The following is a 144,179-nucleotide window of genomic DNA, read 5'->3' as shown; positions in this document are numbered from 1 at the left end:
TGATCCATCAGTTACTGGGTCCCGAGGTCCATCAGTTACCGGGTCCTGAGGTCCATCAGTTACCAGATCACGAGGTCCATCAGTTACCATGTCCTGAGGTCCATCAGTTACCTGGTGTGATCCATCAGTTGCCGGGTCCCGAGGTCCATCAGTTACTGGGTCCCGAGGTCTATCAGTGACCAGGTCTCGAGGTCCATCAGTTACTGGGTCCCGAGGTCCATGAGTTACTGGGTCCCGAGGTCCATCAGTTATCTGGTGTGGTCCATCAGTTACCAGGTCCCGAGGTCGATCAGTTACTGTGTCCTGAGGTCCATCAGTTATCGGGTGTGGTCCATCAGTTACTGGGTCCCGAGGTCCATCAGTTACTGGGTCCCAAGGTCCATCAGTGACCGGGTCCCGAGATCCATCAGTGAGCGGGTCCCGAGGTCCATCAGTGAGCAGGTCCCGAGGTCCATCAGTTACTGGGTCCTGAGGTCCATCAGTTACTGGGTCCTGAGGTCCATCAGTTACTGGGTCCTGAGGTCCATCAGTGACCAGGTCCCGAGGTCCATCAGTTACTGGGTCCTGAGGTCCATCAGTGACTGGGTTCCAAGCTCCATCAGTTACCGGGTCCTGATGTCCATCAGTTATCTGGTGTGGTCCATCAGTTATCTGGTGTGGTCCAGCAGTTACCAGGTCCCAAGCTCCATCAGTTACCGGGTCCCGAGGCCCATCAGTTATCCAGTGTGGCCCATCAGTTACCAGGTCCCAAGGTCCATCAGTTATTGTGTCCTGAGGTCCATCAGTTACCAGGTCCCGAGGTCCATCAGTTACTGGGTCCCGAGGTCCATCAGTTACTGGGTCCCATCAGTGACCGGGTCCCGAGGACCATCAGTGACTGGGTCCTGAGGTACATCAGTTACGGGTCCCGAGGTCCATCAGTGACCGGGTCCTGAGGTCCATCAGTGACCGGGTCCTGAGGTCCATCAGTGACTGGGTTCCGAGCTCCATCAGTTACCGGGTCCTGAAGTCCATCAGTTATCTGGTGTGGTACATCAGTTATCTGGTGTGGTCCATCAGTTACCAGGTCCCGAGGTCCATCAGTTACCAGGTGTGGTCCATCAGTTACCGGGTCCCGAGCTCCATCAGTTACCGGGTCCTGAGGTCCATCAGTTACCAGATCACGAGGTCCATCAGTTACCATGTCCTGTGGTCCATCAGTTACCTGGTGTGATCCATCAGTTACTGGGTCCCGAGGTCCATCAGTTACCGGGTCCTGAGGTCCATCAGTTACCAGATCACGAGGTCCATCAGTTACCATGTCCTGAGGTCCATCAGTTACCTGGTGTGATCCATCAGTTGCCGGGTCCCGAGGTCCATCAGTTACTGGGTCCCGAGGTCCATCAGTGACTGGGTTCCGAGCTCCATCAGTTACCAGGTCCCGAGGCCCATCAGTTATCCGGTGTGGTCCATCAGTTACCAGGTCCCGAGGTCCATCGGTTACCGGGTCCCGAGGTCCATCAGTTACTGGGTACTGAGGTCCATCAGTGACCGGGTCCCGAGGACCATCAGTTACCGGGTCCCGAGATCCATCAGTTACTGGTGTGGTCCATCAGTTATCTGGTGTGGTCCAGCAGTTACCAGGTCCCGAGGTCCATCAGTTACCGGGTGTGGTCCATCAGTTACCAGGTCCCGAGGTCCATCAGTTACCATGTCCTGAGGTCCATCAGTTACCAGGTCCTGAGGTCCATCAGTTACTGGGTCCCGAGGTCCATCAGTGACTGGGTTCTGAGGTCCATCACTGACCGGGTCCTGAGGTCTGAAAGTTACCGGGTCCCTAGGTGCATCAGTTACCGGGTCCCGAGGTCCATCAGTGACCGGGTCCCGAGGTCCATTAGTGACCGGGTCCCGAGGTCCATCAGTTACTTGGTCCTGAGGTCCATCAGTGACTGGGTTCCGAGCTCCATCAGTTACCGGGTCCTGAGGTCCATAGGTTACCAGATCCTGAGGTCCATCAGTTACCATGTCCTGAGGTCCATCAGTTACCTGGTGTGATCCATCAGTTACTGGGTCCCGAGGTCCATCAGTTATGGGTCCCGAGGTCCATCAGTTACCGGATCCCGAGGTCCATCAGTTGCCGGGTCCCGAGGTCCGTCAGTTGCCGGGTCCCGAGGTCCGTCAGTTACTGGGTCCTGAGGTCCATCAGTGACTGGGTTCCGAGCTCCATCAGTTACCAGGTCCCGAGGCCCATCGGTTATCCGGTGTGGTCCATCAGTTACCAGGTCCCGAGGTCCATCGGTTACCGGGTCCCGAGGTCCATCAGTTAGTGGGTACTGAGGTCCATCAGTGACCGGGTCCCGAGGTCCATCAGTGACCGGGTCCCGAGGTCCATCAGTGACTGGGTCCCGAGGTCCATCAGTTGTCCGGTGTGGTCCATCAGTTACCAGGTCCCAAGGTCCATCAGTTACTGGGTCCTGAGGTCCGTCAGTTACTGCGTCCCAAGGTCCATCAGTTACCATGTCCTGAGGTCCATCAGTTATCAGGTCCCGTGGTCCATCAGTGACCGGGTCCCGTGGTCCATCAGTGACCGGGTCCCGTGGTCCATCAGTTACCAGGTCCCAAGGACCATCAGTGACCAGGTCCCGAGGTCCATCAGTTACCTGGTCCCGAGGTCCACCGGTTACCGGGTCCCGAGGTCAATCAGTTGCCGGGTCCTGAGATCCATCAGTGACCGGGTCCCGAGGAACATCAGGTACTAGGTCCTGAGGTCCATCAATGACCGGATCCCGAGGTCCATCAGTGAACGGGTCCCGAGGTCCATCAGTTACGCAGTCCTGAGGTACATCAGTTACCGGGTGTGGTCCATCAGTTACCGGGTCCCGAGGTCCATCAGTTACTGGGTCCATCAGTTACTGGGTCCCGAAGTCCATCAGTTACTGGGTCTTGAGATCCATCAGTGACCGGGTCCCAAGGACCATCAGTGACTGGGTCCCGAGGTCCATCAGTTACTGGGTCCCGAGGTCTATCAGTTACCAGGTCCCGAGGTCCATCAGTTACTGTGTCCTGAGGTCCATCAGTTATCGGGTGTGGTCCATCAGTTACTGGGTCCCGAGGTCCATCAGTTAACGGATCCCGAGGTCCATCAGTTGCCGGGTCCCGAGGTCCATCAGTTGCCGGGTCCCGAGGTCCATCAGTTGCCGAGTCCCGAGGTCCATCAGTGACTGGGTCCCGAGGTCCATCAGTGACTGGGTTCCGAGCTCCATCAGTTACCAGGTCCCGAGGCCCATCAGTTATCCGGTGTGGTCCATCAGTTACCAGGTCCCGAGGTCCATCGGTTACCGGGTCCCGAGATCCATCAGTTACTGGTGTGGTCCATCAGTTATCTGGTGTGGTCCAGCAGTTACCAGGTCCCGAGGTCCATCAGTTACCGGGTGTGGTCCATCAGTTACCAGGTCCCGAGCTCCATCAGTTACCGGGTCCCGAGGCCCAACAGTTATCCGGTGTGGTCCATCAGTTACCAGGTCCCGAGGTCCATCAGTTACCATGTCCTGAGGTCCATCAGTTACCATGTCCTGAGGTCCATCAGTTACCAGGTCCTGAGGTCCATCAGTTACTGGGTCCCGAGGTCCATCAGTTACTTGGTCCTGAGGTCCATCAGTGACTGGGTTCCGAGCTCCATCAGTTACCGGGTCCTGAGGTCCATCAGTTACCGGATCCTGAGGTCCATCAGTTACCATGTCCTGAGGTCCATCAGTTACCTGGTGTGATCCATCAGTTACCAGGTCCCGAGGTCCATCAGTTATGGGTCCCGAGGTCCATCAGTTACCGGATCCCGAGGTCCGTCAGTTGCCGGGTCCCGAGGTCCGTCAGTTGCCGGGTCCCGAGGTCCGTCAGTTACTGGGTCCTGAGGTCCATCAGTGACTGGGTTCCGAGCTCCATCAGTTACCGGGTCCCGAGGCCCATCGGTTATCCGGTGTGGTCCATCAGTTACCAGGTCCCGAGGTCCATCGGTTACCGGGTCCCGAGGTCCATCAGTTAGTGGGTACTGAGGTCCATCAGTGACCGGGTCCCGAGGTCCATCAGTGACCGGGTCCCAAGGTCCATCAGTGACTGGGTCCCGAGGTCCATCAGTGACCGGGTCCTGAGGTCCATCAGTTACCGGGTCCCGAGATCCATCAGTTACTGGGTCCCGAGGTCTATCAGTGTATAGGTCTCAAGGACCATCAGTTACCGGGTCCTAAGGTCCATCAGTTACTGGGTCCTGAGGTCCATCAGTGACTGCATTCCAAGCTCCATCAGCTACCGGGTCCCAATGTCCATCAGTTATCTGGTGTGGTCCATCAGTTACCGGGTCCCGAGGCCCATCAGTTATCCGGTGTGGTCCATCAGTTACCAGGTCCCGAGGTCCATCAGTTACCGTGTCCTGAGGTCCATCAGTTACCAGGTCCCGAGGTCCATCAGTTACTGGGTCCCGAGGTCCATCAGTGACTGGGTTCCGAGGTCCATCACTGACCGGGTCCTGAGGTCTGAAAGTTACCAGGTCCCTAGGTGCATCAGTTACTGGGTCCAAAGGTCCATCAGTGACTGGGTCCCGAGGTCCATCAGTTACCGGGTTCCAAGCTCCATCAGTTACCGGGTCCCGAGGTCCATCAGTGACTGGGTCCCGAGGTCCATCAGTGACTGGGTCCCGAGGTCCATCAGTTACTGGGTCCTGAGGTCCATCAGTGACTGGGTCCTGAGGTCCATCAGTGACTGGGTTCCGAGCTCCATCAGTTACCGGGTCCTGAGGTCCATCAGTTATCTGGTGTGGTACATCAGTTATCTGGTGTGGTCCATCAGTTACCAGGTCCCGAGGTCCATCATTTACCGGGTCCCGAGCTCCATCAGTTACCGGGTCCTCAGTTACCAGATCCCGAGGTCCATCAGTTACCATGTCCTGAGGTCCATCAGTTACCTGGTGTGGTCCATCAGTTACCGGGTCCCGAGGTCCATCAGTTATCGGATCCCGAGGTCCATCAGTTACCGGGTCCCGAGGTCCATCAGTTACTGGGTCCTGAGGTCCATCAGTTACCGGGTCCCGAGGCCCATCAGTTATCCGGTGTGGTCCATCAGTTACCAGGTCCCGAGGTCCATCAGTTACCGGGTCCCGAGGTCCATCAGTTACTGGGTCCCAAGGTCCATCAGTGATCGGGTCCCGAGGTCCATCACTGACTGGGTCCTGAGGTCCGAAAGTTACCGGGTCCCCAGGTGCATCAGTTACTGGGTCCCCAGGTCCATCAGTGACTGGGTTCCGAGCTCCATCAGTTACAGGGTCCTGAGGTCCATCAGTTATCTGGTGTGGTCCATCAGTTATCTGGTATGGTCCATCAGTTACCAGGACCCGAGGTCCATCAGCTACCGGGTGTGGTCCATCAGTTACCAGGACCCGAGGTCCATCAGCTACCGGGTGTGGTCCATCAGTTACTGGGTCCCGAGGTCCATCAGTTACTGGGTCCCGAGGTCCGTCAGTTACCGGGTGTGGTTCCTCAATTACCGGGTCCCGTGGTCCATCAGTTATTCGGTGTGGTCCATCAGTTACGAGGTCCCGAGGTCCATCAGTTACTATGTTCTGAGGTCCATCAGTTATCCGGTGTGGTCCATCAGTTACCTGGTCCCGAGGTCCATCAGTTACTGGGTCCCAAGGTCCATCAGTGACCGGGTCCCGAGGTCCATCACTGACCGGGTCCTGAGGTTTAAAAGTTACCGGGTCCCTGGGTGCATGTTACTGGGTCCCCAGGTCCATCAGTGACCGGGTCCCGAGGACCATCAGTGACTGGGTCCCAAGGTCCATCAGTTACGGGTCCCGAGGTCCATCAGTGACCGGGTCCCGAGGTCCAGTGTTACCAGGTCCCGAGATCCATCAGTTACCGGGTCCCAAGGTCCATCAGTTACTGGGTCCTGAGGTCCATCAGTGACTGGGTTCCGAGCTCCATCAGTTACCGGGTCCCAAGGTCCATCAGTTACTGGGTCCTGAGGTCCATCAGTTACTGGGTCCCGAGGTCCATCAGTTACTGGGTCCCATCAGTGACCGGGTCCCGAGGACCATCAGTGACTGGGTCCTGAGGTACATCAGTTACGGGTCCCGAGGTCCATCAGTGACCGGGTCCTGAGGTCCATCAGTGACCGGGTCCTGAGGTCCATCAGTGACTGGGTTCCGAGCTCCATCAGTTACCGGGTCCTGAAGTCCATCAGTTATCTGGTGTGGTACATCAGTTATCTGGTGTGGTCCATCAGTTACCAGGTCCCGAGGTCCATCAGTTACCAGGTGTGGTCCATCAGTTACCGGGTCCCGAGCTCCATCAGTTACCGGGTCCTGAGGTCCATCAGTTACCAGATCACGAGGTCCATCAGTTACCATGTCCTGAGGTCCATCAGTTACCTGGTGTGATCCATCAGTTACTGGGTCCCGAGGTCCATCAGTTACCGGGTCCTGAGGTCCATCAGTTACCAGATCACGAGGTCCATCAGTTACCATGTCCTGAGGTCCATCAGTTACCTGGTGTGATCCATCAGTTGCCGGGTCCCGAGGTCCATCAGTTACTGGGTCCCGAGGTCCATCAGTGACTGGGTTCCGAGCTCCATCAGTTACCAGGTCCCGAGGCCCATCAGTTATCCGGTGTGGTCCATCAGTTACCAGGTCCCGAGGTCCATCGGTTACCGGGTCCCGAGGTCCATCAGTTACTGGGTACTGAGGTCCATCAGTGACCGGGTCCCGAGGACCATCAGTTACCGGGTCCCGAGATCCATCAGTTACTGGTGTGGTCCATCAGTTATCTGGTGTGGTCCAGCAGTTACCAGGTCCCGAGGTCCATCAGTTACCGGGTGTGGTCCATCAGTTACCAGGTCCCGAGGTCCATCAGTTACCATGTCCTGAGGTCCATCAGTTACCAGGTCCTGAGGTCCATCAGTTACTGGGTCCCGAGGTCCATCAGTGACTGGGTTCTGAGGTCCATCACTGACCGGGTCCTGAGGTCTGAAAGTTACCGGGTCCCTAGGTGCATCAGTTACCGGGTCCCGAGGTCCATCAGTGACCGGGTCCCGAGGTCCATTAGTGACCGGGTCCCGAGGTCCATCAGTTACTTGGTCCTGAGGTCCATCAGTGACTGGGTTCCGAGCTCCATCAGTTACCGGGTCCTGAGGTCCATAGGTTACCAGATCCTGAGGTCCATCAGTTACCATGTCCTGAGGTCCATCAGTTACCTGGTGTGATCCATCAGTTACTGGGTCCCGAGGTCCATCAGTTATGGGTCCCGAGGTCCATCAGTTACCGGATCCCGAGGTCCATCAGTTGCCGGGTCCCGAGGTCCGTCAGTTGCCGGGTCCCGAGGTCCGTCAGTTACTGGGTCCTGAGGTCCATCAGTGACTGGGTTCCGAGCTCCATCAGTTACCAGGTCCCGAGGCCCATCGGTTATCCGGTGTGGTCCATCAGTTACCAGGTCCCGAGGTCCATCGGTTACCGGGTCCCGAGGTCCATCAGTTAGTGGGTACTGAGGTCCATCAGTGACCGGGTCCCGAGGTCCATCAGTGACCGGGTCCCGAGGTCCATCAGTGACTGGGTCCCGAGGTCCATCAGTTGTCCGGTGTGGTCCATCAGTTACCAGGTCCCAAGGTCCATCAGTTACTGGGTCCTGAGGTCCGTCAGTTACTGCGTCCCAAGGTCCATCAGTTACCATGTCCTGAGGTCCATCAGTTATCAGGTCCCGTGGTCCATCAGTGACCGGGTCCCGTGGTCCATCAGTGACCGGGTCCCGTGGTCCATCAGTTACCAGGTCCCAAGGACCATCAGTGACCAGGTCCCGAGGTCCATCAGTTACCTGGTCCCGAGGTCCACCGGTTACCGGGTCCCGAGGTCAATCAGTTGCCGGGTCCTGAGATCCATCAGTGACCGGGTCCCGAGGAACATCAGGTACTAGGTCCTGAGGTCCATCAATGACCGGATCCCGAGGTCCATCAGTGAACGGGTCCCGAGGTCCATCAGTTACGCAGTCCTGAGGTACATCAGTTACCGGGTGTGGTCCATCAGTTACCGGGTCCCGAGGTCCATCAGTTACTGGGTCCATCAGTTACTGGGTCCCGAAGTCCATCAGTTACTGGGTCTTGAGATCCATCAGTGACCGGGTCCCAAGGACCATCAGTGACTGGGTCCCGAGGTCCATCAGTTACTGGGTCCCGAGGTCTATCAGTTACCAGGTCCCGAGGTCCATCAGTTACTGTGTCCTGAGGTCCATCAGTTATCGGGTGTGGTCCATCAGTTACTGGGTCCCGAGGTCCATCAGTTAACGGATCCCGAGGTCCATCAGTTGCCGGGTCCCGAGGTCCATCAGTTGCCGGGTCCCGAGGTCCATCAGTTGCCGAGTCCCGAGGTCCATCAGTGACTGGGTCCCGAGGTCCATCAGTGACTGGGTTCCGAGCTCCATCAGTTACCAGGTCCCGAGGCCCATCAGTTATCCGGTGTGGTCCATCAGTTACCAGGTCCCGAGGTCCATCGGTTACCGGGTCCCGAGATCCATCAGTTACTGGTGTGGTCCATCAGTTATCTGGTGTGGTCCAGCAGTTACCAGGTCCCGAGGTCCATCAGTTACCGGGTGTGGTCCATCAGTTACCAGGTCCCGAGCTCCATCAGTTACCGGGTCCCGAGGCCCAACAGTTATCCGGTGTGGTCCATCAGTTACCAGGTCCCGAGGTCCATCAGTTACCATGTCCTGAGGTCCATCAGTTACCATGTCCTGAGGTCCATCAGTTACCATGTCCTGAGGTCCATCAGTTACCAGGTCCTGAGGTCCATCAGTTACTGGGTCCCGAGGTCCATCAGTTACTTGGTCCTGAGGTCCATCAGTGACTGGGTTCCGAGCTCCATCAGTTACCGGGTCCTGAGGTCCATCAGTTACCGGATCCTGAGGTCCATCAGTTACCATGTCCTGAGGTCCATCAGTTACCTGGTGTGATCCATCAGTTACCAGGTCCCGAGGTCCATCAGTTATGGGTCCCGAGGTCCATCAGTTACCGGATCCCGAGGTCCGTCAGTTGCCGGGTCCCGAGGTCCGTCAGTTGCCGGGTCCCGAGGTCCGTCAGTTACTGGGTCCTGAGGTCCATCAGTGACTGGGTTCCGAGCTCCATCAGTTACCGGGTCCCGAGGCCCATCGGTTATCCGGTGTGGTCCATCAGTTACCAGGTCCCGAGGTCCATCGGTTACCGGGTCCCGAGGTCCATCAGTTAGTGGGTACTGAGGTCCATCAGTGACCGGGTCCCGAGGTCCATCAGTGACCGGGTCCCAAGGTCCATCAGTGACTGGGTCCCGAGGTCCATCAGTGACCGGGTCCTGAGGTCCATCAGTTACCGGGTCCCGAGATCCATCAGTTACTGGGTCCCGAGGTCTATCAGTGTATAGGTCTCAAGGACCATCAGTTACCGGGTCCTAAGGTCCATCAGTTACTGGGTCCTGAGGTCCATCAGTGACTGCATTCCAAGCTCCATCAGCTACCGGGTCCCAATGTCCATCAGTTATCTGGTGTGGTCCATCAGTTACCGGGTCCCGAGGCCCATCAGTTATCCGGTGTGGTCCATCAGTTACCAGGTCCCGAGGTCCATCAGTTACCGTGTCCTGAGGTCCATCAGTTACCAGGTCCCGAGGTCCATCAGTTACTGGGTCCCGAGGTCCATCAGTGACTGGGTTCCGAGGTCCATCACTGACCGGGTCCTGAGGTCTGAAAGTTACCAGGTCCCTAGGTGCATCAGTTACTGGGTCCAAAGGTCCATCAGTGACTGGGTCCCGAGGTCCATCAGTTACCGGGTTCCAAGCTCCATCAGTTACCGGGTCCCGAGGTCCATCAGTGACTGGGTCCCGAGGTCCATCAGTGACTGGGTCCCGAGGTCCATCAGTTACTGGGTCCTGAGGTCCATCAGTGACTGGGTCCTGAGGTCCATCAGTGACTGGGTTCCGAGCTCCATCAGTTACCGGGTCCTGAGGTCCATCAGTTATCTGGTGTGGTACATCAGTTATCTGGTGTGGTCCATCAGTTACCAGGTCCCGAGGTCCATCATTTACCGGGTCCCGAGCTCCATCAGTTACCGGGTCCTCAGTTACCAGATCCCGAGGTCCATCAGTTACCATGTCCTGAGGTCCATCAGTTACCTGGTGTGGTCCATCAGTTACCGGGTCCCGAGGTCCATCAGTTATCGGATCCCGAGGTCCATCAGTTACCGGGTCCCGAGGTCCATCAGTTACTGGGTCCTGAGGTCCATCAGTTACCGGGTCCCGAGGCCCATCAGTTATCCGGTGTGGTCCATCAGTTACCAGGTCCCGAGGTCCATCAGTTACCGGGTCCCGAGGTCCATCAGTTACTGGGTCCCAAGGTCCATCAGTGATCGGGTCCCGAGGTCCATCACTGACTGGGTCCTGAGGTCCGAAAGTTACCGGGTCCCGAGGTCCATCAGTTACTGGGTCCCGAGGTCCATCAGTGACTGGGTTCCGAGCTCCATCAGTGACCGGGTCCTGAGGTCCATCAGTTATCTGGTGTGGTCCATCAGTTATCTGGTATGGTCCATCAGTTACCAGGACCCGAGGTCCATCAGCTACCGGGTGTGGTCCATCAGTTACCAGGACCCGAGGTCCATCAGCTACCGGGTGTGGTCCATCAGTTACTGGGTCCCGAGGTCCATCAGTTACTGGGTCCCGAGGTCCGTCAGTTACCGGGTGTGGTTCCTCAATTACCGGGTCCCGTGGTCCATCAGTTATTCGGTGTGGTCCATCAGTTACGAGGTCCCGAGGTCCATCAGTTACTATGTTCTGAGGTCCATCAGTTATCCGGTGTGGTCCATCAGTTACCTGGTCCCGAGGTCCATCAGTTACTGGGTCCCAAGGTCCATCAGTGACCGGGTCCCGAGGTCCATCACTGACCGGGTCCTGAGGTTTAAAAGTTACCGGGTCCCTGGGTGCATGTTACTGGGTCCCCAGGTCCATCAGTGACCGGGTCCCGAGGACCATCAGTGACCGGGTCCCGAGGACCATTAGTGACTGGGTCCCAAGGTCCATCAGTTACGGGTCCCGAGGTCCATCAGTGACCGGGTCCCGAGGTCCAGTGTTACCAGGTCCCGAGATCCATCAGTTACCGGGTCCCAAGGTCCATCAGTTACTGGGTCCTGAGGTCCATCAGTGACTGGGTTCCGAGCTCCATCAGTTACAGGGTCCTGAGGTCCATCAGTTATCTGGTGTGGTACATCAGCTACCGGGTGTGGTCCATCAGTTACTGGGTCCCGAGGTCCATCAGTGACCGGGTCCCGAGGTCCGTCAGTTACCGGATCCCGAGCTCCATCAGTTACCGGGTCCCGAGGTCCATCAGTTACCGGGTCCCGAGGTCCATCACTGAGCGGGTCCCGAGGTCCATCAGTTACCGGGTCCTGAGGTCCGTCAGTTACCGGGTGTGGTTCCTCAGTTACCGGGTCCCGTGGTCCATCAGTGATTCGGTGTGGTCCATCAGTTACCAGGTCCCGAGGTCCATCAGTTACCATGTCCTGAGGTCCATCAGTTATCGGGTGTGGTCCATCAGTTACCGGGTCCCAAGGTCCATCAGTTACCGGGTCCCGAGGTCCATCAGTGACCGGGGCCCGAGGACCATCAGTGACCGGGTCCCGAGGTCCATCAGTTACCGGGTCCCGAGGTCCATTAGTTACCGGGTCCCGAGGTCCATCAGTGACTGGGTCCCGAGGTCCATCAGTTGTCCGGTGTGGTCCATCAGTTACCAGGTCCCAAGGTCCATCAGTTACTGGGTCCTGAGGTCCGTCAGTTACTGCGTCCCAAGGTCCATCAGTTACCATGTCCTGAGGTCCATCAGTTATCAGGTCCCGTGGTCCATCAGTGACCGGGTCCCGTGGTCCATCAGTGACCGGGTCCCGTGGTCCATCAGTTACCAGGTCCCAAGGACCATCAGTGACCAGGTCCCGAGGTCCATCAGTTACCTGGTCCCGAGGTCCACCGGTTACCGGGTCCCGAGGTCAATCAGTTCCCGGGTCCTGAGATCCATCAGTGACCGGGTCCCGAGGAACATCAGGTACTAGGTCCTGAGGTCCATCAATGACCGGATCCCGAGGTCCATCAGTGAACGGGTCCCGAGGTCCATCAGTTAAGCAGTCCTGAGGTACATCAGTTACCGGGTGTGGTCCATCAGTTACCGGGTCCCGAGGTCCATCAGTTACTGGGTCCATCAGTTACTGCGTCCCGAAGTCCAACAGTTACTGGGTCTTGAGATCCATCAGTGACCGGGTCCTGAGGACCATCAGTGACTGAGTCCCGAGGTCCATCAGTTATCCGGTGTGGTCCATCAGTTACCAGGTCCCGAGGTCCATCAGTTACCATGTCCTGAGGTCCATCAGTTATCGGGTGTGGTCCATCAGTTACCGGGTCCCGAAGTCCATCAGTGACTGGGTCCCGAGGTCCATCAGTTACCGGGTCCTGAGGTCCATTAGTGACTGGGTCCTGAGGTCCATCAGTTACCGGGTTCCGAGCTCCATCAGTTACCAGGTCCCGAGGTCCATCAGTTACTGGGTCCTGAGGTCCATCAGTGACTGGGTCCTGAGGTCCATCAGTGACTGGGTTCCGAGCTCCATCAGTTACCATGTCCTGAGGTCCATCAGTTACCAGGTCCCGTGGTCCATCAGTTATCTGGTGTGGTCCATGAGGTCCGTCAGTTACTGCGTCCCAAGGTCCATCAGTTACCGTGTCCTGAGGTCCATCAGTTACCAGGTCCCGAGGTCCATCAGTTACTGGGTCCCGAGGTCCATCAGTGACTGGGTTCCGAGGTCCATCACTGACCGGGTCCTGAGGTCTGAAAGTTACCAGGTCCCTAGGTGCATCAGTTACTGGGTCCAAAGGTCCATCAGTGACTGGGTCCCGAGGTCCATCAGTTACCGGGTTCCAAGCTCCATCAGTTACCGGGTCCCGAGGCCCATCAGTTACTGGGTCCCGAGGCCCATCAGTTACTGGGTCCCGAGGTCCATCAGTGACTGGGTCCCGAGGTCCATCAGTTACTGGGTCCTGAGGTCCATCAGTGACTGGGTCCTGAGGTCCATCAGTGACTGGGTTCCGAGCTCCATCATTTACCGGGTCCCGAGCTCCATCAGTTACCGGGTCCTCAGTTACCAGATCCCGAGGTCCATCAGTTACCATGTCCTGAGGTCCATCAGTTACCTGGTGTGGTCCATCAGTTACCGGGTCCCGAGGTCCATCAGTTATCGGATCCCGAGGTCCATCAGTTACCGGGTCCCGAGGTCCATCAGTTACTGGGTCCTGAGGTCCATCAGTTACCGGGTCCCGAGGCCCATCAGTTACCGGGTCCCGAGGTCCATCAGTTACTGGGTCCCGAGGTCCATCAGTGATCGGGTCCCGAGGTCCATCACTGACTGGGTCCTGAGGTCCGAAAGTTACCGGGTCCCCAGGTGCATCAGTTACTGGGTCCCCAGGTCCATCAGTGACTGGGTTCCGAGCTCCATCAGTTACAGGGTCCTGAGGTCCATCAGTTATCTGGTGTGGTACATCAGTTATCTGGTATGGTCCATCAGTTACCAGGACCCGAGGTCCATCAGCTACCGGGTGTGGTCCATCAGTTACCAGGACCCGAGGTCCATCAGCTACCGGGTGTGGTCCATCAGTTACCAGGACCCGAGGTCCATCAGCTACCGGGTGTGGTCCATCAGTGACCGGGTCCCGAGGACCATTAGTGACTGGGTCCCAAGGTCCATCAGTTACGGGTCCCGAGGTCCATCAGTGACCGGGTCCCGAGGTCCAGTGTTACCAGGTCCCGTGATCCATCAGTTACCGGGTCCCAAGGTCCATCAGTTACTGGGTCCTGAGGTCCATCAGTGACTGGGTTCCGAGCTCCATCAGTTACAGGGTCCTGAGGTCCATCAGTTATCTGGTGTGGTACATCAGTTATCTGGTGTGGTCCATCAGTTACCAGGACCCGAGGTCCATCAGCTACCGGGTGTGGTCCATCAGCTACCGGGTGTGGTCCATCAGTTACTGGGTCCCGAGGTCCATCAGTGACCGGGTCCCGAGGTCCGTCAGTTACCGGATCCCGAGCTCCATCAGTTACCGGGTCCCGAGGTCCATCAGTTACCGGGTCCCAAGGTCCATCACTGAGCGGGTCCCGAGGTCCATCAGTTACCGGGTCCTGAGGTCCGTCAGTTACCGGGTGTGGTTCCTCAGTTACCGGGTCCCGTGGTCCATCAGTGATTCGGTGTGGTCCATCAGTTACCATGTCCTGAGGTCCATCAGTTATCGGGTGTGGTCCATCAGTTACCGGGTCCCGAGGTCCATCAGTGACCGGGGCCCGAGGACCATCAGTGACCGGGTCCCGAGGTCCATCAGTTACCGGGTCCTGAGGTCCATTAGTTACTGGGTCCTGAGGTCCATCAGTTACCGGGTTCCAAGCTCCATCAGTTACCGGGTCCCGAGGCCCATCAGTTATCCGGTGTGGTCCATCAGTTACCAGGTCCCGAGGTCCATCAGTTACCATGTCCTGAGGTCCATCAGTTATCCGGTGTGGTCCATCAGTTACCGGGTCCCGAGGTCCATCAGTGACCGGGTCCTGAGGACCATCAGTGACTGAGTCCCGAGGTCCATCAGTTATCCGGTGTGGTCCATCAGTTACCAGGTCCCGAGGTCCATCAGTTACCATGTCTTGAGGTCCATCAGTTATCGGGTGTGGTCCATCAGTTACCGGGTCCCGAAGTCCATCAGTGACTGGGTCCCGAGGTCCATCAGTTACCGGGTCCTGAGGTCCATTAGTGACTGGGTCCTGAGGTCCATCAGTTACCGGGTTCCGAGCTCCATCAGTTACCAGGTCCCGAGGCCCATCAGTTATCCGGTGTGGTCCATCAGTTACCAGGTCCCGAGGTCCATCAGTTACCATGTCCTGAGGTCCATCAGTTACCAAGTCCCGTGGTCCATCAGTTATCTGGTGTGGTCCATCAGTGTCCGGGTCCCGAGGTCCATCAGTGACCGGGTCCCAAGGACCATCAGTGACTAGGTCCCGAGGTCCATCAGTTGTCCGGTGTGGTCCATCAGTTACCAGGTCCCAAGGTCCATCAGTTACTGGGTCCTGAGGTCCGTCAGTTACTGCGTCCCAAGGTCCATCAGTTACCATGTCCTGAGGTCCATCAGTTACCAGGTCCCGTGGTCCATCAGTTATCTGGTGTGGTCCATGAGGTCCGTCAGTTACTGCGTCCCAAGGTCCATCAGTTACCGGGTCCCAAGGTGCATCAGTTACTGGGTCTTGAGATCCATCAGTGACCGGGTCCTGAGGTCCATCAGTTACCAGGTGTGGTCCATCAGTTACCGGGTCCCGAGTTGCGTCAGTTACCGGATCCCGAGGTCCATCCGTTACCGGGTCCCGAGGTCCATCCGTTACTGGGTCCTGAGGTCCATCAGTGACTGGGTGTGGTCCATCAGTTACCGGGTCCCGAGGTCCATCCGTTACCGGGTCCCGAGGTCCATCCGTTACTGGGTCCTGAGGTCCATCAGTTACCGGGTGTGGTCCATCAGTTACCGGGTCCCGAGTTCCATCGGTTACTGGGTCCCGAGGTCCATCGGTTACCAGGTCCTGAGGTCCATCAGTGACCGTGTTCTGAGTTCCATCAGTTATCGGGTGTGGTCCATCAGTTAACTGGTCCCGAGGACCATCAGTGACTGGGTCTCGAGGACCATCAGTGACCGGGTCCCGAGGTCCATCAGTGACCGAGTCCCAAGGTCATCAGTTACTGGGTCCCGAGGTCCATCAGTTACTGGGTCCCGAGGTCCATCAGTTACTGGGTCCCGAGGCCCATCAGTTACTGGGTCCTGAGGTCCATCAGTTACCGGGTCCTGAGGTCCATCAGTTACCGGGTCCTGAGGTACATCTCAGGCAGTGGGGAGGAACACCGGTTACCAGACTGTAACTGGAACAAGTAATAGTTCATCTTTGACGGGATTGTGTGAAACTGCTGTGTGGTAAGGAGATAGATGGGGAATTTTGGGGATGGTACACAGATTGGGCTGTTTCTGTGTTCTGAGCGGACTCTTGCTGTGCCCCAGTGCCTGTGTTCTGAGCGGGCTCTTGCTGTGCCCCAGTGCCTGTCTCCATCGACTGTGGGCTGCGGGCCCAGATTGACTGTCAACGTTGTGCGTGACGGGAATGGCTGAGTCACCGTCTGTTTCCGCCTGAGGTCAGACTGCAGAATGGAGCTGGAAATCATTGTTAGATTGGAGTTAATGTGGAGCAGATGTGGGAACCAGGAGCTGCCTCACACTGTCTGAGGGCTGGGGAATGATTGGAAGGACCAAGGTCCCACAGCACCGATCTATACCCAAACCCTGACCCTCACCCTGACCCTGGACCCTAGACCCCTGACCCTGTGGTGTCAGACTAGGGTTAATGTGGAGCAGATGTGGGAACCAGGAGCTGCCTCACACTGTCTGAAGGCTGGGGAATGACCGGAAGGACTAAGGTCCCACAGCACCAATCTGCACCCGGACCCCGGACCCTGGCCTCCAAGCCCCCACCCCATAGTCACCCCACTTCACCCCCCAAATTCACTGCCCAAATTCACACCCCAAAGTTCCACCTCCCCAATTCACCATTCCCAGTCACCCCCCCAGGTTCATGCCCCCAAAGTCACTCCCCTAAAGTCACTCCCACCATTTCACCTCCCCAAATTCACCACCGTCATCCCCTTCCAAATTCACCCCCCCAATGCACCTCACCAATTCACCCCCACAAATTCACCCCCCATATTCATCCCCCCAGGTTCACCTTCCCAATTCACCTCCCCCCCACCCCCCCAAATTCACCCCCGTAATGTGTGTTACCATAGAACCATAGAACGATACAGCACAATACAGGCCCTTCAGCCCACCATGTTGTGCTGCCCTTCAAACCACTCCTAAGACTATCTAACCCCTTCCTCCCACATATCCCTCTGTCTTAAATTCCTCCATATGCTTATCTAATAACTGTCGATGAATCTGGTGCTGGTGGTGGAGGCAGGGTGAGGATGATATCGATCTGATGATAGGGAAGGGCTGTGGCTGATGGAATTTATCACTGATAAGTGTGAGGTGATGCACACTGTGAGCAATAATACAGGTAGGACATGCACCATAAATGAAAAGGCATCAAGAGCATTGTGAAACAAAGGGACTATGTTTCTAAATGCAAGGATCTCTGAGGGTGGCAGCACAGGTAGATAGGATGGTGAAGAAGTGGGCAGGATACTTGTCTTCATTAACCAGGGCAGAGAGTACAAGAGCAGGAAGATCTTGGTGCAGCTCTGGATCAGACCTCAGCTGGAGTACTGCGTACAGTTCTGGTCACCACACAATAGGAATGATGTGATGGTGCTAGAGAGGGTGCAGAGGAGGTTCACCAGGATGTTGTCTGGGACGCAGCGTTTCAGTTATGAAGAAAGACTGGAAAGGCTGGGTCTGTTCTCCCTGGAGTGGAGGAGGCTGAGGGGTGACGTGGTAGAGATGTACAGAAGTATGTACAACCTTTCCCAGTTGCAGAGGTGTCTAAACCCAGAACATGAGCAGTAGGAGGTTCAGAAGGGATCTAAGGATATTTTCACCCAGAGGGTGGCTGCACTTCGGAACATACTGTGTGAGGGTGGTGGTAGGTGTAGTCCCACATTTGTAGACACACTCGAACCACCAGGTCAGAGGGCTACACATCAAGTGGGATTAAGCAATGGTCAGCATGGACCTGATGGGCCAAATGGCCTGTCACCATGCTTTTGACTGTAATCTCCCTCCAGCCATCACCCCACCAAAACTGCTGCTCCCAAAAATCACACCCCTGCAGTAACAAACCCCACCAAAACCTCAGCCTTGTACTTAAACTGATTAGAATCCCGTCCCTGAAACCCTGTCCCCCCAAACAATGGCTCAGAATCCACCCCCCCACCCCAGGGGCTCCCAATGTTGTCCCCTGAATCCACAGCACCCAAAACCTTGGCCCTGGATCAAGCATTCCTGAAACCACATCACCCACAACTGAAAAACTTGCCCTTAAACAGCACCCCCCCCCCCCAAAACCTCACTCCTGAAAACGCCCCCAGCACCAAAACCCCAATAGATCTCCTGAAATCTCAAACCCTTGTCCCCCAGAACAGTGGACCCTGAAGCTGCTTCCCCCCAGAAACAGTGATTGAACACATTTCCAAACTCGTCTCTCTCAGCCCTCGGTGTCACTGCTTTCCTAGTCTATTTTTGGATAGTGGAAAACCCTATTATCACCACTCTATGCCTTTTCCAGATCTCTGGAATTTCCCTGAAAACTTATTCCTCTATATCCTTCTCACTAGTTGCCAAGCTTGAGAGGTCCCAGTGGTGTGATCACATCTCCATTGTTTAACTGTGAACAAAGAGCTTGTGTCCTTGTTCATTCCAGGACATCCTTTTGCCTGTCTGCCTGCAATACTCTCGTTAAAGAATGAAGTGTGTGCATCAGCCGTGCAAACAACCTGGCCTGGGCCCCACAGAGAGTAACTAAATGTTATAATTACAGCTTTTAGAAGACACTTGGACAGGTACAGGGATAGGAAAGGTTCAGAGGGATACGGGCCAAACCTGGGCAAATAGGACCAGCTCAGGTAGACATTGGTTGGCATGGACGAGTTGGGCCGAAGGGCCTGTCTGACTCTATGACTAAGGGGTCAATACTGTGACATTGGACTAACAGGGGACAGTGGAGAACTATTTGTTCATTCTTCCAGAGGATTTGAGAGATTTGCAGACTTTTGTTGGTATTTTAGCAGTGCCTTGGGGTGCCCACTGTAGGTGTTCCAGGTCACTGGTGCTCAGTAGACCAGGTATTTTGTCCCAGACCTCAAATCTTGCCTCAACCAACCAAGGTGGTGCTGGAGGTGAATCTCATTGTTGGTGCCGAGAGATACGGGAAGCCATCCATGTTCACCAGGGCCTGTTGTTGGAGGGCAGTGTGGCAGCTGTGGCAGTTGAGTGTAAGGCCCATCCTCGTACGTTTCGGTGGAAGTGTCATTGTTGTCTTGGAGCTGGGCCTGTGAATGTTTGCAGCTCCATTAGTGACTGCCCACTGCCGAGTTTTGGGTGGTCTTGGTTCTGGAGTGTGGTTGCCACTTTATGAATGTTTCCCATTGGTTCAGAAGCTCCATTCCTGCAGGAAATGTGTTGGTGAAATGCAGCTCTGTGCAGTGACAGAGGTGTTGGGACAATAATGTAGCCTGGTCTGACCCTGCCTGCACTGACTTTTGTGGAACTGTTGGTTGGTATCACAGCTTGCACTTTGTGTAGTAAGCACAAGGTGGAGACAAATTTCTGTGGGCAGCTGAATTTAGGGAGGGTCAAAGGCTTTGATGATCTTGGAGCAGGGCACATAGAGTGGCTGCTATGGGTCCTGCATATTTCCCTGCAATGGAGGGAATGCATGAAGGTTCGCAGATGGATTCTTGGCAGCACAGGTAGACAGGTGGTGAGGAAGTGTATGGTACACTGGCCTTCATCGGCTGAGGCATTGAGAACAAGAGTTGGGACATCATGTTACAGATGTACGAGGCATTGGCGAGACCACACTTGGAGCGTTGTATACAGTTCTGGTTGCCACTGCAGGAAGGCTGTGATTGAGTTCGAGAGACTGCAGAAAAGATTCACAGGAACGTGTGCAGGGTCTGAACCTGAAACACTGACCAGCCCTCTGCCTCCACAGATGCTCCTTAACTCATTGAATTCCCCCAGCAGTTGTTTTTGCTTCACAAGGATGTTGCCTGGATTGGAGGGCTTGAGTTATAAGGAGAGATTGGAGAGGATGGGATGGTTTCCGTGGAGCAAAGAAGGCTGAGGGGCGACATGACTGAGATAAAAACACGAGAGGCCCAGAGAGGGCAGATCGTCAGTTTTCCATGGTAGGCGTGTTTAAAACTCGAGGTCATAGGTTTAAGCTGAGAGGGAGGAGGTTAAAAGGGGACCTGAGGGGTAAAATCTGTAACATGAGATTCAGAGCTCATGATCTAAACTGCTGGAGTTAATTCTGACCCCAAACATCGACCATCCCTCTGCCTTCACAGACGCTTCTTGACCCAGTTCCTCCAGCAGTTTGTTTTTTGTCCCAGACCCAAGTTGTGAAGGTAACAAGGTGATTGGCCTCACATTTCCAGTTCTAATGGAAGATCTTTGAGCTGAAACATAGACTCTGTTTCTCTCTCCATTGACGCTGACCGACCTGTAGGGATTTTACTTGTTTTAATGACCACTTCTTATTCTTCTCAACGGCTCGGTTTGTTTCATCTCTCATCATGCCACAAATCCATGCTGCTAGTGATTCTGTACAGCACACAAACAGTTCAGATCACCAGCTCCAGATCACAGATCGACAGCCCCTTGTCTCAGCTTTGGTCTGCACCCGATCTCAGAGATCCCCTCGTTCTATCCAGCCCTCCATTCCCAACTCCCCTCACACCGGCCCTCCCCCCCACCTCCCCTCACACCTCACCTCCCCCCCACCTCCACTCCCCTCCCACCTCCCCTCCCACCTTCACACCTCCCCTCACACCTCCCTCCGCTCCCCTCCCACCTCCTTCACAGCTGCCTGAATAGTTCCAGCAGCTTCTGATTTTGTTTCAGATTTCCATCCTCGAGTCACACAGGCCCTTTGGCCGAACCGGTCCATCCCGACCAAGGTGCCCATCCAACCAGGTCCCATTTGTCCACCCTGGGCCAATGTTCCTCTGAACCTTTCCTATCCATGTACCTGTCCAACGGTCTGTTAAAAGTTGTTGTTGTACCTGCCTCAACCGCTTCCTCTGGCAGCTCGTTCCACATACAGACCACCGTTTGTGTAAAAAAGTTGCCCCTCAGGTTCCTATTAAATCTTTCATCTTAAACCTGTGCCCTCTAGTTCTTGATTCCCCAACCCTGGGAAAAACCGTGGTGCATTCTCCCTATCTATGCCCCTCATGATTTTATACACCTCTCCAAGAAGTCCCAGCCCATTCCAACCTCTCCCTATAACTCAGTCCCTCAAGTCCTGGCAACATCCTGGTAAATCTTCTCTGCACTCTTTCCAGTTTAATAACATCTTTCCTATAGCAGGCTGGCCAAAACTGAACACAACATTCCAAGTGTGGCCTCACCAGCGAACTGTACAACCGCACCATGACCTCCCAACTCCTGTACACAACGCCCTGCAGTGTTTTGCTCAAAATTCCAATGGATTAACAGGCAATAGGTAGATGGTGTTTCCCCTGGCTCGGGTCTCGAGGGGTCACAGTGTCAGCATAAGTGGTTGGCCATTCAGGACAGAGACAGAAGTTTCTTCACCCAGACGGTAGTGAATGTCTGGAATTCTCTTCTTGAGGAATGTTAGATATTTAGGGAATTGAGGGATATGGTTTAGTGCAGGAATGTGCTGCTGAGGCAGAGGATCAACTGTGAATCACAGATTGGATCGAGGGGTTGAATGGCCCACTCCGGTTTTGTTTGCTCATGTGGGCTGGTATCTGGGACTGCACTGGTGGTTGGGTAACTGCACTGCCAGCGCTGATGCATGCAGACCTTTGACCTTTGTTGGACTGCTGACTGAGAAGTTTGTGGAATGCATGGATTGAGGGAGTTTCTGGCAGGGCTGTTTGTGATTCAGCTGGGTGTAACTCATCCATTTCTGCAGCTTCCTGTGAGTCAGTGCCATGATGTTTAGAGCTGTGCTTGTATCCTGCAGGGTGTGGTCAGGACACTCCCCTCCCCCCCCCCCAACTCTTCAACAGGGCGAGGCACACATTCCAGAGACTCCACACCAGCCCTCCCGTCCACCGTCTTCACAATTACCCTCTGCAGCTGCCCCACAGAGGGCAGCTCCAAACACCGCCGTGCAGGGGACCCCCTGCAGCATACCCCCACCGAGTGACCACCCACACGGTGACCACCCCCACTGAGTGACCACCCCCACTGAGTGACCGCCCCCACCGAGTGACCGCCCCCACCGAGTGACCATCCCCACCGAATGACCCCCACCAAGTGACCGCCCCCACCGAGTGATCACCCCATGACCACCCCCAATGAGTGACCCCCACCGAGTGACCGCCCCCACCGAGTGACCAACCCGTGACCACTCCCACCGAGAGCACCCACAACGAGTGACCACCCACAATGAGTGACCAATGTGACCACCCCCATCGAGTGACCACCCCCATCGAGTGACCACCCTGTGACCACCCCCACCAAGTGACCACCCCCAGTGACCACCCATACCGTGACCACCCCCACCATGACCACCCACACCGAGTGACCACCCCATGACCACGCCCACCAAGTGACCACCCCACCGAGTGACCACCCCGTGACCACCCCCACCGAGTTACCACCCACACCGTGACCGCCCCACTGACTGACCACCCTGTGACCACCCCTACCGAGTTACCACCACACTGTGACCAACCCCACCGTGGGACCACCCCCACCGTGGAACCACCCAGTGACCACCCCCACTGAGAGACCACACCCACCAAGAAATGGCCATCACAAGACTAAATACCTAGCGGCAAGATGCTCCCAAATGGGGGAGATTCCCCCCACCTGGGGGGGTGCGGGGGCCTGTCCGGGCTTCAGCCTCCTCCCCCCTCCAGCCGTTACAGAGTGTTGTTCTAGGTTCTACCACCAGGTGGCTTCCACAGGCTGCTCCCCACCTGTCAATCATTGTGGTGGTGGGAAATGGGGTTCAGGGTGTGGGGGGAGGGGAGAGGGAGGGGTAGGTTGGGTGGGGAAGGGTTGCTGGGGTTCAGGGTCTACACTGCAGGCAGTGGGATTGGTTTAGGGTGTACAGGGCAGTGGGGGGAGGGCGGGGCTTTGTGGGGAAGTGGGTAGGGCTGTGGGGGGTGGGGCGGGACCATCTGGGGTGGGGGCGGGGCTGGGGGAGGGGCCAGGGAGGGTGGGGCTGTGGGGGGGTGAGGCTAGGGAGGGCGGGGCTGTGGACTAGGGCTGAGGGGAGGGGAGGGGTGTTGCCCAGCTTCTATTGGGATCTACTATAAGCTTGTTTGCCTCTGGCTGGGAGGCAGTGCCTCCCCCCACTGCCCCTCTCACCCCTCCGCTGGCGGAGGGTGGTATCCTGGCTGTGAGAACAGCCTGCCCCTGTCCTACCTCATTGAGTGTCGGTGCAGCTCAGGTGTGAGCAGCAATTCCAGCTGGGCTCACCTGCGCTCACTTGGAATTGCTCGTTGGACCCAGGCCCCGGAATCTTACTCAGGATCCGGTCCCACATAACTTGAGCTGTCTCTCATTGACACCCACTGTACCATCTGGGATGCAGGCAGGGGATTCCTGTGGGGGTTACTGCTGCACACCCTCCACCTCCGAGCCCTCGTTCACCATCTAGACATACCTGGTGGCTGGTTGGTCTTTACATCTGGTAGAGAGTGGGGTCCACAGTGGAGGTCCCGCTCTATGGGAGTCCTTCCCTTGTACATCGGGGACTGGGGTGGAGGGTGCTGCACAGAGTGGTGCCCTGTAATAAGCTTTTGAGTCTGTGCACGGATCTCCTAGCTGCTTGTCACTTCTGCGGGCTGGAGGAGATGTGTACCACCTGTACGTGGAGTGTGCAAGGCTGCAGACTCTATTTACCTGTCTGAAGGGGCTGCTCCTCACATACTCCATGTACCCTTGCCACGGTCACCCAGTGCGGAGGGAGGCAGGTCGGTGGGGGAGGATGTCCTGGTAGCCTTGCTCCTGGGGTTGGCCAAACTAGCCCTCTGCGGGGTCCTGGAGGTGGGCAGTGAGGACTCTGCCCAAGTTGTGTGCCTGCCCCTCTTCCGGGGTTACATCGTGCCTGGGAGTCCCTGGAGAAGGAGCACACCTTGTCCACAGGCACCGTGGAGGCGTCCTGGGACCCTTGTCCACGGGCACCGTGGAGGCGTCCCGGGACCCTTGTCCACGGGCACCGTGGAGGTGTCCCGGGACCCTTGTCCACGGCACCATGGAGGCGTCCCGGGACCCTTGTCCACGGGCACCATGGAGGTGTTCCGGGACCCTTGGGCACCGCAGGGATAAACTGCATCCTGGACGAGGATTTAGCTGCTGTTTAGATATTGTTGTAGTTTGTAGTGACTTGTAGTGTTGTGATAGTGGAGTACTTGTAATAAACTGGTTTTGTAAAAAAAGATGGGGGGAAAGGAGAGAAGGTTAAAGAGTCAGAGCTGGATTCTGATGTCCCTGTGGCTCAGTGCTGTGTGGATGTTGTGTACCTCTCTCCCCTCAACACCACCATCACTCCCTCACAACCGGCTGGTCTCAGCTGCTGCATATCTCGCTGTGGAGCTCAGCCCTTTCCCAAGCAGTGTGCATGGGGCTGTCGAGACAAGTTGAGAAATGTGCCTCGTGCCTTACCTTCTCCCTCACCTGGCCCAGGGCAATTAGCTCGAGCTGCTCACCTCAGCCCCACCCTCCACCGAGATCACCAGCACTCTTGGCCAAGTCACAGCTTGTAGTGTGAAGGTAGTAAGCTGGAGGAGAGAGAGAGAGGGTGGGGAGGGGGAAGTGGGGGAGAGGGAGAGAGGGGGAGATAGGGGTGGAGGGGAGAAGGATGAGGGGGGAATATAACTAAAACTGTACACAGTGCTCCAGGTGCTCTCAACCCCTCCCTGTAAAGTTGCATCAAAAGTCCCCTGTTTGTGCGTGTCCTCTGACCCAAAGGGAGGAGTGGAGAGATGGGCCAAGGGAGGGTGTAACAGACCTTTGCCGAGACCGGCCGATGCCCTGTCTGCCCATTCAGATGAGATAAGGACCCTGCAGGTAGGAAGTACCTGGAGTCCTGGGCTGCTGAGATGAGGCAATGTAGATAAAGTCATGGCTGACTAATGCCAGAACATTTTTGAGAGGTTATGTGGATGGGAGTTGTCCTCTGGACACTTCAAGGCCGATGACTGGATGAGGTTCCACTAATGTGGAGGGTGAGTCCACAGGTTGTGACTAGTTCTCTGTCACAAACATCTGGTGGTAGAGGGGACACCTGTGTGTGTAAACCCCTCACCAAACCCCGCACCGATCCCAGCACCAGCCCACTGCACCGGACCCCACACCAGCTCCCCGTGCCAGACCCCCGCACCAGCCCCCCAAACCAGTCCCCCACACCAGACCCTGCACCAGCCCCCGCACTGATCCCCACACCAGCCCCCCCACCGGGCGGTTGGGATCCTTTTGAGTGGAGGACAGGTCCAGCTCCACTGGCAGTGTAGAAGGATATGGGGGAAGGGGAGGAGGGGACGGGGGTGAGGATAGCTGAGGGAAGGCTGATCCTTCCTGAACAGAAAGGAGGAGGACGGAGGAAATGAGGGGTCATGTCCAGAGGCCACAGGAGTCAAAGGGAAATGAGGGAAAGGGCTGACCGAGGGACCTGGGGTTCATGGCCTGGAAGGGGACAGATTCCAGAACTTCCATCTGGGGTACAGACTGGCCGCAGGGGGGTGCCAGGACTGGCTACAGCCCCGTCCAGCACACAGCACAGAAACTGGCCCTTTGGCCCAACACACATCCCCTGTCACATCTCCCCCAACACACATCCCCCCACACACCACCCTCACACACACACCCTCACTCCCCCCACACGTCCCCCTCACACACACACACCCTCACACACACACCACCCTCACACACACACACCCTCACACACACCACCCTCAGACATACACCCCTCACACTCCCCCTCGCCCACACTCCCCCCAGACACACTCCCCCTCTCCCACACTCCCCCACACACACACCCTCACACACACACCACCCTCAGACATACACCCCTCACACTCCCCCCCCACACTCCCCCCCCCACACTCCCCCCAGACACACCCCCTCCCCCACACTCCCCCCTCACACACACACCCCTCACACACACACCCTCACTCCCCCCCCTCACACACACCCCCACACACACACTCCCCTTCCCCACACACCCCCTCCCCCATACTCCCTTCTCACACACACACCCACCGCTCACACTTGCTGCATACTCACAGGCATCCACACCCTGTCCCACTCACAACTCCACACTCACTCCCTCTCCTGGGCTTGGCTGGAAGGGGTGTTTCTCCGACTGTAGCCACACCTCAGACCACACCTTACAGCGCTGGGAGGGGCCGTGATTGAGGGACTGGCTGTAACAAGTCGAGCTGTGTTAGCACAGAGGCTTCAGTCAGAGACAGACAGCCGGCATCCACCGCAGTATCCGTGCAGACGCTGCGCTCCCACCACCCGATGTATCACGGACAGGAACCCCGCTCTCGGTTTACCTCAGAGGACAGGTTGTATCTGGACGCGCTGAAGTCCACTGAGGCGAGGAAAGGTATTTACTGATCACCGGCGGTGTTTGGGAACAGCCGGGCAGAATGGTGTGTGAGATGTTAGGCTGCAGTTCTGGTTAACTGTTTCACGTCTGGATTAGCTATGTTCTTCCCTCCCAGTCAGAGGCTCCACAGACACCGAATGTTTTTTGTAGACACCCTGCCCTCGGAGAAAAGCAGCTCCAAATCTGCCTGCTCCCAACCCCTGCTGCAGCTCATTTCCCCGCCTCAGCTCATCGACTGCTGAAACCATCACCTCTGCTTCGTTACCTTGCTGGCCCAACATCCACTTCCTGCTTCCCAAATTCCAGGACATCCCAAACTCTCCTGACCCCTGTACGGACCACACCACTCCCCCTGACCACACCATTCCCCCTGTACGGACCACACCACTCCCCCTGACCACACCACTCCCCTGTACGGACCACACCACTCCCCCTGACCACACCACTCCCCTGTACGGGCCACACCACTCCCCCTGACCACACCACTCCCCTGTACGGACCACACCACTCCCCTGTACGGACCACACCGCTCCCCCTGACCACACCATTCCCCCTGTACTGACCTTCACTGGTCCTGGTTAAATGTTTTGATTTTAAATATTTCCTCTCCTTCCCCAGTCTCTCCTTGGCTCACCCCTCCCTGTTCCGGTAACTGCTCCCAATCTTTTGTCCTCTGGTCTCTCTTACATGGGCAGTGTGAGCAGGGCTGGTGTGAGCAGGGGAGTGTGAGGGGGGCAGTATGAGGCCACACTTGGAGTATTGTGCACAGTTTTGGTCTCCCTGTTATAGGAACAATGTTATTAAACTAGAAGGAGTGCAGAAAAGATTTACCAGGATGTTGTCTGGACTTGGGGGCCTGAGTTACAAGAAGAGGTTGCACAGACTGGGACTTCATTCCCTGGAACGTAGGGGATTGAGGGGTGACCTAACAGGTATATAAGATCATGAGGGGCACAGACAGGGTGAGAGCACACAGTCTGTGTCCCAGGGAGGGGGCTAAAAACAAGAGGGCATAGGTTTAAGATCAGAGGCGAGAGATTTAAAAGGGACATCAGGGGCAGCTTCACGCAAAGGGTGGAGCGTATTTGGAATGAGCTGCCAGAAATGGTGGTTGAGGCAGGCACATTAGCAACGTTTAAAAGCCATCGAGATAAGTCCATGTATAGGAGAGACCGTGGGCCAAATGCGGGCAGATGGGACGAGCTCACTGGGCAACACAGTTGGCATGGATGAGTTGGGCTGAAGGGCCCGTTTCCGTGCTGTATGAATCTATGACTCTGCACTACACTAGATGCAGCACCGGTGACTGTGCGGTACTTGCCTGGAACCTGGTCACTGGCACTCCCTCCTTCACCCTCCCCACCACCCAACACTTGTTAATGCTCCCTCACCTGAGCTCCATAGATGTCACTAACCTTCACTAACCTGCTCCTCCCACCCCCAGTAACCAAAACCAAACCTCTCCCCTACATCCCAAACACACGTTAACCACCCCCTCAACCTCCAACCTCCACCCCCTCCCCCCCACAATCTCCAATCTCCCCGGCAAGTGAATCCCCTCTATGAATTGCCCAAAACGAAACAGCAGCCCCTCCCTCCCCCTCCACTTCCCCCATCTCCATCTCTGCCCATACCCCATCCACATCCCCTTCTGTCCTCTGCTTTCCTTCCCCAATTGTGTGGGGTTCAATCCCCAGTTGGGAGGGGTTTATACCCAAAGGTATGGTAGGCCGGCACGGTAGTGTAGCGGTTAGCATAACGCTATTACAGTGCCAGTGACCCAGGTTCAATTCTGGCCGCTGTCTGTAAGGAGTTTGTACGTTCTCCCCGTGACTGCATGGGTTTCCTCCGGGTGCTCCGGTTTCCTCCCACATTCCAAAGACATACGGGTTAGGAAGTTGTGGGCGTGTTATGTTGGTGCCGGAAGCGTGGCGACACTTGTGGGCTGTCCCCAGCGCATTCTATGCAAAAAGCTGCATTTCACTGTGTGTTTCGATGTACATGTGACTAATAAAGAAATCCTATCTTATCCCCCAGTTAGGAGGGGTTCATACCCCAATGTTCTCCCCAGTTGCGAGGGGTTTATTCCCTACAGTTGGTGCAGTTATCTCCCACTCAGCAGATGCACCAGGAGTTTAGTTTCCCCGCGCTGAGGGTGATCATTGACTGAAAGTGTTGTGTTGCAGATGAACGGGACCGGGTCCAGAAGAAAACGTTTACCAAATGGGTCAACAAGCACCTAATGAAGGTGAGTCACGGGGAGGTGCAAGGAGTGAGGGACCACAGGGTGGGGAGTGAGGGGGTGGGTCGGGGAGTGAGGGACCACAGGGTGGGGAGTGAGGGGGCAGGGAGTGAGGGAGCGAGGCGGGGAGTGATGGGGTGGGGAGTGAGGGGGCGGGGTGGGGAGTGAGGGGGCGGGGGGGGGAGTGAGGGTCCACAGGGTGGGGAGTGAGGGGCAGGGTTAGGAGTGAGGGGGCGAGGAGTGAGGGGGCAGGGCAGGGAGTGAGGGGGCAGGGCAAGGAGTGAGGGGCAGAGTGAGAAGTGAGGGGGTGGGGAGTGAGGGGGCAGGGCAGGGAGTGAGGGGGTGGGGTGAGGAGTGAGGGTCCACAGGGCTGGGAGTGAGGGGGTGGGGCAGGGACTGAAGGGGCGGAGAGGGGGCGGGTCAGGGAGTGAGGGGGCAGGGCAAGGAGTGAGGGGCAGGGTGAGGAGTGAGGAAGTGGGGAGTGAGGGGGCAAGGCAGGGAGTGAGGGGTGGGGTGAGGAGTGAGGGCCAGGGTGAGGAGTGAGGGTTCACAGGGCGGGGAGTGAGGAGGCGGGGCAGGGTGAAGGGGCGGAGAGTGAGGGGGCGGGTCAGGGAGTGAAGGGGCGGAGAGGGGGCGGGTCAGACAGTGAGGGGGCGAGGCAGGGAGTGAAGGGGCGGAGAGTGAGGGTGTGGGGCGGGGAGTGAGGGGCGGGGCGGGGAGTGAGGGTCCACAGGGTGGGGAGTTAGGGGGCGGAGAGTGAAGGGGCGGAGAGTGAGGGAGCAGGGAGTGATGTGCACTGGTGGGGAGGGGTCCATGGGGGAGGGATAAACTGGGTGAGGATTGAACCAGTTTCACTCCGCAATCTCCCTGCTCAGCCTGCCTTTGTGGGGCAACTCAGACCTGACTCCCTCCTCCAGTCGATGGGTTAATTTTACAACCAGGGACTTCTGATCAAACTGATTGTGTTCATAGGTGGGGCACAGAAACACTGAGCAATGCCCACACATGAAGGTGTGAGAGAGAGAGAACTGATGAGGGCGGTGTGGTTAATGTGGTCTACATAACGTCAGTAAGGCTTTTGACAAGGACCCACGAGGGAAACTGATCCAAAAGGTTACAGACCAAGGGATCCAGAGCAAGTTGCCTTGGGTTTGGGATAGAGAGGGTGATGGTAGAGGGCTACTTTTTGTGATTGGAAGTCTGTGACCAGAGATGTACCACAGGATCAGTGCCTGAACCCTTGCAACCCAATTTGGCCTGATAGCCTTCCTCGCTGTCCACTATTCCCCAATCTTGGTGTCATCCACAAGGTGATACATTTTGGGAGGGGACAGGTTAAATAACTGTTTGACCCTGGGGAGTATTGATGCACTCATCAATACTCACAGAGTCCAACCACTCATCAAAGGTGGGACATGCGGAGTATTGATGAATGGTGGAACATGGGGAGATTTGCCTTCTTTGCCACCTCACACCGCAACAAGGAGAAGGGTGACACCAGGAGAGGAAGGCAGGTAGTGCAGGAGCGCCTGTGGCCATTCCCCTCGCTAACAGATAAAAGGTGGGGGGTGGCCTCTCAGAAGAAAGTAGCGACTCAGGAATGGTGTGTGATCTCCCTGGTCCAGGGTCAGGGACGTCTCGGAGCAGGTAACAAACATTATAAAGGGGAGGGAGAACGGCTGGGGGTCATGATATGTGTTGGTATGAACAACATGGGGAGAAAGAGAGATGAGGTCTGCAGAATGAATTTAATGAATTAGGCAGTCAAAAAGGCAGGACCTTTAGGGGTGTAATCTTGGGATTACTCCCAGTGACACGTGCTGGTGAGGGTAGGAATACGAGGGTAGGACATATGATCATGACTCCAAAGTGTTCCCCAACTGACACTTCCACCATTTGGCCGGTTTCATTTCCTAAGGTGAGCTCAAGTACAGCCCCTTCTCTGGTAGGAAGACTGTAAGTGGTGAAGAAGGCATTTGGCTCACTGGCCTTCATCATTCAGGGCACTGAGTACAGGACTTGGGATGTCATGCAACAGGTTATCAAGAAGGCAAATGGAATGTTGGCCTTCATTGCTGGAGGAATTGAATTTAAGATCAGGGAGGTTATGCTGTAACTGGACAGGGGACTAGTGAGGTCGCACCTGGAGTACTGCGTACAGTTCTGGTCTCCTTACTTGAGGAAAGGTATATTGGCTTTGGAGGTGGTGCAGAGGAGGTTCACCAGGTTGATTCCAGAGATGAGGGGGTTAGCCTGTGAGGAGAGATTGAGTCACCTGGAACTATAGTCACTGGAATTCAGAAGAATGAGAGGGGATCTTATAGAAACACATAAAATTATGAAAGGGGTAGATAAGATAGAGGCAGGAAGGTTGTTTCCACTGGTAGGTTAGACTAGAACTAGGGGACATAGCCTCAAGATTCTGGGGAATAGATTGAGGACAGAGATGAGGAGAAACTGCTTTTCCCAGACAGTAGTGAATCTGTGGAATTCTCTGCCCAGGTAAACAGTAGAGGCTACCCCATTAAATATATTTAAGACACAGTTAGATATGTTTTTGCATAGTTGGGGAATTAAGGATTATGGGGAAAAGGCAGGTAAATAAGACACAGTGAAATGCACCTTTTGTGTAGAGTGTTCAGGGAGCAGCCCGCAAGTGTCTCCACTCTTCCAGCGCCAACATAGCATGCCCACAGCTCCTAATCCATACATATTTGGAATGTGGGAGGAAACCGGAGCACCCGGAGGAAACCCACGCAGACATGGGGAGAACGTACAAACTCCTTACAGACAGCAGCCAGAGTTGAACCCGGGTTGCTGGCGCTGTAATAGCGTTACACTAACCGCTACACCATGGCCATATCAGCCATGATCTTATTGAATAGGGGAGCAGGCTCGATGAGCCAGATGGCTTACTCCTGCTCCTATTTCTTATGTTCTCATACATTAACCCTTTTATTCTTGGGATCCTTCTCGTAAACCACTTCTGGACCCTCTCCAATGCCAGCACATCCCTCCTTGGATATGGGGCCCAAAACTGCTCACAATGTTCCAAATGTGGTCTGACCAACGCCTTATAAAGCCTCAGCAGTACATCCTTGCTTTTATATTAAACCTTAGAGAAGTTTATAAAATCATGAGAGCCATAGATTAGGTGGATGGTCACAGTGTATTCCCCAGGGCAGGGGAGTCAAAAACTAGAGGGTTTAAGGTGAGAGGGGAAAGTTTTAAAAGGGACCTGAGGGGCAGGTCTTTCACACAGAGGGTGGTGGGTTTGTGGAATGAGCCACCAGAGGAGGTGATAGGGGCAGGTACAATAACAACATTTAAAAGGCACTAAGCCAGATACATGGATAGGAAAGGTTTTGAGGGATATGGGCCATATGCAGGCAAGTGGGACAGGGAAACACCTTGGTCAGCATGGACATATTGGGCCGAATGGCCTGTGTTCGTGCCATATATCTCTGTGACTCTATGACTGTAGTCGGCGGGAATTAGAGAAACAGATATGTAGCACGTCACAGAAAGGCATAAACGCAATAGGTTTAAGTACTGGGGATTGTAACCCTGCCAATATTGACTGCGATTGCCTGAGTGCAAGGGGCTTAGGTGGGGAGGAACTTGTTAGGTGCCTGCACGCAAGTTAATGGAGACAAATCCCACACAGAAGGGGCTGTACTCGACCTCACCTTAGGAAATGAAACTGGCCAAGTGTTGGTTGGGGGACACTTTGGGTGCATGATCAGTTAGATTGAGACAACATGAAGATTTGTGGAGTTGTTGACAGTGGAGGGTAGTCTTAGGCTTACAGGGTGATATCGATGAATGAAGTGGGCTGAGAAATGGCAGATGGAGTTTAATCCCTGCGGCACACCGCTAAGTCACACTTCCAAACATCCTTGCACCACTACCCTCTGCCTCCTATTACCAAGCCAACTTTGGATCCAATTTGCCTTAACCTTCTGGACCAGCCTACCACGTGGGACCTTGTCACGTACCTTACGTATGGACAACATTGATCACCTGGCCTTAGTCAATCTTCTTACTTATCTCCTCTAAAAACCAAATTGGTGAGTCAGAATTTCCCCTGCAGAGAGCCACACTTACTATCTCTGATCAGCCCCTCCCTTTACAAGTAACATAATTCTTATCCCTTAGGATTTTCTCCAATAATTTCCCTACTACTGACATGAGGCTTTCCAGCCTGTAGTTACCTGTCTTATCTCTGCTGCTCTTATGTAGGAGATTAGCTCTCCTCCAGTCTTCTGGTACCTCACCTGTGGGTAACAAAGATTCAAAAATCTCCATCAGGGTCCCAGTGATCTTCTCCATATATCGACCACCATCTGTATGAAAAACCTGTTCCTCAGGTCCGCTTTAAATCTTTCCCCTCTCCCCTGAACCTCTGCCCTCTCCTATCATAACTCTGAACATAAGGAGTAGGAGTTTGGCCCTGCAGTTGTTCCACCACTAAATAGGCGACAGGCTCCAGTGTCAGTTGGCTGCTGGTTCCCCATCTGCCTTCACTCCCCTTGACATCACCTCTATCTGTCTCCGAGTATATTTACTGACTCCACCTCCACAGCTCTTGGGAGAAAGTTCCAAAGCCTCACCACCTACTGAGAGAAGAAATAGCTCCTCACCAGCTTCTGAGGGTCTTCCCCCACCTCTGGGTCCTCCCAACATCACCCCGCATCGTGTGTTTCAATAAGATCACCCCTTACCATTGTAAACTCTGTATGTCATCAATCTCTTCACCCCAGGAATGTGAACCTCCTCTGCATAGCCTCCCATACAAGCACATGTCCATCAATGTGGAGGCACGACTGCACACAGTTTTCCAGGTGTGGTCTCAATGGCACCTGGAAATTTGCATCAAAACTTCCTCAGTTCTATTCTCCACAACCCTTGCAATAAAGAGAGAGGAAGGGAGATTGTGTGAGACAGGGTGGATGGAGAAAAGGAGCTGGAGAGTGTGAGGGGCAGAGCTGTCAGTGATGTGTCAGGGCTGTGAATAACAAGACACTGGAGTCTGGAGCAACAAACCATCTGCTGGAGGAACTCAGAGGGTTGAGCGGCGTCTATGGGGGTGAAAGGTACTGTCAATGTTTCAGTTTGAAACCCTGCATCAGGCCACAACACAGAGGTGGGATGTTGCATCCCTAATAGTTCCCATTACCACCTTCTGTATTTATCAGATTCCATGGTAGCCTTTGTGCCCCCACTCGTCACCCTCCAGCCTCACCCCTCCCCTGCCCCCACTCCCGCCCGGCTCCACCTGCCTGTCCCTCACCCCTCCCCTGCCCCCACTCCCGCCCGGCTCCACCTGCCTGTCGTCCTTCACCCCTCCTCGTTCTTCCATTACCTACCGGCCCCGTCACACCACTCCCCCTCTCTGTATACTGGCCATCTCCCCTCTCCACTCTCAATCCTGATGCAGGGTCTCAACCCAAAAGGTACGCAATGTGCTCGCCCCCACGGATGCTGCTCGACCCACTGAGTTCCTCCAGCACACTGTGTTGCTGTGATTCAGTAACTGGAGGTAATGTAGAAAGCTCCTGACAGGAGATACTGAGAGGGCAGACCCAGAGGGAGCTCGGAGGCGGAGGTACAAAGGTGTGTGGTGTTGTAAATGTCTAATTGTGTGTTTAACCCCTTCCATTATGATCATAAGTTTATAAGGAAACTGGATCATGGGAACCAGCAGGGCAGGGTGAGAGGTAGACATAATCTCTCCGAGTGATGGGTGTGGCCATAAACCAGGCAGGCTCATCGATCTCACTGGTTACCTGCGTGTCTCCACAGACACCATCCACCCTGTGGAACACTGCCAGTGGGAGCGAATAGAACCACACACCTTAACTTTTGTACAAACACACTAACTGTTCTCAACCCTCTTCTCCCTGTCTTCATCTCATCCCTTCACCCTTCTCTACCTCTGCTTCATTCCCACTCCCTCCCTCTCCCTCCCCTCCCTCTCTCTCTCCCTCCCCCCCCTCTCTCTCTCTCTCCCCCCTCCCTCCCCCCTGTAGCACTGGAGAGTGGAGGTAGGTACTGTTCTCTGCATGTTTCTGGCTGCCAGTGTTCATTGCCAATGGCCCCCCCCCCCCCCCACCCTGCACCCAACTGTGCCCAACCCTGTAACACCCCCTCACTATGACTCCCCCATACTGAACCTCACACTGACCCCCCCAAGACCCCCACACTGAACCTCTCACACTGAACCCCCCACTGACCCCCCACACTGAACCCCACACCGACCCCCCGAAACCCTCTTACTGACCCCCCCAGAAACCCCCACACTGACCCACAGACTGACCCCCCCACAATGAACCCCCAACCCCCCACACTGACCCCCCCACAGACCACCCCCCACACTGACCCCCCCTCACTTGATTCCCCCCCCCCCCAACTCCAGGGATGGGCTCCCCACTGACCTGTGGGTCACTTGCTGAGTGTGCTGCATGCTGTGCCCTTGGCTGGGGGTGTCCCGGGGACAGGTACCACGAACCCCACCTCTTGCTTCACCATCCCAACGAACCCTGGCTGGGTACTGTGATGTTCCACCACCCACCCCCTCCCCACATCCAGTGGTGTGACTGACGAGCCCTGTAGCTGGGCAGTGGTGGGTGGGCGGGTCCGATCCAAGGTGGGGAGAACACGCAGTGGAGGGAGTCATGGGCTGGAACAAAGGGGGATCTCATTGAAGCAATGAGATCTGTTGGCTCCTGACCTCCCAATTTGATTGACTCTTAAGTCATAGAAATATACAGCACAGAAACAGGCCCTTTGGCCCAACAGGTCCATGCCAACCCTGATGCCTATCTAAGCCAGTCCCATTTGCCCGCCTTCAGCACATATCCCTCTAATTCTTTCCTACGCATGTACCTGTCCTTTAAACGTTGTAATTATACCCGCGTCTGCTGCTTCCTCTGGGAGCTCATTCCACACACCCACCACCCTCTGTGTGAAGAAGTTGCCTCTCAGGTCCCCTTTGAATCTTTCCCCTCTCACCTTAATCTTGTGCCCTTTGGTTTTAGACTCTCTTACACTGGTGGGGGCAAAACATTGTGACCATCCACCCTCTCTATGCCCCTCATGGTTTCATAAACCTCTGTAAGGTCACCCCTCAGCCTCCTTCGCTCCGGGGAAAACAGTCCCAGCTTATCCAGTCTCTCCTTATAACTCAAACACTCCAGTCCCAACAACATCCTTATGAATCTTTTCTGCAACCTTTCCAACTTATTGACTATAGCTGGGCGACCAGAACTGTACACAATACTCCAAGTATGGTCTCACCAACATCTTGCACAGCTGTAACATGACATCCCAACTCTTGTGCTTAATGCCTTGTCTGATGAAGACCAGTGTGCCAAACACCTTCTTCACCACCCTGTCTTCCTGTGTCCTCTTTCAGGGAACCATGTACTTGTACACCTAGGTCCCTCTGTTCTGCATCACTCCCCAGGGTCCTGTAATTCACTTGCATGACTTGCCCTAATTTAACTTACAAAACTGCATCAGTTCTAGACTCCCCTGCCCTTGGAAAAAGGTTCTATCGATCCTATTGAGGCCCGTCTGTAAGGTCACCCCTCAGCCTCCTACATTCCATTGAAAATAAACCCAGCCCATCCAATGCAACACACAGTGCTGGGCAAAAGGCTTTTCCAGCAGTTGGTGTGTTGCTCCGGATTCCAGCACCTGTAGTCTCTTCCGTCTCCAGCCTGTCCAATCTCTCCTTATAACTACAGCCCTCCATTTCAGGCAAAGTCCTGGTGAGTCTCTTCTGCACTCTCTCTATTGCTACCACATTCTTCCTATACTCCAAGAGTGGTCTAACCAATGCTTTGCACCCTGAAGTTGTCCAGCAAGACCCTCAGTTGTACCAATACTGCCATATTCAAACAGAGAAGGAATAAAACTAGTCAATGGGCATCAGGAGAAAACAATCCAATGCCTGGAGTCAAACCTTGCATCAAACTAAAATGGTTGTGGATGTTGGAGGTCAGTCCTCCCAGGTATCACCTCAGAGGTTCCTGAGTGCAATGTCCCAGGGAAAACCATCTTCAGCTGCTTCATCAGTGACTTTCCATCATCAGGTCAGAGATGGCGGCGTTCACTGATGACTGCATGCTGCTCAGTACCATTTGCAATTCCTCAGTAAATGATACAGTTCGTGTCCACATGTACTATGACCAATATTCAGGCATGGACTGGTAAGTGGCAAGTGACAAACTCACCCAGGCGACTGCAACAGCAGCGAAGTGTTGGATTTTGCTGGCTGAGCTTGGTTGGATTGGGTCGGGTCGGGTTGGGTGGGATTTGTTTGGGTAGGATCGGGTTGGGTGGGGTCGGGTTGGATGGGATCGGGTTGGGTGGGATTTTGTTGGGTGGGATCGGGTTGGGTCTGGTCGGGTTGGGTGGGATTTGGTTGGATGGGATTGGGTTGGGTGGGCTAAATTTTTAAGTGTCATGGTGGGATCGGTGTTGGCCCTACCTGAGGAATTGCTTACATTGCATCGTTTATCTAGGCCCATTGCAGTATCGATGACCTGTATGAAGATTTACGGGATGGACATAACTTGATCTCACTGCTTGAAGTTCTCTCAGGAGATTCATTGGTAGGTCCTGGAGAGTAAAGTCTTTGTGAAACTAACCCTGGCTTTTGCTTTCTGCAACTCCACCACAAATTCTACTAACAGGTTCTAACCAACCAACCCCAAACCTACTGCACCCACCCACCCTGCCCGACCCCCGCATCAGAGTTCACACACTGTGCCCCTCACAGTGGATCCTCCAGTACCCATCATGCTGGTGTCCCTCAATGTCTTCCTTCACTGTGAGACTCCCCACTCCTCTTCACAGTGGGGTGTCTCCCCCCCACTGTGGGGTCCCTTCCCCTCCTTCACAGTGGGGTCTCTCCCCTGCCACAGTGGGGTCTCTCCCCCTCCTCCACTGTGGGGTCTCTCCCTCCCCTCTGTGGGGTCTCTCCTTCCCCTCACTGTGGGGTCTCTCCCCTCCACTGTAGGGTCTCTCCCTCCCTCACTGTGGGGTCTCTCCCTCCCCTCATTGTGGGGTCCCCCCCTCCCTCACCGTGGGGTCTCCCCCCAACAGTGGGTTCTCTCCCTCCCTCACTGTGGGGTCTCCCCCCCACCGTGGGGTGTCTCCCCCTCACAGTGGGGTCTCTCCCTCCCACTATGGGGTCTCTACCCCTCACTGGGGTCTCCCACACACTAGGGGTCTCCCCCCCCTCACTCTGGGGTCTCCCCCCTCAGTGTGGGGTCTCCCCCCTCACTAAGGGGTCTCTGCCCCCTCACTATGAGGTCTCGCCCCCCCCCCCCCCACCCCCTCACTGGTCCCTCTCTCACCAGGGGTCTCTGTTGAGTTGCTTTGCTCCGCAGGTGTCAGTGTGTGACTGGTGTTCTGGTGGCGAAGCTCGTCTCCTGTCCACTGTGCTCGAGCTGGTGCTTGGTGTGGGAGGGATAGCGCAGGTGGGGGAGAAGGGCTGTAAGGTGGTGGAGGCTGCAGCCATGGAAGGTCTACTGGTGGGCAGGGAGGGTGTGTGGGGTGGTGGAAGGGGGAATGAGGGGGGGGAGAATGAATGGGAGGGGTTGTGGATGGGGTGAAGGAGGGGGAGGGAGAGGATGCAGAGGTAGTGGGGGAGGGGGTGACAGAAGGCGAGGTGGGAGGAGAATGGGGAGCGGGAGGGACGGGGTTCCGGGGCAGAATGGGCATGTGTGGGAGGGTGATGGGAGGGTGGAGGGGATGAGAGGGGAGAATGAGGAGGAGGGGATGAGAGGGGAGAATGAGGAGGAAAGCCATGGGGGTGACAGGTTTACGGATGTGTGCTCTTCGGAGGGTCGGGGTGTGAGGAGTGGGCGTTGGTGGAGTTTTCTCTGAAACAGATCGTGGGTGTGGTCCACAGTCAGGACCCTGTGGGGTTGGGGCTGGTCACTGGGTCTGTGGGTCCAAACATGGGCCTGTGTTGGGGTCGGTGTCTGGGGCCTGTGTTGGGGTTGGTTTCTGGGTCTGTGTTGGGGTCGGTGTCTGTGGCCTGTGTTGGGGTTGGTGTCTGGGTCTGTGTTGGGGTTGGTGTCTGGGTCTGTGTTGGGGTCTGCGTCTGGTTTTGCCACGGGGTTGGGTTCTGGGATCTAGGTATCAGGTTGGGTTCCAGTGGGCAGTCAGTGTAGGTCTGGGTTGGGGTCAGTATGGGTCTGGGTTGGGGTCAGTATGGGTCTGGGTTGGGGTCAGTCTAGGTTTGGGTCAGTGTGGCTGCAGGTCAGTTTGGGTCAGAGCCTCGTTCCTTGCCCTGATGGGTCCGGTTTGGGGTCTTTTTCCTGCTTGGTTCTTTTCCTGCTCTACATTGTTTGCAGAGTTGTTCCCTTACCTCTGACCTTTGCACTTTATCCCCTGCCCCTTCCCGCACTGCTCCTGCTGTGTAGCGGAAGGAACGAGATGTGATGAAGCAGTTGCGTCTGGTGAGTGTGTCTGCCTGGAACCTTTGTAGCATGCCTGTCCCCAGCTGCCACTGGAGTATCTCAGCATTGACTGGTTTCCAGTAACAGGGGGTCCTGCATTCACCTCAGTGCAAGTCACTCCCCCTGTGCTGGGACCTTCTCGGGACCTTCTCACCTCATCACCTTGCTGGTTGGGAGTGGAATCCTGGCTGCCGATTGGAGCCAGTGTTTGTGGAGATGCTCCAGCATTGTTCAGTCTCAGTGGCTACACATCTTCCACCTCCATATGTGTGTGTGTAGGTTTGTGCGTGTGTGTGTGCGGTGTTGAGTGAGTACTGCATGCCATCATCAGTCAAAGCTTTGCAGGGGCCAGACCCCAACATTATGAATGATGTCTTCAGCCTAATGCTGGTCACAGCTCCCCCATACTGATCCATCACCAGCCATTCCTGAAGAGAGGACATCTCGTGGTGGAACTCACAACTCAGGTTATTGGTGCTGTGGACAGGAGTGAGGGGAAATTGGTTGCATGTGGATGCCAGGCTAACTGTTGGGTAATGGAGCGAGCTGTGAATGAGAGCAGTGTTTTGTCTCAAGACCTGGGCCAGCTTCTCATAACTGGGGAGGGTTTGCAGCTGCCTCTCCATTCACTCTGGTTCTTGCAGGGTTTGGGGTGGAGAGTGAGACCACACAAAGTGTTTGGTATTTTGGTGAACTGTCACTGTCTGGGTAATGGATAGGGCAAAGACATGTTGTTGGCATTGGACGTACTCCCCATGCAGCATGGATTCAATGGAAACACTGCACCGAGCCGTGTTTGTTGCCAAATACCCGAGGAGGTATAGTGCACATTGGAAGTAGTGTGGTTGTAAGCAAACCTGAACCCAAACCAAGCCAAGAGGCAAGGAGAGCAGGGAATTCATTTATAGCCTGTATCATCCATTTTCAGAAAGTGAATTTCTTAAGGAAGTTTTCTTTCTGATTGACTGAAGAATTCCCTCTTTCTCTCCCAGTTCCAGTGGACCCACCCTTCCCATTCACCCCACTGCCCACCATCCAGTGGACCCACCCTTCCCATTCACCCCACTGCCCACCATCCAGTGGACCCACCCTTCCCATTCACCCCCTCTGCCCACCATCCAGTGGACCCACCCTTCCCATTCACCTCCACTGCCCACGTTCTCTGTGGATCCAGCTCCTTGAAATCTTAGACCCTAACCGTGGTCAACCATCACTACTTGCCCTCGCCTATTCCCCTGTTTGCTCTCTGTCCATGTAGCGTCCGTGCCAGGCCAGCCTGGCTCTGCCACCATTGCCGCCTGGTAGTCATGATGAGTGTTGGGGATGTCCATGGTGCGGAGAGTGGGCTCGGAGGTAGTTACAGACGCAGGGAGCCGTGAGTGCATGGCTGCGGGAGGCTGTTCCAGCCATGCTGACTCACGTCATCACACAGTACCCTCGGCAGGAGGAAGATCGCCTGAGTCACAATAGGCAGGAAAAGCCATGAGTCACCAATGTGGTCAGCAGTGGTTCTGGAAGGATCATTGGGGATGGGCAAGAAACACAGGGCTTGCCAACAACCCCAGACAAGAATGAGTAACAAAGATCTCCCAACACTGATAAAGTACCATGGAGACACAGGAGACTGCAGATGCTGGAATCTGGAGCAACACACAATCTGCTGGAGGAACTCAGCGGGTCGAGCTGCATCTGTTGGGGGCAAGGAATTGTCAATTGTTGAAGACCTGATGAGGGGTTTGGCCCAAAATGTCAATAATTCCTTTAGCCCAAGGATGCTGCTCGACACACAGAGTTCCTTCAGCAGGTTGTTAGGGACACAGTGCCGCCTGAGGAGAGTCAGTGGTCAGTGGTGTCTGGTCGGTGTGTGGGTCAGTGCATTGGTGTGTGGGTCAGTGGTCAGTGGTTGTGGGTCAGTGGTTGTGGGTCAGTGGTGTGTGGATCAGTGGTCAGTGGTTGTGGGTCAGTGGTGTGTGGGTCAGTGGTCGGTGTGTGGGTGAGTGGTGTGTGGGTCAGTGTGTGGGTCAGTGGTGTGCTGGAGTTTTTTTCCATTTTATACTCCCTCATCTGACGCCACACACCCCACACCCTCATCCCCATGACCCCTCATCCCCCAACACTTTGCACTCTCTGCCTCCCGTCTCACTCTGCCCCTCCTTGCCCACTCCCCATCCTGCTCCACAACAATTCCCCCTCCCCTCTCTACCCGCACTGAGTGACCAGTGTTGGAGTGACCGAGTGTGGTGGGGAGTGACCGCTGTCCATGAGTGACCGAGTTTGGTGGGGAGTGACCACTGTCCATGAGTGACCAAGTGTGGTGGGGAGTGACCGCTGTGAGTGACCAAGTGTGGTGGGGAGTGACCACTGTCCGTGAGTGACCGAGTGTGGTGGGGAGTGACCGCTGTGAGTGACCGAGTGTGGTGGGGAGTGACCGCTGTCCGTGAGTGACCGAGTGTGGTGGGGAGTGACCGCTGTGAGTGACCGAGTGTGGTGGGGAGTGACCGCTGTCCGTGAGTGACCGAGTGTGGTGGGGAGTGACCGCTGTGAGTGACCGAGTGTGGTGGGGAGTGACCGCTGTCCGTAAGTGACTTGTTTTCTCTCCCTCAGCCCCGAGAGAAGGGACGAATGCGGTTCCACAAGTTGCAGAATGTGGGCATTGCCCTGGAGTATCTGAAACACCGGCAGGTAGGGGAGGTATCCCCCGACTCCCCCCAACCCCTCCCTCACCCCTCCCCCTCCCCCTAACCCCATCCTCCCCTCCCAAACCCTCCCCTCCCCTAACCCCATCCTCCCCTCCCAACCCTCCCAACCCCTCCCTCACCCCTCCCCTCCCCTAACCCCATCCTCCGCTCCCAACCCCCCCTCCCCTTCCCCTAACCCCATCCTCCCCTCCCAACCCCATCCTCCCTTCCCAACACCTCTCTCCCCTAAGTCCTCCTACTAACCCCACCCTCCCCTCCCTGACACTAACTCCACTCTCCCTCCCCCTCCCCCCCTCCCCTCCCCTGGTCCCATCTCTGAACTCTCACCTTGTCCCGCAGGTCCGGCTGGTGAACATCCGAAATGACGACATCGCCGATGGGAATCCCAAACTCACATTGGGGCTCATCTGGACCATCATCCTGCACTTCCAGGTGTGTGCATGACAGGGTCCCGTGTCCTGTGATCAGTGTGTGTGACACGGTCCCGTGTCCCGTGATCAGTGTGTGTAACACGGTCCTGTGTCCTGTGATCAGTGTGCGTGACATGGTCCCGTGTCCCGTGATCAGTGTGAGTGACATGGTCCCGTGTCCTGTGATCACTGTGTGCGACACGGTCTATGTGGTTCAGGTTGTGTGTGGTGTGTGGCTTTTCTTGTAGTTAAAGGCTGGGAGCTGTCTTGGGACCAAGAGTCTGCACATTGACCTAGATTTGAAGTTGGAAGGTAGCTGGATGAATGTTTTGGAGACCAGGTGTCTGCTGTGGGACACCCAACCTTCCCAGTGTGCACTGCTTCCATGGCCCAGGGTAGGCTTTCAGAACACAGTGTGCGTGTGAGTCTGTGTGTCAGCCTGTCACTCAGAACAAGGCACAGCCTGTTGGTATTTGTTACACAGAATCGCAAACTCAGCTCTGTGCAGACACGGGAAACACGGGCAGGATGTTCTGCCCCTCCAGCCTGGCCCACCTTTCATCATGATCATGACTGATCTACCTCAGCGCCACCTCCTCTTAAAGAATATCAAACACTACAGCACAGTACAGGCCCTTTGGCCCACAATGTTGTGCTGACATTTTATCCTGCTCTGAGATCTATCTAACCCTTCCCTCCCACATAGCCCTCCATTTCTCGATCATTCATGTGTCTATTTAAGAGTCTCTTAAATGTCCCTAATGTATCTGCCCCCACAACCTCTGCCGGTAGTGCGTTCCACGCATCCACCACTCTCTGTGTAAAAAAAACTTACCCCTGACATCCCCCTTATACCTTCCTCCAATCACCTTAAAATTATGCCCATCGTGTTAGCCATTGTTGCCCTGGGAAAAAGTCTCTGACTGTCCACTTGATCTGTCTCTTATCATCTTGTACACCTCTATCAAGTCACCTCTCATCCTTCTTCTCTCCAAAGAGAAAAGCCCTAGCTCGCTCAACCTATCCTCATAAGACATGCTCTCCAATCCATGCAGCATCCTGGTAAATTTCCTCTGCACCGTCTATAAAGCTTCCACATCCTTCCTATAATAAGGCGACCAGAACTGAACACGATACTCCAAGTGTTGCCTAACCAGTGTTCTACAGAGCTGCAACATCACCTCGCGGCTTTTGAACTCAGTACCCTGACTAATAAAGGACAACACACCATATGCCTTCTTAACCGCCCTATCAACCTGTGTGGCAACCTTGAGGGATCTATGGACGTTAACCCCAAGATCCCTCCGTTCCTCCACACAATCCCCATGTCCCTCGATTCCTTCCATGTCCAGAAATCTGTCCACGGAATGAACTCAGTGAACTCACCCTGAAGTTCCACAGTTTCAGGGTTGGAGAACTCCACAGCTTCACCCCCCTCTGGGTGAAGAAACTTCTCCTCAACCTAGGCCAGTGCTGTCTCTCATTCAGAGACCCCCTGGTCCCAGACTGCTCAGGCAGGGGAAACATCCTCTTCCATCCAACCTGTTGAGCCCTGGGTGGGGATTGAGGGATGGGCGCTGAGGGAGGGTCACAGTGTGGGAGGGGCAGTACTGAGGGAGTGTCACGCTTCACTCTCCACAACTCTCTCCCCTTCTTTCTCTCCCATTTTTCTTCTCCTCTGCCCCTCCCTCTCCACTCTCTCCCGCCAGTTTGTATTTTCCACCTTTGGAAAGACTTGTTCAGGATGTTGCCAGGACTTGGGGGCCTGAGTTACAAGGAGAGGTTATGTAGACTAGGACTTCATTCCCTGGAACATAGGAGATTGAGGGGTGACCTGACAGAGGTATATAAATCATATGAGGGGCATAGACAGTGAGAAAGGATGTCGTCTTTTTCCTGCGGAGCGAGTGCTAAAAACAAGAGGACATAGGGTTAAGAGATTTAAAAGGGACATCAGGGGCAGCTTCTTCATACAAAGGGTGGTGCGTATTTGGAATCAGCTGCCAGAAATAGTGGTTGAGGCGGGCACATTAGTAACGTTTAAAAGCCATCAAGATTAAGTCCATGGATAGGAGGGCTTTAGAGGGCTATGGGCCAAACGCAGGCAGATGGGACGAGCTTGCTGGGCAACACAGTCAGCATGGACGATTTGGGCCAAAGGGCCTGTTTCTGTGCTGTGTGACTCTCTGACTTTCTCACTGTCCCCTTCTCTCTTCCCTCTCCCTCAGGTTCTCCCTCTCCCTTGGCCTCCCCTGCTGCTCCCTGTCTCAGCCTCTGCACTGCCCCCGGCTAAGGCTCGGTTTGCTGGCCTGGTGCCCATCCCTGCTGGAACACACATGTTCTTGGAACTGCTTCAAAGCTTGTTTATTTCGAGCCCAATAAAACCCTGAGATTAGCTGCTGTCACAGAGGAGCTTTGAGCTGACAATGGTCACTCTGTGCTGCAGTGGAAAGTTTTCATCACGTTATCAAGCCACAGCCCCACCCAAGAGGGAAAGGAAAACCACCACCGTCCCACTGATATCCTCTGTTCCTTGTCACCAGCTGGATAACCAGCTGGTCCACCTCCACCCCAATCCATCTCCATCCTTGGACCACCTCCACCACCGGACCACCTCCACCCCAGTCCGTCTCCGCACTTGGACCACCTCCACCCCCACCCCGTCCATCTCCACCCTTGGACCACCTCCACCACCGGACCACCTCCACCCCTAGTCCACCTCCACCCCAGTCCGTCTCCGCACTTGGACCACCTCCACCCCCACCCCGTCCATCTCCACCCTTGGACCACCTCCACCACCAGACCACCTCCACCCCTGGTTTACCACCCCAATCCACCTCCACCCCTGGTCTATCTCCACCCTTGGACCACCTCCACCACCGGATCACCTCCACCCCTGGTCTATCTCCACCCTTGGACCACCTCCACCACCGGATCACCTCCACCCCTGGTCTACCTCCACCCCAGTCCACCCCCACCCCTGGTCCATCCCCACCAGCTAGTCCCAATTTCCTGCATTTGGCCCATATCCGTCCAAGCCCCGCCCCTCCATGTACCTATCCAAGTGTTTCTTAAATGACACTGTTGTACCTGCCTCACCCACTGCCTCTGGCAGCTCGTTCCATACACTCACCACCCTCTGTGTGGAAAAAGTTGTCCCTCAGGTTCCTTTTAGATCTTTCCCCTCTCACCCTAAACCTCTGCCCCATAGTTTTGAACTCCCCTACCCCAGGGAAAAGACTGTTCCTGTCCACCATGAAGGGGCATAATTTTCAGGTGATTGGAGGATGGTATAAAGGGGATGTCAGAGGTGGGTTTTTTACACAGAGAGTGGTGGGAGCATGGAACGCAGGGTGGTGGTAGAGGCTGATACATCAGGGACATTTTAGATACTCTTAGGCACATGGTCAGTGTGGGGGGGGGGTCAGTGTGGAGGGAGTCAGTGTGCTGGGGGGGTCAGTGTGGGAGGGGTCAGTTTGGGGGGGTCAGTGTGTTGAGAGGTCAGTGTGGGGGGGGTCAGTGGGGGGTCAGTGTCTTCAAGACAGAGAGAAGGCAGGTTCCACCTTCCCACTCATGACCACCCATCCCCTCCCATAGGGCCCTGAAACCTCTCCATCATTCCCCTCTCCCTCCTCCCCCTCCCCCTCCCTCCTCCCCCTCCCAGGGCACAGGACACAGTTACTGAGGGGATGTGTTGGGGTCAGTGTTTGGGACAGTACGGGACACGGTTACTGACAGAAGGACACATTGTGTTTTTAGATATCGGACATACAGGTGAGCGGTCAGTCGGATGACATGACTGCCAAGGAGAAGCTGCTGTTGTGGTCCCAGCGGATGGTGGAGGGGTATCGGGATCTGCGCTGTGACAACTTCACCAGCAGCTGGAGAGATGGCAAACTCTTCAATGCCGTCATTCACCGTCACAGGTACCAGCGGGGAGCTGAGACACCAAGCAATCGCACACACTCACAGACACACATACTCACCGACACACTCACTCGCAGACACACTCACACACTTACAGACACACACTCACCGACACTCACACTCACTGACACACACACTCACTGACACACACACTCACCGACACACACTCACCGACATACACACACTCACTGACACACGCACTCACAGACACACATTCACAGACACACCCACTCACCGACATACACACTCACTGACATACACACTCACTGACACACACTCACCGACACACACTCACAGACACTCACCGACACACACTCACTGACACACGCACTCACAGACACACACTCACTGACATACACACACTCACCGACATACACACTCACTGACATACACACTCACTGACACACACACACTCACCGACACACACTCACAGACACTCACAGACACACACACTCACTGACATACACACACTCACTGACACACGCACTCACAGACACACATTCACAGACACACTCTCACAAACTCACACACACTATATTTCTAGCCATGTTTCCCAAGATAAGTTCCGGTGATATTCCTTCTCTCATTGGTCTATCTACATACTACGTCAAATTCTCTCTTGAATGATCTCAAGAAATCCTTCTTTAAGTAATCCAGTCTTTGACTAACAAATGTTCTTTGTTCTAATGCAACACCTCCTCCCCTTTTACTCCCCCCTCTGTCTCGCCTGAAAGTTCTCCACCCTGGATATTGAGTTCCCAGTGTTGCCCATTCTCCGACTATGTCTCATATATCGTGTCCCATGTGTTAATTAAAGCTTCGAGTTCATCTCCCTATTCCTGATACTTCATGCATTAAAATAGACATAAGTTTAGAATTTCCCTTGATGTTCACTCACTTGTTTTGCTACTGGATTTATGAACTATTTCTCCTCTAGGTTACTGTCCCTCCCTACCTGAACACCTACCGTGAGTCCCCTTCCCCTGCCAACTCAGTTTGAGCCTTTTCCAACAGCGCAAGGGAGCCTCCCAGCAAGGGTATTGGTTGCACTCTTGTTACGGTGCAACCTGTCCACTTGTACAGGTCCCACCTTCCCCAGAAACACTCCCAATGATTCAGGAACCTAAAACCCATACCCCTGCGCCATCCCTTCAGCCACACATTCAGTGACCCATCCTCCTGTTCCTAGACTCAGTAGCTCAAGGTTTTTTCTGCCTTCTTCTTCCACACAAAGACCAAATATCTATTTAATTTCTCTGTCACTTCCTTGACACCCAGTGTAATCTCTCCCATCTCAGTCAGTAAGGAGCCCACATTAACTTTTGTTAATCTGTTCCATTTGACACATCTGCAGAAACTCCGACAGTTCACTTCTTATGAGACATTTCTCATCTTCTACTTCTCTTTCCTTGCCGAGAGTTGCTGGTCCTCTTTTGAGTTCTAACATCTTCTCAATCCTGAAGCATGGCTTCTTTTTGAAAAAAATCATATGTTTCCCAGATCTAAAGCTGTCTTTAACTTCTCTTAGAACATAGAACAGTACTGCTCTTGATGGCTGGATCACTTTAATGGTTGTGCTTTTTGCCTTGAAGGGACACATATTTGCTGTAAACCATGATTAATTCTTTTAAGGCCAGCCATTCCTTTCTCAAACAGTCATTCCTTTTAATGTCTCCGCCGTATCTGTTGCCATGATGAGGCTTTCCATTCCAGGACATCCAAGATGTCCTCTTTTTTCAGTAAACGGGGTTCCCCCTCCACTGCCAGCAATGCAGCCCTCACTCACATCTCTTCCATTTCCCACACAACTGCCCTCACCTCCCCCCCCCCCCCCCCAACCCGACGTAACAGGGACAGGCTTCCCCTTGTCCTCACCTACCACCCACCAGCCTTCGCATCCAACACATCATTCTCCACAACATCTGCTAACTCCAACGGGATCCCACCACCAGGCACATCTTCCCCTCACCACCCCGACCCGACACAGATTAGGGGACCGCTTCATCGAGAACCTTTGCTCTGTGCACGCACCAGCTGAGGTCTCCTGGTGGCTAGCCATTTTAATTTCACATCCCACTCCCACACTGACGTGTCTGTCCACTGCCTCCTCTACTGCCACATTGAGGCCAGACACAGGTTGGAGGAGCAACACCTCATATTCCACCTTGGGAGCCTCCAACCTGACGACATCAACATGAATGTATCTAACTTCTGGTAAACCCCCCCCCACTTTGTCATCCCTCATTCTTGTGGCCCCTTCACCCCTTCTCTTTCCCCTCCCCCGCCGTCATGACTTGCCCACCTCCTTCCCTTTATTCCAGGGTCCACTGTCCTCTCCAACTAGATTCCTTCTTCTTCAGCCCTTTGCCTCTTCTACCTGTCACCTCCCAGCTTCTCGCGTCATTCCCTTCCATCTCCCCTTCCCCTCTCCCCTGGACTCACCTTTAACTTGCCAGCTCGTGGCCCTCCCCCTCCCCTTTTATTCCGGCTTCTCCCCTCTTCCTTTCCAGTCCTGATGAAGGGTCTCTACCCAAAACGGCGACTATTCATTTGCCTCCATAGATGCTGCCTGACCTGCTGAGTTACTCCAGCACTTTGTGTGTGTTGTTCCTTTTAATGTGGCGTCGCATCTACCTCTGCCAATGCAGATCTGATCCCCCCTTCAGAATGAACTGAATCAGTTGTAATCTGCATAAAATTCTATCACATTGTAGTAAAACTCTGAAAATCTGGCATCCAATTGTTGGGAAATCCTGTCTGTCTGGCCTCTGCTTCACCCTAGTCCAGAATGTGTGGGGTCCAGAGTGCATCGACTCAGTCTCCGCAGGTGGTGGTATGGAGTCCGACTGGGCTGGGGTCAACAGAGGCCGGAGTGAGGGTTAGGGATCAGACTGGGCCGTGGTCAGCAGAGGTCAGAGCGAGGGTCAGGGATCAGACTGGGCCGGGGTCAGCAGAGGCCGGAGCGAGGGTCAGGGATCAGACTGGGCCGGGGTCAGCAGAGGCCGGAGCGAGGGTCAGGGATCAGACTGGGCATGGTCAGCAGTGAGGCCGGAGTGAGGGTCAGGGGTCAGCAGTGAGGCCGGAGTGAGGGTCAGGGATCAGACTGGGCCAGGGTCAGCAATGAGGCCGGAATGAGGGTCAGGGGTCAGCAGAGGCCGGAGCAAAGGTCAGGGATCAGACTGGGCGGGGGTTGGTGGTTTGGAACACCAGGAATCAGGGACATGGGTTGCTTGCAGCTGGAGCTTTCGTCATCGTATTCACTGAAACATTTGTTGTTTTTTCTCTCTCTCTCTCACTCTCACTCTCTCACACACACCTCTCTCTCACACACACTCTCTCACACACACTCACTCTCACATACACTCTCTCACACACTAACTCTCTCTCACACACTCTCTCTCTCTCTCTCTCTCTCTCTCTCATACACTCTGTACACTTTCGCTGCTCCCAGGAGTGAGTCACTGACAGAGAGTTTGTTTTCGTTGCCAATGCCTGCTTGGACCTGTGGCTGGGACACTGTCCTGAAGCAGGGTAACGTGAGATGTGAGCATGTTGCTGGTGCAGGGAGTTTGCAGGGAGTGTCCTGGCTGTCTGCCTTCAGAGGGAGTGGCAGATATAAAATGTTACCTGCAGGGAGGGTGAGCACCCCCCAACTGCCCTCCCCTCCCTGCATGGATCGGGTTACAGTCTGACACACCCAGCCTGTGCCTCACACTCGACAGGCTACATTGAGGAGTGTGCTGAGCTGGTCGAGGACACTAGTGGCTCAGAATGATGCTGAACTCTCTGAAGAGGAAGAAAAAGAGGAGGCATCACTTCAGCAGCTCCTCGGGTTCCCTCTCGGACTCCGAGGACCGGGTGGTGATGCTGTGTGAGGAGGTTCCCTCAGCTGCCAGTCAGAGCTCCAGCAGATGTGTGGCTGGGCCAGTCTACTCCCTGTACTCCACACTGCGGCTCACCGAGGTGTAAGCGAGATTTTGCTGCCCCACCTCCACCCCCACCCATTCTCCCTCACTCTCCTTGCTCTCCGCCTGCCCCCTCCCCCTCTACCGCTCTCCCCATCCCCCCTCCCTCATGCTCTACCCCCTCCCGCTCCCTCACTCTCACTCTCTCTCCCCTCCCTCCCCCGCTCTCTCCTCTCCCTCCCCATCTTTCTCTCCCCACTTTCTCTCCCTGTCCCTCTCAATTTCTCTCCTTTTCTCCTCTCCCTCCCCGTCCCTCGCTTTCCCCCTCCCTCCCTCCCTCCCTCCCCTTCTCCCCCTCTCTCCCCCTCCCCCTCCCTCTTTCGTTCTCTCTCCTCCCTCTCCCTCCTTCCCTCTTTCGCTCCCTCACTCTCTTACTCGTTCTCTCTTTGTCACTTCTCCTTCCCACTTGCCCTTTCTCTCACTATCCCTCCCCCTCCCTCCCTCCCCCTCCCCCTCCCCCCTCCCTCCCCTCCCGCTCCCCCCTCCCTCCCTCCCCCCCCTCCCCCCTCCCTCCCTCTTTTCCTCTCATTCTGTCCCTTTCCTGCCACTGTGTCTCCTTCTCTCTCTCACTCTCCCTGTATCTCCCACTCTATGTCACTCCTCCCCCTCCCCCCCCCACCCCACCCACCCACCCCCCCACACCCCATACCCACCCATCTTGCATGTTTAAGCGACCTCTACATGAGCCTTGGGGCGGTGTTTCCCTCCAGCTGCCTTTGGGTGGGAGCTTGTTGAGCTGCTTGTCTGACAGTAGTGCTCCCAGCTCCAGTTAGTGCTGAGCTCTGTAAACTGCGGGAGGTGTGTGAAAGTGCAGCCAACAGTGGTTCGGACCCTCAGTAACCAGCCAGGGAGTCACCACCCATACTGGCAGTGGATAAATCACATAAACTGACCAGTTCACATCCTCTCACCCCTCCCCACCAGTCAGTCTGTGCCCGTTCCCAATCACCTAATTGTGCTCGTCAGATGACACTAAAATAGGTGGTCTGATTGACAGCGAAGATGGTTATCAGGATTTACAGAGGGTCCTTGATCAGCTGGGTCAGTGGGCCGAGGAATGGCAAATGGAGTTTAATTCAGATAAGTGCGAGGTGTTGCATTTTGGGAAGACAAATGAGGGAAGGACTTTCACAGTGAGTGCTCCCTGAGCAGTGTTGTAGAACAGAGGGACCTAGGACAATGAGTACATGGTTCCCTGAAAGTGGCATCATAGGTAGACAGAGTGGTGAAGAAGGCGTTTGGCGGGTGGGCCTACAGTCAGCACATTGAGTATAGAAGTGGGGATGTTATGTTGCAGTTGTACAAGTCGTTGGTGAGGCCACATTTGGAGTGCTGCGTTTACCATCAAAAGTGGCCTTGCCTCAACTTGTGGACCTGTCCTATATTTTTACGTAACTAATTTAAAACTAACAGAACTATGGTCACTGGTCCCAAAGTGCGCCCCCACTGACACCTCAGCCACTTGCCCTGCCTCATTTCCCAAGAGGAGTCACTTCCTTCTCTATATATCACCTCCCTCCCTCTCTCTATCCCTTACTCTTCTCCCTTTCCTCCTTCCTTCTCTCATTTCTTTATTCCACTTTGTTCCCAACCTCTCCATCCCTTTCCTTGGACATCCATTGCCTAGTCGCTTTCTTCCCTATCTCCATCTCCCTCTTCCTCTCCTGTAATCTCCCCCCTCCATTTCTCAGGACCACACTGTCCCTCCCTCCTCCCACTAATGACTCTATATCTGTCACCCTTTCCAGGCCATTATTGATCGACATGAATAAGGTTTATCGACAGAAAAACCAGGAGAATCTGGAGCAAGCCTTTACCGTTGCTGAGAGGGAGCTCGGTGTCACCAGACTGCTGGATCCTGAAGGTAAAACCCATTGGATTGGTTGCCATAAGAACGTAAGAAACAGGAGCAGGAGGAGACCATCTGGCCCGTCGAGCCTGCTCTGCCTTTCAATAAGATCATGGCTGATCTGGCCGTGGACTCAGATCCACCTGCCTGCCTTTTCCCCATAACCCTTAATTCCCCAACTATGCAAAAATCTATCTAACTGTATCTTGAATATATTTAATGAGGTAGCCTCTACTGCTCCCCCAGGCAGAGAAATCCACAGATTCATTACTCTCTGGGATATCTATTTCATTCTCCCTCTCTCTTTCCCTTGCTCTCAAGTTCGTTCAATGCCATGGGGATACATACCCAGGGTATAAATGCCTTGAGAATTAGCTTTTTGCAGCAGCACAGTACATTACAAACACAACAAAATGTAAGTTAACATAAACTTAAATTAACATAAATTATGCACAACTTACACAACAAAATAAACATAATGACATTAGTGCAAGTGGAGATAGAGAAACAAAATACAGTCTGAGTAGTCCTAGTGTTTTTCAGGTGGGTTCAAGAACCTGATGGCAGTGGGGAAGAAGCTGTTGTTGAACCTTGAGGTGTGGGGTCTTCAGGCTCCTGTACCTCCTGCCTGATGGCAGCATTGAGACATGGCCTGGATGGTGGGGGTCCTTAGTAATGGATGTAGCCTTCCTGAGACATCATCTCTTGTAGATGTCCTCGATGGGTGGGGAGAGCTGTACCCGTGATGGAACTGGCTGAGTCCACCACTCTCTGTAGCCTCTTGTGATCCTGTGCATTGGAGTTCCCAAGTCAGGCCGTGATGCTGCCTTTTCCCCATAATTCAAATTTAACCAATCCCACCTGCCTGCACAGGATCCATATCCCTCCATTCTCTGCCCGTTCATGTGTCTGTCTAAATGCCTCCTAAGTGTGCTGTTGTATCCATTGCACCACCTCCCCGGCAGCATGTTCCAGGCACCCACCAACCTTGTCATGTAAATCTCCTTTAAACTTCCCCCTCTCACCTGAAAGCTATGTCCTCTAGTGTCTGACATTCTCAACCTGGGAAAAAGACTGACGACTCTACCTATGCCTCTCATAATGATGCTGAGGTCAAAGATCAGTCATAATTGTGAGCAGGCACAAAGGGTTCAGCTTCTATCTCTTATTGTAATTGGTTTATTGTCACAGGTACTGAGGTACAGTGGAACACTTTGTTTTGCATGCCATCCATACAGATGGTTTCATCACATCAGTGCATCAAGGTAGTACAAGGGAAAGCAATAGCAGAATGCAGAATAAAGTATTACAGTTACAGAGAAAGTGCAGTGCAGGTAGACAATAAGGTGCAAAGTCATAACGAGGTAGATTGTGAGGTCAGGAGTCCATTTTATCGTACTAGGGAACCATTCGATAGTCTTATAACAGCAGGATAGAAGCTGTCCTTGAGCCTGGTGGTATGTGCTTTCAGACTTGTATCTTCTGCCCAATGGGAGGGGGGAAAAGAGAGAATGTCCAGGGTGGGTGGGGTCTTTGATTATGTTGGCTGCTTTACCAAGGGAACGAGAAGTGTAGACATAGACCCCATGGAGGGGAGGCTGGTGTCCGTGATGTGCTGAGCTGTGTCCACAACTCTCTGCAGTTTCTTGTCGTCACAGGCAGAGCAGTTGCCATACCAAGCCGTGATGCATCCAGATAGGATGCTTTCTATGGTGCATCGATAAAAATTAGTGAGGGTCAAAGGGGACATGCCAAATTTGCTTTGCCTCCTGAAGAAGTGGAGGCACTGGTGGTGTTTCTTGGCCATGATGTCTCCATGGTTGTTCACTCCTAGGAACTTGAAGCTCTCAACCATCTCCACTTGAGCGCCATTGATACATACAGGGGCGTGTGCACCGCCTCCCTTCCTGAAGTCAATGACCAGCTCTTTTGTTTTGCTGATATTGAGGGAGAGGTTGTTGTCAGGACACTATGTCACTGGGCTCTCTCTTATCCATGGTTCTGCAGTGGTTACAAACCACCTGTGAGTCATGGGCACATGACCAATCATGTGATCTGGCACATTGTCCAGTTACACAGCAGGCACATTATGTGACTCCACTGTCTGTCCAGAATCCCAAGACCAACACACATGGTGATAAAAGGTCCATACCCTCCCTTTTGTTTAAAGCAACAGTTAACTATGAATAGCATATTAATATACACATTAATGAACAACACTTATAAATCTTGTCTAGTTAACAGCTTTTGGAGTCTTCCTAATTTTCTTACTGTTCATTCAACCCTTGGACAGTTTAATTTTGCTCTCCACCCATCTCTCTATCTGTCTGTCTGTCTCTCTCCCCTCCCTCCCTCCCTATCTCTCTCTCCTCTCTCTCTTTTTCTCTCTCTTTCTCTCTCTCCCCCCTCTCTCTCTCCCTCACTCTTTCCCTCTCTCATTTTTATCACTCACTCCATCTCATTTTCTCTCTCTCTATCTCAGTACATGGCAGGATCCTCAGGAGCATTGATGCACAGAGTGATCTTGGGGTCCAAGTCCATAGCTCCCTAAAAGTGGCTACACAAGTAGATAAGGTGGTAAAGAAGGCGTACGGCACACTTTCCTTCATCAGTTGGGGCAGTGAGTACAAGAGTCAGGAAGTCACGTTGCAGCTGTATAAAACTTTGGTCAGGCCATACTTGGAGTATTGTGTGCAGTTCTGGTTGCCCCATACGGGAAGGATGTGGAGGCTTTGGAGAGGGTGCAGGAGAGGTTCACCCTCTGCTGCCTAGATTAGAGGGCATGAGCTATGAGGAGAGGTTGGACAAACTTGGGTTGTTTTCTCTGGAGCGGTGGATGTTGAGGGGAGACTGCGGTTTATAAAATTATGAGAGGCGCAGATAGAGTAGACAGCTAGAGTCTTTATTCCAGGGTGAAAATGTCAAATCCTAGAGGGCATAGTCTTATAGTGAGAGGGTGAAAGTTTAAAGGAGATGTGCGGGGCATTTTTTTACACAGAGAGCGGTGGGTGTCTGGAACAGGCTGCCAGGGGTGGTGGTGGAAACAGACACGATAGTGGTGTTTAAGAGGCACCAATCCCCGCATGGACTTTGTGGCCGAAGGCCCTGTTCAAGTGCTGTACTGTTCTCACATTCTTTCTCTCTCTCTTTCTCTCTCTCCCTCCCATTGATTCTCTTTCCTTCACCTGTCGATAGTGTAGCAGTTAGTGTAACGCTATTACAGCGCCAGTGACCCAGGTTCAATTCCGGCCACTGTCTGTAAGGAGTTTGTACGTTCTCCCCGTGTCTGTGTGGGTTTCCTCCGGGTGCTCCAGTTTCCTCCCACATTTCAAAGACGTACAGGTTAGGAAGTTGTGGGCATGCTATGTTGGCACCAGAAGCATGGCGACACTTGCGGGCTGCCCCCAGAACACTACGCAAAAGATGCATTTCACTGTGTGTTTCGATATACATGTGACTAATAAAGATATCTTATCTTAGATGTGGATGTTCCCCATCCTGATGAGAAGTCGATCATCACCTACGTGTCCTCCCTGTATGATGCTCTGCCAAGGGTACCCAGTGTAGAATCAGGGGTCCGAGCCAACGTGAGTACTGCTGACTGAAGCCACAACTTGGACAACCGATGCTTGTGGCATTGGTGGATTGCTGGGACAGGGTGGGCTGAGGTCTAACACTGCCAGGACCTGCTGACATTATTCCAGGGGTGGGGGTGTTGGGGTGATCTCTCCAGGGCTGGGTACAACCAGTCTCTTTGTGCTCTGGCCAGACCAAGCAGCAGTCCACAAGCTTTCCAGCTGCTGGAGGAGTTGTTGGTGAAGCAACATCTGGTCCTCATCCCGACCACCATCTCCCATCGCACATCTGGCCCACACTCTGACCTCCATCTCCCATCACACATCTGGCCCACACCCCGAACACCATGTCCCATCGCACATCTGGCCCACACCCCGAACACCATGTCCCATCACACATCTGGCCCACATCCCGAACACCATGTCCCATCGCACATATGAGGCTGGGAACCAGAGTGGCAGGACAGCAAGTGCAGAGGCTGTGGAGAAAATAGATGTTAAGACTACAAGCAAAGATGGAAACCAAAAGGTTGAGCATGGTGGGACTAATGTTCTGAGTTGCGTCTATTTCAATGCAAGGAGTATTGTAGGTGAGGCAGATGAACTTAGAGTGTGGATCTGTACATGGAATTATGATGCTGTAGCCATTAGTGAGACTTGGTTGCAGGAGGGGCAGGACTGGCAGCTCAATGTTCTGGGGTTCTGTTGTTTTAGACATGTTAAAGGGAGGTATTAAAGAGGGAGGTGTGGCATTACTCATCATGGAAAATGTTACGGCAGTGCTCAGAGAGGACATACTGGAGGGCTCGACCACTGATGCAATTTGGGAGGAACTGAGGAATAAAAAAGGGACGACCACGTTAATGGGACTATATTATAGACCTCCCAATAGTCAGCGGGATTTAGAGGAGCAAATTTTTAGAGAGATAGCAGACAGTTGCCAGAAATATAAAGTTGTGATAGTAGGTGATTTTAACTTTCCACATATTGACTGGGACTCCCATACTGTAAAAAGGACTGGACATTTGTCAAATGTGTTCAGGAAAGTTTCCTTAATCAATATGTAGAAGTCCCAACTGGAGAGAGCGCGATACTGGATCTCCTCTTGGGGAATGAGACAGGGCAGGTGACAGAAGAGAGTGCAGGGAAACCCTTTGGATCTAGTGATCATAATTCCATTAGTTTCAAGATAATTATGGAGAAGGATAGGACTGGTCCTGGGGTTGAGATTCTAAACTGGAGGAAGGCCAATTTTGATGGCATCAGAAGGGGTCTGGCAGGTGTGGATTGGGGTAGGTTTTCTGGCAAAGAGATGCTTGGTAAGTGGGAGGCCTTCAAGAGTGAAATATTGAGAGTACAGAATCTGTATGTTCCTGTTAGGATAAAAGGCAAGGCTAACAGGTTTAGGGAACTTTGGTTATCGAAGGATATTGAGGCCCTGGTAAAGAAAAAGAAGGAGGTGCATATCAGGTATAGGCAGTTAGGCAATGAGACACTTGAGGGGTATAAGAATTGCAAGAGAAAACTTAAGAGAGAAAACAGGAGGGCAAAAAGAGGACATGAGGTTGCTCTGGCAGACAGGGTGAAAGAGAATCCCAGGGGTTTCTATAGCTATGTTAAGAGCAAAAGGATAGCAAGGGACAAAATTGATCCTGTTGAAGATCAGCCTGGTCATCTATGTGTGGAGCCGAGAGAGATGGGGGAAATCTTCAATGGATTTTTTGCATCTGTGTTTACTCGGGAGATGGACACAGAGGAAAAAGAGTAGTGAGGTCATGGACCATATCCGGATTATGGAAGAGGAGGTGTTTCCTGCCTTGAGGTGAATTACGGTGGATAAATCCCCAGGGCCTGACGAGGTGTCCCCTTGGACCTTGTGGGAGGCTAGTGCAGAAATTGCGGGGGTCCTGGCAGAGATATTTAAAATGTCCTGAGCCACAGAGGACTGGAGAATAGCTAATGTTGTTCCGTTGTTTAAGCAAAGCTCTAAGAATAAGCCACAAAATTATAGGCCAGTGAACCTGACGTCAGCTGTGGGTAAATTATTGGAAGGTATTCTGAGGGACAGGATATATAAGTATTTGGATAGGCAGGGCCTGATTAGGGATAGTCAACATGGCTTTGTGCATGGGCAGGTCACATTTAACAAATCTAGTAGAGTTTATTGATGAGGTACCAGGAAGGTTGATGAAGGGAAGGTGGTAGACGTTGTCTACATGGACCTTAGCAAGGCCTTTGACAAAGTCCCACATGGGAGGCTGCTCCAGAAGGTTAAGTCACTTGGCACTCAGGATGAAGTAGTCAATTGGATTCAACGTTGGCCTAGTGGGAGAAGCCAGAGAGTGGTAGTGGATGGTTGTCTCTCTGACTGGAGGCCTGTGACTACTGGTGTGCTGCAGGGATCGGTGCTGGGCCCATTGTTGTTTATCATCTATATTAATGATATAGGTGATAATGTGATAAACTGGATCAGCACATTTGTGGATGACACCAAGATTGGGGGCGTAGTGGACAGCGAGGAAGGCTGTTAAAGCTTGCAAAGTGATCTGGACCAGCTGGGAAAATGGGCTGAAAAATGGCAGATGGAATTTAATGCAGACAAGTGTGAGGTGATGCACTTTGGGAGGACAAACCAGGGTAGGACTTACACAGTGAATGGTAGGGCTCTGAGGTGTGCGGTAGAACAAAGGGACCTGGGAATACAGATCCATAATTCCTTGAAAGTGGCATCACAGGTAGATAGGGTCATAAGGAGATCTTTTGGCACATTGGCCTTCATAAATCAGGGCATTAAGTACAGGAGTTGGGATGTTATGTTGAAGTTGTACAAGACGTTGGTGAGGCTGAATTTGGAGTATTGTGTGAAGTTATGGTCACCTATCTACAGGGAAGATATCAATCAGCTTGAAAGAGTGCAGAGAAAATTTCATGGATGTTGCTGGGACTTGAGGACCTTAATTACAGGGAAAGGTTGAATAGGTTAGTGCTTTATTCCCAGGAGAGCTGGAGAATGAGGGAAGATCTTATAGAGGTATACAAAATTATGAGGGGGATAGATAGGGTGAATGCATGCAGGCTTTTTCCCCTCAGGTTGGGTGAGACCAGAACTAGAGGTCATAGGTTTAGGGTGAAAGGTGAAATATTTAAGGGGAATCTGAGGGGGAGCTTCTTCACTCAGAGGGTGGTGCGAGTGTGGAACGAGCTGCCAGCAGAAGTGGTGGATGTGGGTTCAATTGTAACATTTAAGAGAAGTTTGGTTAGGGACATGGATGAGAGAGGTATGGAAGGCTATGGTCCAGGTGCACGTGGATGGAACTAGGCAGAAAACCAGGCCGGCATGAACTAGATGGGCCGAAGGGCCTGATTCTGTGCTGTAGTGCTTTATGACTCTATGACTCTACCTAGCCCACATCTCCCATGAGCAGTATCTCCCATCACACATCCCCCATCACACATCTGTCCGACATCCCAAGCAGCATCTCCCATCGCATATCTGTCCCACATACTGACCACCATCTCCCGTCACACTTGTCCTGGCTCAAACAATGTTGTGTAACTGCAGGAGATTGAACTCCGGTGGCAAGAATATTATGAGCTGGTGACTCTACTGATCCAGTGGATCCGACACCACATCACGATGTTCGAGGAGAGAAGGTTTCCAGGGACCTATGAGGAGATGGAGGTGAGTGGAGATGAAGAGGTAGAGATGTGAAGCTGGGGGAGTGTGGCCTTGATTACTGCCGTTGCTGTAACTGGCGAACATCGTGTTTCACAGGTTCTCTGGAGACAGTTCCTCAAGTTTAAAGAATCTGATTTGCCCAGAAAAGAGATTGAGAAAAACCAGAGCAAAACCCTCTTCAAATCTCTCGAGGTGGGTGGTTACTTCAGCCTGTCTGTATCTCTGTTTGAAACCATGATCATGTGTGGGTGCAGTACAAACTCTTCCCTGGGTGTGGTCTCTCCTGCCTGGGCTTGTCCCCCTCCCCCTCAGTCTGTCCCCCTCCCCCCTCGGTGTCCCTCCCCCTCATTCGGTGTGCCTCCCGTCGGTCTGTCCCTCCCCCTCAGTCGGTGTCCCTGCCCCCAGTCTGTCCCCCTCCTCCTCGGTCTGTCTCTGTCCCCTCTGTTCGGTGTCCATCCCCCTTGGTCTGTTCCATCGCCAGGTGTCTCCCCACTGTGTCTATCCCCCCCTCCCCCTGGGTCTGTTACCCTCCCCCTGGGTCTCTCCCTCTCCCCGTGTCTGTCCTTCCATTGTGTCTGTCTTCCTTTCTCCTTCCAGGTCTCTCCCTACCCCCTGGGTCTATCCCCCCCTCCCCCGGGTCTGACCCCCTCCCTCGTGGACTCTCCCTCCCCCCTGTGTCTGTCCCCGCTGGGTCTGGACACAACATTCACTGTGTGACTGTGCTGTTGTCTAGGCTGCTGTACAGGAGGGTCAGCTGAAGGTTCCCACTGGTTACCATCCCATCGACGTGGAGAAGGAATGGGGGAAGCTTCACGTCTCCATCTTGGAGAGGGAGAGAATTCTACGCAGCGAGTTTGAGAGGTTGGTGTTGGTGCTGAGTCTCCAGGGCTGCCAAGGTTCTGTGGGTCAACTGCACCAAAATGGCCATTCAGCCCATTGTGTCTGTGCCAGCTCCAAGTATGGCAATTCCCACATTTCCACTGCCCTGATTCCCCCCCCCCAATAAACCTGCCAATTATTCCCTGTCCTGTGCCTGCTCAACTCCCTCTGAAGGCCATGAACCACTCACTCATGGGAACCCTGTCTAGTCCCGTCATATCCTTGTACACATCATAGAGTCGTACATGTTAATGTGGCTGCCTCAACCACTTCTCCTAGCAGCTCGATGGGCCAAATGGCCTAATTCTGCTCCTATATCTTGTCTCACGGTCAGAGTGTGATTAGTTACCTGGATGGCAGTGAGTCATGGAGAGATACAACAGGGAAACAGCCCTTCAGCCCAACTCATCCAACAAACTGCCAGAGAGAGTGGTGGAAGCAGAGTCACTGACAGTATCGAATTGTCCTGCCACAGAAGGATATGGGCCAAATGCTGGGACATGGGAATAATAACGGATGGGTCCCCACAGGTCGGCATGGATCTGGTGGGCTGAATGGCCTGTTTCCATGCTGTATGACTCAATGATAGGTTTAGGATGAGACCGGAAAGATTTAATAGGAACCTGAGAGGCAACTTTTTTACCCAGAGAGTGGTCAGTATATGGAATGAGCTGCCAGAGGAAGTGGGTGAGGCAGGAACATTAACATTTAAAAGACACTTGAACAGGTCCATGGATTGGAAAGGTTTAGAGGGATATGGGCCAAACACAGGCAAATGGGACTGGTTTAAATGAGAATCTTGGTCAGCGTGGACCAGTTGGGCTGAAGGGCCTGTTTCTGTGCTGTATGACTCTATTGCATTAGCTTTCTTTACTACCGACTCAACCTGCAAGTTAACCTTCAGGGAATCCTGAACAAGGACTCCCATATCTTTTGCACCTCCGATTTCTGAATCCTCTGGTTGGAAGGAGTCCCATGAAGATCTCCACTAATAGTAGATGGAATAGTTAGCGATGCCCTAATTCAACAGGACTAGATGGAGCAGAGTTTATTAAGAGTGCCCAGCAAAATTTTCTCCAGCAATATGTAGATGGCCCTACTAGAGAGGGGGCAACACTCAATCTCCTCGAGGGAAATAAGGCTGGGCAAGTGGCTGAGGTGTCAGTGGGGGAGCAGTTGGGGAAGGAATGGGGTTGGCAGAGGGAATGTTTCTAAAAGGGTAAGGTCAAGGTTACCCATGGTGAAAATGATGTAGATATGGGAATGATGATTCATCACCTTGAAGACAAGAAGGGAAACAGAAATCACTGAGGGTGAACAAGGCAAAGACAGAAATCTGTGGAGACTGCAGATGCTGGAATCTGGAACAAAAACTAAACTGGTGGAGGAACTCAGTGGGTCGAGCAACACCAGGACTGATCCAGGGTCTCGACCTGAAATGTTGACCATCTCTTTGCCTCCACAGCTGCTGCCTGACCAGATGGAAATGCATTCCCACACACCATTCAAACTTTATTCTGCTTACCCTTGCCGCCAAATTGTCTTCCTTCACACTCCTTTGTATTACTTTCCATCTGCCATGTGTCTGCTGCTTCAGTCTACCTCGTTTCATGTCCTGTTGACTGCTGCACCCTCTGCTACCCTGTCGTTGAGCCACTGACAGTTTCTTCTGGTTCCACACTGTTGACAGATTGGAGCGATTCCAAAGGATCATCCTGAAGATTGAGCAGGAATCGAATGTCTGCGAGGAACAGCTGAAACACTCGGACAATCTCCTCAAAGCTGTGAGTGAGAAAGGAATGAGTGGGTCAGGGGAGAGGAAGGGGCGAAGGGGGAAATATGAGGACAGAGTAAAGCAGTGGGGTAGAGAGGGAATTCCCTGTACAGCAAAAGAGTCAATCGGCACTCTGGCCTTGCAGGGCTACGTGAGGGCAATTGGCGGAGAGAAATATTGCAGGAGAAACACCGTCATTGTCACTGCATCAAGATTTGAAATGCACTGCTCTGTAACCAAGGCAGGAAACATTCCCTCAGCAACCTGATGAGGCAGGTTGAAAGTTATACCTGAAAGGTAGTGAGGCACTCCCTCAGTACTGCCCCTATTTAGAAACAATACAAAAGTTTTTTCAACTAAAAGCACTACAAAAAGACATACATATGCAGAACTACAATTAGCACAAGAATCACAACAACAAAAGAACTATGCAGATGCATAACAACAGCAGATGCAAACTAAACTACAGCAAAACACACCAAATCAAAATACCATTAATACCTTTTTTTAACATAATACAAAATTTTATTCAGCTAAAAGCACTGCAATCTCCGGTCATCTTACCTTTACTCTAGTCATCCTCCTGTTTTTCACATGCAAGTAGAATGCCTTGAGGTTTTCCTTAAGCCTACTCACCAAGGCCTTCTCATGCCCCCTTCTAGCTCCCCTAAATCGATTCTTAAGCTCCTTCCTGGCTACCTTGTAACTCTCCAGGGCCCTGTCTGATCCTTGCTTCCTAAACATTAAGTAAGCTTCTTTCTTCCTCTGCACTAGATATTGCATATGTCTTGTCAACCACGGTTCCTTCACCCTACCATCCTTTTCCTGCCTCAGTGGGACAATCCTATCCAGAACCCCATGCAAGTGATCTCTAAACAACCTCCACATTTCCATTGTGCATTTCCCTGAGTACGTCTGTTCCCGATTTACACTCCCAAAGTTCCTGCCTAGTAGCATCACAGTTCCCCCTTGCCCAAATACTTTCCCATATCATCTGCTCCTATCTCTCTCCAAGGCAAGGTCAGGGAGTTGTGGTCACTGTCTCCGAAATGCTCTCCCACCGAGAGATCTGAAACCTGATCAGGCACATTGCCTAGTTCATTGCTCATTACCAAGAAAGTTCACCAGTGCCTCTTCTTCCTCAGGAGGCTAAAGAAATTTGGTTTGTCCCCTTTGACTCTCACCAACTTTTACCGATGCACCATAGCTCTGGATGTATCACGGCTTGATACGACAACTGCTCTGCCCAGGACCGCAAGAAGCTGCAGAGAGTTGTGGACACAGCCCAGCGCATCACGGACACCAGCCTCCCCTCTTTGGACTCTGTCTTTACCTCTCATCTTGGTGTAGCAGCCAGCATAATCAAAGACCCCACCCACCTGAGATATTCTCTCTTCTCTCCTCTTCCATCAGGTAGAAGATACAGGTGCCTGAGGGCACGTACCACCAGACTTAAGGACAGCTTCTACCCCACTGTGATAAGATTGAACAGTTCCCTTATACAATGAGATGGACTATGACCTCACGGTCTACCTTGTTGTGACCTGGCACCTTACTGCACTGCACTTTCTCTGTAGCTGTGACACTTTACTCTGTACTGTTACTGTTTTTACCTGTACTACATCAATGCACTCTGTACTGACCCAATGTAACTGCACTGTGTAATGAATTGACCTGTACGATTAGTTTGTAAGACAAGCTTTTCACTGTACCTCAGTACAAGTGACAATAATAAACCAATACCACCAATAGTACCAGGTCCAGATTGGCCTCTCCTCTAGTTGGCCTGTCAACATATTGTGTCAGGAATCCTTCCTGGACACACCGAACAAATTCCACCCCAACCAAACCTTTTGCACTAAGCAGGTGTCAATCAATATTAGGGAAGTTGAAATCACCCATGACAACAAAGTTGTTATTTTTGCACCTTTCCAAAATCTGCCTCCTGATCTGCTCCTCAGCATCTCCGTTGCTACTGGGGCAGGGGTCTGTAGAATACTCCCAACAGAGTGATCGCTCCCTTCCTGTTTCTGACTTCCACCCACACTGACTCAGTGGACGATTCCTCCAGGACATCCTCCCTTTCTACAGCTGTGACACTGTCCCTGATCAGCAAAGCCACTCCCCACCTCTTTTACCTCAGTCCCGGTCCCTTTTGAAACATCTAAACCCTGGAACATCCAGCAGCCCTTCCTGCCCTTACGACAGCCAAGTCTCTGTAATGGCCACCACATCATAGTTCCATGTACTTACCCACACTCTAAGTTCATCATCCTTGTTCCTGATACATCTTGCATTAAAATAGACACATTGCAACCCATCCAACTTCAACCCATCCACCCATCAGTTGGAAATGTGGGCAGAGAATTGGCAGATTGAGTTTAATCCGGACAAGTGTGAGGTGTTGCACTTTGGGAGGTCAAATGCAAGAAGAAAAGTACACAGTAAATGACAGGACCCTGAGGAGCACTGATGTACAGAGAGATCTTGGGGAGCAAGTCCACAGCTCCCTGAAAGTGGCAACACAAGTAGATAGGGTGGTAGTAGGGTGATAGTGATCAGGTTGGGTAGGGCGGTGACAGGTTAGTGGAAAACTGGAAGATTGGGAAAACTTTAAAAAGCAACAAAGAACCACTAAGCAAGCAACAAAGAAACTAGCACAAAATATAAAAACAGATAGTAAAAGGTTTTTATAATTATATAGAGGGGAGGGGTGACGAGGGGAGGGGTGACGAGGGGGGTACGGGAGTGACGAGGGGGCAGTGACGAAGGGGAGGGGAGATGAGGGGAGGGGAGATGAGGGGAGGAATGACAACGGGGGAGTGACGGGGGGGTGATGAGGGGAGGGGTGACATGGGGAGGAATAAAGGGGAGGGGTGATGAGGGGGGTAACGGGGAGTGACGAGGGGGCAGTGACGAGGGGAGGGGTGACGAGGGTGACGAGGGGAGGGGTGACGAGGGGGAGTGACGAGGGGAGGGGTGGAGGGGAGAGGGGAGGGATGGGGTGCGAGGGGTGACGAGGGTGACGAGGGGAGGGGTGACGACGGGGGGCAGAGACGAGCGAGGGGGGGGTGATGAGGGGAGGGGTGACGAGGGTGACGGGGGAGGGGTGACGAGGGGGTGGGGGGGGGGGGGGGGGGGGGGGGTGACAGAGGAAGGACAACAGGATGAGGAGTGACGGGATCTCTTCCCCTGCGCAGGACATCCGCCTGGTGAATGCAGGCAAGGCTCCCACCAACACGGCCCTGCTGGAACACGACCTGGACAAGGTGGACGGGCTGATCCGCAGCCTGTTCAACGATGTGCAGGCACTGAAGGACGGGCGCCACCCACAGGCTGAGTCCATGTACCGCAGGTGGGTGCACCGTGGGGGCAATGGTGGTGGGGTGGGGGGTCAACGAGAGGAGTCACAGCATCACACAGCACAGAAACAGGCCCTTCGGCCCAACTGGTCCATGCCAGCCAAGATTCCCATCTAAGCCAGTCCCATTTGCCTGCGTTTGGCCCATATCCCTCTAAACCTTCCCCATCCATGGACCTGTCCGAGTGTCTTTTAAATGTTGTTGATGTTCCTGCCTCACTGCTTCCTCTGGCAGCTCGTTCCACACACTGACCACCCTTGCATGAAAAAAATAACTCTTCAGGTCACCTTTAAGCTTCTCCCCTCTCACTTTAACCTGTGCCCCTGGGGTATAGGACCTAATTTGGGCAGATGGGATCGGGGTACAGGACCTAACATGGGCAGATGGGATCAGCATAGAGAGCCGAAAAGGTCAGCAGGGCCTGTTTCTGTGCCGTACAAATCCATATCTCTCACCCCTCCCCCTACTCCCTCCCTCCCCCCTCCCTCTTCTCCACCCTTCCCTCCCCCCTCCCTCTTCTCCTACCCCTTCCCTCTTCTCCTACCCCTTCCCTCTTCCTACCCTTTCCCTCCCCTTCCTCCCCCTCCTCTCTCCCTTTCTCCCCTCTCTCCCTTTCTCCCCTCCCCCTCCCCATTCTCCCTCCCCCATCTCCCCCCATCTCCCCCCCCTCCCCTCCCCCCTCCTCTCACCCCTCAACTCTTTCAGCCTCACTCTATCACCTTTTCTATCCCTTCCCCATTCAATCCCCTCCTTCTGCCCACCCCTCTCCCTCCCCCTCCCTCCCTCCACCGCTCCCCCACAGTTTGACTATTCCATGGGTGCCTGTTGTTTTGGGGGGTAATGGGTGTGTTTCTGCCCCTGTAATGCCCCTCGCTGTTGTCAGGGTGTTCCGCCTGCACGAGTTCCTGGTGGCCACTCGCACTGACTACTCTCTGCGCTTCAAGTCGGGGGTACAGACGGCCGCTCAGGCACCCAGTGTTTCCACGGCGAAGGTGAGCCTGGCAGCGGACGGAGCGGCACTTCAGTACATCCAGGACCTGCTGTTGTGGGTGGAGGAGAACCAGCGGGGCATCGACGTGTCTGAGTGGGGAGTGGACCTGCCCACGGTGCAGTCCCACCTGGGCGGCCACCGAGGGCTGCACCAGTCCATCGAGGATTTCCGGCCCAAGATCGAGAGGGCACGGGCCGATGAGGTGAGAGGTTGCGCGCACACGCACTACATGCACATCACACCCATCACACACGTATACACACACACTGCACACATCACACACGTATACACACATGTAGACACACATCACACACACACACAACATATACACAGTCACACATGCACATACACACAACACACACACACACACACACACACACGTGCTCACGTGCTTCACTTCGGAGGGAGAACAGATCCCCCCCCCTCCCTGTGACTGTGAGGGTTGGGTGGGGACCCCGTGGTCAGTCGGTGTGAAAACTAACAGAACCATTTGATCCCCACAGCCCCACCTCTCACCGGGGAGCCACACTGCCTACTGTGACTACCTGAGTAAACTGGACCTTCAGTACGCCAAGTTGTTGGTGAGTGTCTCAGTCCCAACCGTCCTGTCACCGTGAACGCTGGGTCAGCACTGGGGGCAGAGGGGTCAAACCGGGGGCAGAGGGGTCAGCACCAGGGGCAGATGGGTCAATACTGGGGGCAGATGGGTCAGCACTGGGGGGAGAGGGGTTACCAACACATCTTTATTCACCTGACCCCTCTCCTCACCCCTCACCGACTCCCTTTACCTTCTCAATCTGTCTCCTATCCTGGTACCTTTCACACTGCTTCTCCATGCCCCTCCCCCTGACCCTTTCCCCCTCACCAATTGCCCCTCACACCACCTCCCCTTTCTGTCTCCCCTCACCCCTTGCCCTGACCCCATCTCTCTTTGCCTCCATCTCCCCTTGCCCCTTCCCCTGACCAGTTGGCCCTCTCCCCTGGCCACGCAACAGCTAGCCCTGCTTCACTGGGCTGGCACCTCAGCATCTCTGGGTACATCTGGTGCTGCTCCCAAGCTGCCATCTGCACCCGTCACTGACCCAGGGCCAATCAATGTCCTGACAGTGATGGTGAGAGAGGGGTGCACCAGGCCGTAAGGTGACACATTGTTGGGGTGACCATTTCTGCTGTTGATGGTCTACAGGGACTTGTGGACACCCGGCTTTGAGCTGCAGGATCTGCTGAGTCCGTCCCATTTAGTGCAAATTGTAGAGGCCCACAACACGATGGAGGGTGTCCTCGCTGTGAAGGTGGAACCATCTCCACAGGGACTGTGGGGTGGTCACCTCTCCCACTGCTCTCATGGACAGATGTGTCTGCCAGAGGTGGACTGGTGGGGACAAGGTTACGTCAGTCTGTCCCTGGTTCACTCACGAGCTGCCACAGACCGGTCCGACAGCAGTGTCCTTCGGGGGGACGGTAGGAGGAGGTTTCCTTCTCCACCTGATGTCATGAGACTTCATGGGGTCTGGAGTCAATGTTGAGACCAGGGCCCTCCCACCTCCCACCTCCTGCTTCCCCTGGTGCATATGTCCTGCTGGTAGGACAGGATGTGCCCTGGGACTGTGACAGAGGAGTCTGGCTCATTGTCTGCAGGCCTGTGTGAGCACACCTGTGTGAGCACACCTGTGTTAGACTGTTGCTGGAGCAGCCTGTGGGACAGATGTCCCCAGATGTTTGTGATAAAGGTTTTGCAATGTCACTGGGCTGGGAACAACTTTTCCATCCCATGGTCCAATGCAGCTTTCTGAATCCATGGCCAGCTCAATCTCAGGTGGTCAGTCTGACCTTCCTTCTCTGTTAGAAGCTGGTGGTAACGGTACAACTGAGGGGGCTGGGTCACTTCCAGAGGTATTTGAGTCAATCTGGTTGGGGGGTCTGAAGTGTCCATGAGCAGATGGGCAAGGAGAGCAGATTCCTTCCTGAAGGCCATGAGGTGAACCAGACATGTCAAGGACAGCCTGACAATGAACATTAATGGGTGGTCATCAGTTCTGGTTATTGATCACCGGACCTGTATTAGTGAAGGAGGGACCCTTAGGGTCGACAGTCTGAAACACTCACAGCATACAGCAGCTCAGGAGCACTCAGCATAGCCATCGTGTCGGCCCCCTCACCTCAACAAACTGCCCCTTGCCAAATGCCAGGCCCATTCGACCACACCTTGCCCCCTCCCCACACCACTGTCACGTCGGCTCTCTCCTTCACTCACTCACTCTCGGGTTTTCTGTCCAGAACTCCTCCAAGTCCCGCCTGCGTAACCTAGAGAGCCTGAACACGTTTGTTTCCATGGCAACAAAGGAGTTGATGTGGCTGAATGACAAAGAGGAGGAGGAGGTGAATTACGATTGGAGCGACCGTAACACCAACATGGCGGCCAAGAAGGACAACTACTCGGTACGGGTGAGAGGCTCGGTCACAGACGTGGTGGAATGGTGACCAAGTGTGAAGCAGGGTGGGGCCTCAGTGAGTGTGGCTTCATCAGGAATGTGTTGGAAGATGAGAGAGAGAGAGCTCCAGGTGAATGAGTATGATCCAGTGTGTGGGTGTGAGCATGGTAGTGTGAGCTCTGTGAGTGTGAGCACGGTAGGTGTGAGCTCTGTGAGTATGAGCACTGTGGATGTGATCTCCCAGGAAGTGTGTTTACTCTGTGTGTGTTTACAGGGGCTGATGAAAGAGTTGGAATCCAAGGAGAGGAAGGTGAATTCCATTCAGAACATGGGAGAAAAGTTGCTACGGGATGGACATCCAGCCAAGCAGACGGTTGATGTAAGCTGTCAGCCCTTGCCCCAGAAACCCCTGCTGTCCATGCCAATACCATCCCCAGAAATCCTGCTATCTGTGCCAATACCACCTCTGATCGAAGGAGGAGGCCATTCCACCCCTCTACTTGCTCTGCTGTTCATCAGGACCATGGCTGACCACCTATCTCAGCACATTTTCCTGCACTGTCCCACCTCATCAGTTCCATTTGTCAATCTCTGTAACGGATGAATGCAGTGATTGAGCTCCAGAGCATCCACCACACTGAATTCCAAAGTTCACCACCTACTGAGTGAAGACATTTCTCATATCAGTCCTGAACAGCTGACCTCAGCCTGAGTAACAAGCTCCCTGGCTTGTCTTTGCTGCTCTTAAATAATGTGCAACATTATCCACTTTCCAGTCTTCCAGAACTTCACCTATATCTAAAGATGAAGCAAATACCTCTGCAAGGGCCTCCACAATTCCTTCTCCAGCTTCCCACATAGTCAGAGGATGCACTGGGTCGGGCCCTGGGGATTTATCCACCTTAATGCGCTTTAAGGCCACCAAGACCTCCTCCCTGGTATTTTCTTTGTGGTCAGACATCATCATGCATTTCCCCCATTTCCTTAGCTTCCATCATTTTCTCTACAGTAAAAACTGAAGAGAAATATTCATTAAACATCTCTCCCATTTGCTTTGGCTCCACACACAGACGGCCCTGCTGATCTTTAAGGGGACCTATTCTCTCCCTAGCCACCCTTTTCCTCTTAATATAGTAATATCTCTTAGGATTTTCCTTAATCCTTAATCCTGCTTGCCAGATCCATCTCATGCCTTTTTTTGCCTTCCTGATTTCCACCTTGAGGATACTCCTACACTTCTCATAGTCATCAGGGATTCGCTTGTTCCTGATAGCCTGAACCCAATGTATGCCGCCTTCTTTTTCTTGACCAGGGCCTCAATATCCCTCGTCAGCCAGGGTTCCCTAAACTTGCCATGTTCACCCTTCACCCCAGCAGGAACTCGCTGCCCCTGGACACACTTTTAAAAGCCTCCCACTTGCCAGTCCCCTAGCAAAGTCTCAACCGATCGACTTCTGCAGGTTCCTAACTCCCCAAAGTTGGCTCTGCCTTGCTCAGGGCCCTGCCCTGTGCCTACTCACGTCTCCTGTGGAGAGAATGTGAGTGAAATGTGGCAGAGAGCAGACGAGGGAGAGCAACAGGTGAAGACAGCAGTCTAAAATGTAACACAAGGTTATGACTAAACACACATCTGGCCTGTCACAGCAAGACATAGAAACACAGAAAACCTACAGCACAGTTCAGGCCCTTCAGCCACAAAGCTGTGCCGAACATGTCCCTACCCTAGAAATTATTAGGCTTACCCACAGCCCTTTATTTTACTCAGCTCCACGTACCTATCTAACAGTCTCTTAAAAGACCCTATCGTATCCGCCTCCACCACCGTTGCCGGCAGCCCATTCCACACACTCACCACTCTCTGAGTACCTACTCCCCAGCATTTATTGATCCTCCCTCAGCAGCCATTTCTGCGGTCAGTGCTGGGGGGTGCGGCACTGAGGTCAAAGTCAGCCATGATCTTGTTGTAGTGTGGAGCAGGTACCAGGGCCAAATGGCCTCCTCCTGCTGTCCCATCCTTGTCTTTTACACACATACCCTCTTGTGTTGTCAGGCATTTATGGCAGCTCTCCAGACCCAGTGGAGTTGGATCCTTCAGCTGTGCTGCTGCATTGAGGCTCACTTGAAGGAGAACACGGCCTACTTTCAGGTACGCATGGCTTGGACCTGCGGTTGGACGAAGCGTTGAGATGATGTGGATGAGTGATGATGGGTTGGGGTGTGGGTGAGAGCAGTGGTGGGTCTGATCTGACGGTAGTACTGTGGGAGGCAAATGCTGCAGGGCACTCCTGAGGGAGGGTTGTTGGGAATATCAGGCCTGGGATATCCAGGAGTTTCGGGAGGTGAACAGGCCGGAGGTTTTGCGGAGGGAGGGAAAGGGTTTGACCGTGAATGAGAGGAATCAGCTGAAGTACAAACAGAACTGGCTGCAGAGAGAGGAACAGTTAACGGTTCCGGACCAGGACCATCAGGACTGGGAGAGAGAGAAAACAAGTTGTTGAAAGTTGTTTCTCTTTCCCAGTCCTGATGAAGGTCCAAGACCTGAACTGTTCTGTCCACAGACATTGTCTGACCTGCTGAGTGTCTCTAGCATTTTCTGTTTTGAGTTCAGCTACAAGCTCTCACTGAAATAAGACACCCAAGATGTTTGATAGTGCCATTTACACAAAATTAAGCCAAACAAAATGTGGAGAGGTCAGGACTGGTGATTGAAAGAGGTTATTCTGGTCAGGAGGGAGAGGTGCAGATGGACTAGGGAAAGAATTCCAGAGCTTGCGACAGGGCACGCACCACTAAACCAGAGGTGTGGGAGGGTTCAAAGGATTCCAGAGATGTCAGGCTAAGGACAGGCTAGAAAATGAGGAGGTGAATTCTGGGCACGAGTCCAGGAACCATCAAGGAAGGGGGGAAGGGGAAGGAGAGGGGTTAACGATCCGGAGATGTGAGGGACGGGTGTGGCTCTGATCGCAGATTGATGTTCCCTGAACTCCCTCCAGTTTTTCGCAGATGTGAAGGATGCTGAGAATTTCCTCAAGAAGTTGCAGGAGTCGATGAGGAAGAAGTACACATGTGACCGATCACTGACAGTGACACGGCTGGAGGATCTGCTGCAGGATTCCATCGTACGTCACCCTACGGCTCACCCTCAGGAGCACACCCAATGGTCACACCCTCCCACTGCACTCCCCATCACACTCACTGCCACACTCCCCCTCCCTGTCACACTCACTCCCCATCACATTCACTCCTTGTCACACTACACTCCCGTCACACTGCACACCCTCCCACTGCACTCTCCGTCACAATCACTGCCACACTCCCCCTCCCTGTCACACTCACTGCCACACTCACACTCACTGCCACACTCACTCCCATCACACACTGCCACACTCACACTCACTGCCACACTCACACTCACTGCCACATTCCCCCTCCCCATCACACTCACTCCGTCACACTCACTGTCACACTCCCTGTCACACTCACTGCCACACTCACACTCACTGCCACACTTCCCCCATCACACTCACACTCATTGCCACACTCTCCCTCCCCATCATACTCACTCCGTCACACTCACTGCCACACTCTCTCTCCCCGTCACACTCACTCCCCGGCACACTCACTGCCACACTCACACTCACTGCCATGCTCCCCCTTCCCGTCACTCTCTCTCCCCGTCTCACTCACTCCCCGTCACACTCACTCCCCATCACACTCACTGCCACACTCCCCCTTTCCTTCACACTCACTCGCCGTCACACTCCCCATTACTCCCCCAATACTCTCTCCGTCGCACCGTCCACGTCACATTCACTCCCCATCATTTCCCCAGCACTCTCCCCATCACACTGTCTCCCTGTCACACCCACTCCTCGTCACTCTCCCGTCACACTCACTCCATCCCACTCTCTCTCCCCGTCAACCCTCCCCATCACACTCACTCCCCATCACACCCCCTCCCCGACACACTCACTCGCTGACACACTCACTCGCCGACACACTTCCTCCCATTACACTCTCCCCGTTACATTCCCTGTCACACACACCCTCTGCCCTGTGAACTCTGCACTAATTCCTATGTCCGTCCGGGTTTCAGGCTGAGAAGGAGCAACTCTCGGATTACAAAGCCCACCTGAGCGGCCTGAGCAAACGGGCAAAGACCATCGTCCAGCTGAAGCCTCGTAACCCAGCGTACCCTCTGAGGGCAAAGATTCTGGTGCAGGCAGTGTGTGACTACAAGCAGATGGAGGTGAGGGAGGCAGAGGGCAGGGTAGGGTAGGGAGGGAGGAGGGAGAGAGGGAGGGTAGGGAGGAGGGAGAGAGGGAGGGGAGGGAGGAAGGAAAGAGGGAGGGAGAGAGAGAGGAGAGGAGAGAGACGGGGCGGGAGAGAGAGGGGGGAGGGAGAGGGGAGGAGTGTCCGGGACCCAGCGAGTGTTGATCTGTGTCTCGGACCCCCAGATCACGGTGAACAAAGGAGATGAGTATGTCCTCGTCAGCAACAGCCAACCGTCCAAGTGGAAGGTGGTGAGTGCGTCAGGGAGCGAAGCCCTCGTCCCCTCCATCTGTTTCATGGTTCCCCCCACAAACAAAGAGGCCCTGGACAGCGTGAGCAGGTAAGGATGTCTCTTCACACACACCCCGACGTATACATCCTCGTACACACACCCTCGTACACACACCCCTCACACACCCGACACACACCACACACCCTCGTACACGCACTCACACACATGCCCTCGCACACACCCCGACACACACATACACACACCCCCTCGTATACACGCCCTCGTACACACCCCCCGACACACACCCCCGACACACCCTCACACACACAACCTCTCACACACACACACACCCCTCACTCACTCTCTCACACACACACACACACACACACACATCCATCTACTCGACAGCACCTCCCAAACTGAGGACCTTACGGACAGGGTCTCCAAGTGACACCCCACCCTGACTGGGAACTAGGTCACCGCTCCCTGGCCATCACTGGGTGTAACCCCTGGCACTCCCTGTCCAACAGCTGTGGGAACACCTTCAGCACACAGACTGCAGCCATTCACAAGAGCCTCTGTCCCCCCCCCCCCCCCCCACCTTCTCCAGGCAGTGAGGGTGGTGTCCAGATGCTGGAAACATAGAATCCGGAGGTGGTGCTGACCCTCCTGACGGTGTGTCTGTGTTTTCCAGGCTTGAGAACAGCCACCAGTCTATCGTGAGTCAGTGGCACCAGCTCCACACCGACATGCAGAGCCTCCTGCCCTGGTTGTACCTGAACCGTGACATGCAGCTCGTGCGTTCCTGGACCCTGCTGATGGTGAGTCTCAGTGGCAGCTCGTCTGCTCCCCACCTCCCCTGGGGTCTGCTTCCCCACACCCCCAGGTCTGCTCCTACCCCTCATCCACCCCCTCCAGGGTCTGATCCCCCTCCCCCCGCGTCTGCTCCCCACTCCCGCCATCTGCTCCTCCCCCTCCCCTTCCCCCCGGGTCTGCTTCTCCCTCACCCTCTCCTCTGCCACTCTCCCTCCCTCCGTCACCCATATGCTCCTATCCCTCCCCCTCCATCCCACCCTGTTAGCTCCTCCCCTCCCCCTCCCCCCATGTCCGCTACACCCCATCACTCCCTCCCCCTCTCCTCCCCCTCCCCTCCCTCAGACCCTCTGCCGCTCTCCCTCCCTCCCCTCCCCTCTCCTCCATCTCTCACTCTCCTTCCCTCACCCTCTCTGTCTCTACCTCCTCCTCCCTCGCCCCCTGCCCTTTGCCCCTCTGATGGAGACTGGACCACCTTTGCAGTTTCGGAGTCTGGATCGCGAGGAGTACAAGCGTCTGCTCTCCACCCTGGACCAACACTACCAGGACTTCCTGCGGCTGAGCCAGGACTCTCATATGTTCGGACCGGACGACCGGCTCCAGATCGAGAGGGAGTACAAACTGACCACCCAACATTACGAGAAGCTGCTGCGGAGCCTCGAGAAGGGTATGGAGTCACGTAGATCAGTGGGGGAGTGACGTGGGTCAGTGGGGGAGTGACGTAGATCAGTGGGGAGTGACGTGGGTCAGTGGGGAGTGACGTAGATCAATGGGGGAGTGACATGGATCAGTGTGAGTGACTTAGACTGGTGGGGAGTTTGTATAGAGAGAGTGGGGGGGGAGTGATGCAGGAGGCTGGGGTCACCGACTGTACCCTGATCAACCTTTTAGAGATTCACAGAGGAGGGATGCATAGAGTCACACAGCACGATAACAGGCCATTTGGCCCAACTTGTCCATGCCGACCAAGATTCCCATCTAAGTTAGTCCAGTTTGCCCATGTTTGGCCCATGTCCCTTTAAACCTTTCCTATGCATGGACCTGTCCGAGTGTCTTTTAAATGTTGTTAATGTAACCTGCCTCACCCACTTCCTCTGGCAGATCGTTCCACATACTGACCCCCCTCTGGGTGGAAAAGTTGCCCCTCAGGTTCCTATTAACAGCCTGTCCTGGTCAAATCACGTCAATGCCACAACCAAGAAAGCTCACCAGTGCCTCTACTTCCTCAGGAGGCTAAAGAAATTTGGTTTGTCCCCTTTGGCTCTTAAGTATCCTATCTGGATGTATCGCAGCTTGGTACGGCAACTGCTCTGCACAGGACCACAAGAAACTGCAGAGAGTTGTGGACATAGCCCAGTGCATCATGGACACCAGCCTCCCCTCCTTGGACTCTGTCTTTACCTCTCATTGTCTTGGTGAAGCAGCCAGCATAATCAAAGACCCCACCCACCTGGGACATTCTCTCTTCTCTCCTCTTCCATCGTGTAGAAGATATAGGAGCCTGAGGGCACATACCACCAGACTTAAGGACAGCTTCTACCCCACTGTGATAAGACTATTGAACGGTTCCTTTATACAATGAGATGGACTCTGACCTCACGATCTACCTTGTTGTGACCTTGCACCTTATTGCACTGCACTTTCTCTGTAGCTGTGACACTTTACTCTGTACTGTTATTGTTTTTACCTGTACTACATCAATGCACTCTGTACTAACCCAATGTAACTGCACTGTGTAATGAATTGATCTGTACGATCAGTTTGTAAGACAAGCTTTTCACTGTACCTTGGTACAAGTGACAATAATAAACCAATACCAATACCAAAAATCTCTCCCCTCTAACCTTAAACCTGTGCCCTCCAGTTTTAGACTCCCCTACCCTGGGGAAAAGACTGTGACCACCCATCCTGTCTGTGCCCCTCATGATTTTCCTACACTCTATGATGTCATCCCTCATCCTTCACTCCAGGGTAAACTGTCCCAGCCTGTCCGTATAACTCCCATCCTGGCCACATCCTGGTGAGAGCTGGCAGTGGCAGGAAACTGCAGGCTGCAGCAAGTGTCAATGTTAGGACAGATGTTGGGAAGTTCAGAGGTTGAGGGACAGATGTTTCCAGGAGGGGTGGTTTTAACCTTCTGCCCTGTGTGCAGGTGAGGAAGCCGAGCTGAGCTGTAAGACATTTGTGACACAGCTGAAGGATATTCGCTTGCAGCTGGAGCGATGTGAAGATCGAACGATTCACAAGATACGTCAGCCGCTGGACAGAGAACCTCTGCGTGATTGCACACAGCGAATGACTGAACAGCGGGTAGGCTGATCTATCCCGAACTGGAGCCCCTCTGGGAACTGCCCACGGGATGGAACCGGTCAGGGAGTCGAGTACAGGCACACTGTTGTCATCAGCGGTGGTGAGCCTTGTTGCTGCTTGCCTGTTGCACCTACTGCTGAACACAGCTTATCCAGCACTGGTTAATGTGTGATGCCTCTGTTGTTGAACAGCAGCTGGGCATTCCCAAAATGCTTGGCTCCCTCAGAGAAGGAACTCATCAGTCTCACACCTCGAAGCCTCCCCTCCTCACAACATGCTGCCCCCTTAGTACCACCCCTCCTGCAATGCGGTGCTCCCTCAGTGCTGCCCCCCCACACAGTGTGACATTCCCTCACTGGCCCTCCCCCCCACTGCCCCTCCCTCAGCACTATTCCTGTGATCAGGTTGGGATGTACCCAGGAGGTTTGGACTACACTGATTGGAATCCACAGATACTCGGCCACTCTCTGGTGACCAGGGTTACTGTTCTGTCTCCCTCAGCCACTCTCTGGTGACCAGGGTTAATGTTCTGTCTCCCTTGGCCACTCTCTGTGACCAGGGTTAATCTTCTGTCTCCCTCTCTGCCCTGCAGAAAATTCACTCGGAGCTGGAAGGGATTAAAATGAACCTGAACTCTGTGACTGAGAAGACGGAGAAGGTGCTGTCCGCCCCTGAGCAGCTCAGCAGTGCCCCCGTGCTCCGTTCTGAACTCGACCTCACTCTCCAGAAGATGGACCGAGTCTACAGCCTCTCTTCTGTGTATCTGGAGAAGTGAGTCCAAGTGCTCAGAACCCCTATGGTGTGGGCTGTGTGAGAGATGCATGTTCTTATGGAGGGGCTGCAGAGAAGGTTCACCAGACTGGTTCGTGGGATGTCAGGGCTGACAACACAGATCAGGACAACTGGTCTTGTATTCACTAGAGGTTAGAAGAATGAGAGGGAACCTCATTGAAACAGAACAGGATGGAGCAGATGCTGGTTGGATGTTCCTGACGGTGGGGAAGTCAAGAATAAGAGGTCAGAGAAGAAGAGTTTGGGTACACTACACAAGGGAAAATGTCTTCACCCAGAGTGTGGTGAATCTGTGTAGTTCTCTACCACAGAAAGCAGTTGAGGCCAAATCATTAAATATATTCAATAGAAGTTAGTAGTTCTTTGAGCTAAAGGGGTCAACGAATGTGGGGAGGGGACAGGAACAGGGTACTGAATTTGGAGGATCAGCCATGACCGAGTTCAGTAACAGAGCAGACTCGAAGGGCTGAATGGTCGACACCTGGTCCTACTTCCTCAGTTTCTCTGGAGGACTCTGAGAGTGATCTGATCACACTTTCCGATTTCAGAGGAACTTAGCGGGTCAGGCAGCATCTGTAGAGGGAGTCCAGGTGAAGGGTCTTGACCAAAAACATCAACTGTCCACTTCCCTCCACAGATCCTGCCTCCAGCAGTTGGTGTGTTGCTGTAGGTTCCGGCATCTGCAGTGTCTGTCTCTCCACTTTCTGATTTGTCATTGCCTTGTGAAGTATGGCAGCTCAGAACTGGGCATCCATGAGGCATTGTTGACCAAGATCTCGTATATCCCACACACTACCGTTATCATCAGCCCTGGTTCAGTGGGAGTGCAGAAAGGCTAGCAATGATTGCTAGCCCTGTTCTGTCTGTTAACATTAGTTGCCTCACATCTATCACTCAGGATCTTGCACCCTCTGTTCACAGACTGAAGACCATTGAGGTGGTTATTCGCAGTACACAAGAGGCTGAAGACCTGGTGAAAAAATACGAGAGGCAGCTGCGAGAGGTGAACAGTGTTCCTGCTGACACCAAGTCCCTGGAGGCCTACAAACATCAGCTGAAGGTGGGTTTGTGCATTGACCACAGAGCAAGTCATTGAATCCAGAGTGATTGTGTCAATCACAGTGTGCAGAGTGACGATGAGAATCTGAAAACCTTTTCTAAGTACATCAGAAGCAAGAAGGTAGTTAAGAAAGGGATAGATCCCCTCACGGACCAGAGGATAATTTATGTGTGGAGCCAGGGAATGGGAGAGAGGTCCTGAATGAATACTTCTGAACAGTGTTCACCAGGGAGAAGGACATAAAGGCTGGAGGCTTGAGGGGTACACAAATTCTGGAGAACGTCTGTATCAGGAAGTGCTAGAAATATAGCTATATTAAAGAGCAAAAGGGTAGCAAGGGACAAAATTGATCCTCTTGAAGATCAGCGTGATCATCTATGCATGGAGCCAAGAGAGATGGGGGAGATCTTAAATGATTTTTTTTGCATCCGTATTTATCTGGAGACAGACATAGAGACTGTAGAACTGAGACAAAAGAGTAAAGAGTTCATGGACCGTATTCAAATTACAAAGAGAAGATGCTGGCTGTCTTGAGGCAAATTAAGGTGGATAAATCCCCAGGACCCTGACAGAGATATTTAAAACATCCTTAGCCACAGGTGAGGTGCCAGAGGACTGGAGGATAGCTAATGTTGTTCTGTTGTGTAAGAAAGGCTCTAAGAATAAGACGGGAAATTATAGGTCGGTGAGCCTGACGTCAGTCACGGGTAAATTCTTGGAAGGTATTCTAAAGGACAGGATATATAAGTATTTGAATAGACAGGGCCTGATTAGGGATAGTCAACACGGCTTTGTGCGTGGCAGGTCATGTCTAACTAATAGAGTTTTTTGAGGAGGTTACCAAGAAGGTCAATGAGGGAAAGGTAGTGGATGTTGTCTACACGGACTTTAGCAAGGCCTTTGACAAAGTCCCACATGGGAGGCTGCTCCAGAAGGTTAAGTCGTTTGGCATTCAGGTTGAAGTAGTCAATTGGATTCAACATTGGCTTGGCGGGACAAGCCAGAGAGTGGTAGTAGATGGTTGTCTCTCTGACTGGATGCCTGTGAATGGTGGTGTACTGCAGGGATCAATGTTGGGTTCGTTGATGTTTATCATCTATATTAATGATTTAGGTGATAATATGGCAAACTGGATCAGCAAATTTGCGAATGAAACCAAGACTGCGGGCACAGTGGACAGTGAGGAAGTGAGCTGGGAAAATGGGCTGAAAAATGGCAGATGGAATTTAATGCAGACAAGTGTGAGGTGATGCACTTTGGGAGGACAAACCAGGGTAAGACTTACACAGTGAATGGTAGGGCTCTGAGGTGTGCGGTAGAACAAAGGGACCTGGGAATACAGATCCACAATTCCTTGAAAGTGGCATCACAGGTAGACAGGGTCATAAAGAGAGCTTTTGGCACATTTATGAAGGCCAATGATTTATGATCAGGGCACAGGAGTTGGGATGTTATGTTGAAGTTGTACAAGATGTGGTGAGGCCAAATTTGGAGTATTGTGTGCAGTTCTGGTCACCTACCTACAGGAAAGATATCGATCAGCTTGAAAGAGTGCAGAGAAAATTTCATGGATGTTGCCGGGACTTGAGGACCTGAGTTACAGGGAAAGGTTTAATAGGTTAGGACTTTATTCCCTGGAGCGTAGGAGAGTGAGGGGGGAATCTTATAGAGGTATACAAAAGCCTGCATGCATTAACCCTATCTATACTCCAATGTAGAACATTACAGCACAGTACAGGCCCTTCAGCTCACGATGTTGTGCCAAAATTTTATCCTACTCTAAGATCCATCTAACCCTTCCCTCTCACATAGCCCTCCATTTCTCTATCATTCATGTGCTATCATTCATGTATTCTAGATAGGGTGAATGCATGTAGTCTTTTTCCCCTCAGGTTGGGTGAGACTAGAACTAGAGGTCATAAATTTAGGGTGAAAAATCATTCAGAGGATGGTGCAAGTGTGGAACGAGCTGCCAGCAGAAATGGTGGATGTGGGTTCAATTGTAACTTTTAAGAGAAGTTTGGATCAGTTTATGAAAGGGAGGGGTTTGGAGGGATATGGTCCGGGTGCAGGTAGATGGGATTATGCAGATGATCAGGTAGCACGGACTAGATGGGCCGAAGGGCCTGTTTCTGTGCTGTGGTGCTCTATAAGTAGTGGAGCATGTTAGGGTGGATAAATTCCCAGGGCCTGACGAGATCTATTTCAGGATGCCAAGGAATGCAAGGGAGGAGATAGCTGGTGATCTGACAAAGATTCATTGGCCATGGGTGAGATACCAGAAGACTGGAGGATGGCTAATGTTGTTCCCTTGTTCACAAAGGGCAGTCAGGGTAAGCCTGGAAGCTTCAGGCCAGTGAGCCTTAAATCAGTGGGGGGAAGTTGTTGGAGAAGATTCTGAGGGACAGGATTTATGTTCATTGGAAAGGCAGGGACAGATTAGGAGGAGTCACCATGGGTTTATGCAGGGAGATTTCGTCTCACAAATCTGACTAAATATTTTAAGGCAGCAACTAATAGAATTAATTAAGGCATAGTGGTAGATGTGGTTTGCATGGACTTCAGTAAGGGAGACTGGTCCAAAAGTCATACAGCTACACAGCACAGAAAAAGGCCCTTTGGCCCAGCTCGTCTGTACTGACCAAGTCCTATTTCCTTACATTTGGCCCATATCCCTCTAAACTTTTCCTACCCATGTACCTGTCTAAATGTCTTTTAAACATTGTAATTGTACCCACCTCTACCACTTCCTCTGGCAGTTCCATATACCCACCACCCTCTGTGTGGAAAAGTTACCCCTCAGATCCCCTTTAAATCATTCCCCCAAGGCTACTGGTTGGGATTAATAGGGACGGGTGCTCAATGGTGAGCATAGACATGGTGGGCCGAATGGCCTGTTTCCCTGCTGCATGGCTCTATTACACAAAGTTACAAAATTCTTATAGGGCCCAACAGGCTGGATGCAGGAAGGATATTTCCCTGGAGTGAGTAGGACCAGGGGTCACTGTCTCGGGATGAGGGATAGGCCATTTAGGGCTGAGATCAAGAGAAATGTTGTCACCCAGAGGGTCACTGTGGGCATTCAGGGACTGAGGGAGAGTGCAGGAAAATGGCTCTGACATAGAAGATCAGCCAAGATCTGGTTAAATGGTGGAGAAGACTCGAGGGGCCAGATGGTCCTGCTCCTTCCTAGGAACAATGGGGAATAAAAACATCTCAGAGTAGTTAACCAGATACTTTGGTTCTGTTTCAGTGGAAGGAGCTACAAATAACTTTCCAGAAATGCTAAGGAACCAAGAGGCTAATGGAAAGGAGCATTTAAAGAAAATTCACATTAGTTGTAAAAACATTCTGGAGAAAAATGGAATTGAAGGCTGTTAAATCCCTGGTCCTGATAATCTGCAGTCATAGAAGTCATAGCGCAGCATGGAAACAGGCCATTCGGCCCAACTCATCCACACTGACCACTGGGCACGCACCCATATTAATCCCAACTTCCTCAACTTGGCCCGTTGCCTTCTATACCTGGGTGATTCAAACACTCGTCTGAACACTTCTTAAATGCTGTCAGCAACCCAGCTTCAACCTCTCTCACCGGCAGTGTGTTCCGGGTACTCACCGCTCTCTGGGTGAAGAAGGTCCTCCTCAGATCCCCTCCGAATCTCTTCCCCCTTACTCTAAATAAAGATAATATTTCTTTATTAGTCACATGTACATTGAAACACACAGTGAAATACATCTTTTTGCGTAGTGTTCTGGGGGCAGCCCACAAGTGTTGCCATGCTTCTGGTACCAACATAGCACGCCCACAACTTCCTAACCCATACATCTTTGGAATGTGGGAGGAAACTGGAGCACCCAGAGGAAACCCACAAAGACACGGGGAGAACATATAAACTCCTTACAGACAGCAGCTGGAATTGAACCTGAGTCGCTGGCGCTGTAATAGCGTTACGCTAACCACTACACTACCATCCTCTAGTTTTATCTACCTCTGATATTTGGGGAAAAGTTTCCTGCAGTCTACCTTATCTATACCCCTCAATTTTATATACCCTCTTAACCCCTCCACTCCAGGGAGAACAGACCCAGCCTCTCCAATATCTCCTCTTAATCGAACTGCTCCATCCCAGGCAACGTCCTGGTGAATCTCCTCTGCACCTTCACCACCACTATCACATTTCTCCCGTAGTGTGGTGACCAGAACTGCACCCAGTGCTCCAGCTGAGGTCTGACTGATGTTTTATAAAGTTGGAGCATAACCTCCCTGCTCTTGTATTCAGTGTCCTGACCAATGAAGGCCTGCATCCTATTTGCCTTCCTAACCACATTATCTACTTCCAGCATCTATGGATGCACTCCAAGTGCCCTTGTTCCTCAATACTCCATCACCCCACCATTTGGTTATCATTTGTATGAATGATTTGGATGAGAATGAGTTGGCATGGTTAGGAAGTTTGTGGATGACACCAAAATTGGTGGTGTGCTGGACAGTGAAGAAGGTTGTCTGAGGTTACAACAGGATATAGTCAGCTGGGAAAGTGAGCAAAGGAATGGTAGATGTCTGAGTTAAATTCCAATTGTGAAGTGATACATTTTGAGAAGTTAACCTGGGCAGGACTTACACAGTGAATGATAGCGACCTGGGAGTGTTGTCAAACAGAGAGACCTGTTACATAGTTCCTCAAAAGTGGCGACACAGGTAGTCAGGGTGGTGAAACTTGGTATGCTTACCTTCATTGTTTGGGGCATTGAATACAAGAGTTAGAGTCAAAGAACAATACAGCACGGATACAGGCCCTTCGGCCCAACCAGTCCATGCCGACCACGGTGCCCACCCAGCTAGTCCCAATTTCCTGTGCTCTAAGCCCCACCCCTGCATGTACCTATCCAAGTGCTTCTTAAATGATACCATTGTACCTGCCTCAACCACTTCCTCTGGCAGCTCATTACACATACTCACCACTCTCTGTGTGAAAAAGCTACCCCTTAGGTCCCTTTTAAATCTTTCCCCTCTCACCCTAAACCTCTACCTCCTAGTTTTGGACTATCTATGCCTCTCAAAATTTTAAACACATCTGTAAGGTTGCCCCTCATTCTCCTACGCTTCAAGGAATAAAGACCTAGCCTGGCCAACCTCTCCCTATAACTCAGGCACTTGAGTCCTGGCAACATCCTCATAAATCTTCTCTGTGCTCTCTCCAGTTTAACCACACTTTCCTAAAACAGAGTGACTAAAACTGTACACGGTACTCCAAGTGCAGCCTCACCAACGACTTGTACAACTGCAACATAATGTCCCAACTCCTATACTCAATGCCCTGACTGATGAAGGCCAGCATGCTAAATGCCTTTTCACCACCCTGTCTACCTTTGATGCCACTTTCAAAAAACTGTGCACTTGTATTCCTAGGTCCCTCTGTTCCATTACACTCCCTAGTGCCCTACCATTCATAGTACAAGTCCTACACGGGCTTGACTTTCTCAAATGCATCACCTCACACTTATCTGTATTGAAATCCATTTGCCACTCCTCAGCCCACTTCCATAATTGATCAAGATCACCCTGTAATCTACGACAACCTTCTTCACTATCAACAATACCTAATTTCGTGTCATCTGCAAACTTACTGCTCAAGCCTTGTGCATTCACATCCAAATCATTATATAAATAACAAATAACAAGGGTCCCAACACCGACCCCTGCGGCACACCACTGGTTCACCGGCCTCCCTTCCAACTACCACTATCTGCTTCTACCTCTGAGCCAATTTTGGATCCAGTTTGCCAACTTGCCCTGGATCCCATGGGTACAGAAGGGGATGGGATGGGGAGGAGGGGTATTTGGGTCTGAAGGGGACAGGGAGGTGGGTGTGTGACTGGAAGGGGATGGGCGGGGTGGGACTGGAAGGGGACGGGGAGGGGGCCCAGACTCATTTCTCGTGTCTGCCTTGGTGCTGCCGTCTGAGCCCGTCCCCCATTGGCCTGTTTAGGGAATGCGTGCAGAGGTGGAAGGTCACCAGCCGCTCTTCGATAACCTGGAGGGGGGAGCTGGGCAAGGCGAGGGCGGTGAGTGAGCAGATGATCCGTAGCCACAGTGAGCGAGACGTGGACCTGGATCGGTATCGCGAGTGTGTGCAACAACTCCTAGAGCACTGGCATGGCATCCAGAGTCAGATCGACACCCGTTCCCGGGAGCTGGAGCAGCTCGGACGTCAGCTGACCTACTACCGTGAGGCGCACGATTGGCTGATCCACTGGATCCAGAGTGCCAAAGCAACGTCAGGAGAATATCCAGGGCCGTGCCCATCAGAGACAGCAAACGGGCTGAGGGAGCAGCTGGCAACAAGAACAGGTAGTGTGTGGGAGCGTGGTGTCCATGGTCACTGGGGCTGACCACTGGGGTGGTGTCCATGGTCACTGAGGGGGGTGACCACTGGGTGGTGTCCATGGTCACTGAGGGGGGTGACCACTGGGGTGGTGTCCATGGTCACTGAGGGGGGTGACCACTGGGGTGGTATTCATGGTCACTGAGGGGGGTGACCACTGGGGTGGTGTCCATGGTCACTGAGGGGGGTGACCACTGAGGTGGTGTCCATGGTCCCTGAGGGGGGGTGACCACTGAGGTGGTGTCCATGGTCACTGAGGGGGGTGACCACTGAGGTAGTGTCCATGGTCACTGAGGGGGGTGACCACTGAGGTAGTGTCCATGGTCACTGGGGCAGACCACTGGGGTGGTGTCCATGGTCACTGAGGGGGGTGACCACTGAGGTGGTGTCCATGGTCACTGGGGCTGACCACTGGGGTGGTGTCCATGGTCACTGAGGGGGTGACCACTGAGGTGGTGTCCATGGTCACTGGGGCTGACCACTGGGGTGGTGTCCATGGTCACTGGGGCTGACCACTGGGGTTGTGTCTGTGGTCACTGGGGCTGACCACTGGGGGGAGAATGCAGATTTGTTGTGGGCATTGGTGCTCACAGGGACGACACATTGGACCCTGGTCTGGGAAACCGGCTCAGACAGTGCCTGTTGGTTCAGGAGACGTCCCACTGCACTGTGGTGTGGGTGGGGTGGGGGAAAGACCAGGATTTAAAAAAAATTAAAACAACCAAATAAACTGTACAGCATCTCATCTTGTAACATCTAATTATTTAGTGAGATCTGATATTTAGTGTAATCTTAATACAAAAAAGAAAACTGTGCACTTGTAAACTGCACTGTGTCATCGGGATCAGTCCCACTGCCCTGTGTCATCGGGATCAGTCCCACTGCCCTGTGTCATTGGGATCGGTCCCACTGCCCTGTATCTCTGAGCTCCTAATCCTGGTATTTTGGGTTTGTCAGAAAATTCTGCAGGAGGTTGAGAAAAACCGAGAGAAGGTGGAGGAGTGCGAGAAGTTTGCCAAGCAGTACATCGACGCCATCAAGGTAAGCAGGGATATACCAGGCAGGGAGCAGAGCGGCTGCAGTACCCAGCCCCTGACGAGGCACGCCCCACCTTACACGCTGACACACACCACCTTATACACACACCGCTTTACATACTGACACACATCGCCTTACACACTCTGCCACACACTGACACACACACACAGTCTTACACACTGACACACACTATCTTGCATGCTGACATACACCACATTGTACACTGACACACATCACCTTACACACTGACACACACACACACCTCTTTACACTGACACACCTTGCCTTACATACTGACAGACACAGCCTTACACACTGACACACACACCACCTTACACACTGACGTACACACTGCCTTACACAGAGAGTGGTGATGCCTGGAATGCACTGCCTGGGGTAGTGGCGGAGGCGGATACGATAGAGGTGTTTAAGAGACTTCTAGATAGGCACATGGACGTGCAGAAAATGGAGAGATATAGACCACATGCAGACAGAAAGGATTAGGTGTTGTTAGTTCAATTAGTTTGGTGCAACATCATGGGCCAAATGGCCTGTTCCTGGGCTGCCACCTTAAGGGATCCTCGGTCTCTCTCTTTCCCAGTACTTCCTATGGCCCATTAGCCAACACCTCCCCTCTGCAACAGGATCTTTGACTTCCTGACCTAATACCTCTGCCCCCCTTCTCTATACACCCTATAGACTCAACTGTGTGGCCATATTCTGCTCTAGATTCAGGTTTGTGCATGGATACCACCATAGTAGGCCATATCTAAAATAACGATGAGTCGGAGTACACGAAGGCGATAGAGAGCTTAGTGACATGGTGTCATGACAACAACCTTTCCCTCAATGTCAGCAAAACAAAAGATCTGGTCATTGACTTCAGAAGGGGGGTGGTTGTACATGCTCCTGTCTACATCAATGGCGCTGAGGTCAAGAGGGTTGAGAGCTTCAAGCTCCTAGAAGTGAACATCGCCAATAGCCTGACCTGGTCCAACCACGTAGATGCCACGGCCAAGAAAGCTCAACAGTATCTCTACTTCCTCAGGAGGCTAAAGAAATTTTCATGTCCCCTTTGACACTTCTGTCTTTACCTCTTGTTGTCTTGGTGAAGCAGCCAGGCATAATCAAAGACCCCACCCACCTCGGGACATTCTCTCTTCTCTCCTCTTCCATCGGGTAGAAGGTACAGGTGCCTGAGGGCACGTACCACCAGACTTAAGGACAGCTTCTACCCCACTGTGATAAGACTATTGAACGGTTCCTTTATACAATGAGATGGACTATGACCTCATGATCTATCATGTTGTGACCTTGCACCTTATTGCACTACACTTTCTCTGTAGCTGTGACACTCTACTCTGTACTGTTATTGTTTTTACCTGTACTACATCAATGCACTTTGTACTAACTCAATGTAACTGTACTGTGTAATGAATTGACCTGTACGATCGGTTTGTAAGACAAGCTTTTCACTGTACCTTGGTACAAGTGACAATAATAAACCAATACCAATACACTCACCAACTTTTATCGATGCACCATAGAAAGCATCCTATCTGGATGCATCACGGCTTGGTATGGCAGCTGCCTGCCCAGGACTGCAAGAAACTGCGGAGTGTTGTGGACACAGCTCATAGAACCATAGAACAATACAGCACAATACAGGCGACTTCGGCCCACCATGTTGTGCCGACCTTTAAACCACGCCTAAGACTTCTTCCTCCACATATCCTTCTATCTTAAATTCCTCCATATGCTTATCTAACAATCTCTTGAACTTAACCAACGTATCAGCCTCCACCACCACCCCAGGCAGCGCATTCCATGCACCAACCACTCTCTGGGTGAAAAACCTCCCTCTGACATCTCCCTTGAACTTCCCACCCATTACCTTAAAGCCATAAGAGGACATGGTTTTGAGCATTGGTGCCCTGGGAAAGAGGCGCTGGCTGTCCACTCTATCTATTCCGCTTAATATTTTGTATACCTCTATCATGTCTCCTCTCACCTTCCTTCTCTCCAAAGAGTAAAGCCTGAGCTCCCTTTGTCGCTCCTCATAATCTATACTCTCTAATCCAGGCAGCATCCTGGTAAAATCTCCTCTGCACCCTTTCCAACACCTCCACATCCTTCCTTTAATGAGGCAACCAGAACTGGACACAATACTCTTAAGTGTGGTCTAACCAGAGTTTCGTAAAGCTGCAACGTTACTTCGCGGTTCTTAAACTTGATCCCACGACTTATGAAAGCTAACATCCCATAAGCTTTCTTAACTACCCTATCCACCTGTGAGGCAACTTTCAGTGATCTGTGGATATGAACCCCCAGATCCCTCTGCTCCTCTACACTGCCCAGAATCCTGCCATTTACCTTGTACTCTGCCCTGGAGTTTGTCCTTCCAAAGTGTACCTCCTCACACTTCTCCAGATTGAACTCCATCGGCCACTTCTCAGCCCAGCTCTGCATCCTATCAATATCCCTTTGTAAGCTTCGACAGCCCTCCACACTATCCACAACACCACTGATCCTTGTGTCATCTGCAAACTTGCTAACCAGCCTTCCACCCCCTTATCTAAGTCATTAATAAATATCACAAAAAGTAGAGGTCCCAGAACTGATCCCTGTGGGACACCACTGGTCACAGCCCTCCAATCGAAGGGCACTCCCTCCACCACAACCCTCTGCTTTCTAAAGGCAAGCCAATTCTGAATCCACACGGCCAAGCTTCCCCGGATCCCTTGGCCTCTGACCTTCTGAAGAAGCCTACCATGTGGAACCTTATCAAACGCCTTACTAAAATCCATGTAGACCACATCCACATCACTACCCTCATCAATCTTCCTGGTCACCTCCTCAAAGAACTCTATCAGGCTCGTGAGGCAAGATCTTCCCTTCACAAAGCCTTGCTGGCTGTCCCTAATCAGTCCATGCTTCTCTAAATGCTCGTAGATCCTATCTCTTAGAATTCTTTCTAACAGCTTACCCAACACAGACGTAAGGCGCACCGGTCTGTAATTCCCTGGACTATCCCTACTACCTTTTTTGAATAAGGGGACAACATTCGCCACCCTCCAATCCTCCGGTACCATCCCCGTGGACGACGAGGACTCAAAGATCCTAACCAAACAGTTCAGCAATCTCCTCCCTCGCCTCACGAAGCAGCCTGGGGAATATTCCGTCAAGCCCCGGGGACTTATCTGTCCTAATATTTTCTAACAACTCTAACACATCCTCTCTCTTGATATCTACATACTCAAGAACATTACCCTTCACATCACGGAAACTAGCGTCCCCTCTATGGACTCTGTCTACACTTCTCACTGCCTCGGCAAAGCAGCCAGAATAATCAAAGATCCCACCCACCCCGAACATTCTCTTCTCCCCCCTCCTATCAGGCAGAAGATACAAAAGCCTGAAAGCACGTACTACCAGGCTCAAGGACAGCTTCTATCCCGCTGTTGTAAGACTATTGAATGGTTTCCTAATATAATAAGATGGACTGTTGACCGCAAAATCTACCTCGTTATGACCTCATACCTTATTGTTGACCTGCACTGCACTTTTTCTGTAGCTGTTACACTTTACTCTGCATTCTGTATTGTTTTACCTTGTACTACTTCAATGCACTGTGTAATGAATTAATATTTAGGAACGGTATGCAAGACAAGTTTTTCACTGTATCTCAGTACAAGTTAGAATAATAAACCAATTCCAATTCCTACCTTTAATACCACTCTCTGTGTAAAATCATGTAAATCTCCTTAAACTATTCCCCTCTCACCTTAAATGCATGCCCCTCTAGATTTAGACATTTCATCCATGGGAGAAAGATACTGACTGTCTATCTGTGCTTCTCATAACCTTATAAACTTCTATCAGCCTCCGCTGTTCCAGAGAAAACAACCCAAGTCTGTCCAACCTCTCCTCATAGTTCATGCCCTCTAATCCAGGCAGCATCCTGGTGAACCTCTTCTGCACCCTCTCCAAATCCTCCAAATCCAACCAGAACTGCACACAATACTCCAAGTGCAGCCTAACAAAAGTTTTTATACAACTTCAGCATGACTTCCAGGTTCTTATACTCATTACCTCGACCAATGACAGCAAGGATGCTGTACGCTTTCCTTACCACACTAACTTCTTCTATTGTCACTTTCAGGGACCTCTGGACTTGCACCCCTAGATCTCTCTGTACATCAGTGCTCCTCAGGGACCTGCCCATTTACTGTGTACTTTCCTTCTTGCATTTGACCTCCCAAAGTGCAACACCTCACACTTGTCCAGATTAAATCCCATCTGCCATTTCTCCGCCCATATTTCCAACTGATCTACATCCTGCTGTATCCTTTGACAACCTTCCTCACATCCACAGCTCCACCAATTTTTGTGTCTGCAAATTTACACATCAGACCACCCATATTTTCATAGAAACATAGAAAACCTACAGCACAATTCAGGCCCTTCGGCTCACAAAGCTGTGCCGAACTTGTCCTTACCTTAGAAATTACTAGGCTTACCCATAGCCCTCTATTTCACTCAGCTCCATGTACCTATGCAAAAGTCTCTTAACAGACCCTATCGTATCCGCTTCCACCACCGTTGCCGGCAGCCCATTCCACACACTCACCACTCTGTGAGTAAAAAACTTAGCCCTGACATCTCCTCTGTACCTACCACCCTAAACCCTAAACTTATGCCCTCTTTCAAACAAGTCATTAATATATATCACCAACCAGAGAGGTCCCAGCACTGATCCCTGTGGAACGCCACTGGTCACAGACCTCCAGTCAGAATAACACCCCTCCACCCATCTATGGCCAAGCCAATTTTGAATCCAATCTACCAAGTCACCAAGGATCCCATAAGCCTAAATCTTCTGGGTCAGTCTACCATGGGGGACCTTGTTGGATGCCCCATACAAAGCCATGCTGACTATCGCTAGCTCCCACACCTTTGGTTCTCTGCTATTTGCTACTTTTTTCTCTTTATCCAACCCTCGATATCCCTGTACTTGTTACCCTCAGCTTTAACCCTTACAGGAACATGTTGACCTGAACTCTTGCTATTTCTCCTTTGAATGCTTCCCACAGTGCAGTGCAGTTATTTATTTTAATAAAATTGTCATTTCCCCAATTTAAGACCTTTATTCCTGGTCCATCCCTACCACTTTTCCATAACCTCTTTGAAACATACGTAATTATGGTGGTTGTCTCCAAAATGCTCCCCCACTGACACTCCCTCCACCTGACTGCCTACATTCCTCAAGGTAAGGTCCAGTCCCTCGCTGGTCGATTTACATATCAAAACTTCCACCCCCACTGAGCCTTGAACACTAAGGCAATCCCAGTACATATTTGGGAAATTGAGATCCCCAGTACTATAATCCTATTTTTCTTTCATCTCTCTGATATCTGCCTACACATCTGTTCCTCAGTCTCCCGTTGACTGTTGGGAGGTCTGTAATACACCCCAGCAAAATGACAACACGTTTCTGTTCCTCATCTTTACCCATGTGGCCTGATTTGAGGAACCTGTCTAGGATATCTCCCTCAGTACTGAAGTAATGCATTTACTGACTAACAATGCAATACCACCTCCTCTTATAGATCTCCCTCTGCCTCACCTGAAATTTCTATATCCCAAGATATTGAGTTGCCAATCCTGCCCAGTCTTCAACCACGTCTCAGTAATGGCAATAATATCACAGTCCCCCATGTTAATTAAAGCTTTGAGTTCATCTACCTTACTGGTTAGACTCTTTGCATTAAAATAGATTCGGTTCAGCTTTGTTTTCCCCTCAATTACATTTACCCACCTGCTCTGCCTAGGGGACTTACTATTTCTCATCTAGGTGACTGTACGTTCTGCCTGACCGTCTAGGTGACTGTATGCTCCACTTGAATGTCTAGGTGACTGTATGTTCCGTCTGAACATCTACTCTGAGCCCCCTTTCTCTATGATTTAGAAGTGCACCACATGTACACACATGTACAAACATGCACACATTACTTGCATACGCACAGGTCAAAGTGAGGATTTGGAGGGATAGTTTGTTGGGTGTGAATCCTAATGCAGTGTTTTGGTGTTTCAGGATTATGAACTCCAGCTTGTGACCTACAAAGTTCAGAGTGAACCAGTGGCATCTCCTGTGAAGAAGCAGAAAATGGTGTCAGCGTCAGACAACATAATTCAGGAGGTGGGAGTTATGTGTCTTTTACACATCGTTCTCCCCCCTCCAGTGACCTGAACAATTCCCATCTACCCCCTCCAATCTTAACAGCCCCCACCTACCCCCTCCTATCTTAACAGACCCCACCTACCTCCTCTGATGACTAAGAACCCTACCTACCTCCTCCTGTGCTCTGCTCTGCGCCGTACAAAACTGGGAGAGAACAGCAGGTTGAAGGTCCTCTAGAGGAACAGCCAGTGTGAGTTAGTGAGCAGAGACCCAGTTTCTGGTAGCGGTGGGAACCTGTTCATTTACAGGTATATGGAATGAGCTGCTAGAGGAAGTGGTTGAGGCAGGTACATTAGTATTATTTAAGAAGCACTTGGATAGGTACATGCAGGGTGTGGTTTAGAGGGATATGGGCCAAATGCAGGAAATTGGGACTGGTTGGGTGGGCACCGTGGTAGGCATGGACTGGTTGGGCCGAAGGGCCTGTGTCCATGTTGTATTGCTCTGTGACAGCTGTGAGCCAGCTACAGCACACACCTATAGAAGCAGAGCATGTGTGAGATAACACTGTAGAAGACCCAACATGTTTGGTTTCATGGTTCCTGGTTTTTCAGTAACACTGATAATTCTTTATCCCCGTGGATCCAACCGACATCCAAAATTACTCATGGAATCAGCTTCCGCTGTCTTCTCAGAATTTCCAAACATGGCAACATTCCAGATGGGAATATCTCCCTCTCTACCAGAAAAAGGCAGGACAGGAGATTTCAGAGGCCTTGACGAAGATTTTTCTATCCTCACCAGCAACTGGCGAGGTCCTGGAGGACTGACGAGTAGCCAACGTTGTTCTGTTGTTCAAGAAGGGAAATAGGGATAATCCTGAAAACTATAGACCAGTGAGTCTCACATCAGTGGTAGAGAAGACGTTGGAGATGATTCTTAGGGATAGCATTTACATGCATTTGGAAAAGCATTAGCGACAGAGTGGTTTTTGTGTGGGGCAGGTCATGTCTTACTAACTTGAGTTTTTCTAGGCGGTGACAAAGGTGATTGATGAAGGTAGAGCTGCCCATGTTGTCTATATGGATTTTAGTAAGGTGTTTGACAAGGTCCCTCATGGGAGGTTCATCCAGAAGATTAAGATGCATAGGATCAATGGTGACTTGGTAGATTGGATTCAGAACTGGCTTGGCCATAGAAGACAGAGGATGGTGATCAAAGGGTGCTATGTTGGCTGGAGGTCTGTGACCAGTGGTGTTCAGCAGGGATCAGTGCTGGCACCTCTGCTGTTTGAGATTTATATAACTGACTTGGATGAAATTGCAGTTGCGTGGATGAGTAAGTTTGCAGATGACACAAAGACTGGTGGAGTTGTGGACTGTATGAGGTGTTGCACTTTGGGAGGTCAAATGTAAGAAGAAACTATACAGTTAATGGCAGGACCCTTAACACCACTGATGTACAGAGGGATTGTGAAGGTCCACAGCTCCCCAAAATTGACCATGCAAGCAGTTAGAGTGGTAAAGGAGGTGTACGGCATGCTTGCCTTCATTGGTCGAGGCATTGAGTACAAGAGTAAGGAAATCATGTTGCAGCTGCATAGAACTTTGGTTTGGCCACACTTGGTGTATTGTATACATTTCTGGTCACCCTATTACAGAAAGGACATGGGGGCTTTGGAGAGGGTACAGAAGTAGTTTAGTCATAGAGCCATAAAGTCACAGAGTAACACAGCTTGGAAACAGGCCCTTTGGTCCAACTGATCCAGGCTGACTGTGGTACCACCAACCTAGTTGAAAATCAGGTTGGTACTGGATTCCAAGAGAAGGAATTTGTAGAATGCCTACGAGATAGCTTTTTAGAGCAGCTTGTGGTTGAGCCCACTAGGGAAAAGGCAATTCTGGATTTGGTGTTGTGTAATGAACCAGATTTGATTAGGGAGATTAAGGTAAAGGAATCCTTAGGAGGCAGTGATCATAATATGATAGAATTCACCCTGCAGTTTGAGAGGGAGAAGCTGAAATCTGATGTATTGGTATTACAGTTGAGTAAAGGTAATTACAGAGACATGAGAGAGGAGCTGGCCAAAGTTGATTGGAAGGGGACCGTAGCAGGGATGATGGTAGAGCAGCAATGGCAGGAGTTTCTGGGAGTAATTCGGAAGATGTAAGATCAGTTCATCCCAAGAACAAGCATTCTAAAGGGAGGATGAGGCAACCGTGGCTGACAAGGGAAGTCAAAGACTGCGTAAAAGCAAAAGAGGGCATTCAATATTGCAAAAATTAGCGGGAAGCTAGAGGATTGGGAAGCTTTTAAAACCAACAGAAGGGAAGAAAGATGAAAGGGGAGATAAGAAGTTGGCCAATAATATAAAACAGGATACGAGAAGTTTTTTCAGATATATAAAGGGTAAAAGAGAGGCAAGAGTGGACATCAGACCACTGGAAATGACACTGGAGAGAGAGTAATGGGGAACAAAGAAATGGTGGACAAACTGAAGAAGTATTTTGCGTCAATCTTCACTGTGGAAGACACCAGCAACATGCCAGAAATTCACGAGAGTCGGGGCAGAAGTGATTTATAGCTATCTTAAAGCTCAAGGAGTAATGATCACTCTTTCCCAAGTGTTCACCCATTGAAAGGCCAGTCACCTGGCCAGGCTCATTCACCAGTACAAGATCCAGTATAGCCTCCAGTGATTGGACTACTGCTTCAAAAAACCCTTTTGGACACAACAAATTCTGCCCCATCTAAACCTTTTGCATGAAGGAGTTCCTGGCCTATGTTGGGGAAGTTGAAGTCACCCACAATGGTAACCATGTTGTTTTTGCTCCTTTCCTGCATATCTGCTCCTCAATGTCCCTGTGGCTATTTGTTTGTGGGGGGGGCGTCTGTAGTATAATCCCATCAGAGTGATTGCATCTTTCTTATTTTTGAGTTCTACCCATATAGACTCAGTCAACGAGGCCTCCATTCCTTCCCGAGTGCTGCTGTGATGTTGTCCCTGACGAGTAATGCAACCCCTCCCCCTCTTTTACCTCCCTCCCTGTCTCTTCTAAGACATTGAAATCCTAAAACATTAAGCAGCCAGTCCTGTCCCTCTCTCAACCAGGTCACTGTAATGGTCACAACATCATAGTTCCACATACTGATCTATGCTCTGAGTTCATTGCCCTGATCCTTAATACTCCGTGCATTGAAGTAAGCACATCTCAATCCATCTGTCATATTTAAAGAAGTTCAAAGGAGATGTGCGGGCAAGGTTTTTACACAGTGAGTGGTGGGTGCCTGGAACGTGCTACCAGGTGCAGTCCCTTTGTACCATCTGCCCTACAGTAGCAACATCATATCCCAACTCCTGTACTCAATGCCACAGTTGATGAAGGCCAGCATACCAAACGCCACCTTCATCATCCTGTCTACCTGCAACACCACTTTCAGGGAACTATGCACCTGTACTCCTGGGTCCCTCTGTTAAATAACACTCCCAGGACTCTGCCTTCACGGTCTCATCCAAATCATTAATAAAGATGACAAACAACAGTGGTCCCAGCACCAATCCCTACAGCACACCACTGGTCACAGACCTCCAACCTGAAAAACAACCCTCCACAACCACCTTCTGACTCCTACCACCGAGACAACTTTGTATCCAATTGGTTTGCTCACCCTGGATCCCAAATGAACACATAATATAGGACATTACAGCACAGTACAGGCCCTTTGGCCCACGATGTTCTGCTGACATTTTATCCTGCTCTAATATCTATCTAACCCTTCCCTCCCACATAGATCCCCATTTCTCTATCATTCATGTGCCTGTCTAGGAGTTTCTTAAATGTCCCTAATGTAGCTGCCCCCACAACCTCAGCTGGCAGTGCGTTCCACACACCCACCACTCTCTGTGTAAAAAAACTTACCCTTGACATCCCCCCTATAACTTCCTCCAATCACCTTAAAATTATGCCCCCTCGTGTTAGCCATTGTCACCCTGGATGAGTCTCTGACTGTCCACTCGATTTATGCCTCTTATCATCTTGTACACCTCTATCAAATCACCTCTCCTCCTCCAAAGAGAAAAGCCCTAGCTCACTCAACCTATCCTCATAATACATGCTCTCCAATCCAGGCAGCATCCTGGTAAATTTCCTCTGCACCCTCTCTAAAGCTTCCACATCCTTCCTATAATGAGGTGACCGGAACTGAACACAATACTCCAAGTGTGGTCTAATCAGAGTTTCATAAAACTGCAAAATTACCTTGTGGCTGTTGAACTCAATACCCTGACTAACGAAGGCCAACACACCATATGCCTTCTTAACAACCCTATCAACCTGTGCGGCAACCTTGAGGAATCTATGGATGTGGACCCCAAGATCCCTCTGTTCCTCCACACTGCAAAGAGTCCTGCCATTAACCTTCATTCTGCCTTCAAATTCTATCTTCCAAAGTGTATCACTTCACATTTTTCTGGGTTGAACTCCATCTGCCACTTCTCAGCCCAGCTCTGCATCCTATCAATGTCCTGTTGTAACCTACAGCAATCTTCTACACTATCCACACCACCACCAACCTTTGTATCATCAGCAAACTTACTAACCCACCCTTCCACATCCTCATCCAAGTCATTTATAAAAATCACAAAGAGCAGGGGTCCCAGAACAGATCCCTGCAGAACACCACTGGTCACCGACCTACGGGCAGAACACGCTCCATCTACCACTACCCTCTGTCTTCTATGAGCGAGCCAATACTGAATCCACACAGCCAAGTTTCCCTGGATCCCATGCCTCCTGACTTTCTGAATGAGCCTTCCATGAGGAGCCTTATCAAATGCCTTACTAAAATCCATGTACACCACATCCACTGCTCTACCTTCAACAATGTTCTTTGTCACATCCTCAAAGAATTCAATCAGGCTTGTGAGGCACGACCTACCCCTCACAAAGCCATGCTGACTGTCCCTAACCAGCCTATGCTTCTCCAAATGCCCATAAACCCTGTCTCTAAGAGTCTTCGCCAGTAATTTGCCCACCACTGAAGTAAGACTCACTGGTCTGTAATTCCCAGGGTATCCCTACTCCTTTTCTTGAACAAAGGAACAACATTTGCCACTCTCCAATCATCTGGCACTACTCCTGTGGCCAATGAGGACACAAAGATCGTCACCAAAGGTGCAGCAATCTCTTCCCTAGCTTCCTGTAATAACCTTGGACATATCTTGTCTGGCCTCGGTGACTTATCTATCCTAACTTTTCAAAAGTTCCAGCACATCCTCTTCCTCACATTGACATGTCCTAGCGAATCAGCCTGTTGTACGCTATCCTCACAAATGTCAAGGTCTCTCTCATTGGTGAATACTGAAGCGAAGTATTCATTAAGGACCTCCCTTACCTCTTCAGACTCCAGGTATGTTTCCTCTTTTATCCCTGATCTGTTCTATGCTCAGTCTAGTCATCCTCCTGTTCTTCATATAAATGTAGAACGCCTTGGGGTTTTCCTTAATCCTACTTGCCAAGGCCTTCTCATGCCCCCTTCTAGCTCTCCTAAGTCCATTCTGAATCTCCCTCCTGGCTACCTTGTAACTCTCCAGGGCCCTGTCTGATCCTTGCCTTATAAACCTTAGGTAAGCTTCTTTCTTCCTCTTGACAAGGTGTCCTATGTCTCTTATCAACCACGGTTCCTTCACTCTACCATCCTTACCCTGCCTCAATGGGACAAAACCTATCCAGAACCCAATGCAAGTACTCCCTAAACAACCTCCACAATTCCATTGTGCATTTCCTCAAGAACATCTGTTCCCAATTTACGGTCCCAGGTTCCTGCCTAATGGCAGTATAATTCCCCCTCCTCCAATTAAATACTTTCCCATATCGTCTGCTCCTATCCCTCTCCAAGGCTATGGTAAAGGCCGAGGAGTTATGGTCAATGTCTCCAAAATGCTCTCCCACCGAGAGATCTGAAACTTGATCAGGCTCATTGCCTAGTACCAGGTCCAGAATGGCCTGTCCTCTAGTCAGCCTGTCCACATACTGTGTCAGGAACCCTTCCCGGACACACCTAACAAACTCCATCCCATCCATCCCCTTTACACTAAGGAGGTGCCAATCAATGTTAGGGAAGTTGAAATCACCCATGACAACAACCCTGTTATTTTTGCACCTCTCCAAAATCTGCCTCCTGATCTGCTCCTCAGTTTCTCAGCTGCTATTGGTGGGTCTGTAGAATACTCCCAATAGAGTGATCGCTCCCTTCCTGTTTCTGACTTCCATCCACACTGACTCAGTAGATAATCCCTCCAGGATATCCTCCCTTTCTACAGCTGTGACACTGTCCCTGATCAGCAAAGCCTCTCCCCCACCTCTTTTACCTCCGTCCCTGTCCCACTTGAAACATCTAAACCCCGGAATATCCAGCAGCCCTTCCTGCCCTTGTGACAACCAAGTCTCTGTAATGACCACCTCGTTGTAGTTCCATGTACTTACCCACGCTCTAAGTTCTTATGGGCAGGTTTGCTAGAGTTGTTGGGGACGGTTTAAACTAGTCTGGCAGAGAGATGGGAACCCAAGTGATAGGTCAGAGGTTGGTTCATTTGGTGTACAAGTAGATGCAGCGTATAGAAAGTTGCCTGGATTGGAGAGCATGTCTTATGAGGATAGGTTGAGTGAGCTAGGGCTTTTCTCTTTGGGGGGGAAGGAGGATGAGAGGTGACTTGATAGAGGTGTACAAGATAAAAAGAGGCATAAATCGAGTGGACAGAGACTCATCCCAGGGTGACAATGGCTAACACGAGGGGACGCAAGTTTAAGGTGATTGGAGGAAGATATGGCGGATGTCAGGTGTAAGTTTTTTTACACAGAGAGTGGTGGGTGAATGGAACGCACTGCCAACAGAGGTTGTGGGGGCAGATACATTAGGGACATTTAAGAGACTCTTAGCTAGACACCTGAATGATAGAGAAATGGACGGCTATGTTGAAGGGAATAGTTAGATAGATCTCAGAGCAGGATAAAACGTCAGCACAACATCGTGGGCCGGAGGGCCTGTACTGTGCTGTAGTGTTCGATGTTCTATGTTTATCACCCTTGTTCCTGATTCTTCTCCCATTAAAGTAGACACACTTCAGCCCATCCAACTGACTGCAATTTTGCCCTTTCAACTGCCTATCCTTCCTCACTGTCTTTCTACACTCTGCATCTATTTGTACACTAAATGCACCAACCTCTGACCTATCACTCTGGTTCCCGTCCCTTTGCCAAACTAGTTTAAACCGTCCCCAACAGTTCTAACAAACCTGCCCACAAGAATATTGGTTCTCCCCCCATTTCAGGTGTAACTTGTCCCTTCTGTACAGGTTATACCTTCCCCAGAAGAGATCCCAGTGACCCACAAATCTGAAACCCTGCCGCTGCACCTGCATCAACTCCTCCCTACCCTTTTGATCTGAGTGCAGGTAATGAAGACAAGTATCGCACATGCCTTCTCATCCAATGTACCAAACCACCCAATGTAACTGCGTGGCCCCCTTCAATCTCACCCAGGGTCCCATGTCCTGGCTTCAGCCAAGCTGCCAACCTCTGACCAGCCCTGTCTCATTGCAGGTTGTCGATCTGCGGACTCGCTACATCGAGCTGATGACCCTGTCCAGCCAATACCTGAAGTTCATCACGGTGAACCTTCGCAGGCTTGAAAACGAGGAGGTGAGTGTCAGACGGTGTGTTGAGGTTGGTTACGGTGAGGAAGACAGGTCAGGATGTGTAGTGAGGGGTTGGCAAGGATGGTCAGAGGTTACAGTGAGGGATTTGGGGTCACATTGTGTGGAATGTAGGTGGGATGCTTGGTGTGAGGGGTCAGTGTGTGGGTGAAGGGTCAGGGTGAGGAGTCAGGGTGAGTGTGGGGGTCAGGGTGTGTGTGATTGAGGGGTGAGGGCGAGGAGTCAGGGTGAGTGTGGAGGTCAGGGTGAGGGGTCAGGGTAGTGTGGGGGTCAGGGTGAGGGGTCAGTGTGTGAGTGAAGGGTGAGGGGTCAGGATGAGTGTGGGAGTCGGTCAGTGAGGGGTCAGGGCAAGGAGTCAGGGTGAGTGTGGGGATTAGGGTCGGTGAGGGGTAAGGGTGTATGTGGATAAGGGGTGAGGGTGAGAAGTCAGGGTGTGTGGGGTCAGGGTCGGTGAGGGTGAGGGGTCAGAGTATGGGTGAGGGTGAGGTAGGTCAAGCGGAGAGTGACTGTGCTCTTATTTAGATTTTGGGTTTCTGTTTTCTGAAATTTGATAAAAAAATTCTGGCCACATAAGGCAGAGAACGAGCCAAAGAGAGGCAGAGAAAAGCCCACCGGGACACTAGCTCCACTAACTGCTGGTGAGATGGTGCATCATTGGAGTGAGGGATTCCTCTGGCCCTCAGGTCAACGGTCACATCAGAGGCACAGGGTCACGCCCCAGCACAGGGTGACCTCCGGGACAGGGTCATGCCCCAGCACAGGGTGACTTCCTGGCACACGGTCATAACCCAGGACAGGGTGACCTCCCGACACACAGTGACCTCTGACATGTGATGAGCCCTGACACTTAGTGACCTTCCTGCTTCTCCACAAAGTTTCTTGTTGAATAGTGACCTCTCTCCCATGATGCATTGTTGGCGATCACTGAAATTGGTTGAGGTTGAAGTGTAGGGGGAGCCTGAGGGGTGGGAGTGTCCGAGGTGGTGTAGAAGGGGGTGTGAGTGTGCAAGGGGTGTAAGGAGTGTCCGAGGTGGTGTGGGGGGGGGGGATTGTGTGCAAGGGGTGTGTGGAGTGTCCGAGGTGGTATGGGAGGGGGTGTGAGTGTGCGAGGGGTGTGTGGAGTGTCCAAGGAGGTGTGGGCGTAGGCAGGGGTGTGTGGTGTCTGAGGAGGTGTGGGTGCGCGAGGGGTGTGTGGAGTCTCTGAGGAGGTGTGGGTGCGCGAGGGGTGTGTGGGCTGTTCGAGGAGGTGTGGGAGTGTGCGAGGGGTGTGGACTGTTCGAGGAGGTGTGAGTGTGCGAGGGGTGTCTGGAGTGTCTGAGGTGGTGTGGGTGTGCGAGGGGTGTCTGGAGTGTCTGAGGAGGTGTGAGTGTGCGAGGGGTGTGTGGAGTGTCTGAGGAGGTGTGAGTGTGCGAGGGGTGTGTGGAGTGTCTGTGTGAGTGTGCGAGGGGTGTGTGGACTGTTTGAGAAGGTGTGAGTGTGCGAGGGGTGTGTGGAGTGTCTGAGGAGGTGTGGGTGCGCGAGGGGTGTGTGGAGTGTCTGAGGAGGTGTGAGTGCGCGAGGGGTGTGTGGAGTGTCTGAGGAGGTGTGAGTGCGCGAGGGGTGTGTGGAGTGTCTGAGGAGGTGTGAGTGCGCGAGGGGTGTGTGGAGTGTCTGAGGAGGTGTGAGTGCGCGAGGGGTGTGTGGAGTGTCTGAGGAGGTGTGAGTGCAAGTGGGCAGGGGTGCAGACACGGGTTGGGTTTACACAAAGTATGGAGTGAGAGCGAGAGTGATGGTGCACACATGTGGGAGTGAGTGTGGAGTGGAGGGAATGCAATGAGAGCAACAATTGTACCAGAGTGATGGAGTGTGAGGTGAGTGTGATGTGCTCAGGGTGATGAGTGTGAATGGGGACATGTGCAAGGGGAGTGTCTGGGAGGGGTGGTGTACGAGGGCTCAGAGTGTGGGTGCAGTGGTGTATGAGTGTAGCAGTGTGGTGTGTGTGGGGAGAGTGGTGGGCTGTGAGTAGTGCGAGTGTGAGAGCTGTGTGTCTGCAGTGTCATTGGGAGTGGTGGTGTGTAAGGGGAGGTGTGAGTAAGTGGGTGTGTAGGGTGTGAGGGAACAGTGGTGAGTGTGTCCATGGGTGTGCACAGTGTAAGGTAAGGGGAGGGGTGTGAGTGTGCCTGTGGGAGTGAGGGGAGGGGTTGAGTGTTCCCGTGGGTGTGAGGGAAGGGTGTGAGTGTGCCTGTGGGTGTGAGGGGAGGAGTGAGTGTGCCTGTGGGTGTGTAGGGTGTGAGGGGAGTGGTTGAGGTGCCCGTGGGTGAGAGGGGTAGGGGTGATTGTGCCCGTGGGTGTGCAGGGTGTGAGGGGTAGGGGTGAGTGTGCCTGTGGGTGTGAGGGGTGGGGGTGAGTGTGCCCATGGGTGTGAGGGGAGAGGGTGAGTGTGCGTGGGGGTGTGTGGGATGTGAGGGGAGGGTGTGTGTCTGTGGGTGAGGGGATGGGGGTGAGTGTGCCCGTGGGTGTGCAGAGCTGTGCATGGTACTGACTGGTTTTGGTGTTTTTAGGCTGGCTTTTCTTTGCTGGAAGATACATTCTTACTTTAGCTGTGCTTCTCACCTTTCTACTGCAGCACTTGCCTCAACGAATGTGTGTGTTGGTTGGGCAGTAATGGAGGTAAATGCAGTCTGTCACACCAGCCATTGCCATTGTCACTGCATGCTCCATCCTGCTTGATCGTCAGTCTCTGTCTCTCTCTCTCTGTCTCTGCACGGTTTGGGCCGTTTACCCCAGGGCTGTACCTGTCCCAGCCAATGCTGGTTTATGTTTCTGGGTTGTATACCTACTCTGGGTCAGTGAAATAGTCTTCCATTCCTTGGCTGTCCAAGAGCTGGGCAGTTCTGGGATCTGGGCAGTTCCAGAGTCTGGGATCTGGACAGTTCTGGGATCTGAGCAGTTCCGCAGTCCGGGATCTGGATGGTTCTGGAGTCTGGGATCTGGACAGTTCTGGGATCTGAGCGGTTCCACAGTCCGGGATCTGGATGGTTCTGGAGTCTGGGATCTGGACAGCTCTGGGATCTGGGCGGTTCCAGAGTCCGGGATCTGGGCAGTTCTGGAGTCTGGGATCTGGATAGTTCTGGGATTCCGGAGGGTCCGGAGTCTGGGATCCAGGTCTGGCTATTCAATTGTGTGAATGCTTATCATCTGAATATTCCATCACCCTCCCTCCATACTTGTTGTGTTCAGTGTTGTATCACTGTGGTATTTCCTCTCCACTTCGTTGTGGTTCCTCACCCAACATCTTGGGTGCTTTCTGTTATCGTGATGTTTTGCTGTTGTTCCTTTCCATGGGAATGTGGCAGTCACCTCTCCCAGAGACCAGCGCCCTCTCACCACTCCCTACACAATCTAGTGCTCCCTCCCATCTCCCACTGGAATTCCAGTGCTCCCACCCCTCTCCCAATGGGAGTCCAGCATTCTCACCTTCCCCTAGTGGGAATGTGCATTCCTCACCTTTCCCAGAGGAAATGATTGACAGGGCCCTCGGGAGTATTGAGCAACAGAGGGACATCGGTGTAAAAGGTCCCCAGTCCCTAAAGTTGGCAGCACAGGTAGATTGTATGGCGAAGGCGGCGTATGGGACACTTGTCTTCATTAGCTGGGCACAGAGTAAACGAGCAGGGAGGTCTTGGTACAACTTTATAAAATATTGGTTAGGCCATATGGAATCCAGGGTGAACAGACAATTAGATACAAAATTGACTCAGAGGCCGGTGGAGGGCTTTTCAGACTGGAGGCCTGTGACCAGTGGTGTGCCGCAGGGATCGGAGCTGGGTCCACTGTTGTTTGTCATCTATGTTAATGATTTGGTTTGGATTAGAATGTGGGTGTCATGATTAGTAAATTTGCAGATGACAGGGTGGTGAAGAAGGCATTTGGCAGGCTGGCCTCAGTCAGGGCATTGTGTATAGGAGATGGAACTTATGTTGCAGTTGTATAAGACATCAGTGAGGCTGCACTTGGATGACTGTACACAGTTCTGGTCGCCCTGTTCTAGGAAAGGCATCATTAAACTGGAAAGAGTGGAGAGAAGATTTATGAGGATGCTGCCAGGACTCGAGGGTCTGGGTTATGGAGAAGGTTGAGCAGGCTAGAACTTCATTCCTTGGTACAATAATTACATTTAAAAGACATTTGGACACATGAATAGAAAGGGTTTAGAGGGATATGGGCCAAATGGGACTAGCTCAGTGGGCACCATGGTCAGCATGGACCAGTTGGGCTGAAGGGCCTGGTTCCATGCTTTTATTACTCTACGACTCTAAAAGATTCGCAAGGATGTTGCCAGGACTGGAGGGCTTGAGTTATAAGAAGAGACTGCATAGGCTAGGACTGTTTTCCCTGGAGTGTAGGAGGCTGAGGGGTGATCTTATGATGGAGATACATAAAATTATGAGGGGCATAGATAGGGTGAAATGTCACTGTGAGAGGAAGGGTGCTGAGGGGATGTTGCAGTGTGGGAGGGAGGGTGTGGTAGCACTAGAGAGAGTGCAGAAGACATTCACCAGGGTGCTTGGAATGGAGGGCTGTAGCTATAAGGAGAGATTGGAAAGGCTGGGATTGTTCTTACTGGAATGTGGGAGGCTGAGGGGTGACCTTATAAAATTTGAAAGGCATAGATGGAATAGATGGTCAGAATCTTGTTCCCAGGGCAGTGGAGTCTATAACTAAAGCGGTCAAGTTTAAGGTCAGAGGGGAGAAATTTAAAGGAGATTTGAGGGGAAAGTTTTTCCACAGAGAGGGTGGTTAAAATCTAGAATGAACTGCTGATGGTGGTGGGGTTGGATATAATTGTAATGTTTAAAAGTCATTGGGACAAGCACTGGGATAGGAAGTGTGTAGAGAGATAAGGGCCTAATGCAGGCAGATCGGATTAGCTTAGACAGGCATCACAGTCGGCATGGACAATATGGGCCAAAGGGCCTTTCTGTGCAGTGTGACTCTATATAGCATGCTGTCTCCTCTCCCCTTGAGTTCGTGCTCCCTCCCCACCCACCCCCCCCCCCCCCCCACAGGGTTTGCAGCATTCTTGCCCTTCTCCTAGTGGGTGCCTGTTGTGTTCACTCCCTCACTGGGGGGTGGGTGGGGGGTGTCTGACGATAGTTGTTGGGCACAGTGAGTGGTGGAGTTGAGTGAGCCACTTGAAACAGTGAACCTCACTGATACAACCAGTAGCAGTGGATCTGACTGTGGTCTACCTTGTGCTTGTAGACCATTGCCCAGGGCTTTCTCTGCCTGGGACTCTTCTCTCACCAGATGTTCACTGCTGATCCTTCTCTTCATGTTTTCACATTTAGGAAGCTGCAGAAAAGTTGAAGGAGGAGGAACGCAAGCGGTTAGAGGAGGTGGAGGCTCAGCTGGAGAGCCAGAAGCAGCTGGCCACAGCTCATGCAAAGGCCAAAGCTGAGGCCGAGAAGGCAGCCAAGGAACTGCAGCAGAGGATCGAGGAGGAGGTGACCAGAAGGGAAGCTGTGGCAGTAGATGCTGAGCAGCAAAAGCAGAATGTTCAGCAAGAGTTCCAGCAACTCAAGAGCTCTTCAGAGATGGAGATCAAGAAAAAGACCAAGATGGTGGAGGAGGTGCTCCTCAGCCGCACCAAGATAGAGGAAGAAATTCGAATTATCCAGATTCAGCTGGAGACGGCGCAGAAGCAGAAAGCCTCTGCTGAATCGGAGCTGCAGCAGCTGAAGACTCGAGCTGATGAGGCAGACAGGCAGAGGAAGATGGCACAGGACGAGGCTGAGAGGCTTCGGCGGCAGGTCAAGGACGAGACACAGAAGAAGAAGCAGGCAGAGGAGGAACTGAAGCTGAAGATTCAGGCAGAGCAGGATGCTGCTCGGGAGAAACAAAAGGCTTTGGAGGACCTGCAGCATTTCAAGAACCTGGCAGAAGAAGTGGAGAGGAAGATGAAGCAGGCTGAGGTGGAGAAGGAGAAGCAGCTACTGGTAGCACAGGAAGTGGCCCAGAAAAGTGCCGCAGCTGAACTCCAGAGCAAGCGCATGTCATTTGAGCAGAAAACCATGCAGCTGGAGATCTCACTCAAACAAGAGCACCAGACTGTTGCCCAGTTACAGGAAGAGGCAGCAAAATTGAAGAAGCAGCAGGAAGAGGCAGAGAATTCCAAGAAAGAGGCAGAGAAGGAGCTGGAGAAATGGCGGCAGAAGGCCAACGAGGCTCTTCGGTTGAGGCTACAGGCAGAGGAAGTGGCTCACAAGAAGTCACTGGCTCAAGAGGAGGCAGAGAAACAGAAAGAAGAGGCAGAGCGGGAGGCAAGACGCAGAGCAAAAATGGAGGAGTCTGCCTTACGACAGAAGGAAATGGCAGAGCAGGAGCTGGAAAAGCAGCGGAAACTGGCAGATGAGACGGCTGGGCAGAAGTTGTCGGCTGAGCAGGAGTTTGATCCGGTTACGGGCAGAGACAGAGAATGGTGAACAGCAGAGGATGCTCCTGGAGAGGAACTGTACCGGCTGAAGAATGAGGTGAACGAGGTTCTCCGTCAGAGGAAGCTCCTGGAGGAAGAGCTGGCAAGGGTCAAGACTGAGATGGAAGCACTTCTGCTGCTGAAGGTAAAGACGGAGGAGGAGACGAGGTCCAACTCAGAGAAGACCAAACAGATCCTGGAGAAGGAGGCTGAGAAGATGAAGCAACTAGCTGACGAGGCAGCCAGACTGCGAGCTGTTGCGGAGGAGGCCAAACGCCAGAGGCAACTGGCTGAGGATGAGGCAGCCCACCAGAGGAGTGAAGCAGAGAGGATCCTGAAGGAGAAGCTGGCGGCCATTAATGAAGGCACCCGTCTGAAGACAGAGGCCGAGATGGTTCTGAAGGAGAAGGAGGCCGAGAACGAGCGTTTGCGGCGAATGGCTGAAGACGAGGCTTTCCAACGGAAGCTTCTGGAAGAACAAGCCACACAACACAAGCAAGACATTGAGGAAAGGATCTTGCAGCTGAGGAAGAACTCAGACCTTGAGTTGGAACGGCAGAAGGTTATTGTGGAGGAGACATTAAAACACAGAAGGATCATTGAGGAGGAGATCAGGATCCTCAAACTGAACTTTGAGAAAGCTTCAGAAGGCAAGGGGCGACCTAGAGATCGAGCTGACAAAACTGAAGAAGGTTGCCGAGGAGACACAGCGCAGTAAGCAGGAGGCCGAGGAAGAGGCCGAGAGGCAGCGAGGAATGGCCACGCAGGAGGCAAAGAAGAGGCAAGAGGCTGAACGAAAAGTTAAAGAGATCCTTGCTGCAGAGGAAGAAGCTGCTCGCCAGCGCCAGGCAGCACTCGAAGAGGTCGAGCGTCTGAAGAGAAAGTCAGAGGAAGCCTGGAAGCAGAAGGAGCTGTCGGAGCAGGAGGCTAAGAGGCAGATTAGTCTGGCCCAGGAGGCTGCGCAGAAGCGGATTGTGGCAGAGGAGAAGGCCCACCTGGCAATGGTACAACAGAAGGAGGAGGAGCTACTGCAGAGCAAGATCCAGGAGCAGACAGTGGTGGGCAGCCTGAAGGAGCAGGCTGAGCGAGCTAAGAGGTTGGCTGAGGAGGCTGAGCAGGCACGACTGCAGGCCGAGAGGGAGGCGGCCTTCTGTCGACAGCAGGCCGAAGAGGCCGAACGCCTCAAGCTGCAGGCCGAGAGGGAGGTTGCGGAGAAGGCCAGGGCCCAGCAGGACGCTGAGAAGCTGAGGAAGGAAGCGGAGCTGGAAGCTGCCAAGAGGGCACAAGCTGAGCAAGGCAGCCCTGAAGCAGAAGCAAGCAGCTGACGCCGACATGGAGAAGCACAAGAAGTTTGCGGAGCAGACCCTGAGGCAGAAGGCGAGCATTGAGCAGGAGCTGGCCAAGGTCAAGCTGCAGCTGGACGAGACGGACCACCAGAAGGGAGTGCTGGACGAGGAGCTGCAGCGCCTCAAGTCTGAGGTGACGGAGGCCATGAAGCAAAAGAACCAAGCGGAAGGGGAGCTCTTCAAGGTCAAAATCCAGATGGAGGAACTGATCAAACTGAAGAGCAGGATTGAGGAGGAGAACAAGATGCTGGTGCTGAAAGACAAGGACAACACCCAGAAACACCTTGCTGAGGAAGCTGAGAAGATGAAGCAGCTGGCAGAGGAAGCAGCCAGGCTGAGTGTGGAGGCCCAGGAGACTGCCCGGCAGAGGAGGCTGGCTGAAGAAGACCTGGCCCAACAGCGTGCTCTTGCAGAGAAGATGCTGAAGGAGAAGATGCAGGCTATTCAGGAGGCAAGCAGGCTAAAAGCTGAGGCTGAAGTGCTGCAGAAGCAGAGAGATCAGGCTCAGGAGCAAGCAAAGAAACTGTCCGAAGACAAGCAAGAGATGCAGCAACGTCGAGACGAGGAGGCAGAGGAGTTCCAAAAGGCATTGCTGACTGAGCGCAGACGTCAAGAAGAGATCAGTGAGGAAGCACAACAGCTGAAGGCGTTGGTCTCGGACTGACAGAGGCACAAGCCAAGGCGGAGCGGGAAGCTCAGAAGTTCAAAGATGAGGCAAAAACAGATCAGCTTGAAGCTTCATGAAAACTGAGGCAGAGCAGCAAGGAAAAGAACAGCATTTCTAGAGCGACTGGAACTTCAGTGGAACCACAGCAAGCAGGGAGGCCAGTGAACTGCAGATGGCCATTGCTGAGGCTGGAGGAGGAGAAGGAGAAACTGAGGAAAGAGGCAGAGTTGCTACAGTTGAAAACCAAGGAGGTAAAGTTACTACTTCTGATCTCTGACCCCTGCTGACCTGACTTCATTGCACCTAGACAAGATAACTTTATTAGTCACATGTGCATCGAAACACAGTGAAATGCATCTTTTTGCATTACTGAGATCTGAGATGATGACACAGGACACTGTAGACGCAGCATCTGTTGGGGGGGGGTGGGGTGGGGGGGGGGAGGGGAAGGAATTGTTGACATTTCGGGTATGATGGTTTCAAACCAAAACGTTGAGTTCTTCCAGCAGAGTATTTGTTGCCTGGGATGGAGCAGTTCAGTTATGAGGAGAGATTGGAGAGGCTGCGGCTGTTCTCCCTCGAGTAGAGGAGATTAAGAAGGGACATGATTGAGGTGTATCAAACTATGAGGGGTACAGGTAGTGTAGATGGCAAAACCTTTCCCCATGATATAGAGGACATAGATTTCGGGTAAGAGGGAGAAGAGAGGATCTGAGAGAGATTTTCTTCACCCAGAGAGTGGTGAGTACCTGGAACACACTGCTTGAGAGAATGGTTGAAGCTGGGTCACTTACAGCATTTAAGAAATGTCCAGGTGAGTACTTGTTTTGTTTAGGCGTAGAGTGCTGTGGACCAAGTGCTGGGAGCTGGGATGAGTTGGGCTGAATGGCCTGTTTCCATGCTGTATAGTTCTATGACTATCCATGCTGGTGAAACACCGTCTCTAACCCACTGACTAGAACCTGGACAGAAGGGCAATCACTTTCCTGGGGTATATCACAGGCCTCCTAATGATGAGCGGGAGCAAGAGGGAGCAGATATGATGGCAAATCACTGAGAGGAGCTGGAATAAAAGGATTATAGGAGGGATTTTACCTTCCCCAGTATTGACTGTGATCACCTTGGTGTGAAAGGCAAAGAGGGGGCAGAATATTGATGTGCACCTAGGAAAGTTTTTTGAGCCAATAGGTAGAGAAGAGCCAGTACTGGGCCCAATCAGGGAATGAAGCTGGGCAGACAGTGGGAGTGGCTGTGGGTGAAAAACTTAGGGATAGTGACCATAGCGCTGTAAGTGTTCAAGTAGTTATAAAAAGTCCAGAAACTGGGGAAAGGATGATTTGAATATCACAGGACAGGACGTAGTAAAAGTAGATCAGGAGCGGCCACTTGCAGATCATCTACACATGTGGGAGTCTTTTAAAAGTGAGTTCAGAGAGTTTAGGGCCAATGTGGGCCTACTGCTGGTAAATGGGATCAGTACAGATGGGCAAGAAGGTCAGCATGGATGTGGTGGGCCGAAGGGCCTGTTTCTGTGCTGTACAATTCAATAAAATGAAAACCCTTTCTTTAAAGGTGAAGGGTAAGAATGCAAATGCAGGCAAGCTTGGATGTCAAGGGACATTGAGGGTTTGATAAAGCAATGAAGCATGTGGTAGATGTAGACTCTGGGAAGATTAGAGATTAAAAGATCGGTGTTAAAGGGGACTGTACATTGTACATGAATTAATTTGCAGGTACTGCAAGAAATGAAGAAAGCAAACAGAATGTTGGCCTTAAATGCAAGTGAGTTTGAGTACAAGAGTAGAGACAGCCTGCTCCAGTATCTGGGGCTGTGCTAAGGCTGATGTGAAATATCGTGTGCAGATCTGGTCTCCATACCCAAGGAAGGATATACTTGCAACAGAAGAAGTGTAGTAAAGGTTCCAGATCAATTCTTGGGATGGTGGGTTTGTCCTGTGAGGAGAGACTGGGCCTGTCCTCTGCTGCAGTTTGAAGAATGAGAGCTGATCTCATTGAAATGTGTAAAGTTCTTACAGGATGGTTGCAGAGGTGATGTTTTCCCAGCTGTTGTGTCTAAAACTGGGTCAGTTTCAGACTAGGTCTCAGTCATTCAGGACAGAAATGAGAAATTCTATACACAGAGGGTGGTGAATCATTGGATTACAATGGCATTATTTATGAGGCATTTAGACAGACATATGAACAGGCAGGGGATGGAGGGACATAGATTATGTGCAGGCAGATGGGATTAGTTTGGATTAGCATCATGGTCAGCACAGATATGGTGGGGTGAAGGGCCTGTTCCTGTACTGTTCTGTGTTCTCTGAATTCCCTGTCCAAGAGGGCTGTTGAGGTTCAGTCACTCAGTATATTCAAGACAAAGATCAATAAAAACCTACAGATTAATGTGTTTGAGGGATATCAGGCTAGGGCAGGAAAGTAGAGTTTAGGTAAAGGATTGGACATGAAGAGTGGCAGAGCAGGCAGAAGGGGCCAATTACTCCTCCTGCTTCTATTTCTTATGTCCTTATGCTTTAGGGTTAGGGTTAGCTGCCGGATAACTGCCAGATGTTTTGTTGTTGTTGATGAATTTCTTGTTCTTGGTTCTTGCAGATGGAGGCAGGAAAAAAGCAAGAAATTGTCCAAACAACTCAGGTCCTTCAACAAACTTTTCTCAGTGAGAAGGAGCTGCTAATCAAAAAAGAAAAGATGATTGAGGCTGAAAAGAAGAAGTTAGAACAGCTGTATGAAGATGAGCTGGAGAAATCAAAGTCTCTGAAGGACGAACAAATGAAGGAAATGAAGAGGTTGGAGGAAGACAAAGTCCAGCTTCAGGCCAGTATGGATGAAGCCCTAAGGAAGCAGAGAGAGGCTGAGAACCAAGTCCACGAGAAGCAGAGACAGCTTCAGGAAATGGAGAAGAAGAGACAGGAGAAAGAGAAGCAGCTAGCTGATGAGAATCAGGCTCTGAGAGAAAAGCTGGAGCAACTGAAAGCTCAGAAGCTCGAAATTATGGCCAAAGAGACTGCTGTGGTCCAAGCCACTCTTGGAGCTGTTTCAAATGGTAGGGATGTTGTAGACTCTGTCCCTGAGAGTGCTGAGGACAAGCTCTCTTTCAGTGGCCTGCGCCAACCAGTGCCAGCAGCTCGGTTACAACAGGTTGGCATTCTCAACAAGAAACAGCTGGACAAACTGAAGAAAGGCTCTGTCACAGTCAAGGAGCTCTCGCAAAAGGAGAGTGTTCAGAACTATCTACAGGGAAAGAGCTGTGTTGCTGGCTTGATCATTGAACCCTCAAAGGAGAAAATGAGCATTTACCATGCAATGAAAAAGAGTCAATTAAAGCCCACCACTGCCACAGTGTTACTTGAGGCCCAGGCAGCGTCTGGCTTCGTCATTGACCCAATAAAGAACAGGAAGCTGCCTGTCAATGAGGCAATCAGAGAAGGGGTAGTGGGACCAGAGCTACAGGAGAAACTGCTTTCTGCAGAGAGGGCAGTGACTGGTTACAGGGATCCCTACACAGGCAACCAAATCTCATTGTTTCAAGCAATGCAAAAGGACTTGATATCTCAGAGTTATGCAATCCGCTTGCTGCAGGCACAGGTTGCCACTGGTGGGATCATTGATCCAGTCAACAGCCACCGCCTGCCCATGGCCCAGGCCTGCAAACAGGGGATATTTACTGAGGACATGAATGAGATAGTTTCAGGTGATAGTGATGATGCCAAGGCATTCTTTGACCCCAACACACAGGAGAACCTAACATACTTGCAGCTGCTGGACAGGTGTCAAAAGGATCCAGAATCTGGCCTCTGCCTCTTGCCATTGACCAAAGCAGCAGAGACAAGAAAGGGAGGGTATACCATGGAGCAGACACAGGACATCTTCAATACAGCCATTGTATCAGTGCCATTCGGGAAATTCTCTGGGAAAACTGTCACTATTTGGGAATTGATCAATTCAGAGTATCTCACCGAAGATCAACGCCGAGATCTAATCCGACAGTACAGGTCAGGGAAGGTCACCATTGAACATATTATTAAATTCATCATTACTACCATTGAAGAAACTGAGACCAAGAAGCAGCTGCTCTTCACTGGACTGAGGGACAAGGTTCCAGCCAGTGAGTTGTTGGAATCGAAGATCATCGATGAGAAAACTTTTGATGAACTGGAGAAAGGGAAGGCAAAGCCAGAAGATGTGAGCAAGTTGGAGTCAGTGAGGAAATACCTTCAGGGCTCGGACAGTATTGCTGGAGTGTTTGTGGAGCCCACCCAAGAGACAATGAGCTTCTACCGAGCAATGAAGAGGAATCTATTGAGACCAAGAACAGCAGAGAACTTATTAGAAGCTCAGGCAGCAACAGGATTCCTCATTGACCCAGTAAAGAATCGCATCCTCACCGTTGATGATGCAGTGAAGGATGGCCTCGTTGGGCCAGAGCTCCACGAGAAGCTCCTGGCTGCGGAGAAAGCGGTAACGGGATATACAGACCCCTACACTGGGCGTAAGATCTCCTTATTTGAAGCAATGAGAAAGGACCTTGTACCCAAAGACCATGGAATGCAGCTCCTGCAAGCACAGGTGGCATCTGGTGGCATCATTGACCCCACAACCAGCCATCGGCTGCCAGTTGATGTGGCTTACAAGCGGGGAATCTTTGATGAGCAGATGAACAAGTTGGTGTCCACTCCAAGTGATGACACCAAAGGTTTCATTGAACCAAACACAGATGAACGTGTCACCTACCAACAGCTGAAGGAGAGGTGCAGAACTGACCCTCAGACGTCACTTTGCCTGTTACCACTGACAGAAGAAGCAATGAAACGAGTGGACGTCCACCCTGAGGAAGTAACCAAGGACATTTTCCAAAAGGCTGTGGTGAGTGTCCCATCTGGGAAATTCTCTGGGAGAACCGTCACCATTTGGGAATTGATCAATTCGGAGTATCTCACCGAAGATCAACGCCGAGATCTAATCTGGCAATACAGGTCAGGGAAGGTCACCATTGAACATATTATTAAATTCATCATTACCACCATTGAAGAAACTGAGACCAAGAAGCAGCTGCTCTTCACTGGGCTGAGGGACAAGGTTCCAGCCAGTGAGTTGTTGGAATCGAAAATCATCGATAAGAAAACTTTTGATGAACTGGAGAAAGGGAAGGCCAAGCCAGAAGATGTGAGCAAGTTGGAGTCGGTGAGGAAATACCTTCAGGGCTCGGACAGTATCGGGGGAGTGTTTGTGGAGCCCACCCAAGAGATGATGAGCTTCTATCAAGCAATGAAGAGGAATCTATTGAGACCAAGAACAGCAGAGAACTTACTGGAAGCTCAGGCAGCAACAGGATTCCTCGTTGACCCAGTGAAGAATCGGACCCTCACCGTCGATGACGCAGTGAAGGATGGTCTTGTTGGGCCAGAGCTCCATGAGAAGCTCCTGGCTGCGGAGAAGGCGGTAACGGGATACACAGACCCCTACACTGGACGTAAGATCTCCTTATTTGAAGCAATGAGAAAGGACCTTGTACCCAAAGACCACGGAATGCAGCTCCTGCAGGCACAGGTGGCATCTGGTGGCATTATTGACCCCACAACCAGCCATCGGCTGCCAGTTGATGCAGCCTACAAGCGGGGAATGTTTGATGAGGAGATGAACAAGTTGGTGTCCACTCCAAGTGATGACACTAGAGGTTTCTATGATCCAAACATGGATGAGAGAGTCACCTACCAACAGCTGAAGGAGAAGTGTCGAAAGGATGAAAAGTCAGGCCTGCTCTTGCTGCCCTTGAGTGAGAAAGCAGTAACATCCAAAACTGTTTATGATGAAGAGCAGACAAGGGATACCTTTGGGAAGACAACAGTGTCTGTTCCCACTGGCATCTTCTCTGGGAAAACCGTCAGCATCTTGGAGTTGATAAATTCAAAGTATTTTACTGAGGAACAAAGGAAGGATCTGATCCGACAGTACAGGTCAGGAAAGGTCACAGTAGAAAAGATCATCAAAATTGTTATCACGGTGATTGAAGAGGAAGAAACAAAGAAAAAACCACTGCTCCTCTTCACTGGGCTGAGGAACAAAGTTCCGGCCAGTGAGTTGTTGGAATCGAAAATCATCGATAAGAAAACTTTTGATGAACTGGAGAAAGGGAAGGCAAAGCCAGAAGATGTGAGCAAGTTGGAGTCGGTGAGGAAATACCTTCAGGGCTCAGACAGTATTGCTGGAGTGTTTGTGGAGCCCACCCAAGAGACATTGAGCTTCTACCAAGCAATGAAGAAGAATCTGCTGAGACCAAGAACAGCAGAGAACTTATTAGAAGCTCAGGCAGCAACAGGATTCCTCGTCGACCCAGTGAAGAATTGCACCCTCACCGTTGATGATGCAGTGAAGGATGGTCTTATTGGGCCAGAGCTCCACGAGAAGCTCCTGGCTGCAGAGAAAGCGGTTATGGGATATACAGACCCCTACACTGGGTGTAAGATCTCCTTATTTGAAGCAATGAGAAAGGACCTTGTACCCAGAGATCATGGAATGCAGCTACTGCAGGCACAGGTGGCATCTGGTGGCATCATTGACCCCACAACCAGCCATCGGCTGCCAGTTGATGTGGCCTACAAGCGGGGAATCTTTGATGAGCAGATGAACAAGTTGGTGTCCACTCCAAGTGATGACACCAAAGGTTTCATTGAACCAAACACAGATGAACGTGTCACCTACCAACAGCTGAAGGAGAGGTGCAGAACTGACCCTCAGACGTCACTTTGCCTGTTACCACTGACAGAAGAAGCAATGAAACGAGTGGACGTCCACCCTGAGGAAGTAACCAAGGACATTTTCCAAAAGGCTGTGGTGAGTGTCCCATCTGGGAAATTCTCTGGGAGAACCGTCACCATTTGGGAATTGATCAATTCGGAGTATCTCACCGAAGATCAACGCCGAGATCTAATCTGGCAATACAGGTCAGGGAAGGTCACCATTGAACATATTATTAAATTCATCATTACCACCATTGAAGAAACTGAGACCAAGAAGCAGCTGCTCTTCACTGGGCTGAGGGACAAGGTTCCAGCCAGTGAGTTGTTGGAATCGAAAATCATCGATAAGAAAACTTTTGATGAACTGGAGAAAGGGAAGGCCAAGCCAGAAGATGTGAGCAAGTTGGAGTCGGTGAGGAAATACCTTCAGGGCTCAGAGAGTATCGCTGGAGTGTTTATGGAGCCCACGCAAGAGATGATGAGCTTCTATCAAGCAATGAAGAGGAATCTATTGAGACCAAGAACAGCAGAGAACTTACTGGAAGCTCAGGCAGCAACAGGATTCCTCGTTGACCCAGTGAAGAATCGGACCCTCACCGTCGATGACGCAGTGAAGGATGGTCTTGTTGGGCCAGAGCTCCATGAGAAGCTTCTAGCTGCGGAGAAAGCGGTAACGGGATACACAGACCCCTACACTGGACGTAAGATCTCCTTATTTGAAGCAATGAGAAAGGACCTTGTACCCAAAGACCACGGAATGCAGCTCCTGCAGGCACAGGTGGCATCTGGTGGCATTATTGACCCCACAACCAGCCATCGGCTGCCAGTTGATGCAGCCTACAAGCGGGGAATGTTTGATGAGGAGATGAACAAGTTGGTGTCCACTCCAAGTGATGACACTAGAGGTTTCTATGATCCAAACATGGATGAGAGAGTCACCTACCAACAGCTGAAGGAGAAGTGTCGAAAGGATGAAAAGTCAGGCCTGCTCTTGCTGCCCTTGAGTGAGAAAGCAGTAACATCCAAAACTGTTTATGATGAAGAGCAGACAAGGGATACCTTTGGGAAGACAACAGTGTCTGTTCCCACTGGCATCTTCTCTGGGAAAACCGTCAGCATCTTGGAGTTGATAAATTCAGAGTATTTTACTGAGGAACAAAGGAAGGATCTGATCCGACAGTACAGGTCAGGAAAGGTCACAGTAGAAAAGATCATCAAAATTGTTATCACGGTGATTGAAGAGGAAGAAACAAAGAAAAAACCACTGCTCCTCTTCACTGGGCTGAGGAACGAAGTTCCAGCCAGTGAGTTGTTGGAATCGAAGATCATCAACAAGAAAACTTTTGATGAACTGGAGAAAGGGAAGGCAAAGCCAGAAGATGTGAGCAAGTTGGAGTCAGTGAGGAAATACCTTCAGGGCTCAGACAGTATTGCTGGAGTGTTTGTGGAGCCCACTCAAGAGACAATAAGCTTCTACCAAGCAATGAAGAAGAATCTATTGAGACCAAGAACAGCAGAGAACTTATTAGAAGCTCAGGCAGCAACAGGATTCCTCATTGACCCAGTGAAGAATCGCATGCTCACCGTCGATGACGCAGTGAAGGATGGTCTCGTTGGGCCAGAGCTCCACGAGAAGCTCCTGGCTGCGGAGAAAGCAGTAACAGGATACACAGACCCCTACACTGGGTGTAAGATCTCCTTATTTGAAGCAATGAGAAAGGACCTTGTACCCAAAGACCATGGAATGCAGCTACTGCAGGCACAGGTGGCATCTGGTGGCATCATTGACCCCACAACCAGCCATCGGCTGCCAGTTGATGTGGCCTACATGCGGAGAATCTTTGATGAGGAGATGAACAAATTGGTGTCCACTCCAAGTGATGACACCAAAGGTTTCATTGAACCAAACACAGATGAACGTGTCACCTACCAACAGCTGAAGGAGAGGTGCAGAACTGACCCTCAGACGTCACTTTGCCTGTTACCACTGACAGAAGAAGCAATGAAGCGAGTGGACGTCCAGCCTGAGGAGGTAACCAAGGACATTTTCCAAAAGGCTGTGGTGAGTGTCCCATCTGGAAAATTCTCTGGGAAAACTGTCACCATTTGGGAATTGATCAATTCAGAGTATTTCACTGAAGATCAACGCCGAGATCTAATCCGGCAATACAGGTCAGGCAAAGTAACCATAGAGAAAATTATTACAATTGTTGTAACGATTATTGAGGAAAGTGAGGTGAAGAAAAAACCACAAATTACCTTCACTGGACTGAGGGAGAAGGTTCCGGCCAGTGAGTTGTTGGAATCGAAGATCATCGATGGGAAAACTTTTGATGAACTGAAGAAAGGGAAGGCAAAGCCAGAAGATGTGAGCAAGTTGGAGTCGGTGAGGAAATACCTTCAGGGCTCGAACAGTATCGCTGGAGTGTTTATGGAGCCCACCCAAGAGACAATGAGTTTCTACCAAGCAATGAAGAAGAATCTGTTGTGTCAATCCACTGCAGAAGCTTTACTGGAAGCTCAGGCAGCAACAGGATTCCTTGTTGACCCAGTGAAGAATCGCACCCTCACCGTTGATGACGCAGTGAAGGATGGTCTTGTTGGGCCAGAGCTCCATGAGAAGCTTCTGGCTGCAGAGAAAGCGGTAACAGGATACACAGACCCCTACACTGGGCGTAAGATCTCCTTATTTGAAGCAATGAGAAAGGACCTTGTACCCAAAGACCATGGAATGCAGCTCCTGCAAGCACAGGTGGCATCTGGTGGCATCATTGACCCCACAACCAGCCATCGGCTGCCAGTTGATGTGGCCTACAAGCGGCGAATGTTTGATGAGGAGATGAACCAGAGGTTCCTTGATGCTCATGACAATGCCAAAAGATTTATTGATCCCAACACTAAGGAAGATGTCACTTACCATCAGTTGAAGACTAAGTGTATTTCAGATCAAGCAACTGGTCTGTGCCTCTTGCCCATGACAGAAAGCGAGAAGCCAAGTGTGGTTGAAAGCAAGGTCTATAGTGAGACACAGATGCAAAAGGAGTTTGAGAGCACAAAAGTGGAAATTCCTTCAGGGTCTTTGGGTGGGAAGTCTATGTCAGTATGGGAGATCTTACAGTCTGAGTACATCTCAGAAGAGGAGAGGGTCAGACTGACAAAGGAATTTCAAATGGGAAGGCTAACACGTGAGCGTCTCATTTTAATAATCATTGAGATTGTTGAGCAAGTGGAAATACGACGGGGATATGAAATGATTACCTTCAGATGCTTCCGGGGCAAGGTCACTGCCGATCATCTCTATGCCTCGGGAATTATTGATCTGGAAACACTCACCAAACTGAAGGAGAAGCAGCTGACGGTGCAGCAGGTGTGTGAAATGGAGAATGTGAGGAAGTTCCTGTTTGGAACTGGTGCTATCAGCGGTGTGTACAAGTCTGCTGTCAAGGAGGTGTCAAATCTGTATCAAGCAATGAAGAAAGATTGGGTGAAACCAGAAGTGGCTCAGTCCCTGCTTGAGGCCCAGGTTGCCACTGGCTTTATCCTTGATCCAGTGAGGAATAAGAGGCTGACTGTGGATGAGGCTGTGAGGGAAGGTGTGGTGGGTCCTGAACTCCATGACAAGCTGCTGTCAGCAGAAAGAGCTGTCACCGGCTACCGAGACCCTTACACTGGCAAGGTCATCTCCCTCTTCCAGGCCATGAAGAAAGGGCTAATTGTAAAAGACTATGCGGTTAGGTTGCTTGATGCCCAGCTGGCCACAGGTGGAATTATCGACCCACAGTACAGCCATCATCTGCCTCTGGAGATTGCCTTTCAACGTGGTTATCTCGACCGTGAGACCTACAGCCTCCTCACCGAACCTGCCACAGGCGCACAAGGATTTCTTGACCCCAGCACTGATGAGGCATTAAATTATACTCAGCTGCTTGCAAAATGCAAGACTGATGAAAAGACAGGCCATCATCTCTTGAATCTGACGGACAGGAAAAGGTTAATATTCAAAGGTCTACGCAAGCAGATCACGATGGACCAACTCATAGAATCAAAGATCATTGAAAATTCCTTAGCTCAGAGGCTAGAAGAAGGTGAGACCACTGTCGAAGAGGTTAGTGACAGTATCAAGAAATACCTGGAAGGCACAAGTTGTATTTCAGGTGTGTTTGTTGAGGCCTCCAAGGAGAGGCTGTCTATCTACCAAGCTATGAAGAAGGGCATGATCAGACCTGGGACTGCCTTCGAGTTGTTAGAGGCCCAAGCAGCAACAGGTTACATGATAGACCCGATCAAAAACATGAAGTTAACTGTTGCTGAGGCAGTCAAGATGGGAGTGGTGGGGCCAGAGTTTAAGGACAAGCTTCTGTCAGCTGAGCGTGCTGTCACTGGTTACAGAGACCCTTACTCAGGGAAACTGGTGTCTCTCTTTCAAGCTATGCAGAAAGGTTTGATTCTGAAAGACCATGGAATCCGTTTACTAGAGTCCCAGATTGCTACCGGAGGGATCATTGATCCTGAACACAGTCATCGCCTCCCAGTGGAAGTGGCCTACAAGCGTGGGCTGTTTGACGAGGAGATGAACAAGATATTGTTAGATCCAGGTGATGATACCAAAGGTTTTTTTGATCCAAACACTGAGGAAAATCTGACCTACTTGCAGCTGAAGGAGCGGTGTGTTGTGGATCCCGACACTGGACTCTGTTTATTACCACTGAAGGAGAAGAAGCGAGAGAGGAAGACTTCCTCCAAGTCATCAGTCCGCAAGCGACGGGTAGTTATTGTAGATCCCGAGACTGGCAAAGAAATGTCTGTCTATGAGGCTTATCGTAAAGGACTCATTGATCATCAGACATACAGCGAACTGTCTGAGCAAGAGTGTGAATGGGAGGAAGTAACCATATCTTCATCAGATGGAGTTGTTAAGTCAATGATAACTGACAGAAGATCTGGAAGACAGTATGACATCGATGATGCTTTGGCTAAAGGTTTGATTGACCAAGGCTCGTTGGACCTATATCGCTCAGGGGCTTTGTCCATAACTGAATTTGCTGATATGTTATCAGGGAACATGAGTGGATTCCGCTCAAGATCTTCCTCGGTTGGATCTTCATCTTCATATACGAGCCAACAAGCAAGCCCAATGAGAAGCCATGTAGTTGCATGGAGTGACCCTATGGAGGAGACTGGTCCAGTTGCTGGCATCTTGGACACTGATACCCTTGAGAAAGTTTCCATCACAGAGGCAATGCACCGAAACCTAGTGGACAACATCACTGGACAACGTCTGCTCGAGGCTCAAGCATGCACTGGAGGAATCATTGATCCCAATACAGGAGAGAAGTATTCAGTCACAGAAGCAGTTGGCAAAACCCTTGTTGACAAAATTATGGTGGACAGGATCAATCTTGCTCAGAAGGCTTTCCATGGATTTGAGGACCCAAGAACCAAGACCAAGATGTCTGCTGCTCAAGCCTTGAAGAAAGGGTGGCTGTATTATGAAGCTGGTCAAAGATTCCTGGAGGTGCAGTATCTGACTGGAGGATTGATTGAACCAGACGTGCCAGGCCGAGTGTCCTTGGATGAAGCTTTACAGAAGGGAACCATTGATAGCCGCACTGTGCAAAAACTAAGGGATGTTGGGGCCTATGCAAAGTATATAACCTGCCCCAAAACCAAACTGAAGATCTCTTACAAGGATGCGATGGATCGATCTATGATTGAGGAAGGGTCAGGTCTGCGTCTGTTGGAGGCCTCCTCACAATCCACCAAAGGATACTACAGCCCCTACAATGTGAGTGGGGCTGGTTCTTCTGCAGGTTCCCGATCAGGTTCAAGAACAGGATCCAGAACAGGCTCCAGACGTGGAAGCTTTGATGCTACAGGATCTGGTTACTCAATGTCCTTCTCTTCATCCTCCTACACGTCATCCAGCTATGGCCGGAGGTTGCCAGCCAGTGTCCCTGGAGGGAGGGGACTGAGCCTCACTGTCCCTCAGTCCCTCTCTGGCCCAGGGGGGAGCTCTGCCTTCTCCCAGGCCCAGCTCCAGGATGTGGCGATGATATAACACCACTCTCCCTACCCTTCCCTGCCTTGTAACTACCATCCTGCTCCACAACTAACAAAGGTCTACCAACGGCCTCAGTTTAACTGCAAGAAACAGAATCGTTCTAATGGAAAATTTTGCAAATAAATTTATTTTAATTTCCTATCACCTCAGTTCCTCTGAGTTTTAAATAATCTTGAAATTTGAAATGGATCAGATGGAATGTTGTGTATATGTTTGAACTAAAAAGGATCTATTTATGGAACCTTGGTTTGATTCTGTGGGCCGTTCCCACTGGAAGGTTTTGTTGCTATTTGTAGAGCAGGATTATTAACCCCAATCCACAGCTGCCCCCTCCCGGTGATGACTGGGGAGGATTGTAATCTTGCAACCGTAAAACCTTCTCAATGAATGCACTGACTCACAGCGTGCCAGCTATCTCTGCTTTCTATTATGAGACAAATGCTGCAAATATTAATTGAACTATAATAAAGACTTGATGCTGTTAATCCAAATATTAATAAGGTGCAACTTTCAAATACCAAGCCCTGCACTCAGACTGAAGTTCCAGTCTGCGGGAAGAACATTGAACTTTCTTCGCCACATTTGCCACCATTGCACTGACTTGGCTCGAGTAACCATTGAATCTGAGTGAATTCTGACTCCCTGTGTGAACCAAAATTGCTCCATTAAGCCATAAAGACCAATCAGCCTGCCTGTCACTGAGCGAATCTCCTGCATCTATCTGTCCATGTGCAAACCAAGGAATGGTCAAGGCTGACTTGTACAGTTCCATACAAGACCAGAGCCCAACAGGTGAGTAGAATCTCCTGGGAATGCTCTCCCTGATAATGTCTCTTGCACACTCTCTTTCTCTGCTGGTGGATGTGCCTGTGATAGTTATTTATTCTTGAGATGGAAGGTGTGATAGTGATGAATCTTTAACTATGGAATCTGGAGCTCCCTGTGAGATTCTGTTCCTTTCAGTAGGCCCTGCGGAACTGACCACCTTTCATGGGGAAGTGGCTCTAGGCTCAGAGTTCCTGGGCTACATTCAGGAGAATGTTTCCAGCCAGTAAGTTAGGAGAGCAGAAAGAGGGTATTGCTTCATGAACAGAAATAAGGTCTGCAAATAACACTTCTGTTGGAGGTGTTGTGGATAGTGTAGAAGGTTGTCGTAGGTTAAAACAGGATGCAGAGTGGAGAAGTGGCAGATGAAGTTCAGTCCAGAAATGTGTGAAGTGATACACCTTGGCAGATCAAACTTGAAGGCGGAGTACAAGGTTAATGGCAGGATTCTGAGCAGTGTGGAGGAACAGGGAGATTGGGGACCAAGTCCAGAGATCCCTCAAAGCTGCTGTGCAAGTTGATAGGATGGTTAAAAAGGCGTATGGTGTGCTGGCCTTCATCAGTCGGGGGATTGAGTTCAAAGCCGTGAGGTAATGTTGCAGCTCTATAAAACTCTGCTTAGACCACACTTGGAGTATTGTGTTCAGTTCTGGTCACCTTATTATAGGAAGGATGTGGAAGATGGTGCAGAGGAGATTTACCAGGATGCTACCTGGGTTAGAGAATGTGTCTTATGAGGAAAGGTTGAGCGAGCTAGGGCTTTTCTCTTTGCAGCGACAGAGCTTGAGAGGTGACTTGATAGAGGTGTATAAGATTACGAGGGACAGAGTGGACAGCAAGCACCTTTTCCCCAGGGTGGCAATGGCCAATACCAGAGGACATCCATTTAAGGTGAATGGAGGAATGTCTAGGAGAGATGTCAGAGGTAGGTTCTTTACACAGAGAGTGGTGGGTACCTGGAATGCACTGCCAGGGGTGGCGATAGAGGCTGATACAACGGGGACATTTAGAAGACTGAGAAACTTGACTGTGCTGTATTACTCTATGACTCTATAACTCTAATAGGGTAGCTAGGGAGAGAGTAGATTATAGAGCACAGAAAAGGGCTCTTTGGCCCAGCTGGTCCATGCCAACAAAGATTCCCATCTAAGCCAGTCCCATTTGCCCGCATTTGTCCCGTATCCCTCTAAACCTTTCCTATCCATGTACCTGTCCTAGTACCTTTTAATTGTTGTTAATGTACCTGCCTCAACCACTTCTTCTGGGAGCATGTTCCATCTGCAGACCACAATCTGGGTGAAAAAGTTGCCCCCTGGGTTCCTATTCAATCTCTCCCCTCTCACCTTAAATGTATGCCCTCTAATTCTTGATTCCCCAACCATGGGAAAAAACTATGTACATTCACCCTATCTAAGCCCCTCATAATTTTCTCTATAAGATCATCACTTATTCTCCTGCACTTCACTTAAAACAGTCCCAACCTGCTTATCCTCTGACTCAGTCCCTCGAGTCCCGGCAACATCCTCGTAAATCTCTTCTGCACCCTTTCCAGCTTAATGGCATCTTTCCTATAGAAGGGTGACCAAAACCGAACACAATATTCCAAATGTGGCCTCACCATCTTGTACAACTGCAACATAACATCCTAGCTTCCTTACTCAGTACCCCGACTGAAGGCCAGCATGCCAAAAGCCTTCTTCACCACCCTATCCACCTGTGACGCCACTTTCGGGGAACCATGTACTTCTTCCCCTGGGTCCCTCTGTTCTGCAACATTCCACAGGGCCCTTCTGTTCATAAAACATAGAACATTACAGCACAGTACAGGATCTTTGGCCCACAATGTTATGTTGACATTTTATCCTGCTCTTAAGATCTAGCTAACCCTTCCCTCCCACATAGCCCCCCTATTTCTCTATCATTCATGCGTCTATCCAAGAGTCTCTTAAACGTCCCTAATGTATCTGCTCCCACCACCTCTGCCGGTAGTGCGTTCCACACACCCACCACTCTGTGTAAAAAAACTTACCCCTGACATCCCCCTTACATCTTCCTCCAATCACATTAAAATTATGTCCCCTCGTGTTAGCCATTGTCGCCCTGGGAAAAAGTCTGACTGTCCACTTGATCTATGCCTCTTGTCATCTTGTACACCTCTATCGAGTCACCTCTCATGGTCCTTCTCTCCAAAAGAGAAAAGCCCTAGCTCACTCAACCTATCCTCATAATACATGCTCTCCAATCCAGGCAGCATCCTGGTAAATCTCTTCTGCACCCTCTCTAAAGCTTCCACATCCTTCCTATAATGTGGCCATAAGAACTGAACACAATATTCCAAGTGTGGTCTAACCAGAGTTCTAGAGAGCTGCAACATTACCTCGTGGTTCTTGAACTCAATCCCCCGACTAATGAAGGCCAACACACCATATGCCTACTTAACAACCCTATCAACCTGCACGGCAACCTTGAGGGATCTATGGATGTGGACCCCAAGATCCCTCTGTTCCTCCACACTGCTAAGAGTCCTGCCATTAACCTTGTATTCTGCCTTCAAATTTGATCTCCTGAAGTGTATCACTTCACACTTATCCGTGTTGAACTCCATCTGCCACTTCTCAGCCCAGCTCTGCATCCTATCAATATCCTGTTGTAATATACAGCAACCTTCTACACTTTCCACAACACAACCAACCTTTGTATTATCAGCAAACTTAGTAACCCACCCTTCCACATCTTCATCCAAGTCATTTATAAAAATCACCAAGAGCAGGGCTCCCAGCTAGATCCCTGTGGAACACCACTAGTCACTGACCTCCAGGCAGAATATGCTTCATCTACCACCACCCTCTGTCTTCTATGAGCGAGCCAATTCTGAATCCACACAGCCAAGTTTCCTTGGATCTGACGCCTCCTGACTTTCTGAGTGAGCCTTCCATGAGGAACCTTATCAAATGCCTTACAAAAATCCATGTACACCACATCCACTGCTCTACCTTCATCAATGTTGTCACATCCTCAAAGAATTCAATCAGGCTTGTGAGGCACGACCTGCCCCTCACAAAGCCATGCTGACTGTCCCTAATCAGCCTATGCTTCTCCAAATACCCATAAATCCTGTCTCTAAGAATCTTCTCCAGTAATTTGCCCACCACTGAAGTAAGACTCACTGGTCTGTAATTCCCAGGGTTATCCCTACTCCCTTTCTTAAGCAAAGGAACAACATTTGCCACCCTCCAATCATCTGGCACTACTCCTGTGGCCAGTGAGGATGCAAAGATCATCTCCAAAGGTGTAGAAATCACTTCCCGTAATACCCTTGGATTTATCCCGTCCGGCCCCGGTGACTTATCTATCCTAATGTTTTTCAAAAGTTCCAGCACATCCTCTTTCCTCATCTCAACATGCCCCAGCACATTAGCCTGTCGTACGCCATCCTCACAGACGTCAAGGTCTCTAGCTCTGGTGAATACTGAAGCAAAGTATTCATTGAGGACCTCCCCTACCTCTTCCGACTCAAGGCACGTTTCCTCTTTTATCCCTGATCGGTCCTACCTCACTCTAGTCATCTTCTTATTCTTCACGTATGTGTAGAATGCCTTGGGGTTTTCCTTGATCCTACTCACCAAGGACCTCTCATGCCCCCTTCTAGCTCTCCTAAGTCCATTCTTCAGCTCCCTCCTGGCTACCTTGTAACTCTCCAGAGTCCCGTCTGATCCATGCTTTCTAAACCTTAGGTAAGCTTCTTTCTTCCTCTTGACAAGATATTCTACATCTCATGTCAACCACGGTTCCTTCACTCTACCATTCTTACCCTGCCTCAATGGGACAAACCTATCCAGAGCCCCATGCAAGTACTTCCTAAACAACCTCCACATTTCTGCCGTGCGCTTCCCCAAGAACATCTGTTCCCAATTTATGCTCCCAAGTTCCTGCCTAATAGCTTCATAATTCCCCCTCGTCCAATTAAATACTTCCCCATATCGTCTGCTCCTATCCCTCTCCAAGGCTATGGTAAAGGTCAAGGAGTTATGGACTGTCTCCAAAATGCTCTCCCACCAAGAGATCTGAAACCTGATCAGGCTCATTGCCCAGTACCAGGTCCAGTATGGCCTCTACTCCAGTCGGCCTGTCCACATACAGTGTCAGGAATCCTTCCATTACATGCCTAAGAAACTCTGCCCCATTTATCCCATTTATATGAAGGAGATGCCAATCAATATTAGGGAAGTTGAAATCACCCATGACAACAACCCTGTTATTTTTTCACCTCTCCAAAATCTGCCTCCTGATCTGCTCCTCAGCATCTCTGCTGCTACGGGGGAGGGGGGGGGGGGGTTGGTGGGGGGGTGGTCTGTAGAATACTCCCAATAGAGTGATCATGATCACTCCCTTCCTGTTTCTGACTTCCACCCACACTGACTCAGTGGACGATCCCTCCCTTTCTACAGCTGGGACACTGTCCCTGATCAGCAAAGCCACTCCCCCACCTCTTTTACCTCCATCCCTGTCCCTTTTGAAACATTTGAACCCCAGAATATCCAGCAGCCATTCCTGCCCTTGCGACAGCCAAGTCTCTGTAATGGCCACCGCGTCATAATTCCACATATTTACCCAGGTTCATCACCCTTGTTCCTGATACTTCTTGCATTAAAGCAGACACACTTCAGCCCATCCAACTGACTGCAATTTTGCCCTCTCAAATGCCTATCCTTCCTCACCGTCTTTTTACACTTTGCATCTACTTGTACGCTAAATGCACCAACCTCTGACCAATCACTCTGGTTCCCAAACCCCTGCCAAACTAGTTTAGACCGTCCCCAACAGTTCCAGCAAATCTGTCCGCAAGAATATTGCACACCCTCCAGTTCAGGTGTAACCCGTCCCGTTTGTACAGGTCGTACCTTCCCCAGAAGAAATTCCAATGATCAACAAATCTGAAACCCTGCCCCCTGCACCAATTCCTCAGCCACGCATTCACCTGCCAAATCATCCTATTCTTACCCTCACTGGCGCGTGGCACAAGCAGCAATCCAGAGATTACTATCCTTTGAGGTCCTGCTTTTCAGCTTCCTACCGAGCTCCGTATATTCCCTCTTCAGGACTCATCTCTTTTCCTACCTATGTCATTGGTACCAATATGTACCACGACCTCTGGCTGTTCATACTCCCCTTCAGAATGGCACAGACCTGATCTGAGACGTCACAGACCCCGGCACCCAGTCGGTAACATACCATCCGGAAATCTCTTTCATGTCCACAGACTTTCCTGTCTGCATGCCCACCCCCCCCAACAAAGGAATCCCCTATCACTACTGCTCTCCTCTTCTCCCCCCTTCCCTTCTGCACCACATGACCTAGCTCAGTGCCAGAGACCTGGTCACTGCAGCTTTCCCCTGGTAGGTCGTCCCCCCCAACAGTATCCAAAGCGGTATATCTGTTATTGAGGGGAACGGTCTCAGGGCTACTAGAAACATAGTAAAACCTACAGCACAACTCAGGCCCTTTGGCCCACAAAGCTGTGCCGAACATGTCCCCTATCCTAGAAATTACTAGGCTTACCCATAGCCCTCTATTTTCTCAGCTTCATGTACCTATCCAACAGTCTCTTAAAAGATCCTATCGTATCCGCCTCCACCACTGTTGCCGGCAGCCCATTCCACACACTCACCACTCTCTGAGTAAAAAACTTACCCCTGACATCTCCTCTGTACCTGCTCCCCAGCACCTTAAACCTATGTCCTCTTGTGGCCACCAATTCAGCCCTGGGGAAAAGCCTCTCACTATCCACCCGATCAATACCTCTCATCATCTTATATACCTCTATCAGGTCCCCCTCATCCTCTGTCACTCCAAGGAGAGAAGGCCTAGTTCCCTCAACCTGCTTTCATAAGGCATGCTCCGCATTCCAGGCAGCATCCTAGTAAATCTCTTCTGCACCGTTATTATGGCTTCCACATCCTTCCTGTAGTGAGGCGACCAGAACTGAGCACAGTACTCCAAGTGGGGTCTGACCAGGGTCCTATACAGCTGCAACAATACCTCTCGACTCCTAAATTCAATTCCACGATTGATGAAGGACATACACCATATGCCTTCTTAACCACAGAAATCAATCTGTGCAGCCGCTTTGAGCGTCCTATGGACTCAGACCCCAAGATCCCTCTGATCCTCCACACTGCCAAGAGTCCTACCATTAAGACTATATTCTGCCATCATATTTGACCTACCAAATGAACCACTTCACGCTTATCTGCGTTGAACTGCATCTGCCACTTCTTAGCCCAACTTTGCATTCTATCAATGTCCCGCTGTAACCTCTGACAGCCCTCTACACTATCCACAACACATCCAACCTTTGTCATCCACAAACTTACTAACCCATCCCTCCACTTCCTCATCCAGGTTGTTTATAAAAATCACAAAGAGTAAGGGTCCCAGAACAGATCCCTGAGGTACACCACTGGTCACCAACCTCCATGCAGAATACGACCCTTCAACAACCACTCTTTGTCCTCTGTGGGCAGCCAGTTCTGGATCCACATTGCAATGTCTCCTTGGATCCCATGCCTCCTTACTTTCTCAATAAGCCTTGCATGGGGTACCTTATCAAACGCATTGCTGAAATCCATATACACTACATCTACTGCTCTCCCTTCATCGATGTGTTTCGTCACATCTTCAAAAATTCAATCAGGCTCGTAAGGCAGGGACTTTCCCTTAACAAAGCCATGCTGACTATTCCTAATCATATTATACCTCTCCAAATGTTCATAAATCCTGCCTCTCAGGATCTTCTCCATCAGCTTACCAACCACTGAGGTAAGACTCACCAGTCTATAATTTCCTGGGCTATCTTTACTCCCTTTCTTGAATAAAGGAACAACATCCGCAACCCTTCAATCTTCTGGAACCTCTCCCATCTCCATCAATGATGCAAACACTCCGCAATCTCCTCCCTCGTCTCCCACAGCAGCCTTGGGTACATCTCATCCGGTCCTGGCGACTTATCCAACTTGATGCTTTCCAAAAGTTCCAGCACCTCCTCTTTCCTAATATCTACATGCTCAACCTTTCCAGCCTGCTGCAAGTCCTCACTACAATCCCCCAGATCTTTTTCCGTAGTGAATACTGATGTAGAGTATTTCTTCCAGATCCATACACACTTTCCCACTGCTGCACTTGATAGGCCCTATTCTTTCACATCTTATCCTCTTGCTCTTCACATACTTGTAGAATGCCTTGGGGTTTTCCTTAATCCTGCCCACCAAGGCCTTCTCATGTCCCCTTCTGGCTCTCCTAATCTCCTTCTTAAGCTCCTTCCTGTTAGCCTTATACTCTTCCAGATCTCTAACATTACCTAGCTCTCTGTACCTTTTGTAAGCTTTTCTTTTCCTTTTGACTAGATTTATTATAGCCTTTGTACACCACGGTTCCTGTATCCTCTCGTGACTCCCCTGTCTCATTGGAATATACCTATGCAGAACTCCACACAAATATCCCCTGAATATTTGCCACATTTCTTCCGTACTTTTCCCAGAGAACATCTGTTCCCAATTTAATCTTCCAATTTCCTGCCTGAGAGCCTCAATTCCCTTTACTCCAATTAAACACCTTTCTAGTCTGTCTGTTCCTATCTCTCTCCAGTGCTATTGTAAAGGAGATAGAATTATGATCACTATCACCAAAATGCTCCCCCACTGAGAGGTCTGACACCTGACCAGGTTCATTTCCCAATACCAATCAAGCACAGCCTCTCCTCTTGTAGGCCTAACTACATATTGTATCAAGAATCCTTCCTGAACACACTTAAACTCCACCACAGCCAAACCCCCTCACTGTCTGGAGATGCCAATCGATGTTTGGGAAATTAAAATCTCCCATCACAACAACTCTGTTATTCTCACAATACCTTTCTAGGATCTGCTTCCCTATCTGCTCCTCAATATCCCTGTTACTATTGGGCGGCCTATAAAAACACCAAGTTATTGACCCCTTCCTGTTCCTAACCTCCACCCACAGAGACTCCATAGACAGTCCCTCCATGACGTCCACCTTTTCTGCAGCCGTGACACTATCTCTGATCAACAGTGCCACTCCCCCACCTCTTTTGCCTCCCTCCCTGTCTTTTCTGAAACATCTAAAACCCGGCACTTGAAGCAACCATTCCAGTCCCTGAGCCATCCAAGTTTCTGTAATGGCCACCACATCGTAGCTCCAAGTATTTATCCAAGCTCTAAGCTCATCCGCCTTGTTCACAATACTCCTTGCATTAAAATAGACACATCTCAAACCAGTCTGAGCACATCCCTTCTCTATCACCTGCCTGTCCTCCCTCTCATACCTACTACTAGCTTTCTCTATTTGAGAGCCAAACACCTCTTCCCCAGTCTCTCCAGTTCAGATCCCACCCCCCAACAAATCTAGTTTAAACTCCCACCAGTAGCCTTAGCAAACCTCCCCGCCTGCATATTGGTGCCCCTGGGATTCAAGTGCAACCCATCCTCTTTGTATAGGTCATACCTACCCCAAAAGAGGCTCCAGTGATCTAGAAATATGAATCCCTGCTCCTTACTCCAATCCCTCAGCCACGCACTTAACCTCCTCCTCATTCTATTCCTATACCCACTATCACTTGAGCAGTAATCCTGAAATTACTACCTTTGAGGTCCTGCTTCTCAACTTCCTTCCTAACTCCCTATAGTCTTTTCTCAGGACCTCATCCCTTTCCCTACCTATGTCATTGGCACCAATATGTACCACGACCTCTGGCTGTTCTCCCTCCCTCTGCAGGATATCTTGGACGCGATCAGACACATCCTGGACCCTGGCACCTGGGAGGCAAACTACCTTCCGAGTTTCTTCTGCGTCCACAGAATCGCCTGTCTGCCCACCTAACTGTAGAGTCCCCTATCACTACTGCCCTCCTCTCTCCTTCCCTACCCTTCTGAGCCACAGGGCTGGACTCTTGTGCCAGAGGCACTGCCACTGTTGGTTCCCCCAGGTAGGCTGTCTCCCCCAACAGTACTCAAGCAGGAGTACTTATTGTCAAGGGGTACAGCCACAGGGGTTCTCTCCAGTACCTGACTCTTCCCCTTCCCCCTCCTGACTGTGACCCACTTGCCTGACTCCCGTGGCCCCAGTGTGACCACCTGCCTATAACTCCTTTCTATCACCTCCTCATTCTCCCTGACCAGACGAAGGTCATCGAGCTGCATTTCCAGTTCCCTAACATGGTCCCTCAGGAGCTGCAGCTCAACACACCGGCTGCAGACGTAGCCCTCCCAGAGGCTGGGAGACTCCAGAAACTCCCACATCTGACACCGAGTATAGGAAACTGCACTCATACTACTTCCTTTCCTCAAGTCACCTACCTTTCCTCGCCTTTTTACGCCGAAGCCCCTTGAACCAAAGCCCAACCACTCTGCTCCCTCTCACTCCGCTGCCTGCTCCAATGCTGCCCACTGGATATGGCGGCTTACTTTTTAAACTGCCCGCACTTTACCTGCTGACATCATGCGCCTGTGCAGTCCTGCTCCCACTATTCCCGATGAGAATTTATATAAAAAAACTTATAAAAAAATAGCATTATAAAACAAAACCTTATAATAAAAACCTTATTAAAAAAAAGAAAAACGTATCTGTTCTGAAGTCCCGACGCCTGCCGAAGTGAAACCCATGAAACTCTGCACTACCTGCCTATTCTCCATCCTTCTCCTGACAGTCACCCAGCTACCTGCCTCCTGCAGCTTCCGATCCCGTAGGAGCCGAGGGTCATCCAGCTGCAGCTCCAGTTCCCAGACCTAACACGGTCTGTAAGGAGCTGCAGCTGGATGCACGTCATACAGATGTAGTTATGAGGGAGACTGGATGTCTCCCAGAACTCCCACATCTCATAAGCTGAACACAGCACTGACCCTGGAGCCGTTCTCACTACTCTGTCCTGGCACTAAAGGGAACACCAAAGCAAGAAAGAAAGCAACTTACCAGAGACACCTTCGCCTCTTCTCACTGAAGTCTCTTGAGCCAAAGCCTCAATATCCCAACTAACACTGGTCCACTGCAACATGGCCACTCTGCTTATACCTGCCTTCCCTTTATTTGCTGCTGTTAATAAGCCAATCAACTGGCAACAATTTACAAATGTACCCCATTTAGGCTCTTGCAAGTGACTCTTCACTGTGAATCTCTTACCCTCATTTGTCTTCTCAAAATGCATCATCTCCCTTCCAATACACTCTTCCTATTTATATTTATACTCTTCCATAGGAACTTTTAGTGTTTGTTTTTATACTCAGAGTCACAGAGCAATACAGCAGGGATACAGGCCCTTCAGCCCAACCAGTCCATAGCCAACCATGGTGCCCACCACTGCATTCGGCCCATATCCCTCCAGCCCCACCCCTCCATGTACCTATCCAAGTGCTTCTTAAAGACACTGTTGTACCTGCCTCACCCACTTCCTCTGGCAGCTCGTTCCATATACTCACCACCCTTTCTTTGCATGGAAAAGTTGCCCCTTAGGTCCCTTTAAAATCTTTCCCCTCTCACCCTAAATCTATGCCCCCTAGTTTTAGACTTCCCTACCCTGGGGAAATGACTGTTCCATCCACCTTATCTCTGCCTTTCATAATTATAAACACTTCCATAAGGTCGCCCCTCATTCTCCTATGTTCCAAGGAATAAAGACCTAGCCTGGCCAACCTCTCCCTGTAACTCAGGCCTGGCAACATCCTCACAGATCTTTTCTGCACTCTTTCCAGTTTAACCACATCTTTCCTAAAACTGTACACAGTACTCCAAGTGCAGCCTCACCAACGACTTATACAACTGCTACATTATGTCCCAACTCCTGTACTCAGTGCCCTGACTGAAGGCCAGTGTGCTAAATGCCTTTTTCACCACCCTGCCTACCTTTGAAGCCACTTTCAATGAACTTTGCACCTGTATTCCTGGGTCCTTCTGTTCCATTACACTCCCTAGCGCCCTACCATTCATAGTATGTCCTACTCTGGTTTGACTTTCAAAAATGCATCACCTCACACTTATCTGTATTGAAATCCATTTGCCACTCCTCAGTCCACTTCCCTAACTGATCAAGATCCCCCTGTAATCTACGACAACCTTCTTAACTATCAACAACACCTCCTAATTTTGTGTCATCCACAAACTTACTAATCAAGCCTTGTGCATTCACATCCAAATCATTTATATAAATAACAAGGGTCCCAACACTGAACCCTGTGGCACACCACTAGACACTGGCCTCCGTTCTGAGAAACAACCTTCAACCACCACCCTCTGCTTTCTACCTCCTAGCCAATTTTGAATCCACCTAACTAGCTCCCCCTGGATTCCACTTAACCTTCCAGACCAGCCTACCATGTGGGACCTTGTTGAAGGCCTTGCTAAAGTCCAAATAGACAATATCCACCGCCCTATCCTCATCTACCCTTTTGGTTACCTCTTCAAAAAACTCTAAAAGATTTGTCAAGCATGACTTTCCACCCACAAAGCCATGCTGACTCCTCCTAATCAGATTGTCTGTCTGTCCAAATGCTGGTAGGTCCTGTTCCTCAAAGCTACTTCCAGTAACTTCCCCAATACTGATGTCAGGCCCCTTAGTTCCCTGGCTTGTCCTTGCTCCCTTTCTTAAAGAATGGAATGGCATCAGCCACCTTTGGGAACCTCACCAGTGGCTAATGATGAAGTAAGTATCTCCATAAGGGCCTCCACAATTTCTACTCCAGCCTCTCACAAAGTCTGAAGATGCACTCGGTCAGGCCCTGGGATTTATCCATTTTAATGCACTGTAAGGCTGCAAATGCCTCCTCCCTGGTAATATGCATGTCCCTCCAAAACATCTCCACTTTTTTCCTTTATCTCTGGAGCAGTCATGGTTTTCTCCTCAGTAAACTTTGGAGGAGAAATATTTCTTAAAATCCCACCTATCTCCTGCGGCTCGAGACATAGATGGCCCTGCAAATCTCTAAGGGGACCAACTCTCTCCTTAGCCACCCTTTTACTCTTAATATTGCTATAGAACGTCTTGGGGCATAACCTTACATGCCAGATCCAAGATATCTTATAACATCTCATACCCTCTCTTCGCCCTCCTGATTTCCCTCAAGTGTATTCTTAATCCTTTTATAGTTATCAAGGGATTCACTCGTCCCTGACCTCCTAAACCCAATATGTGCTTCCTCCTTTTTCTTGACCAGAGCCTCAATATCTCTTGTCAGCCAGGGTTCCTTAAACTTGCCAGGTTTACCCATCACCCTAACAGGACATGCTGCCACTGACCCTTGATATCACAACACTTAAAAGCCTCCCACTTGCCATTCATTCCTTTCCCTTCAAACAGAGTCACCCAATCAACCTCCGCTGGATCCTGCCTAATTCCCCCAAAATTAGCCCTGCTCCAGTTTAGGACCCGAACCTGTGGACCTGTCCTATCCTTTTCCATCACCATCTTAAAACTAATCCACTATCAAGACAGGGTTTTTGTGTTCATTCAAAATGGAGTTTGGTAGATTTTTGGACTTTCAGAGAATTGAGGGATATGGGATAGTGGTGGAACATGCACTGAGTGCTGGATCAGCCAGAGTGAATGGTGGAGCAGGCTCAACAGGCCTCTCTCCTTTTTCCTATGTTCTCATGTTTTGATGAGCATCTGATGCATCTGTTCCCTTTTTAGTTCCTCTGGACATCTTGCTACATGGGAGGTGACGTAAGGTTATATGGATTGCGATCAGACAGAGTGAAACCTTTGCTCAGACTGAGCTGTCTCTCTCCAGAACATTCCGGAAACTCAGCCAGGACAACTACAGAATCACAGGGACCGTCATTATTCCTTCATGTGGCTTCCATGACCTGCATCCTCAGAGAATCCATTCACGTAACTACTGTGGAGCAGAAGTTGATCACAACCAAGCCTTCATCTCAGAACGTCACCCAGACCCTCGAGACTTTGTCGCAGTTTATATTCTCTCTACAATCTGACCATTTCCCATCCACTGTTTTGTTGATGAATTTTTTTTGCTATGCATGCTGTACTAACTTGTCAGGAAACCTCTAGCCATTGGAAATATCCTGTTTATATTAAAGCAGTGAGTTTAACAAACTAACTAATTGTAATCCAGAACTGAAATCAACAAGAACTGTACAGAAGATAACTTGTTAAATGACGTCGATATAGAGCAACAAATAAAAGAGAAATTAATATATATAAAATTGAAGAATAATTGTCTATCCAACACAATGACACTGAACACAGCAAGTGACAGAGGCACGAGGGACCCTGAATCATAATTGTACAGTGAGCATTTTATAACACAGAGGGACGGGTCTGTCACTGTATAACACCAGGGTACGGTTCCAGTGGGGACAGGTCCATCGCTGTATAAGAGAGGTGGAACATCTAGTTAGGAGGAAGAAGGCAGCATACATAAGGTTTAGGCGGCAAGGATCAGATAGGTCTATTGAGGAATAAAGGGTAACAAGGAAGGAACTTAAGAAGGGGCTGAGGAGAGCAAGAAGGGGGACATGAAAAGGCCTTGGCGAGTAGGGTTAAGGAAAATCCCAAGGCATTTTTCACATGTGAAGAGGCAGAAGGATGACGAGAGTAAAGGTAGGACCGATTAGAGACAAGGGTGGGAAAATGTGCCTGGAAGCTGTGGAAGTAGGTGAGGTCCTCAATGAATACTTCTCTTCAGTAATCACCAAGGAGAGGGGCCTTGATGACGCTGAGGACAGTGTTGGTGAGGGTAATGTTCTAGAGTATGTAGATATCAAGAGAGAGGATGTGTTGGAGTTGTTAGAAAATGTTAGGACAGGTAACGTCCCCGGGGCCTGACGGAATATTCCCCAGGCTGCTCTGTGAGGTGAGGGAGGATATTGCTGTGCCTTTGCTAGGATCTTTGAGTCCTTGTTGTTCAACGGGAATGGTACTGGAATATTGGTGGCAAATGTTGTCCACTTGTTCAAAACAGGTAGTAGGGATAGTCCAGAGAATTATAGACCAGTGAGCCTTACGTCTGTGGTGGGCAAGCTGTTGGAAAGGATTCTTAGAGATAGATCTATGGACATTTAGAGAATCATGGTCTGATCAGGGACAGCCAGCATGGCTTTCTGAAGGCAGATCATGTCTCAGAAGCCTGATAGTGTTCTTTGAGGAGGTGACCAGACAGATTGATGAGGTTAGTGCTGTAGATGTCGTCTACATAAAATTTTAGTAAGGCATTTGACAAGGTTCCACATGGTAAGCTTCTTCAGAAGGTCAGGGGGCATGGGATCCAGGAAAGCTTGGCCGTGTGGATTCAGAATTGGCTTGCCCGTAGAAAGCAAGAGGGTTGTGGTGGAGGGAGTGCATTCAGATTGGAAGGCTGTGACTTGCGGTGTCCCACAACGATCAGTTCTGGGACCTCTGCTTTTCGTGATTTTATTATGATTTGGGATGAGGGGGTAGAAAGGTGGGTTGGCAAGTTTGCAGACGACACAAAGGTTGGTGGTGTTGTGGATAGTGTAGAGGATTGTCGACGATTGCAGAGGGACATTGATAGGATGCAGAGCTGGGCTGAGAAGTGGCAGAAGGAGTTCAATCTGGAGAAAGTGTGAGGTGGTACACTTTGCAGGACAAACTCCAAGGCAGAGTACAAAGTTAATGGCAGGATTCTTGGTAGTGAGGGAGGAGCAGAGGGATCTGGGGGTCCATATCCACAGATCCCTGAAAGTTGCCTCATAGGTGGATAGGCTAGTTAAGAAAACTTAGAGGTGTTAGGTTTCATAAGTCGAGGGATCGAGTTTAAGAGCCACGAGGTAATGATGCAGCTCTATAAAACTCTGGTTAGACCACACTAAGAATACTGTGTCCAGTTTCTGGTCGCCTCATTATAGGGAAGGATGTGGAAGTGTTGGAAAGGGTGCAGAGGAGATTTACTCAGATGCTGCCTGGTTTAGAGGGATGTGCATTATGAGGCGAGGCTAAGGGAGCTATAGATTTACTCTGGAGAGATGGAGGATGAGAGGAGATATGATACAAAATATTAAGAGCAATATATAGAGTGGACAGCCTCTGCCTCTTCCCAGGGCACCAATGCTCATTACAACAGAGCTTGGCTTTAAAAACTAATGGATGGAAAGTTCAACGGTGATATCAGAGGAAGGTTTTTTACCCAGAGAGTGGTTGGGGCATGGAATGCGCTACCTGGGGTGGTGGTGGAGACAGGTACGTTGGTCAATTCAAGAGATTATTAAATAAGTATATGGACGAATTTAAAATAGAGGGATATGTGGGAGAAAGGGGTTAGATAGTACCTATATTGTGCTGTACTGTTCTATGTTCTATAGAGGGATCTTGGGGTCCAAGTCCATGGATCCCTCAAAGCTGCTGCGCAAGTTGATAGGGTGGTTAAGAAGCGTATGGTGTATTGGCCTTGCATTAGTCCAGGGGATTGAATTTAAGAGCCATGAAGTGATGTTGCAGCTCCAAAAACTCTGGTTAGACCACACTTAGAGTGTTTCAATTCCTGGTCGCCTCATTATAGGAACGATGTGCAAGCTTCAAGACGGTGCAGAGGAGATTTACCAGGATGCTGCCTGGATTAGAAAAATGCCTTATGAGGAAACGTTGAGCAAGCTAGGGCTTTTCCTCTTTGGAGCGACACAGGATGAGAGGCCACTTGATAGGGGTGTACAAGATTATGAGAGGGGATAGAGTATACAGCCAGGATCTTCACAATCTACATTTTTCCCAGGGCGAAAATGGCTAACACGAGGGAGCATAATTTTAAGGTGATTGGAGGAAGATATAAGGGGATGTCACTGGTAAGTTTTTTTACACAGAGAGTGGTGGGTGCATGAACACACTGCCGGCAGGGGTTGTGGAGGCGATACATTAGGGACATTTAAGAGATTCTTAGGTAGGCACATCAATGATGGGGAAATGGAAGGCTATGTGGGTGGGGAGGGTTGGATAGATATCAGAGCAGGATAAGATGTCGGCACAACATCGTGGGCCGCAGGGCATGTACCGTGCTGTAATGTTTTATGTTCTATGTTCTATATCCCACTGTATCCTTTGGCAATCTCCTGCACAATCCACAACACCACCAATCTTTGTATCATCTGTGAACTTACTAACCCACCCGTCCATAGCGGACACCACTAGTCACAGACCTCCAGTCAGAATAAGTCCCATTGACCACTACCCTCTGTCTTCTATGGGAAAGCCATTTCTAACTCCAAATGGCTAAGTCACCATGGATCCCATGCATCTTAATCTTCTGGATGTGCCTACCATGAGGGACCTTGTCAAATGTCCCTCATGGCAGTATATATTACAGACAACAGTTGACTGAGCACTGATCCCTACAACACATGCTGGTCACAGGCCTCCACTACCACAGTCTTCCACTGAGCCAAATTTGTATCCAACTGGCCAGCTCACTCTGGATCCCAAGTGATCTCACCTTCTGGACTAGTGTACGATGCAGGACTTTATTCAAAGCCTTTCTGAAGTCCATGTTGACACACTCCACAGGCTGCCTTCTTCAATCCTCTTGGTCACCTCCTCAAAAAACTTAATAAAATTTGTGAGACATGATTTCCCACACTCGTGGGAACTCATTAAAGGCCGACACGGTAGTCTAGTGGTTAGCATAACGCTATTACAGCACTAGTGATCGGGGTTCAATTCCCGCAGCTGTCTGTAAGGAATTTATACATTCTCCCCATGACTGCGTGGGTTTCCTCCGGGTTCTCTGGTTTCCTCCCACATTCCAAAGATATGTGGGTTAGCAGGTTAACATAGGTGTAATTGGGCAACGCAGACTCGGGCCGGAAGGGCCTGTTACCGTGCTGTATAAATAAATGTTTTTAGAGGTGGGGAGTGGCCGGAGATGGGGGAATGGCTTTGCTGATCAGGGACAGTGTCACAGGTCACAGCTGTAGAAAGGGAGAATGTGCTGGAGGGATCAGCCACTGAGTCAGTGTGGGTTGAAGTCAGAAACAGGAAGGGAGTGATCACTCTATTGGGAGTATTCTACAGAGCACCCCCCCCCCCCCCCCCCCCCCAATAGCAGCAGAGACACTGAGGAGCAGATCAGGATGCAGATTTTGGAGAGGTGCAAATATAACAGTGCTGTTGTCATGGGTGATTTCAACTTCCTGAATATTAATTGGCACCTCCTTGGTGTAAAGGGGACAGATGGGGCAGAGTTTGTTCGGTGTGTCCAGGAAGGACTCCTGACACAGGATGTGGACAGGCCAACTAGAGGAGAGGACATTCTGGACCTGGTATGAGGCAATGAACCTGATCGAGTTTCAGATCTCTCAGTGGAAGAGCATTTTGGAGGCAGTGATTACGACTCCTTGACCTTTACCATAGCCTTGGAGAGGGATAGGTGCAAACGATATGGGTAAGACTTTAATTGGGGGAGGGGGAATTATGATGCTATTAGGCAGGAACTTGGGAGCGTAAATTGGGAACAGATGTTCTTGAAGAAGTGCAGAACAGAAATGTGGAGGTTGTTTAGGAAGTATTTCCTTGGGGTTCTGGATAGGTTTGTCCCATTGAGGCAGGGTAAGGATGGTAGAGTGAAGGAACCGTGGTTGATAAGAGCCGCAGAATATCTTGTCAAGAAGAAGGAAGAAGCTTATTATCCAAGGTTTAGAAAGCAAGGATCAGACAGGGCTCTGGAGAGTTACAAGGTAGCCAGGAGGGAGCTTAGGAATGGACAGGAGAGCTAGAAGGGGGCATAAGAAGGCCTTGGTGAGTAGGATTAAGGAAAACCCCAAGGTATTCTACACGTATGTGAATAGGAGGATGACTAGAGTGAGGGTAGGACAGATCAGGGATAAAAGAGCAATCATGTGCCTGGAGTTGGAAGAGGTAGGGGAGGTCCTTAATGAATACTTTGTTTCAGTATTCACCAGAGAAAGACCTTGACGTTTGTGAGGATGGCGTACAACAGGCTGATACGCTAGGGCATGTTGACGTTAAGAAAGAGGATGTGCTGGAACTTTTGAAAAACATTTGGTTAGATAAGTCAAGGGGGCCGGACAGGATATATCCAAGGTTATTACGGGAAGCTAGGGAAAAGATTGTTGCGCCTTTGACGATGACCTTGCATCCCCACTGGCCACAGGAGTAGTGCCAGATAATTGGAGGATGGCAAATGTTGTTCCTTCTTTGTTCAAGAAAAGGTTTAGGGAATACCCTGGGAATTACAGACCAGTGAGTCTTACTTCAGTGGTGGGCAAATTAACCATAGAACCATACAGCACAAAACAGGCCCTTCGGCCCACAATTACTGGAGAAGATTCTTAGAGACAGGAGTTATGGGCATTTAGAGAAGCATACGCTGATTAGGGACAGTCAGCATGGCTTTGTGAGGGGCAGGTTGTGCCTCATGAGCCTGAGTGAATTCTTTGAGGATGTGACAAAGTACATTGATGAAGGTAGAGCAGTGGATATAGTGTACATAAATTTAAGTAAGGTGTTTGATAAGGTTCCTCATGGAAGGTCCATTCAGAAAGTCAGGAGGCATGGGATCCAGGGAAACGTGGCTGTGTGAATTCAGAATTGTCTCACCCATAGAAGACAGAGGATGGTTGCAGATGGAGCATATTCTGCCTGGAGGTCAGTGAAAAGTGGTGTTCCACAGGAATCTGTTCTGGGACCCCTGCTCTTTGTGATTTTTGTAAGTGACTTGGATGAGGTAGTGGAAGGGTGGGTTAGTAAGTTTGCAGATGACACGAGGGTTGGTAGATAGTGTAAAAGGTTACTGTAGATTGTAACAGGACATTGATAGGATGCAGAGCTGGGCTGACAAGAGGCAGATGGAGTTCAACCCGGAAAAGTGTGAAGTGATACACTTTGGAAGATCGAATTTGAAGGCAGAATACAAGGTTAATGGCAGGACTCAGCAGTGTGGAGGAACAGAAGGATCTTGGGGACGAAATCCACAGATCCCTCAAGGTTACCGCGCAGACTCATAGGGTTGTTAAGAAGGCGTATTGGTATTGGTTTATTATTGTCACTTGTACCGAGGTACAGTGAAAAGCTTGTCTTACAAACTGATCGTACAGGTCAATTCATTACACAGTGCAGTTATATTGAGTTAGTACAAAGTGCATTGATATAGTACAGGTAAAAACAATAACAGTACAGAGTAAAGTGTCACAGATAACAGAGAAAATGCAGTGCAATAAGGTGCAAAGTCACAACAAGGTAGATCGTGAGGTCATAGTCCATCTCATTGTATAAGGGAACCATTCCATAGTCTTATCATAGTGGGGTAGAAGCTGTCCTTAAGTCTGGTGGTACGTGTTCTCAGGCATCTGTATCTTCTACCCGATGGAAGAGGAGAGAAGAGAGAATGTCCTGGGTGGGTGGGGCCTTTGATTATGCTGGCTGCTTCACCAAGACAATGAGAGGTAAAGACAGACTCCAAGGAGGGGAGGCTGGTGTCCATGATGCGCTGGGCTGTGTCCACAACTCTCTGCAGTTTCTTGCAGTGCTGGGCAGAGCAGTTGCCATACCAAGCTGTGATACATCCAGATAGGATGCTTTCTATAGTGCATCGGTAAAAGTTGGTGAGAGTCAAAGGGGACAAACCAAATTTCTTTAGCCTCTTGAGGAAGTAGAGGTGCTGGTGAGCTTTCTTGGCCATAGCATCTACGTGATTTGACCAGGACAGGCTGTTGGTGATGTTCACTCCCAGGAACTTGAAGCTCTCAACCCTCTCGACCTCAGCACCATTGATGTAGACAGGTGCATGTACACCGCCCCCTTTCCTGAAGCATATAGTATGTTGGCCTTCATTCGTTGGGGTATTGGGTTCAAGAGCCATTAGGTAATGTTGCAGCTCTATAAAATTCTAGTTTGACCACACTTGGAGCATTGTGTTCAGTTCTGGTCGCCTCATTATAGGAAGGATGTGGAAGCTTTGGAGAGGGTCCTCAGGAGATTTACCCACATTCTGCCTGGATTGGAGAGCATGTCTTATGAGGATAGGTTGAGTGAGCTCAGGCTTTTCTCTTTGGAGAGGAGAAGGATGAGAGATGCCTTGATAGAGGTATACAAGATAAGATGCATAGATTGAGTGCACAGTCAGAGACTTTTCCCCACAGCGAAAATGGCTAACACGAGGGGGCATAATTTTAAGGTGATTGGAGGAAGATGTAAGGGGGACGTCACGGGTAAGTTTTTTTTTATACAGAGAGTGGTGGGTGCGTGGAACGCACTGCCAGCAGTGGTTGTTGGGGCAGATACATTGGAGACATTTAAGAGACTCTTAGATAGCCACATAAATGATAGAGAAATGGTGGTTTGGGGGGGGGGGGGTGGGGGGCAGAGCTATGTGGGAGGGAAGGGTTAAATAGATCTTAGAGCAGGGTAAAATGTCAACACATCATCATGGGCCAAGTGGCCTGTACTGTGCTGTAATGTTCCATGTGCTATGATAAGAGGCATTGATTGAGTGGACAGTCAGAAACATTTCTCTTGGGCAAAAATGACTAATATGAGGGGGCAACATTTTAAGGTGATTGGAGGAAGGTATGGGGGGATGTCAGAGGTAAGTTCTTTTCTCTTTACACGCAGAGAGTGGTGGGTCCATGGAACGCACTGCCGGCAGAGGTTGTGGGGGCAGATACATTAGGGACATTTCGAGACTCTTAGATAGACACATGAATGATAGAAAAATGGAGGGGTATGTGGAGGGAAGGGTTAGATAGACCTTAGAGCAGGATAAAATGTTGGCACAACATTGTGGGCCAAAGGGCCTGTACTGTGCTGTAATGTTCTATGTTCAAAGCCAGGTGTGGTTAGTACAGAGGGGCATGATAATCTGCAGGCATAGACATGGTGGGCCGAAGGGCCTGTTCCTACGCTGTACAACTCTTATGACTTACTCAGGTGGTCTCTCTGTCCTTGATAGCTTTGGAGGAAATCTCAGTCTGTTCACTTTATTACATACACTGCCAGGGTAAAATGAAGCTGTGTTTTTTTGTAGTTGTGGTTTGCCCAGCTGGCTGGGCTCATTCACAGCTCTGAATTGAAGCTGTCTGCACAGCAGGGCAGTGTGGAGACTGGATGAGCTGGAGTCAGAATTTGCACTGTGAAACCTGTTTTAATGAGATTGTTGCTTTTGCTCAGGACAGGGTGGGTTTGTGCCCATTTTTCCGTTCAAGGTCAGTGTGTGCTTTCACAGATGAATTCACACACTCAAAGCACAACCCAAGCGCAACCCATTCATCTCTGTGAAAACTGGAGGACAAAATGCATCTCCCAGCCCCCAAAACAATTCATCCCAGTCAGTGTCAGTTTCAAGAGGCTTATGAACAAGGCATTCCCCCACCAGACTGCAGAACATTCTATCTGCAGGGAGGGGTGAGTTGAAGTTTGAGAGAGGGGAACCAATATCCTGGCTGGGAGGTTCGCTGATGCTACTCGGGAGGCTTTAAACTAGTTTGGCAGGGGAATGGGAACCAGAGCACCGGGCCAGAAAGTGGAGGGATTGAGAGGAAGGTAGATGTCAGGGCCAGTAAAAACAGGCAGGAGCAAAGTAATAGACACGATGGGATGGACGGTTTGAATTTTTTTTAATGCTAGGAGTATTATGGGTAGGGGTGATGGACTTGGAGCATGAAATATGATGCTGTGGCCATTACAGAGACTTGGTTGCGAGAGAGACAGAAATGGGTGCTTAATGTTCCAGGGTTTCAATGCTTTAGAAAAGATAGAGAGGGAGGCAAAAGAGTGGGAGGAGTTGCACTATTAATCAGGGACAATATCACAGCTGCACTCAGAGAGGACATAATGGAGGCTCATCCACTGAGTCTACATGGGTAGAACTCAAAAATAAAAAAGGAGCAATCACTGACATTATACTACAGACCCCTCCAATAGCCACCAGGACATTGAGGAACAGATATGCAGGCAGATTAGGGAAAGGAGTAAAACTAATAGGGTTGTTGTCACGGGGGACTCCAACTTCCCTAATAGAAACTGGAACCTCTTTAGTGTAAGAGGCTTAGATGGGGCAGAATTAGTTAGATGCATCCAGGAGGGTTTCTTAAATCAATATGCAGGTAGTCCAATGAAAGGAGGGCTGTACTGGACCTGGTGTTGGGTAACAAGGCTGGCCAGGTGACCGACCTTTCAGTGGGAGAACATTTAGGGAACAGTGATCACAACTCCTTACATCGAAACACAGTGAAATGCACCTTTTTGTGTTACTGAGAATGTGCTGGGGTCAGTCCACAAGTGTTGCCACACTTCTGGCGCCAACAAAGCATACCCATAGCTCCTAACCTGTATGTCTTTGGAATGACGTACCAGAGCACCCGGAGGAAACCCTTGCAGACACAGGGAGAACGTACAAACTCCTTACAGACAGTGGTGGATTGAGCCCAAGTCGCTGGAGCTGTAATATATTGAAAGGAGAGTAATAAATTGGAGCAGGGCAAATTACAGGAGCATTCGGCAGGAACGAGGGAGAATTAATTGGGAACTGCTGTTTTTGGACATCCACATCTGGCATGTGGAGGGTGTTTAAAGACCAACTGCACAGAGTACAGGACAGGGATGTTCCAGTAAGAAGGAAGGACAAGGATGGCAAGGTGAAGGGAACCTTGGATGTCAAGAGGGGTGGTGAAT

General features: G+C 51.1%; 1 protein-coding gene across 1 annotated transcript; it reads left to right on the top strand.

Annotated features, from left to right (window-relative positions):
• The first annotated feature begins 26,209 nt into the window (after positions 1-26,209).
• On the top strand, positions 26,210-134,738 carry LOC127571037 (plectin-like). The gene is given in 39 exon segments (XM_052017034.1): positions 26,210-26,342; positions 28,532-28,593; positions 37,119-37,208; positions 41,670-41,747; positions 42,104-42,196; positions 45,934-46,100; positions 51,815-51,930; positions 55,396-55,502; positions 59,053-59,172; positions 59,266-59,361; positions 59,903-60,030; positions 61,739-61,832; positions 65,023-65,177; positions 66,068-66,377; positions 66,679-66,756; positions 68,453-68,614; positions 68,882-68,986; positions 70,658-70,753; positions 71,601-71,726; positions 72,704-72,856; positions 73,065-73,219; positions 73,806-73,932; positions 74,408-74,591; positions 76,077-76,234; positions 76,827-77,005; positions 77,948-78,086; positions 84,080-84,127; positions 84,129-84,446; positions 85,433-85,516; positions 91,608-91,712; positions 99,296-99,394; positions 104,739-105,836; positions 105,838-105,889; positions 105,892-106,517; positions 106,519-107,157; positions 107,159-107,858; positions 107,861-108,126; positions 110,489-121,486; positions 134,214-134,738. Coding segments are annotated over 38 exon segments (17,604 nt in total). The 5' UTR covers positions 26,210-26,254; the 3' UTR covers positions 120,692-121,486; positions 134,214-134,738.
• Positions 134,739-144,179: the final 9,441 nt, after the last annotated feature.

This window comes from Pristis pectinata, chromosome 5 (genome assembly GCF_009764475.1).
Source record: "Pristis pectinata isolate sPriPec2 chromosome 5, sPriPec2.1.pri, whole genome shotgun sequence".
Lineage (NCBI taxonomy): Eukaryota > Metazoa > Chordata > Chondrichthyes > Rhinopristiformes > Pristidae > Pristis > Pristis pectinata.
The sequence above is the reverse complement of the archived record's forward strand: the minus strand, read 5'-3'. Positions and strand labels throughout refer to the sequence as shown.